This window comes from Budorcas taxicolor, chromosome 25 (assembly GCF_023091745.1).
Source record: "Budorcas taxicolor isolate Tak-1 chromosome 25, Takin1.1, whole genome shotgun sequence".
NCBI classification, from domain to species: domain Eukaryota; kingdom Metazoa; phylum Chordata; class Mammalia; order Artiodactyla; family Bovidae; genus Budorcas; species Budorcas taxicolor.
Genome location: NC_068934.1, coordinates 6,490,695 through 6,634,873, shown reverse-complemented (window position 1 = coordinate 6,634,873; position 144,179 = coordinate 6,490,695). Strand labels below are relative to the sequence as shown.

The 144,179-nt window shown below is 39.2% G+C and overlaps 1 protein-coding gene across 1 annotated transcript; it reads left to right on the top strand.

Moving 5' to 3' along the window:
• Positions 1 to 71,985: 71,985 nt before the first annotated feature.
• LOC128068851 (Putative N-acetylated-alpha-linked acidic dipeptidase) lies at positions 71,986 to 140,535 on the top strand. Its single transcript, XM_052662087.1, has 19 exons — positions 71,986 to 72,103; positions 75,389 to 75,494; positions 80,807 to 80,993; positions 86,207 to 86,308; positions 97,900 to 98,025; positions 99,271 to 99,457; positions 103,677 to 103,770; positions 116,195 to 116,293; positions 116,562 to 116,647; positions 117,937 to 118,056; positions 122,140 to 122,222; positions 123,399 to 123,462; positions 126,541 to 126,608; positions 129,072 to 129,163; positions 131,527 to 131,617; positions 134,267 to 134,531; positions 134,799 to 134,880; positions 138,292 to 138,384; positions 140,346 to 140,535. The coding sequence occupies exons 1-19, from the start codon at positions 71,986 to 71,988 to the stop codon at positions 140,533 to 140,535; spliced, it is 2,253 nt and encodes a 750-aa protein (XP_052518047.1).
• The last annotated feature ends 3,644 nt before the right edge of the window (positions 140,536 to 144,179 follow it).

The following is a 144,179-nucleotide window of genomic DNA, read 5'->3' as shown; positions in this document are numbered from 1 at the left end:
AGTTGAAAAGATGAAGAAGGAAAAAGTAGATATTGAAAGAGAAAAGAATTATCTCGCAGATGGAGATGCAGAAAGGAGTAAGTCACGTCCAAGGGTTAGCAGTTGACTCAGTTGGTGTCTCAGATGGTACAGAATCTGCCTGCAATGCAGAAGATCTAGGTTTTATCTCTGGGTCAGGAAGATCCCCTGGAGAAGGAAATGGCAACCCACTCCAGCAGTCTTGCCTGGAGAATCCCATGGACAGAGGAGCCTGGTGGGCTACAGTCCACACAAAGAGTCAGACATGACTGATAACTGGCACTTTCACTTTCTGTTTGATTAGATCACAAAGATCTGAATACAGAGTGGAGAGGAGAGTTTTTATGGAAATAATGGAAGAGGGTTAGTTCTGGGGTGCTGTTACCAAGTCCAAGCTCATACTGCTTGCTCACTGTGCAACAGGCCAACAAATCAAGAGAAACATTGCTGGGGCAAGAAACGGTGACTTTATTTGGAAACCAGCAGACATAAAAGATGGTGGGCTTGTGCCTCAAAGAACCATCTTCCCTTAGTTGGAATTCAGGCATCTTTTATACTAAAAAGGGAAGGAGTAAATTAAAACATCTCCTGGTTTGGTTCAGCCTCTGGAGGGGATATGTTAGTTTTTCCCTTCCTGAAATCATTCACAGGTGAGTCTGGTCAGGATGTATCCTGTAAGGGGTGTGTGTGTGTGTGTTAGTTGCTCAGCTCTCCAACACTTTGTAACCCTGTGGGCTATAGCCTGCTAGGCTCCTCTCTCCATGGAATTCTCCAGACAAGAATACTGGAGTGGGTAGCCATTCCCTTCTCCAGAGGATCGTTTCAACCCAGAGATTGAACCCAGGTCTCCTGCGTTGCAGATTCTTTACTGTCTGACTCACTGGGGAAGCCCTCATGTGAGCTAAACAAAGATATTTTAGCTTAATACTCATTTTCTGGGAGGCAGGATTCTCAGAGATGGGCCATTATGTGTAATTTTAGCTTATAGGGAACATCTCTCTAGTATTAACTTGTAATACAATATATTCTTCCCTATTACAGGGCTCTGACATAGAATGTTAGTCCTTTTCTGTGAGAAATTTGATGGGAGGGATATGGAAGATATTGATAGTTTCTGAACAAGAAGGCACACTTCAGAAAAATAAGTGTTATTCATTTGTTTTGTGATAATGGAAATTATGTTACTGCATTATACATTTCAGGTTTATTTGCCATTTAGACCATAAGATCCTCAAAGGCAGATGTCGTATTACTTCTCTTGTTATTTTCAGCACTTAATATGTAACTGGAGAAGGCAATGGCACCCCACTCCAGTACTCTTGCCTGGAAAATCCCATGGATGCAGGAGCCTGGTGGGCTGCAGTCCATGGGGTCGCTAAGACTCTGACACGACTGAGCAACTTCATTTTCACTTTTCACTTTTCACTTTCACGCATTGGAGAAGGAAATGGCAACTCACTCTAGTGTTCTTGCCTGGAGAATCCCAGGGACGGGGGAGCCTGGTGGGCTGCCATCTATGGGGTCACACAGAGTCGGACAAGACTGAAGTGACTTAGCAGCAGCAGCAATATGTAACTGGTACATAGTCAATCCTAAAAGAAATCAGTCCTGAATATTCATTGGAAGGACTGATCCTGAAGCTGAAACCCCAGTACTTTGATCACCTGATGCGAAGAACTGACTCACTTCAAAAGACTCTGATGCTGGGAAAGATTGAAGGCAGGAGGAGAAGGGGATAACAGAGGATGAGATGGTTGGATGGCATCACTGACTCAGTGGACATGAGTTTGAGTAAACTCCAGGAATTGGTGATGGACAGGGAGGCCTGGTGTGCTGCAGTCCATGGGGTTGCAAAGAGTCAGACACGACTGAACAACTGAACTGAACACAGTATAAACTCTATAAATGTTTACCAATGAATAATTGAATGGTGCTTCTCTTAATCATTAAAAATAATTTTAAAACCCCTAGAACTATTGGTTTTAAACAGTCAAATCTGAATTGACCCAAATAGCCATTGATTTATTATTGGGTTGACCAAAAAGTTCCTTTGACTTTTTAAGTAAAAATGAAAGACACATTTTTCACTTTCACCAAGAACTTTATTGAACAATGCATTCACCTCCTTATTCTACCATCTTCTGCCATTTTTCAGGCAAATTTATAATTCCATGTTCTCAAAACTTTTTATCTTTTTGAGCAAAGGACTATTTAAGGCACCTTTTATTTATTTTTTAATTTAAATTTATTTATTTTAATTGGAGGCTAATTACTTTACACTATTGTATTGGTCTTGCCATACCTCAACATGAATCCACCGTGGGTGTACACGTCTTCCCAATCGGGAACCCCCCCTCCTACTTCCCTCCCTATACCATCCCTCTGGGTCATCCCAGTGCACCAGCCCCAAGCATCCTATATCATGCATCGAACCTGGACTGGTGATTTGTTTCTTATATGATATTATACATGTTTCAATGTAAGGAGCCTTTTAAAATCTTCCAAGAAATTGAAATTTTTTCCATCAAGAGAAGTTCTTAAAAATAAAACTAAATGGACATCTGATAGTGCAATGTCTGGTGAATATGGCAGATGAATCAGAACTTCTGAGGAAAGCTGTAACAATTTTTGTCTGGTCATCAAAGAAACATATGGTCTTGAGGTAACCTGATGGAAGTTTATGTGTTTCCTGTTGACAAATTCCAGACACTTTCATCACTTCTGTTGGTCTAATTTGGAGCAGTACTTGTTGGAATTAATCATTTGGTTTTCCAGAAGGAGCTCATAATGGAGGATTCCCTTCCAATCCCAACATATACACAACATTGCTGCCTTTGTATGAAGACCAGCCTTTGATGTGATTGCTGGTGGTTCATTTCACTTGCCCCATGATCTCTTCCATTCCACATTATTGTGTAGTACCTACTTCTCATCACCCATTGCAATTTGTCTTAAAAATGAAACATTTTGTTACACTTAAGTAGAGAACTGAATGCAAAAATACAGTCAAGAAGGTTTTTTTCAGTTACCTTATGTGGAACCAGGTAGCACAAAAAGAATCCACTTGCTAATACAGGAGATGCGAGAGATCTGGGTTCAGTCCCTGGGTTGGGAGGATCCCCTGGAGAAGGGAATGGCTATCCACTCCACTATTCTTGCCTGGAAAATTTCATGGAGAGAGGAGCCTGGCAGGATATAGTCATAGTCCATGGTGTATCAAAGAGTTGGACACGACTGAGCAACTGAGCAGTATGTGGAACCCAAACATCAAAGTGATGGACATAACCAAGCTGGTGCAAATGATTTTCAACACTAATCTGGATATTTCTAATACGTCCTCTGTCTCCCACATGGTATACCATTGGTTGTTCTTAATTAATGTCTTGATTTGATTGCTATTAGCTTCAACTGATCTACCCTGACCGTGGAGCATTGTCCAGCGAGAAATCTCCAGCACAAAACTTCACAAAACACTTTTGACATATTCATCCAGTCACAGCACCTTCTCCATACCCTGCACAAATATTTCTTTTGCATTTCAGTTGGCATTTTTAACTGTCTTGGAATAATAAAGCATAATGTGTTGAAAATGTTACCTTTTTTCTTCAATCTTGAATATTTAAATGGCCACACGAAAATTTACCAGTTTCGATAATTTTTAAAAATCATGCTGAAATGATACCTGTCACAATACAATGTAACAAAATTGTTTCTAATGAAGTTAAAGACAACTAAGGTTTACTAGAGCCATCTTACAGAAAAAAACAAACGAATGTTTTGGCCAATCCAATAGCTCTATTTGGGCTCTTCCTCTAGCCTCCTTTGTAGGACAGCCGGAGTTGATAGGAAAGAGGCTACAGAAGGGATGAAAAGGTTATGTTTCGAGAGGGGATTAACCCCCTAGTAAACCAACAACTGCCTTTTTTTTTTCTTTTTTAAACCCAGCGTCCTTTCAATATACTGTACCCGGTAACTGCACCCTTGGATTTTTCCCTGTGCCTGAAAAGTTACTGCTGCGTGTCTCAGACCCCAGCTTCTCCGAGACTGTGGCCTGTGTTTCTCCTCTAAGACCCCTCTGGAAGTTCGGGTTCAACCCTGAAACTCAAGCCAGTGCCTGGAATCCAGCAAGCTACCTGCTGACGGGTGTTCAGAAGAGTCTCCTGGAAATTTAGCTGTTGCTGCTTAAAGATTTTGCCTCCGTGCTCTCCCCACCCGCCTCCCAGCGCCCTTCTCTGAATCCTACGCTCTGTCTGCTCAGGCGCATTGCCCTCAGCACCTCTTGGTCTCCAGCCTCAGTGCCTCTGCTCCTCTGGAAGAAGACTTGGTTCTTGGTTTGGTCCTAGACAGACTGCTATAAATGACTGAGCCATACCCAAGCAGCTCCCAAGATTTCACTGAATATAACATTAAAGTAACCTTTATTTTTAAATTTAAAAACACACCGAGCAAACTAACCCCAGTAAATTTAAAAATACTTAAGCAAAATAACACTTTTTTTTTCTGCTTGAAACTAGCACAGCAATATAAAATGACAAGTCAACTGACTTAAACATGATCAGAAGATGTGTACTTAAAGGTAGGTACTTTTAAAAACAGGGCAATAGGTCTTAGAAGAATCAGAGGTGGTTCTGATACAACATTCTGATGTTTGAGAAAGATGATCTTCAGCATGGCACAGACGCAGGTGAAACTTAACACTTTATTTTTAACATTTCCAATGGCTGTTAACTGATAGGCCATCTGGGTTGGAGGAGACTTCAGAGGTCAGCAACAATTTCCTTTCTGAAAGGAGTAAGTGCGAAACACTTATGACCCTTTAAAAATAAAACTAATTAGCTAAACTAATTCCATTTTCCACAATTAGGTACTAGACAATCTGTTTGAAAACCTTTATTGCTTCTATTTCGCTGCAACAAACAGAAATTTTCTTTTGCTATCTTCTACTGGTAGTCCTTTTAGTACCAAAACTTTATTCTGAAAGGAACATCTCATATTTTCTAATAGAAATAACATTGTAATGAATTTGCAGTAATAAGTTACCTTCTCCGTAGCGAAGACTTGGCCCTGAGTAACGCTGATGACTTTTGTACCAACACCAGCCCTGTCCTCTGTTGAGGCATGATCTCAGGAATTGCTTTGGCCCCTCAGTTGTCTGTTTCTCAAACTCAGCGAACGTTCTAAGGATTTCATCTTTGTTTCACCAGAACCTACTACTGTGCTTTGCACACAGCAGGGTTTCAATAAATACTGCTTTAAAAATAAAATAAAGGAATACGTGGAGAAAAGATGAATAAACATGTGTTTGTATCAACACTCAACTGAACGTACATTTGGAATTGAATCAGAGCTCAAAATCAGCAATGCCTTTGAAAAATAACCTGACTTTCACATTCTTCCTATTCTTTCGGTGTCTTTGTTACAGAGGTAATGTAAGTCAAACACTGCATCTTCTTTTGAGTAGTGAATTCTTACTCATTCTTCTTTGCACAAAAAAATGTGACATTTATGTGAAGCCTTTCTCTTTCGTTCCCTTGGGCAGGACTTTATTTCTATTTCTATCATGATGTCACAAGGTACTGTCATTTTCTCTTCCAGCATTAGCCAGGCCCTAAGTGAATATTAAATATGAATCTTTATGCCTCATTCCAAGGTGATTCACTGTGTTTCTCTAACTTTGGATATAATTTTACTGCCTTTGACACATTATTTATGTTCATATATACAAAATATACTTACTTTTATTATTATCTGTTTCACAACACCGGTAATTAACCTTTTAAATGGGCTTATATTACTTTTTACTCTACCACATCAACAAATATTATAATGTAGTAACAGCAGTATGAAAACCATGATAAATAAATTTAACACCAGTAATGAATATACTGGTGAGTTTTGATCCTTTAATTCACATGCAGTTCAATGGTGTGCATGTCAGTTAACAATAAACAGTTTTAAGCTAACCAAGGTAACTATATATAGGGAAGTAATGTGTATTTTATATTATGAGTAGAACAGTCTTATTTTTATTTTTATAAGTAGCAGTGTGTAGTTCAACAAATTCAGCAGTTAAAATGTCCAAAATGAAATTTTCTTCCTAAAAATAGACAGATAGATAGACATATAGACAGACAGATAGGTAATGTATACACATGAATGGATACATAATTCTATTTATCTCATTCATCTATTGATCAATCGCTCTATCTCCAGAAATGAAATGAAAGCTTATTCAGATGCAGTGAGTCTTTTCCATTATTTGTTTGTAATGGGACATGCAGGGACTTGTGGTCTATGGGGTTTTAAGTTCTTTCTGGGAGCATCACCTCTGTCCATCCTTTCATGTCTCCAGGCTTATGATCCTAACCAGAGCTTCACCATTATTCACCTGCCAAATATTGCACCAGCAAGCTTCTGGTATTATCTGAGGCTTTAGTCAATACTGGCTTTGATTTCCCTGACAATCGTTTGCTATTCAGATTTCAAAATGCAAGAATTTAGCAGGAATCCACCTGCATTGCAGGAGACCTGGGTTCAATCCCTGGGTTGGGAAGATCTCCCAGAGAAGGAAATGGCAACCCACTCCAGTATTCTTGCCTGGGAAATCCCATGGACAGACGAGCCTAGTGGACTAATTCCATGGCGTCACAGGAGTCTGACACAACTTAGCAACTAACCCACTACCACCAATATCATGATATTTAATTCTTTGTGTATTTTCTTTTTGATCACCTTACTTGTAATACATTTCCTTTGCCCTTTCTTATGATTGGATCTTGGATCTTTTCATCACGATGAAATGCTCTACAGCAGAAAGCTAAACTATGACATTTCACTCTCTAAGACTCCCTTTTCCTTCAGTTCTCTCCTTCTTTTATTACCACCAAAACTTTCATTCAGTCTGGTTAAGCTTCCATCCTCTTATTCCTCAATTTTGTCCCAGATTATTATATTTCATTGTTCTCTACTTCCTCTCCTACTCAACTTAAGCCCTATAATGGTTGCAGGAATCATTTACTGAGTACTTATTAAGTGTCAGACACTGTGTTAAGGTGTTCTCATGCATTATTTAATGTCAGTTCTCACAACAATTCTGTGGGATAAGTACCATTATCTCCACAGAAAGAAAATGTGATGGTGAAAAATAAATAATCAAAAGTCACTCTAAGTGTCAGAATGAGATTTGAATACAGCTTTGTCAAACATCAAAGCACGAGAGAACTCACCTAACTTAAAATAATTTTACTCAGAGATTACTATACACCAGGGCTTATTTTGGCCCTAGGAAGACGAAGGTTGATAAGAAACAAACTGTTTCCTTAAAAAAAAACTGAAGCTAATAGGTGGTAGAATCCTACAGGCAATCAAATAAATACAAGCAACATAATGCAATAATAAAGGAATATACAAGATAGTAATGGTAGTGTTAGTCGTTCAGTCACGTATTACTCTTTGTGACCCCATGGACTCTAGCCCACCAGGCTCCTCTGTCCATGGAAATTCCAGGCAAGAATACTGGAGTGGGTGGCCATTCCCTTCTCCAGGGGATCTTCCTAACTCAGAGATCAAACCTGTGTCTCCTGCATTGCAAGCAGGTTCTTTACCGCCTGAGTCATTGGGGAAGCCCAATACACAAGGTAACATAATAGCAAATGAGAGAGAATTATTAACTTTTTAAAAAGGAATCCTCACAGATGAATCAACGATTCAACTGAATCTTAAGTACTGATCTGAAATTGACTAGATGAAAGATAATTTTATGGGACATTTCAGGAAGAAGACACATCATGTGCAAAGGTGTGGAAATACACCTCAACCAGCATGGTCTTCTATTGCCAGAGAACACAGAATTGGCAGATGAAACTACCATCTAGGCAGAGGGAACATCTTCAAGAATCTTGAATGACTTCCACGGAATGTGGATAGTTTTCTGTAGGAAATGGAGATACTTTATAGCATTTTATGGCTTGGTTGTATGTTTTAGAAGGTGGAAGCTTTCAAGACACTGGAAATGGCAAAGTTTGAGAGCAGGGAGACAAATAAATCATTGAAAGAGTTGAAGAAAGAGACTGAACAAATGTCTGAAACCATATGGTGTTGGCAAAAAAAATAATACTTAAGAAAATCACTGGAGGCTGAATCACGAGAGTTTAGAAATCTATTGCCTGAAGAAGCATGGAAAGGAGAGGAACACAGGCATTTTGAGATTCATATCTCCACCTGAGAAGGCTGTTAAAGTGGTGATGCTATTATGGCTTCCAAACATTAAAGAGCTGATTTCCAGAGACAGAGATTCTGACAGTCAGGAGTTGAAAGAGGCTTAATGATGAAAATGGGTCATGGGAAGACAGACTGCCCCGAGAATCCAAGTTGGGGAGGAAAAGGATCTAGCATCTAGAAAAGGAAGCAGTAACGGATTTCAGTTCAGTCAGTTGCTCAGTCGTGTCCGACTCTTTGCGACCCCATGAATCGCAGCACACCAGGCCTCCCTGTCCAACACCATCTCCCGGAGTTCACTCAGACTCACATCCATCGAGTCAGTGATGCCATCCAGCCATCTCATCCTCTGTCATCCCCTTCTCCTCCTGCCCCCAATCCCTCCCAGCATCAGAGTCGTTTCCAATGAGTCAACTCTTTGCATGAGGTGGCCAAAGTACTGGAGCTTCAGCTTTAGCATCAGTCCTTCCAAAGAAATCCCAGGGCTGATCTCCTTCAGAATGGACTGGTTGGATCTCCTTGCAGTCCAGGGGACTCTCAAGAGTTTTCTCCAACACTGCAGTTCAAATGCATCGATTCTTTTTTGCTCAGCCTTCTTCACAGTCCAACTCTCACATCCATACGTGACCACAGGAAAAACCATAGCCTTGACTAGACAGACCTTAGTTGGCAAAGTAATGTCTCTGCTTTTGAATATACTATCTAGGTTGGTCATAACTTTTCTTCCAAGGAGTAAACGTCTTTTAATTTCATGGCTGCAGTCACCATCTGCAGTGATTTTGGAGCCCCCCAAAATAAAGTCTGACACTGTTTCTACTGTTTCCCCATCGATTTCCCATGAAGTGATGGGACCAGATGCCATGATCTTCGTTTTCTGAATGTTGAGCTTTAAGCCAACTTTTTCGCTCTCCTCTTTCACTTTCATCAAGAGGCTTTTTAGCTCCTCTTCACTTTCTGCCACAAGGGTGGTGTCATCTGCATATCTGAGGTTCTTGATATTTCTCCCGGCAATCTTGATTCCAGCTTGTGCCTCTTCCCGTCCAGCATTTCTCATGATGTACTCTGCATAGAAGTTAAATAAGCAGGGTGACAATATACAGCCTTGACGTACTCCTTTTCTTATTGGGAACCAGTCTGTTGTTCCATGTCCAGTTCTAACTGTTGCTTCCTGACCTGCATACAGATTTCTCAAGAGGCAGGTCAGGTGGTCTGGTATTCCCACCTCTTTCAGAATTTTCCACAGTTTCTTGTGATCCACACAGTCAAAGGCTTTGGCATAGTCAATAAAGCAGAAATAGATGTTTTTCTGGAACTCTCTTGCTTTTTCCATGATCCAGCGGATGTTGGCAATTTGATCTCTGGTTCCTCTGCCTTTTCTAAAACCAGCTTGAACATCAGGGAGTTCACGGTATTGCTGAAGCCTGGCTTGGAGAATTTTGAGCATTACTTTGCTAGCATGTGGAGGAAATCAAAAAGTGAGAAAATAACCCAGTCACAGAGGTCTCTTCTAAGCCAAGGGAGAACCAGAGAGGTGGGAAAGAAAAAGAAGTTACAAATAGAGCAAGAACCTATAGAGCTACTGGATTAGTGTCGTAGGAACAGCTGTGCTGGAATTTTGGAGACACATCAAGTATTAGCTGAATAGTCAAAAAGTTAAACAAAACAAAACAAAAAAAAGTGGAGGGGGGTTCCCTGGTGGCTCAGCAACAAAGTATCCAACTGCAATGCCGGATGTGTGAGTTCCATCCCTGAGTTGGTAAAATCCCCCGGAGAAGAAAATGACAACCCACTCCTGTAGTCTTGCCTGGGAAATCCCATGAGCAGGAGAGCCTGGTGGGCTATAGTCCATAGGGTAACAAGAATCAGACATGACTTTGCAACTACACCATCACCACCTAAAGAATTATAACTAGTTTTTATGTGTCCAACGTTGCTTAGCAAATAGTATAATACAGGGGTCTCCAACCTCCAGGATCCAACGCTTGATGGTCTGAGGTGGAGCTGATACAATAATACTAGAATTAAAGTGCATAAAAAATCTAATGCCTTTGAATCATCCTGAAACCATCTTGCCCCCACTCTTGGTCTGTGGGAAAACTCTTCCATGAAAGCAGTTCCTGGTGCCAAAAGATTGGGGACTGCTGGATTTATATTGATTTTTAGCAAAATATCCTTATACCTGTATATTAATATAAATAGCTATCCTTTTACGTATTTTTTTGGATGCACATTATTTTTAGATTTTGAAGACACTGAAGAACAGATATGTATATGTTTTTAAATATGCTTTATGATAATTTTTCATATTAAAATATAATCATCAATATTTTTCTCATTGCAACACTTCATCTCACATTTATGAAAAAGCACAACAAATACTTTCCTTGTTATTTCTTGTATCTACTCTCATGCTTTCATTCTTATCATATGATTCCACATGATTATAACTATTTTCTCAGTACTGAATAAACAATCATTTGCTTTTACTTTGCCAAACAATATACTACATTTAACAAAAAATTTCCATTTTTACAATCATGTTAAGATGAAAAGAATTGCTTGTTTAATTCAAACTTTTGTTTCTTGACCTTTTCTGATTCAAATAAACATGTTTATAGTAAAACATATCAAATGTTAATTTAGTGGTAAACACTACTTAAGTGTCAATATTAGGGAAGAGTAATCATTTTAGACTAAAAGTAGTCAAAAGTTTTATTTTCAATGTGGCTTTTAAAAATGTTAAAAAAGAATAGAAGTATTTAGAAGTTCATTCCAGAAATCACACATTTTAGACTAAAACTGTTTCCTATTCTGAAATGACAGGAACATTGATGATTTTGCCCATTCTAAATCTCAACAGGTCATGAAGTTCCTTTCCAACCATGAAATAATGCATTACTAATTAATAATAAGAACTTGCTTCTTCAGCAAGTGCTTGCCTGTCCCTAAGATAGGTCAATGTGGAATAAAATTTTCTCTTCTAGGTAACTAAAATGGTTGGCTGATTTCATTCTGTTTCCTTTTGCTTCGGAGTTCATCTGAAGGTAGGAGGAAGATCTCTTGTCAGCAGCAACAGTCTGTATCAGTTGAGTCTGTGGGCAAGTCAACTTCATTTACAGAGCGTGAAGAATGAACACAGTGCTATGAAAATAGGTGCAGTGCTCCTACCCACAGAGAGTAGAAGTATAATATCAATGGCTGAATATATATATATGTGAAATTAACTAAAAACATTTAGCTGCAGAGGGGTCCTACTTCCATTATTATAACAATTCACCTGTAGTTGATTAAAAGTGCCCCCCCAAATCCCTAGCCACTCATATTTTTTAAGAGGTAGAATTTATTTCTCTCCTTAGTTTAGGCTGATCCAATAACTCTTTTGACCAATAGAATCTTGCAGTAAATATCAAGATTGTGTAAATATCAAGACTGTGTAAATATCAAGACTGAATCTAAAGGGATCTACAGCTTATACTTTTGAGCATTTAGATGCTCCCTCTTGGAATCCAGCTGCTATCCTGTGAAAAGTCCAAGCCATGTGGAAAGGCTGTGCAAAAGAGAATCATGATAGTCTGATCAGCAGCCCCAACTTCACCTGAGATCCAAGACAAGAGATAGCATCAAACACAGCCATTTGAGTGAACTGTCTTGCAGATGACTGTAAAGTCAGCTGACATCTGGTGCAGTATGGCAGAAGAACCATCCAGCAGAACCCAGTTGACACAGAATAATGAAAAGTAACTAAAAGTTGTCTTTTTCGGCCACAAAGTATTGGGTAGCATGTTACACAGGAGTATGCTGCTGCTGCTGCTAAGTCGCTTCAGTCGTGTCCGACTCTGTGCGACCCCATAGACATCAGTCTACCAGGCTCCCCCGTCCCTGGGATTCTCCAGGCAACAACACTGGAGTGGGTTGACATTTCCTTCTCCAATGCATGAAAGTGAAAAGTGAAAGTGAAGTCGCTCAGTTGTGTCCGACTCTTAGCAACGCCATGGGCTGCAGCCTACCAGGCTCCTGCGTCCATGGGATTTTCCAGGCAAGAGTACTGGACTGGGTTGCCAGTGCCTTCTCCAACACAGGAGTATATGCAACACTAATTGAATTGTTATCTGAATATTTTGCTTATTAAACATCCTACGGATACTTGCTCACTAAAATTTTGACTTTTTGTTTATTCATGAAGTTCACTTGATGACAATGCAGGTACTTAGAAATCAATGAGATCCAGTTTAAAGACTTTATTCCTTAGTAACTATATGTAACTAGTATAATATATAGTATATATAGTAACTGTGTGTAAACTTTCCCAAAGCTCAGCTTCCCTCTCTTAAAAAAAAAGTACTGATCAGTAAAATAACACCTACTTCCTACAGTTGCTGTGAGGATTTTTAAAAAATTAAGGAAAAAAGTTTAGCACAGTCCATGATCTAGTCTGAGATCCACTTAAAAATAACAGTTTCCTTCTCATTTACCATATCCACGGAACGCCATATTTTTTTCTTGCACTTCCAGTGTATATACTTTCATTTTATTACTTCTCAAAAGATTGAAAAAAAGCAGAAATCAACAAACAAATTGACAAACTCATAAAGAAATGATTCTGCTTAGTGTTTGGAAGTTGCCAGACCATCTTTCTAAGTTCTATTTCAAAATATGGCTCTTGCAACTCTTAGGGAAGGTACAAATAAATTCCACTAAAATAAATCTGAGTTTCCAAACTCTTTATACTTCCAAGTGGCTCCTGAAGAGAAGGGATAGTGTACATGTGTGTGTGCATGTGTGTGTGCATATGTGAGTGCTCAGTCACACAGTTGTGTCTGACTCTGCGACCCCATTAACTATAGCTCGCCAGGCTCCTCTGTCGATGGAATTTTCCAGGCAAGAATACTGGAGTGAGTCACCATTTCCAAGGGGTAGTGTGGTTGCAAATAATACTTTTCACCCCCCTTAACGCTAATAGCTATTCATTTCTTCTTTCCTCCTTCTCCATGCCCTATTCATGACTTCACTTGGTAATCTGATAATCCAAATTATTGTTCCTTTCAAGAATATATTGTTCCTTTACTTGCTACAACTTCTGTCCTCACAAAATATGGCATATATTTTGAAATGCAGTGTAAATTATCTACCTCTTTTAGAAAACTTTCTGAATAGAGACCATTTCATCATGATACCTCCTTTAAATTCAGGAAACTTAGATTTCACAAATGGGTTGGGGCATTTAGTAAGGTACCATCTTGAGGCTTGTCTTTTGTTCTCATGTTATTGTGTGACTTCCCTGACTGTCATTATTTATTCAGCCAGATTGAAAGCTTCTTGAGAGCAAAGTTCAACACTTACCAAATGTGTGATATTGAGCCATTTACTCAACCTCTTACAATCTGGGAAATGGAGATTATATATCCATTTTTTTCACGGTACCTAAATTTAATCAGATAAAATTCATGTAAAATACACGGTTTAGCACATAACTATGTTTACTTTCACTTTTCACTTTCACGCATTGGAGAAGGAAATGCAACCCACTCCAGTGTTGTTGCCTGGAGAATCCCAGGGACGGAGGAGCCTGGTGGGCTGCCGTCTATGGGGTCGCACAGAGTCGGACACAACTGAAGCGACTTAGCAGCAGCAGCAGCAGCAGCAGCATGCTCATTATAATAAGCCAGTTAATTTTATGTGCAGTTCTTGAATGTGATGGCTGACAAATGCCTCCTGGGGAATAGACTGAAAGCTATAATGTTTGATGCTGTCTTTGACATGCTCATCATGTAAAGCAGAAAACACTGTTGCTCGGGGCTGACCTGATGCAGATGAAAAACAGACCACTGCTTTAGAGATGATGCGTGGAACACCAACATCCGCTCCCTGGTCCAGTGGTTGTTTCTTTGGGGAATATCATGGTAAAATAAATTATGCATTAGAGTTATAACTTTATTGAAAACTTCGTTCTGATTGTTTTAGTTCCAACCACAGGAAATAAAATCACGTGAAAAAGAATGATGTTTGGCTCTTGGATACAGGCCTAAAATAAAGATCTGGGTCAAATGAGGACAATGAGGAAACTCTAAGAACATCAGTGAACAGCAGTGAATAGCAGCAAACAGAACCAGTGTGAAGAGAGTGAGGGAGAAAGATGAGCTGCATAATCATTATAGTCAAAGTTCCCCTACTTTGCAATTTGTATGACCTCAAGTGGACTTGAGTTTGGAAAGGACCTAACGAACATGTGGGCTTCCTAGGTGGAGCAGCTGCAAAGATTCTGCCTCTCAGTGCAGGAGACCCGAGACGTGGGTTCAATCCCTAGATCAGAAGGATCCCCTGGAGTAGGAAATGGCAACTCACTCCAGTATTCTTGCCTGGAAAATTCTATGGATGGAGGAGACTGGCAGGGTATAGTCACGAAGAGATGGACATGACTGAACACATCTATATAATAAACATGTAACCCAACCCCACAAGTCATGATGGAGATGCATATTATTAATATTGAAAAAGGAGAATTATTCATAGCAAGGAGATTTTATGTGCTGATCAAAGCAGTTGCAAACTGCTTGCATTGCTATTCTGGGCCCTCTCTATATAGTCTGCTTATTTCTCTTTTGTTCCAACCTTGGAAACATGGTCTAAGAAAAAACAACAGCAGAGGTTACTGCTTGCATGTTCAGAGCACACAAGTACATCATTGTCTTTTGTGGCTCTGTTTTATAATTTCTGTAGAACCAGGGTCATTACCTAAAAGGACTGGCTATCACTTGGTTTTTATTCACCTTATCAAAGAATATGGCTTTTGAACAAGAATAAGTCCCTGGTCTTCATCTCTTCTCCGATGCCTTTCCATTAACTAATAGGAAGGGACTAGATATTACATCGTCACAAGGATTTAAATTCTAGAAACAATGAGCACAGTGTGGGTATCATGGTGGATGATGAGGGAAATAATGACACTGTATGAATGATCCAAGCCCCCATATAAGGAGCACCAGGGGTACTTATTGATGACACAAAGCTTAATTTATTAAACTTGCTTATCATTAACATTAGCAAGAGTAGCTGTAGTTCTCAAAACGGAAAATTTAGAGAAAGATACTTAAGTGATTTGGTGGCTTCCCTGGTGGCTCAGAGGTAAAGAATCCACCTGCCAGTGCAGGAGATGCAGGTTCGATCCCTGGGTTGGGAAGACTTCCTGTAGAAGGAAGTAGAAACCCACTCCAGTATTCTTGCCTGGGAAATCCAATGGACTGAGGAGCCTTGTGGGCTACACAGTCCAGAGGTCAAAAAGAGTTGGACACAACTTGGCAACTAAACAAACAACAAGTAACAGCAATGTATAGTATTCAGGAGAGAAGGAGATGGATGTAGTGGTTTTAGAGCAGAAGTTAGTAAGCCTGGTTAGGACAAGGATCAGTCAGAATTTATAAACAAGAAAAATTAGTGACCATCAGTGGTCTTTTTGGAATATATGAATTCAGAGATAGGATAAACCATTCATCTGTTGAATAATTATAACATGTGGTTCTGACTATGGCAATTTTAAATCAATCAGGGCTTATGTGTGTTGCAAACTATGATTTAGTAGAATGTCATGCAAATCATAGTACAGTTTATTTTGCAAATTGTCATTTCTATTTTGGCTTCTCAGAGCACATTTTATAAGCCCTAAAAGAAACTTTCAGCCTCACTGGTATAGTAGATTTCTAATAAGGGAGAATGAGAAAAAATACTTTTGTGTTTGAGGGAAAATTCCAAACTTTTGTGTGCAAAAACAATGTTATTACTTTACTCTTTCCATCCAAGTAGCTTACTGAGGAAATACCTGGTTAAAAAAATACATCAGATACTGAAAAACTGTAGGTAATTTCCATTTCTGGAGTATATCAGATATATATTCCTATAAAAAATTTTACCAGGAACATCAGGCACTGTGAATGATTCCACCATAGTTTATCAGCCTGTTTCCTAACAATATCATCAGAATGACTGGAAAAGCTGGTGCATTTGCCTTTGAGTCTCAAGAACGTATTGTGAGTATCCCAGAATATGATATCCCATTTGAGGGGCAAAATAAATAGTTTCCCCCCCCCCCCCCCCAATGCACCAGTAAGGAGTTTGAAGTATTTGAGAGAGGAATAAGATAGCACATGGGCATAGCAGATACACTACCCTACCAGGGAATTCCCTAATTTACTCACAGAGAAATAAGCAGAAAACACAGGGATTCAGTTTGCAATCAAATCGTTAAAAATATCTCTGAGGAAGCTCAGCTGTGAAAACATATTTCCAGCTTTATTACCACAACTGTACTAAAGAAAAATAATGCCCCAGTCTGTTAAAAAAAATTGTTTGAGTAGAAAAAATTTTTTTCCTAGTAATTAAATATATTTGGCCATAAGCACTGAATAAACATAATACTCGCTGGTTTCATTTACTAGTAAAACAAACAAACCATGTTTAGAACTAAGCCCAACACAGAAACAGTTGAAATTTCTTATGATTCCAAATCACAGCATATGCAAAAATCTATCAATGTGTGTTCATTTCATGAAGAACCCTAGTTAGTGAGAATAATTGTTTTAAAAATGTTTTTTTTCTCCATGGCCAAATGAACCATGTAGTGTTAAATATATAATTATGACTCAGGTCCTCTTTAGAGTTTACAATTCATTCTTATATTATTTTAAGAGTTAATCATCACAATAACCTTGAAAGCAGATAGAATCACCTCTGTATTAATCCAGAATATTTTAATTTCAGAAAACACAACTCAAACTACTGCAAGAGAAAAAGGGAAGTTAATTGGTTCATAAAACTGAAAATTGTAGCTGCTTCCAGCATGGCTGGAGTCAGGGACTTATAGGGATATAACTCTCCTCCCTCTGCCTCAGCGCTTTGTGCTTTGGCTTCCTGTTCACTCTCCACTGGTTAAAATATACGGCCACTGCAGCAGCCCATAGTCCATAGTACAGCTTTCCTGAAAAAGCTTCCCTTTTCCCTGACATGCACATATCAAGTTTCACAGTCTCTGAGTGGCCTTGCTTGAGTCAGGTTCTCATTTCTGAATCAGTCACTATGTACAAAAGCGTGAGGCCTTTTATCTGTCTTGTGGTTATGTCTGTGGCTGGGGAAGAGAGGGGCTGCACAAGGAAGGGTTAATTTTTCAAGGAAAGAAATACTAGAGAAACACATAATGTATGTCTAATATAACCTCCAAAGTTCAAGGGAGCAAACTTAGGCCCAAAGCAATTAAAGAAACTAGGGATCCTAATTAAATTAGGGCTTTCCTGGTGGTTCTGATAGTAAGGAATCTGCCTTCAGAGTGGGAGACCCAGATTCGATCCCTGCGTCAGGAAGATCCCCCTGGAGAAGGGAATGGCAACCCACTCCAGTATTATTGCTGGGAAATCCCGTGGACAGAGGAGCCTGGTAGGACTACAGTCCATAGGGTTGCAAAAAAGTTGGACGCAACTTAGTGACTTTAGCTCAGCTGGTAAAGAATCTGCCTACAACGCGGGAGACCTGGGTTCAATCCTTGCATTAGGAAGATCCCTTAAAGACGGGAAAGGCTACCCACTCCAGTATTCTGGCCTGGAGAATTCCATGGACAGACGAGCCTGGCAGAGGTCGCAAGTGTTGGACACAATTGAGTGACTAACACACACAAAAAAACAATATTACATGATTATTAACTAAAGCTCATACTTTATTCAGATTTCCTTAGATCTAAGCCAGCACTCACATTCTGTATATTAATGCATATATATGGAATTTAGAAAGGTGGGAACGATGACCCTATATGTGAGACAGAAGAGACACAGATGTAGAGAACAGACATTTGGACTCTGTGGGAGAAGGCGAGGGTGGGATGTTCTGAGAGAATAGAATGGAAACATGTATATTACCATATGTGAACTAGATCGCCAGTCCAGGTTCGATGCATGAGACAGGGTGTTCAGGGCTGGTGCACTGGGATGACCCAGAGGGATGGGATGGGGAGGGAAGAGCGTGGGGTGTTCAGGATGGGGAACACATGTGCACCCATAGCTGATTCATGTCAATGTATGGCAAAACCACTACAATATTGTAATTAGCCTTCAATTAAAATGAATTAATTAATTTTTTTAAAAAAGGACCTCATCCAGGAAGTCATATAACATTTAGCCATTATGTCTTAGGCTGTGACAGTTTCTCAGAACTTTTTTTCTTTGATGACTCTTATTGGTCAGATATTTCATATAACATCCTTCGGTTGTGGTTTTACTGATAATTTCAATGTAATCAAAAGAGTTATATGGGTTTTGGAGAAGAAGATCATAGAAGTGAAGTGCTATTTTTATCACATCTCATCAAGGATACATACTAGAAATATGACAAATCACTATTGATGTTAACCTTGACCACCTGGCTGAGGTAGTGTTTGTCAGAGTTTTCCTTACCTAAAGTTCCTCTTTTTCCTCATTTCCATACTTTTTGAAAAAATATTACTATGTCCAGTCCATACTTAAGGAATAAGGAGTTTTGCTTCACCTCTGTGTGAGTGGAGTATCTGCATAAATTTTTGGAATTCTTCTGCATGAGGGATTTGTCTATGTCCTCCATTTATTTACTTATTCAATCAATTATATGTATCAGTATAAACTCATGGATATTTATTTACCTAGAGTAAATTTCTGTGGACATTTTTTAAATGAAGTCCAAACTGTGATCATATTGTCTCACTTTAATATCTGAAAAGATCTATAACTTTTGGTTTTATAACAGAGAAGAAAAAAAACAAACCTAATAAAATAAAAATTAAACAAAAAAGGAATTCTAGCATTTTCCTTTATTTTGCCTTCTTTGACTGAAGACTAAGTCTAAATGTTACCAATTTTTTAAAGTTAAAAACCAACACCCTGTATGCAAGACAGGAAAAAAGACACAGATGTGTATAACGGACTTTTGGACTCAGAGGGAGAGGGAGAGGGTGGGATGATTTGGGAGAATGGCATTCTAACATGTATACTATCATGTAAGAATTGAATCACCAGTCTATGTCTGACGCAGGATACAGCATGCTTGAGGCTGGTGCATGGGGATGACCCACAGAGATGTTATGGGGAGGGAGGTGGGAGGGGGGTTCATGTTTGGGAACGCATGTAAGAATTAAAGATTTTAAAATTAAAAAAATAAAAAACTAAAAAAAAAAGTTAAGGAAGATGAAGATCAAAAAAAAAAAAAAAAAAAACAAAACCAACAGACCTATATTAAGAAAGAGATAAACTAATTTTCTAGCTAATAATAAATGTCAATTATCTACACACTCAAATAAATCCTCAGATGAGAAGTCAGTGAATTTAAAAGGGACAAATAAAGAAAAGATAATCTTTCCCTAATTTTTTCCACAATGCTCTCATACTGAGACATTTACTAAGGGTGGCAAATAAGGTCAGTCTCATATGGGAGATGGTGCTAACAGGGCAAAGGAAAATTTCAACACTAAAACACTTTGAGAGTAACCTGGGCATGCTTACATCCACAAAGTTGGGCCACGTGATGGTGATAAATGGTAGCAATCAAATCTTTCAGAAACATCCATGTAATAAGAACTTATTTAGTAACTACTATAAACCCAACAGGGCTTCCCTGGTGGCTCAGATGGTAAAGAATCTGCCTTCCAGTGCAGGAGACCAGGTTTCATCACTGGGTCAGGAAGATTCCCTGGAAAAAAGAATGGCTTCCCACTCCAATATTCTTGCCTGGAGAATTCCATGGACAGAGGAGCCTGGTTGGCTACAGTCCATGGAATCACAAAGAATCAGACATGACTGAATGCTTAACACTTCACACTTTATAAACCCAACCAAACCATCTTCTTAGGACTGCAAAGACATAGCCTGTTCCTAGCTCCCATAAGACTATGGGTGGTTTGTGTGTATCCTCAGCACATTTTGCAAAGTGTGATGCAAAGTAGGAATGAAATCAATGTTTGCACAGTTAATAAATTAATGGAGAAACCTTCTTGAGGATCTTGAAAACAAGTAAATATTTTCATTTAAGTATTCTACATTTCAGGCCAAGAACTAGAATAATAATCATAGTCAGCGTAAATGGTATCACTTGCATTGTCCAGCAAGCAAGCAATCATATGGGGAATAATGAAAGAAAGAAAATCGGGAGGGAGGAAGGAAGGAAGAAAAAGGGAAAAAGAAAGGGAGGAAAGAAGGAAGAGAATATTTATAAATATTGGGAAACAAACCAGAAATACTGTTACTTCTCAGAGAGAAACAACTATTTCCAATAAATTAAATTTTAATACAAACGTAATTTGCCTTATGATGTATTTGATTTGTCATACTCTTTGATTTCTTATACATTGAAATGGTAATCAGTTAAACACAAAGATAATACACTAACTTTTGTGCTCATATTTTTCTGCTTTCAGTGAGGATAAGGTTGAAAAAAGCACTACTTCAGATTCAAACAAGATTAAAGCCAAATCCTAAAATGGTCAGTTCATACAAAACATGATGCACATTGGTGAGAATAAATCTTAATTCCTTCAAATTCAAAGCAACTACACTGATCTTAGTTGCTTCAAGAAGAGTTCAGTTCAGTTCAGTTCAGTCACTCAGTCGTGTCCGACTCTTTGCGACCCCGTGAATTGCAGCACACCAGGCCTCCCTGTCTATCATCAACTCCCGGAGTTCACTCAGACTCATGTCCATCAGTGATGCCATCCAGCCATCTCATCCTATGTTGTCCTCCTCTCCTCCTGCCCTGAATCCCTCCCAGCATCAGAGTCTTTTCCAATGAGTCAACTCTTCTCATGAGGTGGCCAAAGTATTGCAGTTTCAGAGTTAGCATCAGTCCTTCCAAAGAACACCCAGGGCTGATCTCCTTTAGAATGGACTGGTTGGATCTCCTTGCAATCCAAGGGACTCTCAAGAGTCTTCTCCAACACTACAGTTCAAAAGCATCAATTCTTTGGTGCTCAGCCTTCTTCACAGTCCAACTATCACATCCATACATGACCACTGGAAAAACCATAGCCTTGACTAGATGGACCTTTGTTGCCAAAGTAATCTCTGCTTTTGAATATGCTATCTAATTTGGTCATAATTTTCCTTCCAAGGATTAAGCGTCTTTTAATTTCATGGCTACAATCACCATCTGCAGTCATTTTGGAGTCCCCCAAAATAAAATCTGACACTGTTTCCACTGTTTCCCCATCTATTTCCTATGAAGTGATGGGACCGGATGCCATGATCTTTGTTTTCTGAATGTTGAGCTTTAAGCCAACTTTTTCACTCTCCATTTTCACTTTCATCAAGAGGCTTTTTAGTTCCTCTTCACTTTCTGCCATAAGGGTGGTATCATCTGCATATCTGAGGTTATTGATATTTCTCCTGGCAATCTTGATTCCAGCTTGTGCTTCTTCCAGCCCAGCATTTCTCATGATGTACTCTACATAGAAGTTAAATAAGCAGGGTGACAGTATACAGCCTTGACGTACTCCTTTCCCAATTTGGAACCAGTCTGTTGTTCCATGTCCATTCTAACTGTTGCTTCCTGACCTGCATATAGGTTTCTCAAGAGGCAGGTCAGGTGATCTGGTATTCTTAGAATCTGTTATTATTATTTGTGTAATAGACTTAATTTTAATTATTGCCTTGTTCTTTCCAAATGCTAGTGCTGAGGAAGGATTGGGAATTCCTTTCCAAGCCACTAAAATTCAAGAACGCAATCCTCTGTTTCCAGGGCTTAGGCGTGTCGGGAGGGCTAAAGGAAGAGTAGCCACAGCTTGGTAGTTTAGGTGTTCTCCCCAAAATCTGCTGGCTGACGAACACCTCTCCCGGGGGGCTCTCACGTATGGAACATGTAGGTGATGATGGTCTATCCTGTCCGAGAGTTCTGAGATCAGCTAACACGGAACCTCACCTAGGGGATGTGCAGTACCTATGCAAATGGTTACGAGCCTAGAGCCACACGCTTTCTCTGTCAGCCACACCACTTCTTAGCACTGGTAACCGCAATGCACTTGGCAATCTCTTGGTGAGGATTCTGGGTCTCACCTCACACCACACCTCTGTTAGTCCTTCTCAGGCCCTTATGATTTTCCCCAAGGTCACTTTCCATCCAGATATCTTGCCTCTTCTACTCCTACCTCTCAGTGCATGAATGTCAGCTAGTGTCCCCCAGGAGTAGGGGTAGACTAAGTCTTACCATAAGGAGAGACTTAAGCAAACTAATGTTACCCACTATTAATCCAAAGTTGACTCCATCAAGAAACGCTTTGAGCGTTAGCTATCTGCATTTAGATTAGTTTCACTCAGATTTGTCTCCTATTCCATGTCCTATGGACTAACATTTTTGCTAAGAAGTGGTGTAAGTAAAACATTAAGAGAGCTATTTCACTATAAACTTTGTAAATTATTGAAAAACAAACATAAATGTTTGGTGGTCATGTGGAATGGTCATACTTCAATGAAGTTAGAGGTACTCTCCCCACTCCTCCATGAGAAATGCAGCCCTACTTCAGGTACTGAAGGCCACAGTTGTCACCAGCTTAGCTCTTTCAAGATTCCATTATACCAGCAGCCCCTGTACTCAGCAGCTAGTATCTATTGAATTAAGTTTATCTGTGGGAAGGGAGCTGGGGCATGAAGAGAATTCATTAAAAGCAATAAGGCCACAGACCAATTTATCCATGGCAATTTTAAGTAGAGTGTTTGTAGAGATGTTTTCAATAAATGGGCTGACAGCAGGTAAGAGCAAGCATGAAATACAGGCTGCATACAGGTGAAGAGGAGACAGGAGAAACAGATAACTTCATGAATCTTAAAATTGTAGATAACTGAGACAATAGCGAGCAAACACAAGCAACCAATCATCGCAGTTTAAGTCTAGCCAAAATGGCCATATCAAGGGATGAAGTGGAATTAAGAATATGACATGTCTGAGTTTGATTGCTTGTGTTTGGCTTCTATTGAGATATATCTCCTGCAGAATGGATTTGCCAAAGACAAGATGAAATAGCAGATGAAATTTCCTTTGCTGGGATTTTATGCAAATGGAAAGAAAGGAAAAAAAGGAAAAAAATAAAGGTATTTTAGGTTGCTCTCCTGATGATTTATGGTCCTGTCTGTGCTTGGACATTGGACACAAAGGCAGCAACTTTGCCCATGAAAATGTATCTATTGTAGAAGTCTAGTACAGGGCATAAGAAGAGTAGCAAGCAACCCCCGTTCCCCAGGAAATGTGTATTCACTGCAAAACAACTATTATGGGATGCATTGTGTTCAAAGGGCAAGGATGTCTGCATGCATCCCAGAGCGCTGAGAGTTAGGATTTAAATGCGGACTTTGACTTGAAGTCTGAGGATTCTGTTTTCTTGCAGTACAAAGGGACAAGTTCTCACCATTGCATCGAAGACTTACATGTAGTTCTTCTTCACTGACGTTAAGCCTATTACCTACTCCAATGCTAGCCTGAAGTTCCTAGAGTTAAAAAGATCACTATGCTTCAGTTCAGTTCAGTTCAGTCGCTCAGTCGTGTCTGACTCTTTGCGACCCCATGAACCGCAACACGTCAGGCCTTCCTATCCATCACCAGTTTCCAAAGTCCACCCAAACCCATGTCCATTTAGTCGGTGATGCCATCCAACCGTCTCATCCTCTGTCGTCCCCTTCTCCTCCTGCCCTCAATCTTTTCAAGCATCAGGGTCTTTTTAAATGAGTCAGCACTTCGCATCAGGTGGCCAAAGTATTGGAGTTTCAGACTCAGCATCAGTCCTTCCAATGAACACCCAGGACTGATCTCCTTTAGGATGAACTGGTTGGATCTCCTTGCAGTCCAAGAGACTCTCAAGAGTCTTCTCCAACACCACAGTTCAAAAGCACTATGCTTAGTATATCTATTTTTTTGTGGCATAAAACATGGGAAAGTAGATAAAAGGAATATTAACAAAAGTCAAATATAATAAAAACCTAATGTGAACTGAATCAAGATTGCCAAGAGAAATATCAATAACCTCAGATATGCAGATGACACCACCTTTATGGCAGAAAGTGAAGAAGAACTAAAGAGCCTCTTGATGAAAGTGAAAGAGGAGAATGAGAAAGCTGGCTTAAAACCCAATATTCTGAAAACTAAGATCATGCCATCTGGTTCCATCACTTCATGGCAAATAGATGGGGAAACAATGGAAACAGTGAGAAACTTTATTTTCTTGAGCTCCGAAATCACTGCAGATGGTGAGTACAGCCATAAAATTTAAAGACGCTTGCTCCTTGAAAGAAAAGCTATGACCAACCTAGAAAGCATATTAAAAAGCAGAGACATTACTTTGCCAACAAAGGCCTGTCTAGTCAAAGGTCTGATTTTCCCAATAGTCACATATGGATGTGAGAATTGTACTATAAAGAAAGCTGCGTGCTGAAGAAGTGATGCTTTTGAACTGTGGTGTTGGAGAAGACTCTTGAGAATCCCTTGGACTGCAAGGAGATCCAACCAGTCAATCCTCAAGGAAATCAGTCCTGAATGTTTGTTAGAAGGACTGATGCTAAAACCAAAACTCAAATACTTTGGCCACCTGATGTGAAGAACTGACTCGTTTGAAAAGACCCTGATGCTGGGAAAGATTAAAGGCAGGAGGAGAAGGGGATGACAGAAGATGAGATGGACATGAGTTTGAGCAAGTTCTTGGAGTTGGTGATGGATAGGGAAGCCTGGTATGCTGCAGTCCATGGGGTCACAGAGTGGGACATGAAGGAGTGACTGAACTGAACTGAATGCTGCACTGCAGTATTCCTAGGGATGACTTACATAAAACATCTAATCTCTGTGCGTGCACGCAGTCATGTCCAACTCTTAGTGACCCCATGGACTGTAGCCTGCCAGGTTCCTTTGTCCATAGAATTTTTCAGGCAAGAATACTGGAGTGGGTTGTCATTTCCTCCTCCAGGGGATCTTCCTGACCCAGGAATTGAACCTGGATCTCTGTGTCTCCTGCATTGGCAGGCAGATTCTTTACCAGTTATGCCACCTGGGAAGCCTTAAAAAGTCTAATAAAATTGTACTATAGGAAAGAGAGGGTCTGAAGAGTTGGTGAGAAGAAATGGTCCCAAGGGAATTTAAAGGAAACACTCTTCACTAAAACAAAACAAAACAAAACAAAACATGGTAGAGGGAGAAAGGAAAGATTACCACAAGAATAAAAGAAACAGTTATCTCAAGGTATTCCACTTGAGAGGGCTTTGCTTCTGGACCACAAATTTTACGAGCACATGAGGTTACGGGAAAATAGCAGAAACTACCTTGTGGCCAGTGAACCCTGGAAGGCAGGAGGTACAGAGATCATAGAACAAGTACAAAGGCCAGGAGGGGAGGGAACTCGTGTAGGGTATCAGAAAGATGGCTTAGGTGATTTTTAAAAGAAGAAAAGAACCACAGCTGAAAAGCCTCCCTTTGTTCTAAAATTCTATCATGTATACTATCATGTAAGAATTGAATCGCTAGTCTATGTCTGATGCAGGATACAGCATGCTTGGGGCTGGTGCATGGGGATGACCCACAGAGATGTTATGGGGAGGGAGGTGGGAGGGGGGTTCATGTTTGGGAACACATGTAAGAATTAAAGATTTTAAAATTAAAAAAAAAATAAAAATAAAAATAAAAATAAAAAAAAAAAAAAAAAAAAAAAAATAGACTCGCAGGCCAGGAACATGGCAGCAAGGCCACTGAGGCAGGGAAGAACATGGGCAGGTATTCGTTTACTTTCTGCATAATTTTCTCAGCTCATCATGAAACTTGTGGCTTTTGTTTAAGCCTGCTAGTATCCCTCTAGCTCGTGATGAATGCAAGTAAGAATGCTGCCTTGCTTCTTATATTGCACCCGATTTTATTTTATTACATAAGCACATGAAAACACTAACCAAAGTGAGGCTATTTATAAAATTTGCCATCTGCAGCCCTCAGATTCATCAGATGAGGGATAGAAGTTACAAGCACAATTCCAATAGGCCTTCTGCACACTTTGGTCACTTGTGGCAAGAAGCTAATATTTTACCCAAACTATTAGGTATAATAAACTGTATCTAACATTTAGATATGCTAATCAACCAAAGGTTAGATGTCACAGGTTAGTTAGATTCTGAGAAGCAGATTAGCTTGCAAAATGTTTATTAAAAAGTGTTCTTGGGATTCACACCTGTGCATCTGTGTAAGGAAGGAGATGAAAATGGGATAGAGAGGAAGTGGATGTGAATGGTAAACTTAACAGTCTCAGCTCATCTCACGGGGAGTTCTACAGCTATACACATTGCCCCACCTTGGGTTCAACATGTGCTAAGCTGCTTCAGTCATGTCCGACTCTTTGAGACCCTGTAGATTGCATTCTCTGCTGTCAGAGTACTGAGTCCTTCACTGGTGGGTCATCTGGAAAGCTCATCAACGTCCACCGCTGGGAAGTCTGTGTTTCCAGGACTATAGCAAATAATATGGAGACGATAGATGAATAAAATAGTTAACATATGGTTGTCTCCCTTAAGCAAAGAATAAAAGAGACCATGTAACACGCACTTTCAAGAAGAAGTGACACTTATTTGAAGGGATCAGTTTTGACATTTGGGAGTTGTGTGAACGTAACTCATCTATGGTTCAATTTTCATTTGGGAATTTTAGGTAACAAGTGTATGAGTTTTCTGCTGCTGTAACAAATCACTACAAATTCAGCAACATAAAACAGCATACATTTATTATCTCATGGTTTAGATATATTCATTGAATATATATTCACTCATATGTTCATACCTTGGAAGTACATGCTATGCTGTGCTGTTCTAAGTCACTCCAGTCCTGTCCAACTCTGGAACCCTATGGACTGTAGGCCACAAGGCTCCTCTGTCCATGGGATTCCCCAGGAAAGAATACTGGAGTGGGTTGCCATGCGCTTCTCCAGGGCATCTTCCCAACCCCTGGATCGAACCCTCGTCTCTTAAGTCTCCTACTTTGGCAGGTGGGTTCTTTACCATAGCACCACAAGGGAAGCCTTTTGAAAGTACATAGTTAGTAACATACAAGTAATATTAATACATACCTATTGGAGCTTCCCTGTGCTCAGTGGTAAAGAATCTGTCTGCCAAGGTGGGAGACACAGGAGACCCGAGTTCAATCCCTGGGTCAGGAAGATCTCCTGGAGAAGGAAATGCCAACCAATTCCAGTATTCTTGCCTGGGAAGTCACAGAGGAACCTGCTGGGTACAGAGTCCATGGGGTGGCAAACAGTTGGACAGCACTGTGCAAATAAACAAAAACAAATGTGTTAATACGTTCTAGCAAATGTTAATAAACCTAAAGTCTATTTTAATTATTTTAGAGAATAATTATTAACAGAAGTTTAATAAATTCCTTCTACATTACAACTGATTGTCATGCATAATCCCCAAAATTCCTTTGAATAGAGATCATCATGATTTCAGTTCAGAATGTTATAACGTGTTCATTCTGACAAATCTGTCCCTGCGACACTTGTGCTGTGTTCAGAACCTCAGATAGCATCCTTCTTTTATGACTTGTTCAAGAATCATCCCAACAAGTCCCCCCCAAAAAGGTATGTTTGGTCTCATGGTAAAAGATTGAACTGGGGTGCCTTCTCCCTAATGATGCACTAAGAAGTATGCAGATCATTTGTTTATTTGCACAACTAAGGAAACTATAAGCAAGGTTAAAAGACAGCCTTCAGAATGGGAGAAAATAATAGCAAATGAAACAACTGACAAAGAATTAATCTCAAAAATATACAAGCAGCTCCTACAGCTCAATTCCAGAAAAATAAGTGATCCAATAAAAAAAATGGGTCAAAGAACTAAACAGACATTTCTCCAAAGAAGAGATACAAATGGCTAACAAATGCATGAAAAGATGCTCAATATCACTTATTATCAGAGAAATGCACATCAAAACTGCAATGAGGTACCATCTCACACCCGTCAGAATGGCTGCCATCAAAAAGTCTACAAGCAATAAATTCCCACACTGTTGGTGGGAATGCAAATTAGTACAGCCACTATGGAGAAGAGTGTGGAGATTCCTTAAAAAGCTGGAAGTGGAACTGCCAGATGACCCAGAAATCCCACTGCTGGGCGTATACACTGAGGAAACCGAGAACTGAAAGAGACATATGTACCCCAATGTTCATCACAGCACTGTTTTACAATAGCCAGGTCAAGGAAGCAACCTAGATGTCCATCAGCAGACGAATGGATAAGAAAGCTTTGATACATATAAACAATGGAATATTACTCAACTATTAAAAAGAATGCATTTGAATCAGTTCTAATGAGGTGGATGAAACTGGAGCCTATTATACAGAGTGAAGTAAGCCAGAAAGAAAACCACCAATACAGTATGCTAACGCATATATATGAAAATTAGAAAGCTGGAAATGATGACCCTATATGCGAGACAGCAAACGAAACACAGATGTAAAAAACTGTTGGATTCTGTGGGAGAAGGAGAAGGTGGAATGATTTGAGAGAATAGCATTGAAACATGTATATTATCATATGTGAAATAGATCGCCTGTCCAGGTTCGATGCCTGAGTCAGGTTGCTCAGGGCTGGTGCACTGGGATGACCCTGAGAGATGGGATGGAGAGAGAGGTGGGAGGGAGGGTCAGGATGGGGAACACAAGTACACCCATGGCTGATTCATGTGAATGTATTGCAAAACCACCACAATATTGTAAAGTAATTAGCTTCCAATTAAAATAAAATTTAAAATGAATTCTTGCATAATATAAAAAGAAATATTCAGATCAAACAGTCTACAACTGCTGCTGATCAAGAATTCTGTGAAACTTGTTCAGGAAAACTCTGGAGATTAAGAAGAAAAATAAAGCGTGCATTTGACCTGGGGCAACCACATCTGGCTGGGCCCCAGTCCCCAGGAACTGTCAGGCTGCCTGGTCACTACAGGGAAAAGAGCTCTTGGGACCTTCCATCTGTGCTGTTTTCCTCCAAGAGGAATGTTCTGATGGTTCAAGCTTCTTCTCTGAGAAAAAGATTGCCTCCTGCCTCAGTCGCTTCTGGTCGCCCTTTGTCCTCATGGATTACGCCTCTGGCTTCAATATTAAGATCAAACCCCATACAGCTCTTACTCCCCCACAGTTTAAGTTTTTTAAAATTGCCTCATGCACACAGAAGCAACCTAAGTGTCCACTGACAGCAGAATGGATAAAGAAGATGTGGTTTATATATATAAATATACATAAACACACACAGACACACACACACACACACACAGTGGAATATTACTCAGTAATAAGAAAGAATGAAATATTGCCACTTGCAGCAACATAGATGGACTTTAAATTATATTAAGTGAAGTAAATCAGAGAAAGACATAGCATATGATATCACATATATGGAATCTAAAAAAATAATACAAATGAACTTATTTACAAAATAGAAATAGACTCAGTCATAGAAAACAAACATGATTATCAAAGAAGAGGGTGGAAGGAAAAATTAAGAGTTTGGATTTAAAATATATGGACTACTATATATAAAATGTGTTAGTCCCTCAGTCATGGACTGTAGCCTCTGTCCATAGAATTCTCCAGGCAAGAATTACTGGAGTGGGTTAGTGTTTCCTTCTCCAGGGGATCTTCCAGACCCGGGGATCAAACCCGAGTCTCTGCACTGCAGGCAGACTCTTTACCATCTGAACCACCAGAGATGCTAATCAACAAGGACCTACTCTATAGCACAGAAATAATACTCACTATGTTATAATAACCCATAATGAAAGAGAATGTAAAAAAGAATATATATATATATATATGGAACCTCTATGTGGACCCTAAAAAATCTTATACGTGGAATCTAAAAAAATGATACGAATGAACTTATTTACAAAACAGAAATAGACTCAGTCTGTGTATATATATATATATAACTATTTACATATTTACATATGTGTGTATAACTGAATCACTTTGCTGTATATCTGAAACTAACACAGCATTGTAAATCAACTATATTTCAATAAATTTTTTTTTGAAAAGATGTAAAAAGAAATTGCTTCATGTGTCCCTTCCCTCTCCATCACAATACTAGTGAATAGGGTTAGATTTGTAGAACCTTGTAAGAGAAATTTAGGTTTAATATTTATTTAAATAAATCATTGAGAATTGTGTTCTGAGCACTTATAGGATTTTAGGAAGATGGTCTCGTCATTTGTATTGGAGGAGCATAAGATACATGGCTGGGAATGCTTGAGAGTGGGGAGAAGAGTTGTACTAGCCAATAATCCAGCCATGGTGTGAGGCTCAGAGCACAGCTCAGCACAGCTCTGGCTAGGACAGCTCTGAGTACAGCTCAGAGTTATATTAGCCAGTAATCCAGCCATGGTGTGAGGAGATGCTCACACGGACCCCCCACCTATATCCTTGTATGGAATGATGAGAGAGAAAGTTTAATCAGGGGTTTACAATATAGATGATAGTTATCTGCAATGTACATTGTGTGAACAAACTCCTGGATGCCATAAAAAAAAAAACAGAAAATTAAAATTTGATCATAAATATATTCTTTCAGAATTCTTTCCTCTTTTCTGTCATATAATCTGCGTTGGGGATTACCAAGGAGAAGTTCAAGTGAAATTAAATTATTAAATAGTATATTATTAAAGAAGTCAAGTGTTGAGGGGAATCTGGTCTATAGTTGAAAAATAACTATATTATGGTTTTGGTGCTGCTACCAATTGACTGTGTGATTTTTTGCAAGAATCTTATTGATCTAGAAAAGAATATGATTTTAAAGGAATAAATAATGGCTGAATCTTGGGGAAATTTCCTTCTTTTATTTTCAAGCATCATACACTGTTCTGCAACTACTGATGATTTTTCATATATATTTATATTTTATTGGAACTTCCCTGGTGATCTAGTGGTTCAGATTCTGACTCCAACGTAGGGGGCACAGGTTTAATCCCTGGTCCAAGAGATAACGTCCCTATGCTAATATTTTATTTATCTGCTGCATATGTGACCCAGTCATCAAGTCTTTTTAAGAAGAAGTAGCATGTAATTTAATAATCATAATTAATATGGTATTTTAACAGTAACAGTAGAATTTAATTTAATAATAATCATTATTCACAAAAATAAAAAACAATAAAAAAATTACATTTTCTTCTGGAAATTGTACCACTGCATTATTGTAAAAGAAGTAAGTGATTTCCAAGATAAGAAAGCTGAGTTAAGTGCCAAGTCCATAATCTGAAGAAGTTCATGCATCTGACACACGAGGCATGTGTGTGCACAAAGTTGCTCAGTTGTGTCCACCTCTTTGTGACCCCTATAGACCATAGCCCACCAGGCTCCTTTGTCCATGGGTTTCTCCAGGAATGAATACTGGAGTGGGTTTCTATGCCCTCCTCCAGGGGATCTTCCAGACCCATGGATCGAACCCGTGTCTCTTACATATTTTGCATTGGCAGGCGGATTCTTTACCACTAGCGCCACCTGGGAAGCTCATGACATATATAGAGGACTCCTCAGTTATCTGTTCTGATGGATAGAGGCATTAGTGCAGAGAGTCTAAAAACAATTAAGTTACATCAAAGACTAAACTCAGCTTACAAATGTATGCCTAAACATGACTGTGTCTAATGTTCTGAAGATTAGCAATACTTCATATTAAATAATGAAATTCCAATTCAGGGGACACAGGAAGTATCTAGTTTATCATGCCACCAATGCTTTCAAGAGAAGAAAAATGATCACCTCTGCTTCCAAGCAAAAAAAAAAAAAAGCTTAAATCTGATTTACCTATCTCTTCAAGCTTACTTTCTGTGAGTAATTAATAGTTTGAATTACATAACACTTTAGGTGGACTGAAGTAAGCTTTGAGTCAGAAGATCTGTGTTTAAATATTTGCATCTACTTTTACTGGCTATGTGACCTTGGGCAAGGCCACAAACCCTTTGAACTTCAATGTGATCACCTGGGACGTGAGGTTAATAGGAAGAGTTATATCTACCTGTGTTCTTCCGATGAGTATGGATAAAATGCAGCAAAATCCTTAATGGGAATTACTTTGTAAAATATTTAAACTTACAATTGTTTAACGAACTATTACAGATAAAATAAAATGAATTGTAGCAATATAAATGCATAACTTCATACTTTATGCAAACTTTGTGAACTATACCCAAGTTTTTAAATGATTATACTTTCAAGGATAATATGATTTATCTGAAAAGACATATAAACAAGAAGACTTAGCATTCTTCCACTAACACCATGTGAGCGTGTATAAATCTCTAAAGCTCTCTGGGGTTCAGTTTCCTCATCTATAAAGAATATTGGTTTGGTGGCTTCCATGTTTTCTTGAAGCCATAAAGCAGGATTTGAGGAAAAAATTCAGAAGGGAGCTGACATTTGAAAGTGCAATTTGGCATTAACAAAGCAAAACAGATGCTAGTACATTCGGCTTTAACTGCAGATACAATAATGAAAGAGAACAGTAAAATGTGGTAGTATACTTAAATCATATAGTTTGTAAGAACAGTGGGTAAAATGTCTAAATAACCTGCATATGGATAACATTCAATATGAAACACTCATGGAAATTTATCACAATCATAACAATCAAACTCCGTATTGCTAACTCCTTATGAGTTTCTTTCAAGATTCAAAGGACTGTAAGATACCACACGGGGCTGCTAAGTTTTCTATTAGACTCTCAAGTCTGGGATATGTCTCCGAAAATCCATGAAACAGACACTGTACTTTGCACAGGGTCATGTGGTGCTGTGTTCAGCAACCAGAGCACTAGAATTCTGCAAGTAGATCAGTCCTAGGCTGTCAGGCAGAACAAGGCGTGATTACTCAACCTTGGGGACCTGGAACCCCCGCCCGAACTAGATGGAACATTTCATATGTTATCTCATACGGTGCTGCTAAGTAAGCTCAGTAGGTAGACTACTCCACTGTCTCCTCCATCCTTCTGTTTTACTATTTTCTTCCTTCTGTCCTCCATATAGTAACATATGAAGGTGACTGCTAAGTACAGACCTGACCCGGGGACTCACTCTCTAGCTGAGGCAAGAACCCATGCACCTGTTAAACCACCAAATATAAATAAAGAAGAGCAATGAGTCACTGAAGCAGAGATCATGGAGAACAGTTCCCTCAGAAATATCTGAACTTACTCTTGAAAATTTACAAATTACATGACATGGGAGGAGCCCGAGTACATTCCGTAAATTTCAATTCAGTCTCAACTTCAGGTGTATCACTCCTCTCACTTACTAACCAATAAGTGCAGGCCACACTTAGGAGTTCTCTGGTTTCATATGCAGTCCTGTACCTCTAATTCCTTGCCTCTGCTGCCCCCTCTGCCTGAAAGAGGCTCCCGGCCAAGCTCCCATCCAAACCTGCTGACTTTTTCTTTGAAAGTCAGATCAAGGGTAACTTTGTAAGGCCTTTGTGAAGCCTTCTGTGGTTTCCCCAGACAGGTAAGGCTTGCCGCACTTTAGCCACCCCCACTGCAAGCTGACTTAACTCCACTGTATCTGTCATCATGTTGCTGGTCCACACATATCCACGCTGTGTCCAAGCTACACTGTGCATTGTTCCTTGTTTAAATCTCAGACCATCAACAGCGCAAAGCGCTTAGTAAATATGCAACATATGTTCCAGGAATCAATAAATTGTACATAAACATTTGTTCACTGTGTGTAATTTGGGTGGTGGATTAGTGGCTTTAAGCCTTAAGGGCTCTGTCTAATTCAGACTATTCTTGAAAATGCTACCATGTAGTTTAACCCGTAATAAAAGAGTTACAGAGGAATGGTTTGGGACTGCCAGGCCCTCTCCATTGAATGAACTGTAGGCAATGCACATATTAATACCAAACAAGCGTAAATATTCACAGAATGAGATAAATGAGGCAGCGCATACAACAACAGCGTCTGAGTCTTATGAGAGTGGCTTGTGAACACAGGATGCTTTGGAGCACTACAAATAAAAGATTAAGCCGTAAGAGCATTAGGTGGGTGGGTAGGCAGGCAGCACAGAGAACTGGCAACAAAGAAAATATTCACATTAGTACTCAGGAATACCTCAGGTAAAGAATTCATTTCCCAGGGAGAATGAAAATGACTCTTACTAAAAGTAGCCTCATATTTACATATTGACATCTTAAGTACATTCTGCGCACTGCTTTTAAAATAAAAATGGAACATTCTCTGATGGAAAAGGAATTTCACACAACATGTCAACCGACGTCTAGAGATTGTGCGGCAGTGAGAATGTAAATATTTTCCAGCTTCACAGTAGGTCACAGTCCAGGGAAGCCTGCACTGAGAATAAAACTGAGTGTGTAAGAGGTACCCGAATTCGCACGTGAGCTGACGTCCCAGTCCGCACTGGAGGAGAGGAGATCCTTGCTACTCCTAACAGGGAGGGAATAAAATCATCAAAAGTTAGAGCTGCAGCATTTATGGGGATCATCTTCTCTGGCTATACTTAGGTTCAGATGAGGAAACCTTTTAGAGACCAGAAAGCTGAAGAAACTTTGCAGGTAATAAGGGCTAGAAAATGTCAGAGCTGGAGCTAAGATCTTAGATCTCTAATTCCCAGTCCAGTGTTCTTTATTCTAACCTAAGCTATGTCAAAATCAGGCAAAAAATAAAATCTTAAGCATACTTGGATTTACATTCAGAAGAGTTTCTACAAACAAAGATTCTGCTTCATGTTTCAATGTCAAGTTTTTGCTTCCTTCTTGTTTACAGAAAGAGAGACATGGACCACGGTCTCCTAGTGACATCTGGTGTCTAAATCTGGGTAATACAAAAAACAGGAATAATAAAAAGACTTCGGCATTTATGTTTATTAACATTATGTTATTAACATTAATAACATTTGGTTATTAAATCCAAAACTTGGAGAGTATTTTAAAATTTTTGAAGATAGTCTTTCACGGTTTGCCTGCTCAGTAATATGTTCATAAACAGAGCTGTGTTTTATAGTAATTTTCTTTTTAATAATAGTGAATTGTTGCCACGTGTGTGCTCAGTTGTGTCCAACTCTTTGCGACCCCAAGGACTGTAGTCCACCAGGCTCCTCTGTCCATGGAATTTTCCAGGCAAGAATACTTGAGTGGGTTATCATTCCCTTCTCCAGGGGATCTTCCTGACCCAGGAATCCAACCCAGGTCTCCTGCACTGAAGGCAGATTCTTTACCATCTGTGCCACCATGAAGGGCAATACTGTGCCATCTCAGCCTAACTACACAATCTGTTCCACAAAGATTTATGAAAACTTATAACATGACAGAGACAGTTCTAGCAACAAGGGATGCAAAGATAGATATCAATTACCACTTTCTTCAGGAAACTCACTGCTTATCTGAAGAAATAAACTCATCAGTTCAGTTGCTCAATAGCGTCCGATTCTCCGCGACCCCATGGGCTGCAGCACGCCAGGCCTATAAGGGCTAAAATTAAGATACATACAAAATATGATGAGGCAGGAGTGACTGGGAGGTCAGGAAGTTTTCAGAGAAAATGGGACATTTTGACTTAATTCTTAATTCTTAAAAAGCAAAATGCCTCCATTTATTCTCTCAAGTGTAACAAAAAGCATCTAAATATATTATTACTACATTTGGTTTCATGAGTTTGAATGTCACTGATATTTCTTTAGTACTGATCAACTTAATCTTTGTAGAGTACAAGAGTATGCCATTATTTCTGGTCAATGAATTCTTGGTATACTTAATATTTCTTACCTCTACATCTGGTAAGTAGAGGAGCCAGGAGACAGAAACCAGAGTTGTCTGACTTTGAAATACTCAAGTGTTATTTATTGAGTGCCTACTATGTATCAGATATTTTCCATGTTGCTAAATTAGTAAACAAAAGCCATGCCCTCATTGCACTTACAGTCAATATATAAATAAGTAAAATATAAGTAAGTCAGATGGCTATGAATATTACTAGGGATGGAAGATGGATAGTGCTGTGCTCAGTCACTTCAGTCATGTCCAACTCTTTGAGAGCCCAAGGACTGTAGCCCACCAGGCTCCTCTATCTGGGGGATTCTCCAGGCAGGAATACTGGAGTGGGTTGCCGTGCCCTCCTCCAAGGGATCCTCCTCACCCAGGGATTGAACTGTTGTCTCCTGCATTTCAGGCAGATTCTTTCTCCACTGAGCCACCAGGGAAGCACCAGATGGTGCTAAGAAGGGTATTTATTTTAACTATGGTAGTCTGGGAATGCCTCCCTGAGAAACTAACATTTAATCAAAGACCTGAAGGGGGTCATGGAGGGAAATGTGGATATTTGGGGGAAAGTGCTCCAAGTAGCAGGAACAATAAAACTCTGTGTGGAGAGCATGGATTGCGTATGAACACCAAGGAGTACATGTGCCTAATGAATGAGACCTGGAAAGAGAAGAATAAATTAGACCTGAAAAAAAAAAAAAAAGTGGTCAGATCATGTAGGGCCTTTGGCCATTGTAAGGAAGATGAGGGGGAACTGTCGTGGAGTTTAGGGTTCAAGGGTGACATTACCCAATCTGATCTAGCTGCCATGTGCAGAACATACCATAGAAGAAAGGCAAGTGATGAATCAGAGACACCAAAAAGAGAGCATTGTATTTACCCAGGAAACAGATCAGGGCTACCTGGAGGAGTTAGTGCAGGAGTGAAACAACAAGATTATTTCTACATTTTGTAGGTATAATTAGCCGTTTTGACTGATGGATAGAATGTGTATTAGAAAAGAAGAAAAGTCATTTGGGAGGGAGGGTAACTCCAAGTTGCTTAAGCAACTGGAAGAAGAAGTTGACATTAAATAAGATCAGGAAATGTACAGTATGATCGTGCTTGGAGGAGTTGCTCAGTCGTGTCTGACTCTTTGCAATCCCATGAATCACAGCACCCCAGGCCTCCCTGTCCATCACCAACTCCTGGAGTTCACTCAAACTCACATCCATCGAGTTGGTGATGCCATCCAGCCATCTCATCCTTTGTCGTCCCCTTCTCCTCCTGCCCCCAATCCCTCCCAGCATCAGGGTCTTTTCCAAAGAGTCAACTCTTCACAGAGGTGGCCAAAGTACTGGAATTTCAGCTTGAACATCAGTCCTTCCAATGAAGACCCAGGAATGATCTCCTTTAGGATGGACTGGTTGGATCTCCTCACAGCCCAAGGGACTCTCAAGAGTCTAACTTAGGATATACTAAATCTGAGATACTGTGCAAGTGAGGATGTCCAGTAGCAGTTGAATAGAATCTTAAGCTCAGGGGAAGGCTTCCCTGGTGGCTCAGTGGTAAAGAATCTGCCAGCGCAGGAGACACAGGTTCGATCCCTGATCTGGGAGAAGGTCACATGCCACAGAACAGCTAAGCCCATGCTCGAGAGCCCAGGAGTCACAGCTACTGAGCCCACATGCTGCAACTACTGAAGCCTGGACTCCCTAGAGCCCATGCTCAGGCTCCATAATGAGAAGCCACTGCAGTGAGAAGCGTGCGCACTGCAACTAGCAACAACCCCTGCTTGACGCTGCTAGAGAAAAGCCATGAAGCAATGAAGACCTAGCATAGCCCAAAATAAATAAGCTCAGGAGAAAGAATGTTTGAGCACACTGACATGCAGATAATATTTAAAGTCATCAGAGTGGATGACATCACCTTGCAAATGAGGGTTGATAGAGAAGAGAGCTAAGAACCCAACCTCAGTGAACCTCAAAGGAGAGATGAGAAGAATTAACAATGGGAGCTATAGGATGCCACCAATGGGGATAGGATCACTGAAAGAGGCATTTCCAGAAACCAAGTGAAGAAAGCATTTCAAGAAAAGAGTCATCTAGAACTCAATCAAAAATATGGCAGAAGACCAAAATAGATATTTTTCCAAAGAAGACGTACAGATGGCCAATAGGCATGTGAAAAGACACTCAACATGCTTATCAGGGAAATGTAATTCCAGTCTACAGTGAGATATCACCTCACACCAGTCAGAATGACCATAATTTTAAAAATTCACAAATAATAAACCCTGGAGAGGGTGTGGAGAAAACGGAACCCTACTACACTGTTGGTGGGAATGAGAAACGGTGCAGCCACTATGGAAAACAGTATGGAAGTTCCTTAAAAAAACTGAAAAGAGAGTTACCATATGATCCAGCAATCCTAATCCTGGGTATATATCCAGAGAAAACTCTGATTCTAAAAGATATATGCACCCCAATTTTCAGGGCAGCACTAGTTACAATAATCAAGACATGGAAGCAACCTAAATGTCCATTGACAGATGAATGCCCTTTGCAACAACATAGATGGATATAGAGATTGTCATACTAAGTGAAGTAAGTCAGCCAGAGACAGACAAACAGCATATAATATCACTTATATGTGGAATCTAAAATATGATACAAATAAATTTATTTAGAAAACAGACTCACAGACATAGAAAACAAAGTTATTTTTGCCAAAAGTGAAATGTGGGTAGGTAGGGGTAGATTAGGAGGATGGGAATAACATATACACACTACTATAGATAAGATGAGGGCTTCCTAGGTGGCACAATGGTAAATAAATTGACTGCCAATGCAGGAGACGCAAGAGACATGGGTTCAATCCTTTAGTAAGGAAGATCCCTTGGAGGAGGAAATGGCAACCTACTCCAGTATTCTTGCATAGAAAATTTCATGTACTGAGGAGACGAGTGGGCTCCAGTTCATGGAAAAGGGTTGACTTGACTGAGCATGCATGCATGCGTAGATAAGATAGATAAACAACAAGGTCCTACTGTATAGCACAGGAAGTATATTCAGTATCTCATAATAAGCTATATAGAAAAGAATATGAAGGGAATATATATATATAACTGAATCGCGTTGCTGTCCATAAACTAAGCTATGGAGAAGTTGATTAAGAGAGAGGCTGAGGATTTACCATTGAATTTAGCCCAGCGGAAGTCACGCATAAACTTGAGAATGGGTCCTTTTGCGTGTGTGTGGAGCCCTTTGGGAGTAGATTCAAGAGAGAGCTGGAGAAGAGGGACAAAGTGAGAATAAGAAATCTCTTTCAAGGAATTTTTGATGTATAAGGAAGCAGAGAAATCAGGTAATAGTTGGAGATTGTTTAAAGCCAGGGGTTATTTTTTAAAACAAGAAGATACTATGTATGTTTGTGTTTGGCAGAGTGCATAATTTCCTCAGTTCAGTCTCTCTGCAACAAAGATTAGGAACTGGTGGACCAGTGTTCAGCTCAGTTACAGGTCAGAGATTTATTTGGTAAATAAAAGATAGTACACCCCCAAGGCATGAGGGGAGACCAATCCCGAAGGGAAGGCCTCAGCCCATTTTGGTTCCCTCTTTTTATACTTTCTGTCTTCTTCCCCGCTCCAGCTGCCTGTTGTATGCAAATTAGGGCTAGCAATCATCATTGATCAGGAAGAGGGTGTGTTTCACCTGAGGTTCCCACTCCAGTTCACGGATTTCTCCTTTGTTCCCTTTATTTGGGCTTTCCCCCTTTTATTCTCTTTTAGTTATCACCACTTTGGACTCCTTATTCCTTTTCTAACTACTTAGCATCCCTCCCTCAAGAGATAGGAGGGCAAATTCTTTAGGAATAGGAGCATCGAGGTCTCTCTGGCTACTTCCTGCTGAGCTGGGATGGTGAGGGGCTTTGGGCCTCCCCCTCTCGCTAGTCTCAAGCCTGAGAGTCCTTATAACAGTGTCTAAGTATAAGGGAGTTTCCTTGGCTAAAACAGAGAGACAGCAATGTAGCCCAGGCTGAAGCAAGAGCTCTCCTGAGAAAGTTTATCCCTAGAAACTTAATTTTTTGCCTGCTCGTTACAATGGCACTTATTTGTAGTCCTGAATAGGCATCAGAGCTCTCCCAGGGGCTTGCAGGTGTACTGAGTGTCCTTTTCTGTGTTCTTCCACAGCTTAATGCCTGCTTAGTGAATCCAGGAGTCGTGTGCCCTGGTACCTTGACTGCTCTGGGGGTAGAAAGCATTAAAGGGTAAGGGCCCTTCCACTGGGCTGGAGTTGAACCTTTCTGGACCCATCTTTCCAGACCTCTATGGTCTTGAAATTGGAGACTAGTGCATATACTGCTCTCCTTTTTCCATCTAAGACAAAGGTGCTTCCAGCAGTGTGCTGATTTCCTCAGGATTGGTCAGAGGATCTTCTGATAATCCCTCTGGGGGGTTTTGTCCGATGGTCTAAAGTTTCTAGGCAACAGTGGAAGGAGAAAGAGCCCTCAGAGGGATAGGCAGGATAGGATAGGTTAAGAACCTCACAAGGGGATATACTCAGTACAGGATTTTCCATCAGCATTACTTGGTATTTGAGGATCCTTTGATCAGACATAAATAGGTGGCCTTTGCCATTCAGAAGTTGTTTCATTTGGCGGCTAGTAAAAATAGTTAGCTTGCCCCAAAGAGTTTTACAGCATCTTCTATTAGGGTTGCAATAGCTGCAAGATTTCAAAGGCAGGGAGACCAGCCTCGGGTGGCTGGATCAAGCCTCTTGCATAAGTAAGCTACTGGCTGGGGCTCAGGTTCCAACCTTTGAGTTAACACTCCCAAGGCTCTTCCTTCCTTTTTGTAGACATACAGTTGGAATGCTTATTCTGGGTCTGGCAACATAAGGTGGTGCTTGGGTTAAGGCCTGTTTTAGTATAGCCTCTGCCTTCTTTTGAGGAGGTCCTCATGTCAGTGGGATTGACTCGTCCTGTTACTTTAAGTTTTTATATAAGGTCTGGGTGATTAGGCCATAGTTGGGTATCCAGAGTCTACAATAACTGATTAGCCCCAGGAAAACTCACAATTGTTTCTGAGTCACAGGGGAAGGCAACTGGAGGATTCTTTGTACTAGATCAGAGGATAGCCTCCTGGAACTCTGTGTAATCTGAAATCCCAGATAAGTGACCTTTGTCTAGACCACCTGTGCCTTAGCACAGGAGACTTTATGTCCCCTCTCTGCCACAAAGTTTAGAACCTGAATTGCATGTTGTTGGGCATTTTCCTCATCTGGAGACCAGATTAGTAGGTCATCCACATATTGCAATATTTTCCCTTTAGGTCCCAGGTCCAGATCTAGAAGATCTGAGCTAAGAACCTGTCCGAAAAGGTGGGGGCATCTCTGAATCCCTGACGTAATACTGGCCAAGTCATTTGTTGTTTTTCTCCTGGAGCCTCCCACTTCAGGCAAAAGTTGGGATTCTTTCATCAGTGTAATGCAAAAGAATATGTCCTTAAGATCCACGAGAGTAAACCACTTGGTATTGGGTGGGATATCTCTCAGAATTAGATAGGGATTTGGTGCCATGAGATGCAGAGGGACTACAGCTTCGTTTATGGTCTGGAGATCTTGAACCATTTCCCAGGTCCCGTCCTTTTTCTTTACAGGGAGGATTTGGTTACATGGTGAATAGATGGGGACCAGTAGCCCACAAGCAAGGAGTTTGTTTATTAGAGGCTGTAGTCCTTCCCAAGTTTCTCTTCTGAAGAGGCATTGTTTTCTACTTGGAAATTAAATGGGAACTCAGAGGATCAGTTCAGCTCAGTTCAGTCACTCAGTCGTGTCCGACTCTTTGCGACCCCATGAATCGCAGCACACCAGGCCTCCCTGCCCATCACCAGCTCCCAGAGTTTACCCAAACTCATGTCCATCGAGTCAGTGATGCCATCCAGCCATCTCATCCTCTGTCCTCCCCTTCTGCTCCTGCCCCCAATCCCTCCCAGCATCAGGGTCTTTTCTAATGAGTCAACACTTCGCATGAGGTGGCCAAAGTACTGGAGCTTCAGCTTCAGCATCATTCCTTCCAAAGAAATCCCAGGCCTCATCTCCTTCAGAATGGACTGGTTGCATCTCCTTGCAGTCCGAGGGACTCTCAAGAGTCTTCTCCCACACCACAGTTCAAACGCATCAATTCTTCGGCACTCAGCTTTCTTCACAGTCCAACTCTGACATCATACATGACCACTGGAAAAACCATAGCCTTGACTAGACAGACCTTTGTTGGCAAAGTAATGTCTCTGCTTTTCAATATGCTATCTAGGTTGGACACAACTTTTCTCCCAAGGAGTAAGCGTCTTTTAATTTCATGGCTGCAGTCACCATCTGCAGTGACTTTGGAGCCCCCCAAAATAAAGTCTGACACTGTTTCTACTGTTTCCCCATCTATTTCCTATGAAGTAATGGGACCAGATGCCATGATCTTATTTTTGTGAATGTTGAGTTTTAATCCAATTTTTTCACCCTCCTCTTTCACTTTCATCAAGAGGTTTTTTAGCTCCTCTTCACTTTCTGCCATAAGGGTGGTGTCATCTGCATCTCTGAGGTTATTGATATTTCTCCCAGCAATCTTGATTCCAGCTTGTGTTTCTTCCAGCCCAGCGTTTCTCATGATGTACTCTGCATAGAAATTAAATAAGCAGGGTGGCAATATACAGCTTTGACGTACTCCTTTTTCTATTTGGAACCAGTCTGTTGTTCCATGTCCAGTTCTAACTGTTGCTTCCTGACGTGCATATAGGTTTCTCAAGAGGCAGGTCAGGTGGTCTGGTATCCCCATCTCTTTGAGAATTTTCCACAGTTTCTTGTGATCCACACAGTCAAAGGCTTTGGCATAGTCAATAAAGCAGAAATAGATGTTCTTCTGGAACTCTCTTGCTTTTTCCATGATCCAGCAGATGTTGGCAGTTTGATCTCTGGTTCCTCTGCCTTTTTTAAAACCAGCTTGAACATCTGGAAGTTCACGGTTCACGTATTGCTGAAGCCTGGCTTGGAGAATTTTGAGCATTACTGTACTAGCGTGTGAGATGAGTGCAACTGTGCGGTAGTTTGAGCATTCTTTGGCATTGCCTTTCTTTGGGATTGGAATGGAAACTGACATTTTCCAGTCTTGTAGCCACTGCTGAGTTTTCCAAATTTGCTGGCATATTGAGTACAGCACTTTCACAGCATCATCTTTCAGGATTTGAAATAGCTCAATTGGAATGCCATCACCTCCACTAGCTTTGTTCATAGTGATGCTTTCTAAGGCCCACTTGACTTTACATTACAGGGTGTCTGGCTCTAGGTGAGTGATCACACCATTGTGATTATCTGAGTCGTGAAGGTCTTTTTTGTACAGTTCTTCTGTGTATTCTTGCCACCTCCTCTTAAGATCTTCTGCTTCTGTTATGTCCATACCATTTCTGTCCTTTATCGAGCCCATCTTTGCATGAAATGTTCCATTGGTGTCTCTAATTTTCTTGGAGAGATCTCTAGTCTTTCCCATTCTGTTCTTTTCCTCTATTTCTTTACATTGATCGCTGAGGAAGGCTTTCTTCTCTCTTCTTGCTGTTCTTTGAAACTTTGCATTCAGATGCTTATATCTTTCCTTTTCTCCTTTGCTTTTCACTGCTCTTCTTTGCACAGCTATTTGTAAGGCCTCCCTAGACAGCCATTTTGCTTTTTTGCATTTCTTTTCCATGGGGATGGTCTTGATCCCTGTCTCCTGTACAATGTCATGAACCTCATTCCATAGTTTATCAGGCACTCAATCTATCAGATCTAGTCCCATAAAGCTATTTCTCACTTCCACTGTATAATCATAAGGGATTTGATTTAGGTCATACCTGAATGTTCTAGCGGTTTTCCCTACTTTCTTCAATTTGAGTCGGAATTTGGCAATAAGGAGTTCATGATCTGAGCCACAGTCAGCTTCTGGTCTTGTTTTTGTTGACTGTATAGAGCTTCTCCATCTTTTGCTGCAAAGAATATAAATAATCTGATTTCGGAGTTGACCATCTGGTGATGTCCATATGTAGAGTCTTCTCTTGTGTTGTTGGAAGAGGGTGTTTGCTATGACCAGTACATTTTCTTGGCAAAACTCTATTAGTCTTTGCCCTGCTTCATTCCTTATTCCAAGGCCAAATTTGCCTGTTACTCCAGGTGTTACTCAGAGGATAATGACAACCAATTCAGCTTGATGGGCTTGTCCAGGTGTCCCCTGGTTCCACACTTGGGGGTTAATTTTGTCCTCCCATAGTTTTTAGTCCCTCTCTATTGGAGAGGGCATAATTGGTTTCTCAGTAGTAACCAGGAGTTGAAGGGCTCTAGGGGCAGAAAACTTTCACATCCCAAGGGTGGTCCCCAGCTTATTGAGTATAGCTCTTCTCAAAAAGGGAGTAGGGCACTCAGGGACCATCAGAAACTGATGGGATAATATCTGTCCATCCCAGCAACAAAGGGGTGCTTGGGTGAATATTTTTGTAATTGTTTCTCCTGTAGTACCCCAAATGGTACAGATTTGTGGGGAGAAGTCTCTGGAGTAGGAGGTCAGGACAGAGTAGGTAGCCCTGGGTGTCAACAAAGAAATTTTCAGAGCTACCTGCCACATTCAGTCCTTGATGGTCATCCATGACAGGTGGGCTGGCTGGTGTGGGCTGCTTCCATTCTTTTGAACCATCATAAGTGAAGGCTTGGCACTTGACCTTGTGGCTCTTGGGTCCCAAGGGCAGAGTGCCACCCAATGTCCCAGTTGATGGCATTTGTAGCAAGCCATTTTAGAAGACCTGTCATGGTTTGGACACTCTTTGACCCAATGCCCCACCTGTCTACAGATTAGGCTTTTCTTTCCTGCCTTGTCCTTCAGGGACTCGGGGTTTGCCACAGGGCTGCTCTAGACGGAAGCCAGCATTTGGGTACGCCTTGTCTCTTTCCATTTCTCCCTTTCCTGGCCCTTGGCCTACCTCTCCTGCTCTCTATTATGAAAATATTGGTGGCTTTCTAGACCATCTGGTCTAAAGAGACAGCTAGGTCCTGTTGCTATAGCTGTTGTAACTTTATCCTTATGTCTGATGCACACTGGGACACGAATTTGTCCTTTAAAATCACTTGTCCCTCGTAAAAGTCTAGGTCTAGATTGGTAAACTTTTGGAGGGCCTCTTTAAGCCTTTCCAGAAAGTCAGTGGTGTTCTGGTTGGGGTCATGAGTTATTGCTGAGACCCAGACACAGCACCATAACTAATAGGTTTCCTAACAGGGTGGATTTCCTTAGGGTGTATCTTAATAAAGCTGATCCAACCCAGTACTGTTGCCTCCTGGTAGCAAGACGTCCCCAGGTCAGGGTGCAGATCCCCAAGCAGATTGTGGCCTATAAACCTCTTGGAGATCAAATCCTCAGACTGGTCAAGGCAGGTCAGCCTCCCAGGAATTGAGTCCCCAGGCAGGTCGAGGGATGTTGACCTCCTGGGAACCCCCCGGACTGGTGCATCCCTGAGCAGGTTGAGGCATGGCAACCTCCCAGGGACTGGATCCCTGGGCATGTTGCGGCAGGTCGATGTCCTGGGATCCCCGAGCTGGAGTTGGGCTTCCCCAAGATCTCCAGCATGACTCGTGCTGGGAAGGATGAAGGGGTTATAATCAGAGCCAGGCATCCCCAGGTCAGGAACTGGGTGTCCCCAAGGATTCCAGTAGAGGGGTGTTGGATGGGCCTGACTCTTTGCTGGTTTGTTCCACCTGGATGGGAATAAATGGCAAAATGTAAAGCAATCTAAGCTTGTGGCCTGAGACTGGGAACCTGGCAAAACAGCCACAAGACTAATTCTCTTATCACCTTGAAGGAATGTATGTCTCTGACTTCTTCCCATAGTCCTCCATAAGATCAGTTTAGGGGGGCGATTTCATCGGGGAAAAGAGTGGTTTGGGCCCAAATGGCCTGCAGAGATAACTTCCACAGCAGCAAACATTGTTTCTGGAAGCTCAGTTGCCCTCCAAGGGATGTCATCAGCAGGTGGACTTCTAGCAGGCATTGGGTGCCTGCCACCTGCCCAGCGGGTCCACTGAGAAACGCTCTCTTCATACATGTTGTAGGGAACCTGGATGTGAAGGCCTGACTCTCTAGAGGGATTGGGTACTATACAATATTTCCCTTCCAAGGGCCAACCATTTTCTGGTTGTCCTGCCAGAAAGTCGCAGAGGCAACATTGTGGGTCCAGACGGAACTCATGAAAAGAGCACACCTTCCGGAAATAGAAAGTGGATAACCCTCCCAATGCTTTGCAGACAGTGGCATTGATGGAGGGAGGAGCTGGAGGACAGGAGGAGAAAGCAGCCGGAAGACCGTGCTGAGGAATCCCTTTCACAGCCTGCCAGGAAAGCGGCTAAATGACTGACCTGTGCCCACACAGTTTTCATTGGCTCGAACCTCGGCACAGGGGAGATTGAGGACAGAAGAACCCTCACCCGCTTTGGCAACAGCTACTGGGGTGCAACGGACAGTGGGGCCTTCAGGACATGCTGGGGAGTAGTCCCTGCCAGAGTCCCTCAGTTACATCCACAGCTGCTCACCTGCTCGCTGAGTGTTCGAGGAGGCAAGAAATGAGCAACTGTAAAGGAATTAAGATTTTGTTAGCCATATGGTCCTTCCAGCCATAGAGGTGAGGGCCTCCTATCTTAACCAGAGGCCTTCTGGAATCTGAGACTGAGCTGCAGGAGCCTTTCACTGAGTACATTTTTGCTCTGCCAGTTCCTGCAATGTTCTGCTTCCTGTCACTTCTGCTGCGCTTGGCTTCCTCTACACTGGGTTTCTGCCGCTTTCAGCCATATTGGACTTCTGCTGCAGCCGGTTTCTACTGTGTGAGCTTTTGTTGCACTGGGCTGGTTGAGACAGAGAATACTGTGTAAAGAAGAGAGTGTAACTGTCTAAGTGGACAGGATTGAGAACCAGTGTACAAATGTTAGCAGACAGAATCATGGTTAGTTCTGTTATGCCCAAGGTCCCAATCCCCAGAACTGAGAGAACATCCACAGCAATGCAAACGCAAAAAGGGAATTTATTGCTAGCTCGAGCCAGGGCCCAAGTTACATCCAACGCAGTGGAGTGGAGCAAGGGCCCCGAGCCCTGAATTACAGCAGTATTTATAGGGTTAAGACAAAGATGGGGAGTTGTCAGGGGCGGATTGGTTGCAAGGGTTCCTTAGCATCTACTAATTGGCTAGATTTTCGTGCATGCGGGCTTTCTCAGGGGGTTTTCCTCCTCGTCCTGATAAGCTTGAACCAGGCTACAGGGAGTACACTGATTGGTCGAGTCCTGGCACTGCAGAGGATGATCTCAGCTCCTCCTTGGCAATAACTCAGCCCCTCTGTGAAGGAGACTTAGGCCTACCTTGGCCCCCTGAAGCCTGTCATGGCATCTGTTTGATCCTAACAGTTCATTCACAGTAACACGAAGGAAGAGAGAACATACACACAGGACAGTTTAGTTGACATGACGGTAGCAAAACAGAGGAGATATCTGTCAGTTGTTCTAGGTTACAACCAAGGACCTGAGTAACTGAAGTAGAATGGAAGTGAGAAATGGAATAGTTCCCTGCCATATCAATAAACAAAACCTGTCGCTGTCATCAACAATCGTATCCACCACCAGTAGCAGCCAACACCAATGGTGAGCTGGTGAGCCCTAAGGGAACTTAGGAGGGAAAGAGTACCTGCCATCTAGCAGCCATCAGACTTCAGTCACTTCCTGTGTATATTAATTGCTCATTTGTGTCCGACTCTTTGCGACCCCTTGGACTGTAGTCCACCAGTCTCCTCTGTCCGTGGAATTCTCCAGGCAAGAATACTGGAGTGGGTTGCCATTTCCTTTCCAGGAGATCTTCCTGACCCAGGGATTGAATCTGGGTCTCCCACATTGCAGGCAGATTCTTTAGGATCTGAGCCAACCAGGAAAACTGCCACTCCCTACAGTGTGCCCTGAGGAAATTCAGGACGTGAGAACACAGGATACTGGTCCTAGAAAGCTTATCTGCATATCAAATGAGTCCAGACTCTTGCATCTTCCCACACACAGAAAGGATTGATGTTGACGCTGAAGCTCCAATACTTGGGGCACCGGATGCAAAGAGCTGACTCATTAGAAAAGATCCTGATGCTGGGAAAGATTGAGGGCAGGAGGAGAAGTGGACAACAGAGGATGAGATGGTTGGATGGCATCACTGACTCAATGAACATGAGTTTGGGCAAGCTCCAGGAGATGCTGAAGGACAGGGAAGCCTGGTGTGCTGCAGTCTATAAGGTCTCAAAGAGTCAGACATGACTGAGTGACTGAAGACTGCAACACACACATAGAAAACCATTAAATACTTTAACTTGAGATATCTGGTTTTCCTTTAATAACAATAACCTTTTGACATTCGTACTACCGGTTCTCTGTTGCAAAACTTCTATATAACCCGAGCCCCCACCCCAACCCCTCACCTCCACCTCCTCAGAGCAGTTCTCTCAAGGTTGCTTGAGATGCTGCCTCCTGGGCTTGAAGTCCTAAAAATTCCCGCTGAATAAAACAAAACTGTCAACTGTTAGGTTGTGAGTATGTTTTAAGTTGACAGAAGTTCTCTGAAGAGGTCAGGATTTTGGAAATTTAATCCATGGACATTTATCCAGATTTACGACAGGAGTGTTGCAAAACCTGATATGACACACAGGAGTGTTGTAAAGACACACATGATACAATCCTGAGGCAATAAAGAAAAGTAAAAGTAATAAAATCTGATGATATGAGCAAGCATCATGTTGGGAGATTTTTAAGACAGTCAGAGGGAAAATGATCTGGAAGGGTCCAGTATGAGAAAGAAGGTCAGATAACCTCTCCACGTCTAGGTCCTGCGACAGAAGAGGTAAGGGGAACAGTGACCCCTTGAGAGCACATATGCCCTAAATTGATATCTTTATATAAATTATATAAATTGATATCTTTATATAAAATTGATATCTTTATACCAGCAAATGTTACTGTCCAAGTTTTTTTTGGTCACCGCACAACAGCCAATAAATCAGAGATGAGATGTTGAATCAAGGAATAATGACTTTATTTGGAAAGCCAGCAAACTGAGAAGATGGTAGATGAAAATCTCCAAAGACCATCTGGGGGTCTGGATGCCAGTATCTTTTACAGAACAGAGAGAGGAGGAGGTGAGACAGTAAAGTAAAAGGCCATTAATCTTGCAAATCTCTCTTTGAATGGTCAGCTCCAAGGAGGGAATTTGTTCAGGCAGAGAGGCAGAGTCCCTGGAGGCAGACCATTATGTATGTATAGACAGCATTCTTTTTGCAAACAAAAGCAACGGTAACCAAAAGTTAAAGAGACAGATCCAACACAGAGTCAGATTTTGTTCTTCCCTGTGACACAGATATTTATTGGAATGCCAAATACATCGAGGTCAATAAATGAGGGCGAGGGCTTCAGCGTTGTTTGCTCCTGCACGTAATGTTTCACTCTATTCATATGCGTTGGACTCTAGTGTGTTTTAGAGAAGATAGACACTCACATCCCTGCGTTCTAGTGAATTTCCAACTCAGGAAACCATATTGTACTTCTCTACATGTCTTTCTGCTATTTCAATGGGAAAAAAAAAAAAACGCTCTTCTCTGCTTCTTCTTTGGCGCTCAGCAGAAAGAATGCTGCCTGCATGTTTCCAGAGAGGGAGGCTCTAATCAAATGGAGCTTTATGTTGTCTCCTAATGGTGATGCAGTCTTTTCAAAGTGCTTTCAGAATCTGTAGAGGAAAAGTACCCAGCAGACATAAAACCCGCTAGGAACTTAATCATGCATTCTGAGCAGCAGATCACTCAAATATAATTGGCTTGAGATTTCATTTAACCTTGTTTTGTTGGACATATATAGCCATCCCTGTACCCCATGTTTTCTCTCTCTCAGATGGACAAATAGTGTTTCCTTGAATTTGTTCTCTTTTCCAATTCAAACAATTCTAATGATTCTTCTTTGACAAGAGTCTTTTCACTTTGACAGTTCAATTCAATCCATCCACATGGTTATTGTGAGTAAGATCTCAAGTTCTAGGGGAAAAAGGAATAAAAAGATGAATAAATTCTGGTCCCTGCAGGCCAAAGCTTGCTGTGAAGAAGGAAATGTAGTTCACTGCTTCACTAATCTCTTGGCTAAGTGAGAACAGAATATTGTCTCAAGCCTCCTCACAGCAACAATTCCCTGGGTAGTGACTGGAAATAGGAATTATTAACAGACTCCCCAGATGCTTCCTGTCCACATCAAGCCATTCTAATACACCTGTATTTCTCATATGAATCTTCCTTTTATTAAGGCCTAAGGGATTCTATTCTCCTCTATTCATTCCTGCCTCAGTATTTTAGCATGTACATCATTTGGCCACCTGATGCGAAAAACTGACTCATTGGAAAAGACCCTGAAGCTGGGAAAGATTAAAGGCAGAAGGAGAAGGGGAATGGGGGATGAGATAGTTAGATGGCATCACAGACTTTATGGACATGAATTTGAGCAAATTCTGGGAGATAGTGAAGGACAGGCAAGCCTAGCATGCTGAAATCCATGGGGTTGCACAGAGTCAGAGGTGACTCAGTGACTGAACAACGAAAATACTAAAACACATTAAAGGTCATGTTATCATTTTGCCAAAGTTCTATTTCTCCCTTTGTTTACTCTAAAGTAAACTTTACAGTCTTCATCTAGGAATAATAAGTATTCTAAAAATCTGCTTGCAACCTATCTTCTGACTATATGGCAGGGAGCAGGGGGAATGGCCCTCTTTCAGGAATAAACAGTGCATTGGAATTAGAGACCTCCTTAAAATGATAGTTATTCCTTTGAATCAGTCTTGATGACATGTAGTGTGGTATAAAAATGTTGCTGAGAAACCCGACCTCTATTCACCAGTGCCAAATAGAAATATGGAGACAGAACTTTGGAGGAGTAGAAAGGAGTAGCTTCATTACTTTGCAGGCAAAGTGGCCATAGCAAGCTAATGCTAAGACTGTGCCCTCTTCCCTGGGAAGCTGGAAGAAGCCTTACGGTTTTAGGATGGAAAATAGGGCTGTAGATAAGGATCAGAGCTGATGTAGTCTTGCACACTTCTTCTCCTTCTAGGGGCATTGAGACCATTAGGGCTGGTGTCTGGTGATTCCAGAACAGATTCTGGTGGTCCTTGGGTTACCATCTCATGACATTCCTTCTAGAATGAAGAGTGCTCCTAAACAATTTCCTTAAAAAACTAGAAATAAAACTACCACGTGACACAGAAATCCCCCTTCTGGGCATATACCTTGAGGAAGCCACAATTAAAAAAGACACAAGTACCCCAATGTTCATAGCATCATAATTTACAACAGCCAGGACATGTAAGCAATCTAGATATCCATTGACTGATGAATGGATAAAGAAGTTGTATTATATATGTACAGTGAAATATTATTCAGCCATAAAAAGGAACAAATTTGAGTGAGTTCTAATGAGGTGGATGAGCCTAGAACCTGTTATACAGAGTGAAGTAAGCCAGAAAGAGACAAACAAATATCATGCGTAATGCATATATAAGGAATCTAGAAGAATAGTACTGACGAACCTATCTGCAGAGCAGGAATAGAGATGCAGACACAGAGAACAGAGTGGTGGACACAGTGGGGGGAGGAGAGGGTAGGAGGATTTGAGAGGGTAGCATCGAAACATACACATTAATATATGCAAAATAGATAGCTAGTGGGAAGTTGCCGTATAACACAGGGAGCTCATCCCAGTGCTCTGTGACAATCTAGAGGGGTGGGATGAAGTGGGGGTGTGAGAGGGAGGTTCAAGAGGGATGGGATATACATATACTTATGGCTGATTCACATTGCTGTATGGCAGAAACCAACATAACATTGTAAAGCAATTATCCTCCAATTGAAAAAAAAAAAAAAGAATGCTCCCAGAAGAAAGGAGTGTTAGGGAATGTTGTCCTGGATGAGGTAAACATCAGGCTCACAGTACAACTTTAACTGGAGGGCAAACATTTTCACGGTGCAATTAAGCAAGAAAGAGAGGGAAAAACAAATATCTGTAGTTTGAATGGGTGGAGAGAATAAGGGCTGAATAAAGGCTAACATGGTCTTCCCAGGTGGAGCAGATGGTAAAGAATCCACCTGCAATGCAGGAGACCTGGGTTAAATCCCTGAGTCAGGAAGATTCCCTGTAGAGGGGAATGGCTACCCACTCTAGAGTTCCATGGACAGAGGAGCCTGATGGGCTATATATTTCATGAGATTGCAAAGACTCATCAAATATATATATATATATATATACACATATACACACACCAACACCCACAAAGATATATATATATATATACTCTACAGATTCAATGCAATCCCTTTCAACCTACCAGCGGTATTTTTCCCAGAGCTAGAACAAAGAATTTCACAATTTGTATGGAAATACAAAAAAACTCTAATAGCCAAAGCAATCTTGAGAAAGAAGAATGGAACTGGAGGAATCAACCTGCCTGATTCAGGCTCTACTACAAAGCCACAGTCATCAAGACAGTATGGTACTGGCACAAAGACAGAAATATAGATCAGTGGAACAAAATAGAAAGCCCAGAGATAAATCCACACACTTATGGACACCTTATCTTCTACAAAGGAGGCAAGAATATACAATGGATGAAAGACAATCTCTTTAACAAGTGGTGCTGGGAAAACTGGTCAACCACTTGTAAAAGAATGAAACTAGAACATTTTCTAACACCATACACAAAAATAAACTCAAAATGGATTAAAGATCTAAACATAAGACCAGAAACTATAAAACTCCTAGAGGAGAACATAGGCAAAACACTCTCCGACATAAATCACAGCAGGATCCTCTATGATCCACCTCCCAGAATACTGGAAATAAAAGCAAAAATAAACAAATGGGATCTAATTAAAATTAAAAGCTTCTGCACAACAAAGGAAACTATAAGCAAGGTGAAAAGACACCCTTCAGAATGGGAGAAAATAATAGCAAATGAAGCAACTGACAACTAATCTCAAAAATATACAAGCAACGTATGTAGCTCAATTCCAGAAAAATAAACGATCCAATCAAAAAATGGGCCAAAGAACTAAATAGACATTTCTCCAAAGAAGACATATGGATGGCTAACAAACACATGAAAAGATGCTCAACATCACTCATTGTCAGAGAAATGCAAATCAAGACCACAATGAGGTACCATTTCACGCCAGTCAGAATGGCTGCAATCCAAAAGTCTACAAGCAATAAATGCTGGAGAGGGTGTGGAGAAAAGGGAACCCTCTTACACTGTTGGTGGGAATGCAAACTAGTAAAGCCACTATGGAGAACAGTGTGGCGATTCCTTACAAATAGAACTGCCTTATGACTCAGAATCCTACTGCTGGGCATACACACCGAGGAAACCAGAATTGAAAGAGAATATTGCCCCAGTATTCATCACAGCACTGTTTATAATAGCCAGGACATGGAAGCAACCTAGATGTCCATCAGCAGATGAATGGATAAGAAAGCTGTGGTACATATACACAATGAGTATTACTCAGCCATTAAAAAGAATCCATTTGAATCAGTTCTAATGAGGTGGATGAAACTGGAACCTACTATACAGAGTGAAGTAAGCCAGAAAGAAAAACATCAATACAGTATACTAACACATATATATGGAATTTAGAAAGATGGTAAAGATAACCCTGTATGCAAGATAGCAAAAGAGACACAGATGTACAGAACAGACTTTTGGACTCTGTGGGAGAGGGAGAGGGTGGGCTGATTTGGGAGAATGGCATTGAAACATGTATACTATCATGTAAGAAACGAATTGCCAGTCTAGGTTCGATACAGGAAACAGGATGCTTGGGGCTGGTGCATCGGGATGACTCAGAAAAATGATATGGGGAGGGTGGTTGGAGGGGGGTTCAGGATTGGGAACTCATGTATACCCATGGTGGATTCATGTCAATGTATGGCAAAACCAATACAGTATTGTAAAGTAAAAAAATAAATAAATAAATAAAGAGCACACACACACACAAAAGAAAAGATTAAAAAATAAAATAAAATAAAATTGAAAAAGAAAACAAAAAGATATATATATATATACACAAAGATACACGACTGAGCAAAGAGTCAGATATGACTGAGTGACTAACAATATTCAACAACAAGGGCTAACATAATGAGGTGCCTCAAATAGTTTCTGCTACAATAACATGAGATCAAAGCAATGGTTGAACAGTCTTCAACATCCTCATCTGTAAGTTGAGACAACTATCAGTTCAGTTCAGTAGCTCAGTTGTGTCTGACTCTTTGCGACCCCATGAATCGCAGCATGCCAGGCCTCCCTGTCCATCACCAACTCCCAGAGTTCACTCAGACTCACGTCCATCGAGTCAGTGATGCCATCCAGCCATCTCTATAGGACATGTCAAAAGCCTGTGAAAGTAAATAACATAATATAAACCTTTATTTCTGTTCCTGGCACTTCAAGTCAGTGGCTCAGTCAATATTCTTTGTGACCCCACGGACTACAGCATGCCAGGGCTTCCTTGCCCAACACCAACTCCCAGAACTTGCTCAAACTAATGTCCATCTCATCCTCTGTCATCCCCTTCTCCTCCTGCCTTCAATCTTTCCAAGCATCAGGGTCTTTTCCAGTGAGTCAGTTCTTCACATCAGGTGGCCAAAGTGTTGGAGCTTCAGCTTCCACATCAGTTCTTCCAATTAATATTCAGGACTGATTTCCTTTAGGATTGACTGGTTTGCTATCCTTGCAGCCCAAGGGACTCTCAAGACCACAGGTCAAAAGGATCAATACTTCAGTGCTTCAGTTCACTTCAGTTCACTCGCTCAGTCATGTCCGACTCATTGTGACCTCATGAATCGCAGCACACCAGGCCTGCTTGTCCATTAACAACTCCTGGAGTTCACCCAAACTCATGTCTTTCAAGTCGGTGATGCCATCCAGCCATCTTATCCTCTGTCGTCCCCATCTCCTCCTGCCCCCAGTTCCTCTCAGCATCAGGGCCTTTTCCAACAAGTCAACTCTTTGCATGAGGTGGCTAAAGGATTGGAGTTTCAGCTTGAGCATCAGTCCTTCCAGTGAACACCCAGGACTGATCTCCTTTAGAATGGACCGGTTGGATCTCCTTGCAGTCCAAGGGACTCTCAAGAGTTTTCTCCAACACCACAGTGCAAAAGTATCAATTCTTCTGGACTCAGCTTTCTTCACAGTCCAATTCTCACATCCATACATGACCACAGGAAAAACCATAGCCTTGACTAGATGGACCTTTGTTGGCAAAGTAATGTCTCTGCTTTTTAATAAGCTCTCTAGGTTGGTCATAGATTTTCTTACAAGGAGCAAGTGTCTTTTAATTTCATGGCTACCGTCACCAATTGCAGTGATTTTGGAGTCCAAGAAAATAAAGTCTGTCACTGTTTCCATTGTTTCCCCATCTATTTGCCATGAAGTGATGGGACCAGATGCCATGATTTTCAGTTTTTTGAATGTTGAGTTTTAAGCCAGCTTTTTCGCTCTTCTCTTTTACTTTCATCAAGAGGCTCTTCAGTTCCTCTTTACTTTCTGCCATAAGGGTGATGTCATCTGCATACCTGAGATTATTGATATTTCTCCCACCAATCTCGATTCCAGCTTAATTCCAGTTTGTGCTTCATCCTGCCTGACATTTCACATGATGTACACTGCATAGAAGTTAAATAAGAATGATGACATATAAAATTTTTTATTTCATAAGATAGATATATTAAAATTTTTAAATCTAAAATTTATAACTTTATTTTATATAATAAAAATATAAAATTTATAAAAGTTTTTATTTTATATTTTAATCTGTAACCAAATAAATAGATTAAGTTCCTCATAAGAAAGGGCAAAAAACGATGATCTGGATTATAAAAATTTCATTAATATCACTTCATATGATCATGTCAGAGCCATAGGTAGATGAACCAATGGTGAGGAACAGCTTGATTTTCCTGCCACTTCTAAAGGATAAAGAGGTCTTTCTCCTCTAAAGCCATTCTAGCTAGTAAACTTATAATGCACGAAGAACATTTTTTTAGCATATTATTAATCAATAGCTCAAAACACTTCTTGTTTGGTTCAGTTGCTGGAGGAAGAAACCATGGGAATTCATAAAATTTCTTAACTGAAATATAGCACATTTTGGAAATGGACTCAATCATAGTGCAGATGTTACTGAAGAAAATATCAAGTATTATAGTGCAGGAGGGCATTGAGTACCCCAAAGTATCAGAAAACTGTGAAACAGGTCACAAACAACCTCTTCTAAGCCCTCAAATGATTGCTTGATAAACTACTGCTCCAACAACCACAAAGTCCTTATAAGCCTAAATAACTTGCATTAGAGATATCATTGGCAAAGGACCCTTGCCTGATGCTGACTTGACTTGTAATAAAATCCAAAATCCTGAACAGATAGATGAGCAGTGTTAAATTTATTAAGCCAGAAAGCCATTAGACTTTGTGGCCCTATTTCATGGTGGCCCGTGTAAGCAAAGCCAAATCTAGCCCTTAAAGACTTCAATCAAAATGCTAAGCACAGCCAGTCATAAACAAGGAGCAAACCTCAACCTATACCCAAGGAGTAATCTTCTTACTTCAGTTCCACCTTTTCTCTAGAAACGCTTCTCCCTGCACTCCTGTCTGTGGAGCATTCCTAACCGATTCTGGTTTGGTGCTGCCGAATTCCATTTGATTTTTTCTCAAATTAACTCTTAAAATTTTTAATATAGCTGAGTTTATCTTTTAATGGTTCTGGTATCAAAAGAGGGAACCAAAGGAGATTCCCTTCAACTAAAGCTCCCAGGAGCAAGAAGCAACCAACCAATCAAATATAACTGATGAGACCCCTGAACTATCTCAGTGTCTCTAGAGATGGTGGGCTGTTGCTGTAGAGTCGTGAAGCCATGTCCAACTCTTTGTGACCCCATGGACTATAGCCATGCCAGCCTCCTCTGTCCACGGGATTTCCCAGTTCAGTTCTGTTCAGTTCAGTCGCTCAGTCGTGTCCGACTCTTTGTGACCCCATGAATCGCAGCACGCCAGGCCTCCCTGTCCATCACTATCTCCTGGAGTTCACTCAGATTCACGTCCATCGAGTCAGTGATGCCATCCAGCCATCTCATCCTCGGTCGTCCCCTTCTCCTCCTGCCCCCAATCCCTCCCAGCGTCAGAGTCTTTTCCAATGAGTCAACTCTTCGCATGAGGTGGCCAAACTACTGGAGTTTCAGCTTCAGCATCATTCCTTCCAAAGAAATCCCAGGGTTGATCTCCTTCAGAATGGACTGGTTGGATCTTGCAGTCCGAGGGACTCTCAAGAGTCTTCTCCAACACCACAGTTCAAAGGCATCAGTTCTTCGGTGCTCAGCTTTCTTCACAGTCCAGCTCTCACATCCATACATGACCACAGGAAAAACCATAGCCTTGACTAGACGGACCTTAGTCAGCAAAGTAATGTCTCTGCTTTTGAATATACTATCTAGGTTGGCCATAACTTTTCTTCCAAGGAGTAAGCGTCTTTTAATTTCATGGCTGCAGTCACCATCTGCAGTGATTTTGGAGCCCCAAAAATAAAGTCTGACACTGTTTCCACTGTTTCCCCATCTGTTTCCCATGAAGTGATGGGACCAGATGCCATGATCTTTGTTTTCTGAATGTTGAGCTTTAAGCCAAATTTTTCACTCTCCTCTTTCACTTTCATCAAGAGGCTTTTTAGCTCCTCTTCCCTTTCTGCCATAAGGGTGGTGTCATCTGCATCTCTGAGGTTATTGATATTTCTCCCAGCAATCTTGATTCCAGCATGTGTTTCTTCCAGCCCAGCGTTTCTCATGATGTACTCTGCATAGAAGTTAAATAAGCAGGGTGACAATATACAGCCTTGACGTACTCCTTTTCTTATTTGGAACCAGTCTGTTGTTCCATGTCCAGCTCTAACTGTTGCTTCCTGACCTGCAGACAGATTTCTCAAGAGGCAGGTCAGGTCGTGTGGTATTCCCATCTCTTTCAGAATTTTCCACAGTTTCTTGTGATCCACACAGTCAAAGGCTTTGGCATAGTCAATAAAGCAGAAATAGATGTTTTTCTGGAACTCTGTTGCTTTTTCCATGATCCAGCGGATGTTGGCAATTTGATCTCTGGTTCCTCTGCCTTTTCTAAAACCAGCTTGAACATCAGGGAGTTCACGGTTCACGTATTGCTGAAGCCTGGCTTGGAGAATTTTGAGCATTATTTTACTAGCGTGTGAGATGAGTACAATTGTGCGGTAGTTTGAGCATTCTTTGGCATTGCCTTTCTTTGGAATTGGAATGGGATTTCCCAGGCAAGAATAATGAAATGGTTTGCTATTTCCTTCTCCAGGGGATCTTCTAGACCCAGGGATCGAACTCTCATCTCCTACACTAGCAGGCAGATTCTTTACCACTGAGCCACCTGGGAAGCTGGAGATGATATTTACCTCCTCTTTAATCCTAGCTCTATGGCTCTGTATAATTAGCTTCCAGACTTTATCTGTGCATTTCTTTTTCCAGATCAGGTCCAGAAATTGGCCAGAGTCAGATTGGGTTTGACTAACTGGACTGGATCTGGAGTTGGGCTGGGTCTGAGTTAAGTTTTGGATAAGTAAATTTTGTCCTAAGGCTGAACAAGCAGTTAACCTTACCAATGAAACTTCTGAAGTACAGTGACCATAGTGGAGTAACTTTAATTTAGATAAACTTATCTGTTTATGCGGTGTCTTAGAGAAGAAGAGGTCTCAGCCAAGAACTCATCATAAAGGGTAGAGGGAAAATTTTTATTCCTGTTACCATTTCTGGTGACCAAGATGGGACCTGCTAGGACATCCTATTATTTCCAGAGCCTATAGATGGGATTTTAGGAAAACTGACAGAAGCCAGCAATGGGTGAGAATTCTTACCCAAGTCAGCTCTCTCATATCTCTGCCTGTGGTGCTTGGTAGAAAGAAAAGTAAATTTTACATTGTTACTTCCTTTCCAAATTCATATTTGAAGGAAAAAAACGGTAAGAATTAGATCTTTGAATTTTAATTCCTGAATTTGCTTTCAGATACTCACTGGTTGTCAGTCCTTTCTTTCCCAGGAAGAGCTATTATCTTTCTTCTGTCTTGTCTTGTGTCCTGAGAACTTGGCTTGACAATTGTCAGGTTGGGCCCCCCAAATATAGCCAGAGAGAAATGTGAGTTACACCTTATTTGTGGCTGGATATAGAGGAACAGCCTGGAGCAGGGCATGGCAACCCACTCCAGTATTCTTGCCTGGAGAATCCCATGGATGGAGGAGCCTGGTGGGCTACAGTCCACGGGGTTGCAAAGAGTCGTACAGGACTGGGCAACTAAGCATAGCACAGCATAGAGGAACAGAAATGTGGGTTGCACTTCATTTGTAGCTAAGGTCCTACCATTGTTTCAAGTGGCTCTGGAAATCAAGAAGATAGTATCTTTCACATCCCTTTGGGTCATTGGGAATTAGGACGACACTGAAAAATGTTAGACAGCTGAAGGTATCTGCAACACTTAAGTTTGTGACAGTCTTTTTTCCAAAGTCCTAGCTGGCTTCAATAATAGAAGAAATTAGGCGGACTTTGGTTTTGTCTGGGCAACTTCAGGTTTGGGAATCTTCATTTGATGGAGCTGAAAAGTAAACATTTCAGCAATCTTTTTCTTAGATGACTCATCTCAGGTGCAAGTGAGCTGATTTGCTCACTTTGCTCATTTGCTCACAGATTTTAACTAAATCTGGAGTGGACATAGTTTCTCATTACACCCTGGTCCTTTTAGCTTAAAAAGAAAGATGCCAGTTCAGCATGTTAACAAACATAGAGTTAAAGGCTACCCAAGTAGATTTAACATCTGAAGGAAGATGAGAATTTTCTCTGAAAAAAATCTGGTTGATTATAATAGCTATGAGATGGTTCATTGGATTTTTGTGTGCTAACCTGAATTTTGTTCCAATCAATAGGCTTAAGGAAAGCTACTCTAAGAGCTGGGTCGATTTCTCTAGAGAATGTTTTAGGTTCTTGCCAAAAGTTAGGAGTTTGTTTTTCTAAATCTCTTTCAGGAAGTTCTCTCTGGACAAATTTCATCCAATGTTTAGCTCGACTCTCTCCAAAAAGCATGTAAAATAACAGACATAGATCAGAAAAAACAAACAAACAAAAAACAGGTTGGAAAGCTTGATAACTAAGTTAAGTTCTTCAGCAAAACTGTGGAGGGGGGTGGTCCTTAGTTACTTTTGGAAACTCTTTAATTATGGCTCACAATTTGGCCTTAGTCCAGGGAACATAAAAAACTTGGGGTTTGTTTGACTTCTCAGAAGAGTTAACTTTAAAGGACAGGTTCTAATAAGTCCATAGTAGGAGGAAGTGGGGAAAGGTTTAGGGGGGGAAAAAAAAGGGAAATTTGGTGAGAGAAATGGAATGAAGAAGCAGAAGTTATAGAGAAGGTGGAGACCGTGCAGAAAGATGGCAGTAGAGGGAGGCCTGAGCACAAATATGGTGGCCATGCATCTGGATAAAAAGATCTGGGGCAGGGGGACGGAGAGAGAAGCCTCAGAAGCCATCTTGTCTTCAGCTATTTGTTTGCCTCAGTTAATTTAAAAATTGTATTTTGCAGAGAGACAATTTTAGGTGTCTGATAACACCTGGAAGCCTTGAAATAGCAATTGAAATAAGCATCCCATTCGGTTCTGACAGTTTTAGAGCCATGGCTGTCCAATTTAGGTTTAAGAAAAGTATGTTTGGGGAATTCAAAAAGCTCCCCATAATGGAGATCAATGTTCTACATTACTTTTGGTTAAGTAGGTCCATTTAGATAGAAATTTGCATGAGGAGGGACTATTGTTTTTATTCATAAAACCAGCTGGAGTCTCTGAAATGAGAGAGAGAGCTCAAAACTTTTAGATAACTTGGATTCCATTTCTTAGAGGTTTTACTCTAGAGAAAAGAAAAGAAAAATCCTAAACAGCATAGTTTCTATAGGAACAGACTGGTTCCAAAGGAATCCGACCAAAGTCTTAGCACACATTTCCAATAGAAGCAGCCCAGTTTCAAAAGAGTCAGGTCAAAGTGCCAAATGAGTACTCACAAAAAAGGCAAAGCCTTTAACAGAAGGGACCAAGCCTTCAAAAAAAAAAAAAAAAAATCAGGTCCCTTGAATAAAGACTGGAAAATTTTAAAATGCAAATAGAGCAGAGCTCCAGGGTCTGCAAAAAAAAAAACCCAATGAGTTTGAACACAATTTGGATCCAACTACTACTCTTTTCTAAACTTGTGAGTTTTGTATTATTATATTGTTAACGAAAAAATAGGATTCACTTCCTGGTGGGAGTCAGCCAAATGGCACAACCATTTGTTGTGTGGAGTGAAGGGTGGGGAGAAGGAAGTATTTATTACTAGCAGCAAGTACAGAGAATGCTGGGGATCTTCCTCCCAAGGAAGTTTCTTTCTGAACAGCAAAATAGGGCAACTTTTAAGCTAAGGGTACATACATACTCATGAAGGGATTTGAGCAGAGGAGAATTCAGTATAGAATTGGGGCAAGTTTGACAGAATCCAAGTTGTAGTTGATGGAGTTCAGAAAGGGTCAACATCATCATTCTTAGGTTCCAGCTGATTAAGTGATTGAATCCTCAAGAGGATTTGAATTCTGCAAAACAGCTCAAAAATGTGTTTCTGGTTAATATTTACCATTGTGACAGTCTTTACAACTGATTTATTATCTTTGTTATTGTTACTTCTCTTGCCTGATAACAAAAATTAGTTTGTTCTTATAAGATCATTCATTACTGAGACCTGTCCAAGAAAAAGCACTGTGGTCGAGCTTCAATCACAAAAATGGCTTTTCTTACATCATGAAATCCTTGTCTGGTTTTCTTTCTTCAGGGATCCTTACCCTATCTGCTTCCTGGCTGAAAGTTTAGAACCATAAGGTCTCTGTTTGTGTCTGTCTGTACATTTATGTATGTCTATGTATGTTTAAGTGTGTGATATTTTTCTACTTATGATATTGCCAAAGTTAATTTTAAAGAACTCTATTTGATTGGCTTAAAGACAAACATTTCTATACATTAGAAATACTCTCAAAAATATACAGACTAACTCAAATAGTTTTCAGAATTAAAGAACATTCCTGCACTTGAGTTAGTCTAATATGAAAGAAAAGCTTTCTAGAGTGATTTCATTTCCTTCACACGGTAACAGATATGTAGGTGGAGTACTATAGCAACACAGAAAATGAAAACATCTTCTTACCAAAGTCTAGAAAAAGTGAAAAGCAGAGATGGTATTTGAGAAGAACCTTAATACATAACCAGACACCCCCAGAAAGTTAAGTGGTAATGGACATTTGAGGCAAATGAGACAAATTTTACAAAGTTCAGTGCCACAAAACAGCCAAGAATGTTTCAGCAACCACTTACAATTCTGTGTGACAAGTTTTTCATGATAGGTGATAGCAGAAGAGAATGGGGCAGTAGAGCTGAATAAGAGATGTGGCTGGAGAGCCTAATTATTGAGGATTAAATGTTGCAAGTAAAATAAACTTGTTTCATGAAAAGAGAGACTGGGCAAAGGGGCAGGTGTTTATTACAAGGAGAAAATAAGAGTATCTCAGAACCCAAAGGTAAAAACAACGCTGGGTCTCGGTGAAACCTGGAATCAAGGTCTTGAAGGTCAGGAGATAAGGGAATACTCCGTTCCTCATACTATTTCTGCTCCTCCCTGATCATGTGCTTTCTTCTACTCTCTAGTTAACCTTCGTTCTCTGTGAACATGTGGTAGCCAGAAGCTGACTGGTCATATACATAACACTTCCAGCCACCTCAATCTCCAATTCAACACTGCAGCAAAGAAAGACCTTTCTCGAAGCTGAATTAGGTATCTATTCTTCATTTAACTATTAATAACTGCACCCAGAAGCATGAGGTTTTCAAGGTGTCCACTATAAGAATAGATTTGTACAACGTCTTGGGAAAAATTATATATATATATCTTGATGAAATAAACTTACACTTTATTTTGTAGAGAAAAAGAGTGAAGGTGAAGATTTTCAAGCAAGAAATCAAACATGAAGGACTTCCCTGGTGGTCCAGTGGCTAAGACTCTGCGTTCCCAATACAGGGGGCCCAAGTTCAATCCTCAGGCAGGGAACTAGGCCCCACTTGCTGCAAATAGAAATCCCATGTACTGCAACCAGGACCCAGCAAATCCAAATAAAATAAAAAAATAAAACAAATATGAAAAAAAATCAAATGTGATTGTATTTATGTTTTAAGAGGACCCTGTTGGTGGTCAGGTTTGACTTAAAGAGAGAAGAGCTACCAGGTTTATGTTGTTTACTGTTGTCTATGCTGTACCTGGCATACTTCCTGATGCAGAGGAGACTCTCAATAAATGTTTCATAAGTAAGTGGATAAAGAATGACGTCGGCATTTATCCTGAACAACAATGGAGAATGGTGCCATTTATTCAGACAGAGCCGACAGAGAAGTCTGGCTGGAGATGGGGTGATGTCGGAGAGCGGAAAGTGAAGGTGTTGGGGGTGGTGGTGAAGTGGCTGATACATCAACTCAACTGGACTAAGGGCTGCCCTCAGAGTTGCAGAACATTAGTACTGGTTGTATCTGTGAGGGCGTCTCTGGAAGAGACTAGCATCTGATCCAGTAAACTGAGTCAAGATTGACCTTTACCAGTGTGATTGGGGTCTTAATTGAACAAACAGGTGAAGGAATGGTCAATTTCTTCTTGTTCATCTTTTCCTGCTCTCAGATATCAGAGGAAGTGGTTCTTGGGCCTCAGACTTGAAGACTAGAGATGTACCCCCCCACACCCCTTCTCAGGCTTTCAGACCGGGACTAAATTTTAACATCAGCTCTCCTAGCTCTCCAGCATTCAGACAGCAGCCTGTGGGACTTCTTGGCCTCCGTAACCATATGAGCCAATTGCCATGACAACTCTCCTCTTCCATATATTTCTACATAGCCTCTAGCTTTGTTTCTCTGTAGAACCCTTACTAACACTGGTTGTCAGTCACTCAGCTGTTCTCTGTTCATGTGAGGTTTGAGTGGCCGGGTAGACGCCCAGGTGGAGATCTCAGTTCAACAATGGAATGTTTAATTCTGGATCTTGGGCATGACGTCTTGGCAGACAACAAATGTGAAAAACTAGAGGATTCTATTGAGATAAGTGAAATTTAGTGACACTAACTTCTGTAATATATCTATTGGATTAAAAAGGTAGAAGTTATTTATTTTTTTAATAAAGTCCAATGGACATTCTTGATTGCTGGTCATTCTTCCAAACAGTGATTCAGCAACTGATGCTTTTTGTGTTTTGAGGCTCTACTGTTCCCTGACATCTCTGCTGGATCTTGTATATTCAACCACATAATTGAGGTGAACAGAGAGAGGATTATGTAGGAAGTATTAAGGGGCAGGCTTGGCGGTGGTATATAACATTTCCTTCTATATTTTATTAACTCTTACACAGTAATATAGGCCTGCTTAACTTCAAGGGAGAACGAGACTTGTCATCTAAGCTGTATGCTTAGGAAACAGGAAATATGTTTGGTGAACAGTTTCTGCCAGGGCATGATGGTGCTTGGAGTTTAAAATCACCTCAAGGGATGCTACAGAAGGAAGAGAACCCAGAGCCAAAGGCAGAGGCTTCAGGCAGCCTAACAGTTAAAGGGCCGGTAAAGGAGGAGCTGGCAAAGGAAGCTGAGAAGGAATGCCAGACAGTTTAAGAGAAGTGATGTCATCTCGTCCAGGAGAGAAAGTGTTCACTGGGGAACTAGCATTTCACCTTACTAAACTCTCTGAGGATCTGTGTTGCAACATTTTAAAAACCTTTTTAAATTTCCTTAAGGGCAGGTTTTATATATATATAAAAATCTATTCAGAATTTTACTTTAACTTTTATAGTCATTATTTGGTTGATTGAAATTAGAAATTAAAAAAAAAACTTGTTCTTTAACTTTCTTATTTTCTGCATATATATCTTATTCCATTTATAAATCTAATAAATTTTAACAATAACTCTGGGTTCTTTTATAATTTTAGTATTATGTTTACACAGTTAATTAAATACTATTAAACATTTTAAACAGCATTTATACATGTAATGTATTCTGTTAATTTTTAGGCAATTCAATATCTAACAAATCTTATCTAGTACTTAAAATTAATTCTCATCAGTCTAAAATTTTAACTTGTAATTATGGAGAATATTAACTTCTTTTACATATTTCAGAAAAAACTGCATATTAAGATAGTAGGTAACTGAATTATTCCATTATATAGCTTATATTAGAATCAAGTCTAATTGAATAGACCAAATTCCCTTAAATATCACAAACCATGGTTTTGAAATACTAAGTAATTAATGGAATAATACATAATCTGATTACCTAAACATTTCTATGTTTAAATCTAAATATTCTAGAGTTTAAAATCTACTTTCTCAAAAATGAAACATTGGTGTCATTTCAAAGATTCTTCAAGGATATATTCTTCAAGGATACTCTTACGTGTTTGGCATATTTACCTGAAATGCTGACCAAGACATTGTGCCTATAATGCTCTATGTGTAGTCACTATAGCAACTCATATAACAGTCTTGTAGATCTAATAACCAACAGAGATTACATATTTGGGTTTAGATTTTACTTAATTTTTCTTCTCACAAGACTTTGCAACCTGTTTTTGCCAACGTTCCAGGAGTAAGAAATCGCAACTGAAGCAAAGAAAATTCTTCTTAGTTTGGTGTTTGTGACCCAGGCCAGTTCTTGGCCCTTGGTGATAATTTTAAGAAATGCTTTTTAGATTGAATAAAATAACTTTATGAGCATATAATAGTAAAGGACAAAAATGCTTTTTCTCATTACTGAATTAAATACTTGTATTTTGCACCATACTGTTTATTGTTTAAAAGAGTTTTGTAACTAGGTAATAACTAGTCATCATCTACTAGTTGCTGTACAGTTCTTTCATTTAAAAGCTTTTATTGTATAAGTATTATGTGACAAAGTCTTCCCAGATGGTGCTAGTAGTAAAGAACTTGGCTGCCAATGAAGGAGACATAAAAAGACCCAGGTTCAGTCCTTGGGTCAGGAAGATCCCCTGGAGGAAGGCATGGCAACCCATTCTGGTATTCTTATCTAGAGAATCCCATGGACAGAGGAACCTGGTGGGTTACAGTTGATAGGGTTGCAGAGCTGGACACGACTGAAGTGACAGCATGCATGCGTTATGTGAGAAGCACTCTGCCAGGCCCAACAGGCAGAGTTTTCAGCCGAGAGATGCTGTAAGAGTTCTGTAACTAATACAGATGCAAATACTACGTTTGCATGCATGTGCTATGTTTCCTTCATTTAATATTTCTATTCTAAATATATTATTTCATGCACTGGGAGATGAAGAGGATGGTCAGGTCACATTTTAGCTTATTTTGTCCACCATACTACAAAGTTATGCCACACAGTTTTTGTGTGTATGGATGGGCATATGACACTATGAAATATTTCAAGGTATTCTTCAAACAAACACTAATGAGGTTAATATGAATCATTAGGTATAAATGTGGAGCCCATAATGCTTCCTGAACATCAGCTATTGCTATTCTTCTTGGCTCATAATCTCTGCTTTCTGGTATAGTTATTTATCTTTCTATGTAGGCCCTATCTTCTCCCTTTGAATAAAGTTCTTCAGTGATAGAAATCATCTCTCATATCTCATAATTGCTTCAACTCTTAGTATAATGTCATCCAATCATTCAAAAGGATGTTTCTATATAGGAAGCATTGTGATAACTCTGGAAAATAGATGGGAACATGATATTGTTCCTGGTACCAAGAAGCTTAAAACCTGAAAGGGAATAAGAGAACAAAATGTGCAACAAAAGGCTAACACATAAAATTAAGGAAAACTAGAGATCTGTGTGTTAGTAGCAAATGTTTATGAATATCAAGAATGCAACATAAGTGATTTTAAGCAGGCTCTTTAAAGAGAGAAAATATTATGCATATAAAAGTGGAAATAAGATATCCAAATAGAAGAGTATGTTTGCAATTCTGAACACTTTCAAATAAAGCATTATTAAACAAATTTTGTATTTGTTTTTCCTTGGGAATTTGTGAATCATAATAAATGTGTGGAGGAAGTAAGTGGTTCAGGGTTGGGGAGAGTATCGTAGGAAATCAGTGCTTTTGAAAACTCAAATAGGCATCCAGGCAAGGTATAGGGATGACAGAATCTTCATTTGTCACTAGGTGACATAATCATAGTGAATTAGCAAGCCAATGGTTTTCCTTTTTAGCATTAAAATTGTTCTTCAATCATTCATTTATTTGTTTAATGAATGCATATTTATCAAATAGTTATTTTGTGCCAAAAATTATGGGTATAAACCTGTGTCAAATAAAGTACCTGACCTCGAAAAAGATCACAGTATTCAGGAAGATAGACATATAAACACAGTTACAATACAGAATGATAAATGTTATAATCAAGAGAAATAAGAGCATGTTCCACTGGATTTTGGACTCTTCTACAAGTCCTTGTATAAAGGTCATCTACAATCTTTCCTCAATAGTCAAAGAAAGAAGTATAATGTGATCCAACACTTATCAAAGCAAACACGTGTGTTTTTGTAGGGGAGGGAGTAATTTAATTTCATTAAAGCTTAGTTTCTTCAGCTATAAAAGGGAAATAACAATAAAAATGACAATAGAAAAATCTAGTGTGGCTTGTAAAATCACTTTTTAGAGATTTCAAATTCTTTCAGGCAAAATCTTGGTAATCAAATAAAATTACCTTTCAAAGCATATAGTAAGTGCTTACCATGTAGAATGTACTCATGATAATAATTAGTCATGGATTACTCATAAAAGCTATGTCTTTCCCACTAAACTGTATGCTTCATAGGGGGAAAAGGAATCCTTTCTATAAGATGACAAACTATCATTTGTTCTCTGATTTCGTCAAATGTAGCCTACTTCATCGTAAAAGTATTAACTAAATTGTCATGTAGTTCTTATATTGTACAAAAACACTTCTTGTATTTAATAAATATAATTTACCTCATTTATAGTCACATATGACCTTCAGAACATCTTTATTAACAGTTCTTAATAATGTTATTAGATGATCTTATTTTTCTTTTTTTTACAAATGAGATGATACATTATGTCACTCTTGAGGATTTAGGGTTTAGACAGGATCAGAACTAAAGCTTATGTCCAAGTCTTCTGACTTCAAGCCCAGTGCTCCTCCCAATATAAGCAAAGCTCTTAGCAAATGCTCAATGCAGACAGGACAGTGATTTAAAGTAAGATAACTTCAAGAAAATTAGAGATACCAAGGGAATATTTCATGCAAAGATGGGCTCAATAAAGGACAGAAATGGTATGGACCTAACAGAAGCAGAAGATTTAAGAAGAGGTGGCAAGAATACACAGAACTGTACAAAAAAGATCTTCACGACCAAGATAATCACGATGGTGTGATCACTCACCCAGAGCCAGACATCCTGGAAAGTGAAGTCAAGTGGACCTTAGAAAGCATCACTATGAACAAAGCTAGTGGAAGTGATAGAATTCCAGTTGAGCTATTTCAAATCCTGAAAGATGATGCTGTGCAAGTGCTGCACTCAATATGGCAGAAAATTTGGAAAACTCAGCAGTGGCCACAGGAATGGAAAAGGTCAGTGTTCATTCCAATCCCAAAGAAAGGCAATACCAAAGGATGCTCAAACTACCGCACAATTGCACTCATCTCACATGCTGGTAAAGTAATGCTCAAAATTCTTCAAGCCAGGCTTCAGTAATACGTGAACCATGAACTTTCAGATGTTTAAGCTGGTTTTGGAAAAGGCAGAGGAACCAGAGATCAAACTGCCAACATCCTCTGGATCATGGAAAAAGCAAGAGAGTTCCAGAAGAACATCTATTTCTGCTTTATTGACTATGCCAAAGCCTTTGACTGTGTAGATCACAAGAAACTGTGGAAAATTCTCAAAGAGATGGGGATACCAGACCACCTGACCTGCCTCTTGAGAAACCTATATGTAGGTCAGGAAGCAACAGTTAGAATTGGATATGGAACAACAGACTGGTTCCAAATAGGAAAAGGAGTACGTTAAGGCTGTGTATTGTCTCCCTGCTTATTTAACTTATATGCAGAGTACATCATGAGAAATGCTGGGCTGGAAGAAGCACAAGCTGGAATCAAGATTGCCAGGAGAAATATCAATAACCTCAGATATGCAGATGACACCACCCTTATGGCAGAAAGTGAAGAGGAGCTAAAAAACCTCTTGATGAAAATGAAAGTAGAGAGGGAAAAATTTGGCTTAAAGCTCAACATTCAGAAAACGAAGATCATGGCATCCGGTCCCATCACTTCATAGGAAATAGATGGGGAAACAGTGGAAACAGTGTCAGACTTTATTTTTCAGGGCTCCAAAATCACTGCAGATGGTGATTGCAGCCATGAAATTAAAAGACGCTTACTCCTTGGAAGAAAAGTTATGACCAACCTGGATAGCATATTGAAAAGCAGAGACATTACTTTTCCAACAAAGGTCCATCTAGTCAAAGCTATGGTTTTTCCAGTGGTCATGTGTGGATGTGAGAGTTGGACTGTGAAGAAGGCTGAGCACCGAAGAATTGATGCCTTTGAACTGTGGTGTTGGAGAAGACTCTTAAGATTCCCTTGGACTGTAAGGAGATCCAACCAGTCCATTCTGAAGGAGATCAACCCTGGGATTTCTTTGGAAGGAATGATGCTGAAGCTGAAACTCCAGTAGTTTGGCCACCTCATGCGAAGAGTTGACTCATTGGAAAAGACTCTGATGCTGGGAGGGATCGGGGGCAGGAGGAGAAGGGGACGACCGAGGATGAGATGGCTGGATGGCATCACTGAGTCGACGGACGTGAGTCTGAGTGAACTCCGGGAGTTGGTGATGGACAGGGAGGCCTGGCATGCTGCGATTCATGGGGTCACAAAGAGTCGGACACGACTGAGCGACTGAACTGAACTGAACTGAAGCATTGGATTATGTTTTAGCTTTGTAACTTTGAGTAATTTATTCCATCTAATTAAATTTCAGTTTTTCACTTTTCCCATTGTAAAATGGGAAAAGTGATAGTATCAACTATGAAAGGTACCAATGATTAAACAAGTTAATGTACATATAAAGTGTCCCGTTTAGAAAGTGCTCAGTGTGTATTTCTTCCACCATTCTTAGTTAGATTTGACAACAAGAGCATTAGGCAACATTCAAGAAATAAAAGGTATTGTTAGAAAGGGATTAAGGGTTAAGGTTCGGGTTTCCTAACCCTAACCTGTCCTAAGTCATCTAGTAGTCAACTTGGTTCACTGTTGATGTTTTAATTCTCCCATATCTCTTCACTTAGCTCAGAAATTCTTTATATAAAGTACCTGAGATTCTCTACCATCTAGTCCTGTCTCTCCTCACTCTCTCCTTGTCCTCGGCCTTTCCCAAAGTAACCTGTCTGCTTTTCCTTGACTACCCCTCCAGCAGCTCCCAGGGCCCCAAGTTTCTTGTTATCTCCAGCAGGTTCAAGGTCTGCTATTTCCTGGATTTGTTAAATACAATGTTCCCATTAAGCAGTCCTAGCTAAAGGCCTTGCATGCAGTTTCCCTTATAGATTTTAAGAACATCATTGATTTTATGAAGGCTGTGGTTACTGTCATCCTTTAGATACTATTGTTATAATTTTTTAAGAATTTATAACAAGGGTAAAATTATGTGCGATTGACTTGTCAGGTTAATTCAACAAAGACTGATTTTCACGCCCACAATGTAATAGAGTGCCAAGTGCAGCTGGGATATGAAATGAGATAAAGTCTCCGCCTTCAGCAAATACCAGTATCACTTCTTAAAAAAATGGTTGTGTAATGTAAGGCAGGAATAATTTCCTAATAGTTTATTAATATCAATGATCTTCATTAGGAAAAACTGCACAGCGGTAACTCACACTGACATCAAAATTCACTCCCTGAATCCAAATCAGTGCCAAAATAGGGCATCACCGTTTTCTACTCGATTTTCCTCATTCAGTTCAGTTCAGTTCAGTGGCTCAGTCCTGTCCAACTCTTTGCGACCCCATGAATCGCAGCATGCCAGGCCTCCCTACATCACCAACTCATTACAGGGCTGTAATAGTATTTAATGGGGCTCCCCTGATGGCGCAGTTGGTAAAGAATCCGCCTGCAATGCAGGAGACTCCGGTTCCATGTCTGGGTTGGGAAGATACCCTGGAGAAGGGACCGGCTACTCACTCCAGTATTCCGGCTTGGAGAATCCCATGGACTATACATACAGTTCACGGGCTCGCAAAGAGTCGAATGGGATCTCAGGTCGGAGAAAAAGTTCTTGAGAAATAATTTAGTCTACCAACTAGCCTGGAATATGTATTTTCCTAGACAGAAATAAATAGAGGACCCTTCCACTGAATTCCGCGGGATGCAGTTTTCTTTCTGTCCATAGTTCTGTGGCCTGGGAGTGCAGAAAGGAGAAGCGTTTGTCCTTCGCTTCCTCCTTCCCTTTGTTCCTCCTTTTCCTTTCATTTTAAAATAAGAGCTAGAAATCCGCAAGCTAAACTCTTTCTCTTCTTTAAGCACCTCTCCGCGGAGTCGGGGTTTGCTCCGGAACGGCTCCGCCTCTCGCTCGCCCGGATTGGTTGAGAGTCTAGCGGACCGAGGCTCGGGGCGGAGTCCGCGGAGCCCGGGCGGGGAGCGCACGCCCGGCGGCCGGGCTGACCCGCGCGGGGAGCGGAAAGACGCCCTTGCCTCGCCGCCCAGGAGGCTGCAGCGGTGCCGCCGCACGGTCCCGGAGGCCCTGCCGCCGCGCGCCGTGATGTGGAACCCGCTTCACGAAACCGACTCGGCCTCGGTGGCCTGGCCCCGTCCGCGCCGGCTCTGCGCGGGGGCCCTGGTGCTGGGCGCCGGCCTCTTCGTCCTCGGCTTCCTCTTCGGTACGAGGGGGCGGACGGGGGTCCGCGCCATGCTCGGCCCCCAGCCCGCCCGGCTGCCTCGCGGCCCGCCGGGCTCCGGGGCCCCCTGCCGCGGCGGATCCTGCTGCTGGGCTCCGCGGCGGGGATCGGGCTGGGGGGCGTGCAGACCAGCTCCCGCGAGTTAGGTGGGACTTCGTTGCCGGGGACGGTGCACGTTTGCGTTCTGGACGGGCTGCTGTAGGACAGGCTCCCAGGGTCAGGAGGAGAGTGCAGAAACCCTGAAGCTGAACTTGAGAAAGTTCCACCGGCTGCAGGCCTGCGAGAAATTGGCACCTTTCCGCAGGATCTGGGGGGCATTTGCTAGGTCGTCCAAGAAGCTTTGTAAGAAACGACTCTTACCTCTTTGGGGTCTTTATCCGATACTGCTTCATGTGTACAGTGAGGAGAGCGCTGGGCATTGCTTCTCGGGAGCCCCTTTCTCTCTTTTTGGAAGTAAGTAATAGAGGAACAGTTAGTAACTGGCTGACCTTATTGTCAGTGCTCTGAACAGAACTTTAACAGCAGTGCTTTCGAGTTTCCCCCTTTGTACTAATTTGCAGACCTAACCCAACTCCCCAAGGTAATCAGGGAGCAACGCTGAGATTTTTCTTAAAGACTCTGCAACTTCTTCCTGACCTTGAGCAAGTGAGGGAGTCTCTCTTACTCTCAGTTTGTGAGTCTTTGTAAGAACAATGGCTGTAACTTACTGGGAGTTGTAAATTGGCACTTTATTCTTCCCTGGTGAGGAGATGCTTCTAATTGTACTTCTAATGCACAAGACCAGCGTAAGGTATCGCCAGGTAGTTTACCCCTACTATGAATTCTGGGCTCCCTTTCTGGAATTTAGAAGACCAGGCCATAAACTTGCTAGGAATAGTAGTTTAGTCACCAAGTCGTCTCTGACTCTTGCAGCCCCATGGACAGAGGAGCCTGCCATGGGATTCTCCAGCATAGAATACTGGAGTGGGCTGCCATTTCCTTCTCCAATAAACCTGCTAGGTTGGCTCAAACTCAGTCTCTTTTTGCTTGCTTTGTGCCCTTTGAACCACATTGTGCTTATAACTAATGTGGATATCAGGGTTGCTGTGGGGCTAAGGTGAGATAAGTGTGCTCATTAAGGACACCCGCCAACTTGAGTTTCAATTGTCTCAACTGAATACGTGGGAAATTCACTTGGCAAGGTTAGCATAAAGATTAGGATCTTATGTCTTTTTTTTTTTTTTTTGGCCACTCTGGGTCTTGCTGTGCTTGAGCTTTCTAGTTGCCAGGAGTGGGGGCCACACGGCTCAATAGTTGGACCTCTTGGCCTCTAGGCTCAACAGTTGTGGTACTGAGGCTTAGTTGCCCCTGGCATGTATAATCTTCCCGAACCAGGGATCCAGCTTGTGTCCCTGTGTTGGCAGGTGGATTCCCATCCACTGTGCCACCAGGGAAGTCTTCTCTGTCTTTTGGAAGCCTTTTGTGCTTCTTAGTGTTGCCCTTTGGCTTCCCAGGTGGCTCAGTGGGTACAGAATCAACCTGCAATGCAGGAGACTCGGGTTAAATCCCTGGGCTGGGAAGATCCCCTGGAGGAGGGCATGTCAACCCACTCCAGTATTCTTGCCTGGAGAACCCGGTGGATAGAGGAGACTGGCAGGCTACAGTCCATGGGGCTGTAAAGAGTCAGACACGACTGAAGCACCTGAGTGTGTACCCAGTATTGCCCTCGGCCCCGTACAGTGGCTTACAGAGTGTGTTCTTTATTAATGTTAATTTTCCCCTAGGATTCTCTGCTCCTTCCCTCCCACAGGCCTCCATCCTCGTATCCAACTCATTTTTCAGATCTCGATTCAAGCATTTCAGCCCTCGTGTGCCCTGATCTTAAAGTCGTTTCCAAGTCCCTCCTTTTTTTTTTTAAACATACTGGTGGAACTGTATTTCCATTTGCTGCCAACCATTTATTTCAATACACATGTGTATATGCATGTGTGTAACATGTATGTGGTTAATAATTGGAAAGCTCCATGAAAGCTAGCTGGGTGGTTTTGGTAACCATTTATGCACAAATTGTATCATTTAGCTGAATATCTGTCATGAAGCCAGCTACAAGGGATCATGGTCCTGGGAGAACTGCCTGCCCATTGCCTCTGGCCTCTGTCTTGCAGAGATGTTGGGTGTCTTGCAGTTTCATTGTAGCTCTCTGAAGTTGGACTTCTCAAGCCTGCCTTCAACTGGAAGCACAAAATATTTTTTTTTTTTAAATTTTAAAATCTTTAATTCTTACATGTGTTCCCACACATGAACCCCCCTCCCACCTCCCTCCCCGTAACATCTCTCTGGGTCATCCCCATGCACCAGCCCCAAGCATGCTGTATCCTGCGTCAGACATAGACTGGTGATTCGATTCTTACATGATAGTATACATGTTAGAATGCCATTCTCCCAAATCATCCCACCCTCTCCCTCTCCCTCTGAGTCCAAAAGTCCGTTATACACATCTGTGTCTTTTTTGCTGTCTTGCATACAGGGTCATCATTGCCATCTTTCTAAATTCCATATATATGTGTTTGTATACTGTATTGATGTTTTTCTTTCTGGCTTACTTCACTCTGTATAATCGGCTCCAGTTTCATCCATCTCATCAGAACTGATTCAAATGACTTTTTAACGGCTGAGTAATACTCCATTGTGTATATGTACCACAGCTTTCTTATCCATTCATCTGCTGATGGACATCTAGGTTGTTTCCATGTCCTGGCTATTATAAACAAGCACAAAATATTTTATCACACTTTGTTTTAGTGTCAGAACCAGAACAAATTACAAGACTGAATTGCCTTCAACTCTTTGAAATGATTTATGTACATGAAATATGTTCATAATTAATTCATTTAACATCTACTAAATGTTTCTTCTGGGTCAGCAGAGGAATAGTCACTGGGGATAGAAGCTTGAAGGAGAAAGAAGGTGGATCTCCTTTCTGCTTCCTTTTTCCCCATTAGTTGAAGTGTATTTAATTTTAGTGCTAATATCATAAAGCATTTCTTAGAATAACAGCAATACATAATGAAATTAGATTAAAAATATATTGTGACTGATTCGTAATTAAGTCCGTGTGCATGATTTTTTTCCAATGGAGGTAGGCAAGAGAAAACTTCAGGAAATCTCAGTTAATGCCAGAGGTCATGGACAATTTGTGTTTTACATATGATAAATAAAATAATAAAGAAAAATAGGCTCTGTCTGTAAGGTCATATCCCATTTCCTATATTTGTTTGTCTTTTGCAGGATGGTTTATAAAGTCCTCCAGTGAAGCTACTAACATTCCACAGCATAATGTAAAGAAAGCGTTTTTGGATGAGTTGAAAGCAGAGAACATCAAGACCTTCTTGTAGTAAGCAGATACTTCAAAGTTTATATCAAGTTGAAAAATTTTGTTATTCTGTTTAGAAGTTTGATCCATTATTTCATAAACAGAAACTGACTTAAAAAAAAATCTTATTATTGAAGATCTTGTATCACATTTCATCTCAAAAGGATTGTACCCTCAGCTGAACTTTATCATGATAGATGTTTTAAAGCAGGTGTCAGCATACTTTTCCTGTAAAGAGCCAGCTTTTGTAGGCTGGCTGATCTCTGTCACAACTACTCAGCTCTGCTATTGTAGCACCAAAGAAGTGATAGGAAATACATGTTGGAATAAGGGTCATTTTTCATAAAACTTTATATTATCAAAATAAAATTTGAACTTTGTATAAATATGTCACAAAATATTATTCCTCTTGGTTTTTTTCACCTATCTAAAACATGATAATCATTTTTAGCTTGTGGGCTGTACAAAAAAAAAACAAGTGAGCTGGATTTGGTCAGGGAAACATAGTTTGCTGACTCCTGTTTTAGAGGAAGATAATGTATTTAAGTCAAAAGAATAAATTTGGACTTTGAAGTCGGACATTGACAAGTTTAAATTCCATCTTTGCCTGTTGATATTAACATAACTTCGATTGAATATGTAACCTTCCTGAGCTCTCATTTCACATCTATAAAATGGGAATAGTGATACTGTTATGATGAGCATATGCGTGACCTAGTGTAAAAACCTGCTGCCTCTTTCCTGAAATAGCTATCCCTGGTATAGAGAAAAAGAGTAAATGAGTAAACTTAAAAGGTATTTGCAAGACAACTAAAAATAAAACACTTTTATTGACTAATCGATTGGAATACTTAAGACTCTTTCAAAACAGAATACTTGAAGTCCTGATAATGATGAAAGGATTCCTTTATGAATGCAAGTTATAATTTTGTATAAAAACAGCCAAGTGGACAGATAGATAGATGCAGCAGACCCAGGTTCGATCCCTGTGTTGGGAGGATCCCCTGGAGAAGGGAATGACTACATTTTCCAGTATCTTGTCTAGAGAATTTATGGACAGAAGAGCCTGGTGGGCTACAGTCCATGGGATCTCAAAGAGTTGGACATAATGAGGCAACTAACACCTGAGAGAATATACACATAGTCTTTAGAATTAATACCTTCCTCTCTCACTTTCTGGACCCTCAGCATTTTGCTTATTCTCCATGGCCTTGACCAAAATCTTGGCTCACTGTGTACCGATGATGAACATAAATATGGAGTGACTATTTCTTTGGCAGGCAGAGGGGGAGCACCTCAAGAGCTGTGCTCCTCTCCTTGGAGAATAGTATAGTGTATGGTGTTAGTCGCTCAGTTGTGTCCGACTCTGTGACCCCATGGACTATGACCTGCCAGGGGGATTATCCAGGCACGAATATTTGAGTGGGTAACCATTTCCTCTGCCAGGGGATCTTCCAGACCCAGGAATCGAACCCAGGTCTCCTGCCTTGTAGGCGGACTCTTTACCATCTGAGCTACCGGGGAAGCCCTGGAGAATGGAAGAGGTTAAATAGTCAGATAGGATTATGTGACAGGGATCAAGGTATTAGCATTCTTCTGCAAACTGACAGGGTTAGCATGTGTGCAGGGTCTCGGGTGGTTGGGTCTCCTAAACTTGATGAGTTTTTCTGATTCCTTTAATCTCACCATATCTCAGGTGGTTTCCTGGCTGTCCCTCTCTTGATTAGCAGCTGTTTTAAGTCTGCCCTTTGGAACTCAGGGAAGGTCATGAAGGTAGAGTCTTGCCTATAGAAGTGGGGGACAAAAAGGCCTCCATGCCTGAAACCCCACAGGGCCCTGCTTGGCATCATTTAGAACTCAAGAATTTTCACCATTAATACAAAAAGAGATGAACAGAACCCCCACTCACCCCTCCAAGGGCCACAGACTCTCCAGAAGCCTCCTGAACTCCCCATAATTCCAGTTTGCCATTTGTCCATTGGAGCTGTTCAGTCTATTTATACCCTTAGGTCAGGGGTCATTATAAAGGCTCAGATCTGTCTTCTCCCCTTTTCTAACCCTTTGCTTTACTGCTAAAGATTCTCTACTGTTTCGAAGTTACTTGACTCTGACTGGGAGGATTAACCTTGGCGTGCAAGGTTGTCCCCTGTCTTCCTTTTGTTTTGTAACACCTGGTTAAAGTCTCAGATTTGTTCATTATTTTGCATTCTTCCTCCACCTGTTCTGAAAGACAAGGTTATTTTAGAGGAATGTTTTAGAATTTCACTGATCTGCATTTGAATACCAGTTCTACCTTTCACTGCTTTTCTTTAAGTCACCTAATGTCTCTAAGCATTGTTCATTCGTAAACCAAATGTAGTGTATTAAAACATACATCAATAGCTCCCTTTATTAATTGAGATGACATAATGACACTTAGGACATATTTAAAGTTTTCTAGCCAGACAGAGATGTATGTGCCTATTTTTAAAATGCATGATGTTAGCTATTTTGGATAGTTACTAAATTATTCAAATAAATTTAAAAATAACTTGATATTCTAGTAGGTCAGGAAATTGTGACACATTTCTCAATTGATTAAAACAAAAAAATAGGAACTTCTGTTTATTACCAGTTGTCTCATTGAGCCTCAGATCTTTGTGTATTAGTGAGGTAGCAATTTTCTCCTTCTGTATGAATGAGAGGGCTTCTCTGATGGCTCAGAGGGCCAAGAATCCTGTCATCTGCAATGCAGGAGACACTGGAGTCTCGGGTTCCATCCCTGGGTTGCGAAGATCCCCTGGAGGAAGAAGTGGCAACCGATTCCAGTATTCTTGCCTAGAGAATCCCATGGACAGAGGAGCCTGGTGGGCTACAGTCCATGGGGGTCTTAAAGAGTCAGACATGACTGAGCTGCTAAGCACGCACAATGAATGAGAAATTTAAGACATGGCCAGGATCATACAACAAGACAGTGGCAAAACCTGCAGTACACTGATTTTGTGCCAATTGATTTTATTTATCCTTGGAAACAAATCTTTTTTTTCCTATTCGTCATTTTTAGGATCAACTTTTCTCCAAATGAATGGATTCTAATGCTAATCATAGTATGCTTGTTGTATGTCAATTGATAACAACAAAACTTTTACCAGGAATTTCACTCATCATGTTACCTGATGAAACTTGGGTCTGCTAGCCTGCTGGGCAGCAAAGTCAATCTACTGACACTGGCTTGAGGTGAAGGAGTACGGTGTTTATTATAGGGTGCCAAGCAGAACAGACACCTCATACTCAAATGACCGGAAATCATAGATGGCTTTCAAAGGGAGGGTTTTTTAAGACAACATTTGAGATGCTGGTTGCAGCTCATGGACTTTCTTCTGATTGGTTGGTGATGAGGTAACCAGAAGATGTTTCAGAAATCTGAATCATCAACTTTGTGGTTCTGAGTAGTCTCAGGTCTATGTCCTGTGGTCAGCACGTAGTCACCATACTCCAGCTATGTGGGGTTCTCAGTTTCTGCAGAACAGCTCAAAGATATGCATCAGATTGTTATATTGTTTAAACTATCATTACTTTTCTTGCTTTACCACTTTTCCTTTATTTCTGTATTCGCTCACTTCCATAATAGTAATTGCTTGTGTCTGCTCTTTGGAACTCAGGGAAGGCCTAGGAGATTAAAGCCTTTTACTACAAAATATAAACAGGGGGCTCTGTGGGGCTTTTGTATCTGGGAGGGCCCTTCGAGGTACTACTTGGCTTCAATCTGCCTTTTTCTTTGACACTCCTTAATCCTGACAGGAATAGAGACTGAATGAGAAAAAGGAATAAGGCTTTTTGGATAGAGAGGTTCATCATGATCTTGGCAGGGGAATTTAGTTTTAGATCTGATAATGATCTCCTGTGTGTGTGTGTTTGTGTGGGCAGGGTCAAGCCCCCCGTAACAATTCATGTAAGAATCATTCATGTAAGAATAGAGTTATAGCTATGACTTCAGGAAATTTACATACTTTGCATCTATTTTAGTTATGTTACAGTTTGGATTTGTGTAATAGGGAATAAAAGAGCAACATGTTGGCTGTGTAATGTTTTCTTTCCAGGTCGATGAGGAAATGCATAGATGCTCAGCTGCCTCTTAAAATTGTGTTCTTTTCATTACTGTATTTTGCAAATACACATTAGAAATCATATGTAGGGTTTTAAACTTCTAAATATTTATTGAATGAGAATTGTAGTACTGTTTTTGTAAATAAAAATTTAAATGATTTTACTCTAATTATAAAATTAATCCCAGGACTCCTCTTCCTCCCTTATTTATTTTTAAGATACGCAGTTGATTCAGCACTTGAAATTAGGATGACTATAGCTATGTTTGTTATTTTTTTTTTTTTAATCACTGTAAGAATGGAAGTAGGTTGAGTTTAGAAAAACCTACATAATTAGAATGAGAATTTCATGAAGCTCAGGACATTTATAAGCTAGAAATGAATAAATGTCATTTCATGACACATGATGCTTTGTCATATATGGGATTTTTTTTTCTTGAAACTACTTAAATTGAAAATAACAGTGAACTGAATCTTCAAGGAAACAACAAATTTCCAAGAAAGAGAATTTTAAAACAAAAGCCCCAGTATCTACACATATTAAATGAGAAATTAGTCTATTCTTGAAAATACTTGTGGTAGCTAAAATTTCAGCCGCATAGTTTGTTATTTGTTAAAGATATTCTTGGTCAGACTAATTATCATTGTTGATTTTTAGTATTATACTTAGAATGCATGGTGAATGGAGTACAAAAGATTCAGTTTGAGCGTGTGTAAATATGTCCAAATTACTTCTTAAAGAAGACAATTTAAAATGGTTGCTAGTCAAAAGCTTTCTCACTTGGCTATAATGTTCATTATTTTAAAATAAATGTGATTATCAGTAGTTCTTAGAATGTCACAGCTTGATCTTTGGCTGAAAATATTTTTTACTTTCCAATTATATTTTACAAGGTAAAATAAATAGATAATTCCATGAAAGTTCAAATATGCCTGAGTCTTAAGGAAAGAACAGAACGAACACTTTCTTCATCTCATGTGGAGAGATCATCTACAGGCATACACATACCAATTCTCTATGAAGATCAGTTTTTCTGATTTTTCTCTTGAATGAGTACAAGTTAGAGCATGAGGATTTTAAAACACACTTTAAAATCTGTTTGACTTGATAATGGTACCACTTTGCTTTTTTAAGGTGTAGCATTTAAAAGTATTTTTTTTTTAATGTAAATCTGCTTTATTTGGTTATTGATTTAAGACAAAGCCTAACTAAACAATTTCTAACCACTTTCAATTTTTGTTCAACAGTAATTTTACACGGATACCACATTTAGCTGGAACAGAACAAAACTTCCAGCTTGCAAAGGAAATTCAAGCTCAGTGGAAAGAATTTGGCCTGGATTCTGTTGAGTTAGCCCATTATGATGTCCTGTTGTCCTATCCAAATGAGACTGTTCCCAACTACATCTCAATAATTGATGAAGATGGAAATGAGGTAAAAAGAAAGAAAAAATAAGCTCCCCCATCTTCTCTTTTGAAATGCCTTCTGTAAAAGAATGCCCTGTGCCATCTCCAAACACTGATAGAAATCAGTATTGACACTTGTGAATGATGCCTTTAATGATCTTACTGTTGGTGCCAACTCTTTCTTAATGATGTTTGAATTTAATGTGATGTTGAAAAGATTCTGAGAAATTGATGCTTCATGACAGTTGCTATTTTCTTCTTTTTAACTATTGTTCACTAACAAAATATGATATGTTAGTAAACTACAGCTAAATTAGATACACTTTTGATTGGTTCAGATGATAAAAGATCATGCATCAATTTGAGGATGCTAGGAAATTGAGAGAGATGTGTTGTTTGAGCTAGTAGATTTTTATTGGTAATTCATGATTATATTTCCTATGATCATGTATTCAGCTGTGTACCCAGAACTTGGGTGTGGGCATTTGGAAAGAAGAGAGTTTGGAGAGAAACACTAGAGAATTACATCTATGCTAAAAACTTACAGTCTTCTTTGCTATTTAGGGCACATAATTGGAAAAGAAGATGATACAAGTAGTTGAGATATTTCATATCATGATGTATATTCAATATGAAAGCTCATAAAATATAACTCATATATTCATCACTGTTTGCCTTAGAGCTACCATATCCATATCTAAAATAGCCCTTTTCCTCTAGATAGCTTTCTTGAGTCCCCTTCTCTGGAGCTTCTAAATTGCATATAGCTTCAAATGTATCCAGTTTGATTGGTCAGCACAAAATATCCTGTGATTTTTGTACATACAAATTTTTAATCACCTCCTCTTATTGACTGATGAGTCAGCTTCTTCTTAATGATTAATATGCTATTTTGCAGTCAGTGATATAATCCCATGGTAAATTTCCTAATATGAGTTGAAACTTTACATATTCACTCTTTTAAAATTATAGTAGTTAATACAGGTTAACTTTTAAAAATACTCTCAAACCATTTCACAATTATAAAAATATTTTTAAGGTTGGTGTGGGGAATACCAATATACTCCATAAAACTCCATAGCTTTTATAAGTGGTGACATTATCTATATAATTATTAAAAAAGTATATTTAGGAAGAATATTTGATCACATAGTAAAATGCCAGTAATATTAAAAAATACGTGGAAACAGTGGGGGAGGGAGAGAGTGAGACAAATGGAGAAAGTAGCATCAACATATACACACTATCGGTTTAAGATGGACAGCTGGTGAGAGGTCCCTGTGTAGCACAGCGAGCCCAGTCTGGTGCTCTGTAATGACGTGCATGTGTAATTAAGACTGATTTGCGTTGTTGTATGGCAGAAACCAAAACAACACTGTAAAATTAAAAAAAAATATATTAAGGTTAAAAAAATGCATTAAACCAAATTTGCTTTCTCAAATTTGGTGATTGTATACAATGAGGAAAATAACAAACTTTCATTTTTCTTCTCTTTTCTTCCTCTTCACTTCCCAGTTGCATCCCTACCTTTGCTTTTATTCCATTTCATTATTTGTTTTTCCTATTATAAGCATTTATGAAATTTCTAAAGCCTGTCCCGTAACATAAACATATAATGTAGAAGTTTTATTTTGGAGGTTTTCCTGAATGGGGTTAGCTGCCAAAAGCTTATTAACTTTTTTGAAAGTTATATCATTAATTCAATTTTGTTTTTATCTAAGTTATATCTGTACATAAATATTCACACAGTTCTTCAAAGGGCCTTGCTTCTTCCCTATTTCCCTCTTCCCTGAGGGAATCTCTGTTCAGCCCTGAGCTGATTCTTTTGATATTTGCTTCTGTTTCTTTAAATGATGTGCTTGTATTGCTTGTGTTTCAGATTCAAGCATTTTCTTTTGACCTTATGACAGGTCAGCTCTATTCTCACCCCTCTGCCCCAACTACAGATGCTCTCTTACTGGGTCCCAATCTCCCAGATCAATTAATGTGACTGACCGTTCATAGCCAAGCTAGGTAAACTGCGAACTTTACTGCCCTGCATGGCACAGACATGTTCCCCTTCCCACAGATAACAAATATGATTAATATTTTATAGATTCTACCAGAAATGTTTTCAACACATATTATGCATTATTTTTTCTTTATTTATGTAGGGACAGTGTGCCATATAGATTGAACTATATATATATATATATATATATATATTGCCTTTTTATGTTGCAAAAGTTAAGTAAAAATTTGTAAACCAAAATTATTTTAGTTATACTCAGAATACATAGTTTGAGGCTATGTTAGTGAATGTTGGATAGTGAACATTGCTCACTGGTGTATTGTCTGTCTTTGATGAAGTCACCCAAAAAAGTCATTTCCTTGACCATAAGAAACTTTTCCCAGTTGTTGGAATAACTCATAAACTTGATGTGAAGTCCACCTGCTCAGTGATGCTGTAAAATTGAAGGTTACCATAAAGGCTAATCAAGTGAGACTAGCTTGAATGCTTCCTTGACTGAAAGACTTGGTGATGTGATGACTTTGACTTTGTCTCAAGGTGGATTTTTACTGCGCTTTAGCATAGTTTTTCTTAGAATTTTCCCCAGTGATTCAGTTCAGTTTGTTCTCTATGTGGACCAGAGAAGAATTACAGGAAAAATGGAAGATGTGGGACTTTTTGAAGAGTAGTAGTTGGTTTGGTTTCATTTTAGATTCTGTTAGCATCTGAAGGAGGTAACTGGTGCCTTAGTATAGTATCAGCTCAGATTCACTCTCCCTCTCCCAGCACCTTTAAATTACTGCACTGGCCAGGACCTATAGTTTAATATTGAAAGGAAGTGAAGAAAGCAGGTGTCCTTGCCTTGAATGTCTTTAATGTTTCACCTTAATTTTGATATTTGTCAGGTTACCTTAATTCAAGGCTTTCCAGGTGGCACTAGTGGTAAAGAACCCACTTTCCAATGCAGGACACATAAGAGACGTGGGTTCGATCCCTAGGTCGGGAAGATACAATGGAGGAGGGCTTGGGAACCCACTCCAGTATGCTCTTCTGTCCACGGGATCACAGAGATTGGAGACAACTGAATCGACTTAGCACAGCATGCACTAAATCACTTTTCAAGTTCACTAAGACTTTTTTTTGCCATGAATTTATATTGAATTTTATCAGAAATTTTTTCTGGATAACTTTTGAGATGAACATATAAGTTTTCTTTTTCATAATGATAATTATAATAAATGATGTGATAGATTGGTTTACATTTTGAAATGTATAATATTAGTCTGTAGTAGAGTTTTCAACTCATATCTGTATACATTTATTGCTAACATGTTTGGCCTGTATTTCTGCAATTTGCTTATTCAGTTATAATTTCTGAATTATACTTGCCGTATAAAATGAGTTTTTAATCTCTGAAATAGGTTGTGTTGTATTTAAAAAATCTCTTAGTATTTCTGATCAAAGGAAAACCACTTGGTTTTGATACTTTGATTTATGGAAGATTTTAAGCTACTGATTCAATTTCTTTTTAGTTATGAGAGTGCTTAGATTTGTTTAAATGCACTGTTATGTCAGTTTTAATTTTTTTAAATGCATTTTTCCATTTCATCTAAGTTTTCTATTATTGGCATAGTTCTTCCTAGTATTTTCTTACTATCTTTTTTGCAAGATCTATAGATATGCCTGTTTTTCTACTCTTAATATTATTTATTTGTATTACATTGTTTTCTTAACTTCCCCCTTTACCTTCCTAGTCTCTATTTTGCTGTTCTTTGTAAATTTTCAATTGAATGCTTAATTTATTGATGTTGGGCTTTTCTTCTTTTCTAATATAAGTATTTAAAACCATACATTTCCTCCTAAGAACTCCTTCAACTAGATCTCACAGAATCTGATTTTCTAGATTAACTACATTGTGATCAAATAATTGTAATTTGTATGACTCTAATCCTTTGCAGTCATTTCTTTACAGTCTATTATGTCATCAATTGTTATAAATGTTCTCTTGTTATTTGAAAAAAATATTTTCAGTTTTGAATTTAATAATTTCATATTTGCTTATTAGTTAAAATTTGTTAATTGTTTGGCTAAAATATCCTTTATCCTTGATGTGCTCTCATTTTGTCTATTTTTATTAATTCCTAGGAAAGGAATATTAGATTTTCTCACCATAATGGTGGATTATTTTTATTTCCGTTTTGAATTCTGTCAATTACTGTAGTTTGGAGCTCTTCCATTAGACATAAACAGTATTTGTTTAGTGTTTCTTTTTCTACATTGTTACTTTCAGACTTACTGTGATCATATGTTTAAGTAGCTTCTTGTAAAATGGTACACAGTTGAATTTATCTAGTCTGACATACTAAGCTTTTTTAAAAAATAAAAAAAAATTGTTATTACTGACTTACAGTAATAATACTTATATGATTTTTACTTTTACTTTTTCCCCCCTAATGTTGCTTTCTCTCTCTCTCTCTCTTTTTTTTTTCTTTTCTTCTTTTTTGGGGGTGGGGCAATGGTTAATTTTATTAATTATATTTCTTTTAGTAGTTTGGAAAGTAAAATAATATTGATTCCCACTTAACAGTGTCAGTGATACACTTGAAAAATTATGTTTGGTTAGAATTGAATTTAACCTTTAATTTGTTTATAAGTAATTAGCTTAGCATTTTTATAAGTGACTAATAACACTGCTGCTGCTGCTGCTGCTAAGTCGCTTCAGTCGTGTCTGACTCTGTGCGACCCCATAGACAACAGCTCACCAGGCTCCCCGGTCCCTGGGATTCTCCAGGCAAGAACACTGGAGCGGGCTGCCCTTTCCTTCTCCAATGCATGAAAGTAAAAAGTGAAAGTGAAGTTTCTCAGTCGTGTCCAGCTCTTAGTGACCCCATGGACGGCAGCCTTCCAGGCTCCCCCATCCATAGGATTTTCCAGGCAAGAGTACTGGATGGGCTGCCATCGCCTTCTCCAGCTAATAACACTACGTGATGTTACTTTTTTATTTGGAAAGTGAACTTTTCCTTCTAAATCAGAAGCTGGTGCTTGTAGACCTTCTGAGGGTCTGTAGTTTATTCGCCTCTTGAACTCCTCACACCCTCTAGCACAGGGCTGGCTCTTTGATTTGCATCTTTAAAATGAAAAGTCTTGATTAACCCTCTGCTGGCGAAAGAGATGATACATATTTCTTTGCTTGACTGTAGCAATTAAGCTTTACCTGACTTGCTTCTGATTGTTATGTTTTGCTTCTCCAGATTTTCAACACATCGTTATTTGAACCACCTCCTCCAGGATATGAAAATGTCTCAGACGTTGTGCCACCCTTTAGTGCCTTTTCTCCACAAGGAATGCCAGAGGTAAAAATGCATGTGATAAAAATAACAAACAGAACTTCCTTGTACATGCAGGCAATAATTAAAAGGGTATTGTAGAGGGTTTTGATGCAATCCAAATTTATCTTTTTCTAATTTGAAGAAATAGAATGTCTTAGTAATAAGAAGGAATATACATTTTGTGTTCATAGTGTTTTTTTGGATAAAATTTACCGCACTGAGATGGGGATATCCAAAGGGAACATTTGTTTGACAAATGCATACACCTGTGTAATTAAAGCACCATCTACACATAGAATGTTACTGTCACTTCAGAATGTACTTCTAAGCCCCTTCTCAGTCAGCCCCACATACTCCCAAGGCAGTCATTCTCATTCTCCAGTTTTTATTTTGGCCACTTTTGATTAATTTGGCCTATACTAGAAATTCATATAAATGGAATTGATAGCATTTGTAAGTATAGGACCTGTGAAAATTCACATGTTTTGCACTTATCCATAGATTTTCTTTTTTTATTGCCAATTATTTTCCACCATATGAAAATACTACGTATTTTGCTACCGTTGTAAGACTTGGATTAATTTTATAAAGAACCTGAATGAGAATTTGAAATTGTTGCCATTTTCAAATGAAGAATACAGATATCCTTTTTAGAAAATTTGTATGGTTTACGTAATAAGGCAGTGTGCATATTTATTATCTGAGTTTTCACAGTAAATCCCCAGATTCTTGGATAGTGCTTTGTTTTTTTTTATAAGAAAGCTAAACTTGAAAGAGTTGAATATAATTTATTAATGTCTTTTAAAATGTTACCTCTCTTGCTATAGTATTTGACATCAGGTAGATTGAGTTTTGGAGAAGGCGATGACAAACCACTCCAGTACTCTTGTCTGGAAAATCCCGTGGACAGAGGAGCCTGGTAGCTGCAGTCCATGGGGTCGCGAAGAGTTGGACACGACTGAGCGACTTCACCTTCACTTGTTACTTTCATGCATTGGAGAAGGAAAGGCAACCCATTCCAGCGTTCTTGCCTGGAGAATCCCAGGGACGGGGGAGCCTGGTGGGCTGTTGTCTATGGGGTCGCACAGAGTTGGACATGACTGAAGCGACTTAGCAGCAGCAGCAGGTTCAGTTTTGGACATATAGAGTTTGAGGTACCTAGGATATTCCAAGAAGTTGGAATATTGAGGTAAGTATCACTCAATAGAGAGATAGACACTTGGCTATTATCAGAAACATCCCTAGTAAAAAATTTACATTTAGAACTGAGTTGATATTTAAAGCTCCAAGGAAATAGCAGCCCACTCCAGTGTTCTTACATGGAAAATCTCATGGATAGAGGAGCCTGCCAGGCTACAGTCAAAGGGGTTGCGGAGTCAGACACTACCGAATGACTAAAACACTTCACCAGTCAGTTAATGTTTATTGTAAAAACATAGGCAATAAACCTATGTTTTTAATTAATTATTAAACCTATGATTTAATATTAGGCAATGCTATATTTTTTAATATGTAAAGTTTAAAAACATACTCTTTTTTATTATTTTCTAATGCATTTGATTAACATATTTAAAAACTCTTACAGGTTTAGAATATTTTCTATAGTTGTATGAAATTTGTTTCAAATGAATAGTTAACATCATAGTTAATGGCACAATATTAGAAAAATTCTCCCCCAAATTTGCACATAAATAGGTTCCTTACAGTCATTGTAGTTACTTCATAATTGATATAACATAGAAATAAAGGATATAGAAACTAGGAATGAAGAGATAATATATTTTAGATCTCAGGTGTCTAGAATTACACAGACTTTATCTTCTGGGTAAGGCACATTACCATCATGGGTCCATGTAAGATTCCTAATTTAATTTCTTTCCTTTCATCTTTTATCCTTATTTTCAATCCCATTCCTTTTCTCCACATCCCCTACAGCCTGCCACCATCTGTAATGTATTTATACTTTTAGGAATGTATGTATTCTTATAAAAACATGGGCTTATTAGTGATTGGTATATTTTGAATATATGCAAATAATATTATACCTTTGTCTTGGTCCATGATTATTTTCAATTAGCTATTTTTAAAAAATCTATTTTATGTCAGAGTGGTTCATTACTTTTTACTGTTGCATAGTACCCCATTTTATGTGCACACCACATGTAGCTTATCCATTCTCTTAGTGGCAAACATGTGGTTTGCCTCTAAATCTGAATTACCACAGTGTTGGAGAGCATGCGTTCATACATGTCCCTGTATGGGCTTGCAAGGGTTTCTCTGTGTACAGTAAACCAGTAGTGGGATTGCCAGTTTGTAAGGAATACTACATTTCACAAAGTTCAGACTGCAGCAGTTTATTGCTCCTTGCAGCACTATATATGAGTGTTCCTTTTACCTCACATTTTCATCAACAATTGAGGTTATATAACTTTCTAAATTTTGCCTATCTAATTGTGTTGTGTTGTTAATTTGGGGTTCTCAAGGCAAGAATACTGAAGTGGTTTGCTATTTCCTTCTCCAGTGGCCCAGGTTTTGTCAGAACTCTCTACCATGACTCATTCATCTTGGGTGGCCCTACATGTCATGGCTCGTAGTTTCATTGAGTTAGGTAAGGCTATTATCCATGTGATTAGCTTGGTTAGTTTTCTGTGATTCTATGAACAAAGCTAGTGGAGGTGATGGAATTCCAGTTGAGCTATTTCAAATCCTAAAAGATGATGCTGTTAAAGTGCTGCACTCAAGTGCCAGCAGATTTGGAAAACTCAGAAGTGGCCACAGGACTGGAAAAGGTCAGTTTTCATTCCAATCACAAAGAAAGACAATGCCAAAGAATGTTCAGACTACTGCACAATTGTACTCATCTCACACACTTGCAAAGTAATGCTCAAAATTCTCCAAGCCAGGCATCAACAGTACGTGAACTGAGAACTTCCAGATGTTCAAAATGGGTTTAGAAAAGGCAGAGGAACCAGAGATCAAGTTGTCAATATCTGTTGGGTCATAGAAAAAGCAAGAGAGTTCCAGAAAAACATCTATTTCTGTTTCATTGACTACATCAAAACCTTTGACTGTGTGGATCACAAAACACTGTGGAAAATTCTGAAAGACATGGAAATGCCAGACCACCTTACTTGCCTCCTGAGAAATCTGTATGCAGGTCAAGAAGCAACACTTAGAACCGGACATGGAACAACAGACTGGTTCCAAATCGGGAAAGGAGTTATGTCAAGGCTCTATATTGTCACCCTGCTTATTTAGCTTCTATGTAGAGTACATCATACAAAATGCTAGGCTGGATTAAGCACAAGCTGGAATCAAGATTGCTGGGAGAAACATCAATAACTTCAAATATGCAGATGATACCACCCTTATGGCAGAAAGTGAAGAGAAACTACAGAGCCTCTTCATGAAGGTGAAAGAGGAGAGTGAAAAGCTGGCTTCAAACTCAGCTTTCGAAAAACGAAGATCATGGTATTTGTCCCAGTCACTTCATGGCAAATAGATGGGGGAAACAATGGAAACACTGACAGGCTTTATTTTCTTGGGCTCCAAAATCACTGCAAATGGTGACTGTAGCTATGAAATTAAAAGATGCTTGCTCTTTGAAATAAAAGCTATGACAAACCTAGACAGCATGTTAAAAAGCAGAGATGTCACTTTGCCGACAGAGGTCCATATAGTCAAAGCTATGGTTTTTCCAGTAGTTATGTATGGATGTGAGAGTTGGCCCATAAAGAAAGCAGAGCACCAAAGAATTGATGCTTTCAAACTGTGATGCTAGAGAAGATGACTCTTGAGGGTCCTTGGACACTAAGGAGATCAAAACAGTTAATCCTAAAGGAAGTCAACCCTGAATATTAATTGGAAGGACTGATGCTGACGCTGAAACGCCAATACTTTGGCCACCTGATGTGAAGAACTGACTCACTGGAAAAAACTCTGATGCTGGGAAAGACTGAAGGCAGGAGGAGAAGGGTACAACAGAGGATGAGATGGTTGGATGGCATCACTGACTTGGTGGACATGAGTTTGAGCAAGCTCCAGCAGTTGGTGATGGAAAGGGAAGCCTGGTGTGCTGCAGTCCTTTGGGTCACAAAATGTTGAGTATGACTGAGCAACTTAACTGAACTGAATTGTGTTATTGTTTTAATTAATTTTGATTCACATTTTTGATTAAAAATGAGATCATACATATCTAAGCACACTTATTTGTTAGCTATTCTGTTTTTGTGTTTTTTTTTTTTTAATGCTGTGAAATGATTACCAGCCATCTTTTCCTGTTGAATTTCTGGCCATTTTCTTTCTAACTTCAGTGGTTTTTAAAATATTTTAGTTACTCATACCATATTGGTTTAAATATTGCAAACAGCTTCTAATTTTATTCGTATTTGTTCATGTTGTCTATAATGCTTTTTACTGAAAAGAATTCTTTTATTGTGACATTGTCCAGTGTTCTCTTTACATTTTCACAATTTGGGTCTTTCTTAATTTCCTCATTCTTTATTTATAGTGATACAGTCAGAATATCCCCAAAATACTAATAACTCTTTATTTAAAAATAGCCTTGATATTACCAATTAAATATAAGGAAAATGATATATAATAGCAGAAAATATAACAAATATGTATTAAAATAGCCCTCAAATATAAAATGAATTGTAAAAATCATTAAATGAGTGTGATCTGGTTGAAGAACAGTGAAATTTTTTGAGCAGTGACAATATTTCGTATAAAGAAGATCATATTTCTGGCTGGGAAGACAGAGTTTTATAAGATAAGTGCTCATTAGTTTGTGGGTTTACTCTATAATCAATGAAAATTCCCCGATTAGTTTTTGTACATTGTTTTTTGTTTCTTGTTGTTTTTTCATTTGTTTTCTTCTAGTTTTCAGTTCAGTTCAGTCTCTCAGTCATGTCTGACTCTTTGCGACCCCATGAATCGCAGCAGGCCAGGCCTCCCGGTCCCTCACCAACTCCCGGAGTTCACTCAAACTCACCTCCATCAAGTCGGTGATGCCATCCAGCCATCTCATCCTCTGTTGTCCCCTTCTCCTCCTGCCCCCAATCCCTCCCAGCATCAGAGTCTTTCCCAATGAGTCAACTCTTCGCATGAGGTGGCCTAAGTACTAGAGTTTCAGCTTTAGCATCATTCCTTCCAAAGAAATCCCAGGGCTAATCTCCTTCAGAATGGACTGGTTGGCTCTCCTTGCAGTCCAAGGGACTCTAGTTTTACTGAGATATAATTGGTATCTCAATAAGATAGAAGTTTGGGGCTTCCCCTATGGCTCAGTAGTGAAGAATTTGCCTGCAATGCAGAAGACATGGGCTCGATCCCTGTATCAGGAAGATCCCCTGCAGAAGGAAGTGGCAACCCACTCTTGTATTCTTGCCTGGAGAATCCCATGGACAGAGGAGCTTGGCGGGCTAGAGTCCATGGGGTGACAAGAGTCAGATACTACTCAGCAACTAAACAAGCTAAACGAGCTTAAGATACACAACATAATGAGTTGACTTTACATACATCATGACAAAATTATGACAATAAATTTAGTGATAAAGATACAAAGAAATAGAAAAAAATTTTTTTCTTGTGATTAAAACTCTTAGGATTTACTCTCGACAACTTTCACATATTAGTTACAGCAGAATTAATTTTATTTACCATGTTGTACATTTCAAGTCTAGTACTAACTGGAAGTTTACACCTGTGAACTGCCTTTGTCCAGTACCCTGTACCCCTCACCCTCCATCTCTGGTAACCACAGATCTGATCTCTATGCATTTTTTTTGAAGTACAGTTGACCCATAACACTCTATTAGTTTCAGTTATACAACATGATTCATTATTTTTGTATATTTCAAAATGATCACCACAATGAGTCTAGTTACCATCTATCACTACACAAAGATGATATATTAATAGTTACTGATTATATTCTCCAGACAGTACATTTCATACCTGTTTCTTTATTTTGTAACTGGAAGTTTATACTTTTCAATCTCCCTCACGTATTTCTCTCATCCTTTCACTCCCTCCCCTTTGGCAACTACCAGCTTAGTTGGTAGTTATGACTGTTACTGTTTTGCTTTGTTTATTCATGTGTTTTTTAGATTCCACATATAAGTCAAGTTATCAGGTATTTGTCTTTCTTATTCTGACTTATTTCACTCAGCTGAATACCCTCTAGGTCCATCCGTGTTGATGCAAATGACAAGGTTTCATTCTTCTTATGTCTGAGTAATACTACATTGTAGATTACATTTACCACGTCTTCTTTATCTGTCTTCCTTAATGGGAGTTTAAGTTGCTTCCATTTCTTGACTATTGTAAATGATGATGCAGTGAACATAGGGTTGCATGTGTCTTTTTGAATTGGTGTTTTTGTTTTGATAAATACCCCAGGATTGGATATTCCCCAAGAGTGGAATTCCTGCATTGTACGGCAGTTCTAGTTTTAATTTTGGAGGGGCCCACCATGCTGTTTTCCATAGCGACTGCCCATGCCAGTGTGTGTGTGTCCTCAGTTGTGTCTGACTCTTGGCGGCCCTATGAACTGTAACCCGCCAAGCTTCTTTGTCTATGGGATTTTCCAGGCAAGAATACTGGAGTGGGTTGCCATTTCCTCCTCCGAGGGATCTTCCTGACCCAGGGATCTTTTCTTGCATTTCCTGCATTGCCAGGCAGATTCTTTACCATGGAGCCACCTGGGAAGCCTACCAACTGTGCCAGAGTGTTCCCTTTTCTCTGCATCCTCACCATCACGTTATTTGTTGTCATTTTGGTGATAGCCATTCTGATAGGTGTAAGGTGATATCTCACTGTGTTTTTTCTTTTTTTGGTTGTGCCTCACAACATGTGGGATCTTAGTTCCCCCCTGACCAGGGACCACACCTGTGTCCCTTCAGTGGAACCACAGAGTGTTAACCACTAGACTGCTTGGAAAGTAAGTCCCTCATTGTGGTTTTAGTTTTCATTTCCCTGATGGTTAATGATGTTGAACATCTTTTCATGTGCCTGTTGGCGATCTGTATGTCTTCTTTGGAAAAATGACTATTCCGTTTTCTGTCCATTTTTTCAGTCGGGTTGTTTGTTTATATTCTTTGTATATTTTGGATATTAGCCTCTCATCAGATGTATCATTTGCAAATACATTTTCCCATTCAGTAGACAGCCTTTTAGTTGTATTAAGAGTTAGTTCCCTTTGTTGTGCAAAACTTTTTTAGCTTGAGGTCATCCCATTTGTTTACTTTTGCTGTTGTTTCCCTTGCCTGATGAGACCTATCCAAAAAAAAAATATATTGCTAAGACAGATGTCAAAGAGTGGTCTGCCTATGTTTTCTTCTAGATGTTTTATTGTTTCAGGTCTTACATATAACTCTTTAATCCGTTTTGAATTTTTTTCTTCAATGGTGTGAGAAAGTGGTCCAGTTTGATTCTTTGAAATGCAACTGTCCAGTTATGACAGAATTATTTTACTCATAAGAAAATTATATTATAGAGATGATTAACTCATTTCTTTCAAGTAGATTTAAACTCTTCTACGTTAGTGGGAGGCTGGAAGATACATGTGATTCTCCAAGGGAATCTCCAAGAACTTGTGTATGTTCAAATACTGTTGGTTTGCTGGCTGGTGTGTTTCATTGGATTACCTATAACCCAGGTAGTGGAGTGGTTTGTTTTTTAATTAGGTATGTCTGTATGTGTTCTCAGGATATTTCACTGTGAGCATCTATGGATCTCAGGTAGCTCAGCTGGTAAAGAATCTGCCTGCAGTGCAGGAGACCCTGGTTCGATTCCTGGGTGAGAAGTTCCCTGGAGAAGGGAAAGGCTGCCCACTCCAGTATTCTTGCCTGGAGAATCCCTAAGGACAGAGGATCCTGCTCTTAACTGAGCGACTAAGCACAGGCAGTCTGTGGATCTACGTCTGAATCCTCTGAAAGTGAAAGTGGCTCAGTCGTGTCCGACTCTTTGCGACCCCATGGACTATACAGTCCATGGAATTCTCCAGGCCAGAATATTGGAGAGGGTAGCCTTTCCCTTCTCCATGGGATCTTCCCAACCCAGGGATCGAACCCAGGTCTCCCACATTGCAAGTGGATTCTTTACCAGCTGAGCCACAAGGGAAGCTCAAGAATATGGGAGTGGGTAGCCTATCCCTTCTCCAGAGGATTTTCCCAAACCAGGAATTGAACTGGGGTCTCCTGTTGCAGGCATGTTCTTTACCAACTGAGCTATCAGAGAAGTTTTGCTTTAGGTTATTTGAAACTAGCAATTCAACAGTGTCTGTAATTATAGTTTAATTCAGTGGTTCTTGAACTTAGCTTGTATCACAATAATCTAGAGGGCTTATAAAACACAGATTCTGATTCACACCCCCTAAATTTCACTAGATCTTAGGTGAAGCCTGAGGGTTTGTTTCTGGTAAGGTCCTAGATGGTATTGACTCTGGGTTCAGGAACCATGCTTTGAGAACCATTGGTCTTATGTCCCAATTCTATCTCTATTAACAAGAGCAGGAAGATGGGAGCTTGAAAGAAATGGAAAATTCTAACAGTGCAACATTGTTAATTATTTCCAGTTATAGAACAATTGTGCAGTGTAAATTTTACAAGAAGGTCATTGTCTGAAAACAAAGATTTTTTCTAACTAGCAATGACAGCTTGCATTTGTGAAGTGCCAAGAGGACTTGTCTGCCCACACTTGTTTTCATTTTCAAAGTTTTCTGTCATTTTCAAACTAATTTCTTCTCCTGTCCCTTCTGCATCCTAATTTGTCTTATGAGATGTGCAGATTAAAAGGTAGCTACAATTTACAGGCATTTAAAGAAGTAGTCAGTTTTCCCAAAGTTGGTGATATTAAATATGAATAAATTTCAAGTAGAACATTTATGCTAAACAGAATTCACTGGAACGAAATTGGTTAATGGCTGTGTATTCACAGGTGGCGTAAAAGTGTGCTCTAGAGAAGGATAATGATTATAAACCAGACATACAGTGCTATCATCAATACTTTGTTAGTCTTGCATCAATTTTGGGAAGAAAAATAATAGCTAAAAGTAATCCTTTTCCTGAAGCAAAGATTCAAATGTCACTTTCTCAATAAGCTTTCTTCTTTTTTTTTTTTTTTTTTGAAATTGCATGCAACTGAGTACAAGGTCCGTTTGCTTACTATATTTAAACTTAATTTTTTTTCTCTATAGAAGTCATCACCTTTTAATATTGTATACAATTTGCTTATTACTTTTATGATTTATTGTCTCTGACTTCCACATGAACGTAAGTTTCTTCAAAGACAGGGATTCTCTGTATCTGCAGTTCCTAGAATGATATGTCTTCAACGTATTTGTGGAAGGAATCCGAGAGTCAGCTTGGAAACAACCTTATTGCAATACATTATAAATTTGCAGTGCACATGTTATGAGACATAGTCAAAGAGGAAAACAATAACCAAAATAAAATGATGGAATACTAGAAATAGTGTGAGACAGGGATAGGATATTAGAAATAGTGTAGGATGGGGACTTCAAACACAAGGGTATGTAAAGATTTTCCAAAGGCAGATATAGGATCATCTAAAATAAAACAGTTGCATTATTTGTTTCTCAGTGGACTCTTCATGGAATTGAGAACTAGCCTGTGGTAAGGCTCTGCTGGTCCCCTGTTCCCACCTCCCTGATTTACAATTATTTATTTCTTATTTTATGAATGAGAGATATCACTCATCCATCCTGAAACATCTCTGAGTTGTAGAAAAAAAAATCTCTAGGCCTCCAAACAAAGAGATGCTAGTAAAAGATTCTAATAGCTAGGTGACATAAATTTGTCAAGTTAAATGGTTTATAGTTGAACAAAATTAAAGATGAGTCTAATTGAGTTTCCAGCTAATACCATTAGAATTAACTTGGATAACAGATCAGTGTGAGATTTAGGGGTTTTAACTTGGAAAGAGTTAAAATAATTCAGGGAAAATTCCATAACAACATTTTTTTCATTCATATCCTAAAATTTCTCAAAACATGTCTAAAAATGAGAAATGTGAATAGAACTACTGATAGTCCTGACTTATTCTGGAAATAATTTATTCATCCATAGATCCATGACCAAATGTTTTAACATCCCATGGCACTGAAAGTTGTATTTCAAGCAAAATTTTATGCTTAGGCATTGTTTATGAAAGTTTGTAATGATGCTTAGACTCACTTTGATACTGCTAATAATTATAATAGTAAGTTACTTGAAGAATTTTCCTAACATGTACAGCTTACCATAGGAAATAAATATTTTTAAACACTACACACATGCATTCTTAATCAAGGCAGGTTTGGCAGTGATTAAGATTTACAAGCATTATCCAGATTTCTAGGCAGCAGAAACTGAAATGGAATTTGCCATGCTAGATGTTAATTAAGGAGTGTTCTCTTGGGATCAATATCTGTGGCAGGGAGGGGAAGGAAGCTGGAACAGACAGAGGGAGAAATTGCATGTCAATGACAGTTCAAGGACAGCCTCAACTGACCCAGTGGGCTGCTCTGGAGTCAGAATAGCCCTTCAGAATGCCCTGGACTGGACAGAGATGCCCAGATCTTTCTGTTTCCACATAGATCAGTCATTGAGCATGTCTGGAAGGGCATGACCTCGAGCAGAGTGGCTGTGTGTAGCTGGTCTTGAGCAAGGGCTGACTTTGAAGATGGCCTGCAGAGAGCCTTCTTCTCTGGAGCAAGGACATCTTCAATGAAGAGGAATCTAGGCAGGACACCCTGCTGTCACCTTAGTATATATAGTAAGATGCTTTAGGCAAGGGGGAAAATACGAGTTCAAGGAGAAAACTTGATGATAAAATTCAGACTTAAGAGTGTGGCTTTACAATGTTGTTGAATGATGTTGAATAATAAATCATTATATTATTTAAATTATTTTGGATATAAATAAAAGAGGGAAAATTGCTTCTGAAAATGTTAATATTTATAATGTTCTGGAAATTGCATTCTTTATGGCAACTTAAAGATATGACAAACAATTTCAGATGTGAACCTAAAAATAAAGGAGAGATACATTGTTTTTCAAAATTAATTTTTAAGAAATAGGTAAGCAAAAAAAAAAAGTGCATGAAGAACACTGATCTAATCTAACAGGCCATTTTACAGATGACTTGCTTGTGATCATTATAATGATATGAAGCCAAATTTGTAAAGTAGTGGCGTTACCTGACAATTATTTCTTACCTGGTTGTGTGAAGATGCATTGTGAATATACTTCAAAGACAATAAAGCTCTCTTGAAGGGCTTTTTAACCTTAGGGTACCTGCCCCCCTCCAAATTGCATAGGACAGTGTGTATGTTTATGTGCATTTTCCTGGGGAATGCTTCTCTATAGTTTTATAGTCACTACGGAGGAGACATTAACATAAACAAACAATATTTAATTAATAAGTCTCTACCCAGCTAATTGCCTTCTCAATTCAAGTTCATTTCTCCCTTGAATCTCTTATCAGAGGCTTTTTTGACCCTCTTACGTCGTCTTGCTTCTTTCCTCTTTCAAAAATGCAAAACAGTCTTCATGCTGAGAAACCTCTTTTATGAAATCTTTCTTGTACTAAGTCATCTATGTTCTCAACAGGGTGACCTAGTGTATGTTAACTATGCACAAACTGAAGACTTCTTTAAACTGGAGCGGGACATGAAAATCAATTGCTCTGGGAAGATTCTGATTGCCAGATATGGGAAAATTTTCAGAGGAAATAAGGTAAAAACAACAACAATAACTCTTTGTTTTTCTTTCCAATAAAAAATAAAAAGTTATATTGTATCTTGGGCTTTCCTGGTGGCTGGGACAGGTAAAGAACCTGCCTGCAATGCAGGAGACCTGGGTTCAATCCCAGGCTCAGGAAGATCCCCTGGAGAAGGGAGTGGCTGCTCACTCCAGTGTTCTTGCCTGGGGAATCCCATGGACAGAAGAGCCTGGTGGTCTGCAGCCCATATGGTCGCAGAGAGTCAGACATGACTGAGGGACTAACACTTTCTGTTTTTCATATTGTATCTTACATGGGTAGAACCACATCCTTACAATTTTTTGATGACCATGATTTTCCCATACTCTTTACCATTCCCGCCTAATAGGGAGGGTACATGGGCTAGTTTATAGGCAGGTTTTAAACTGGGTCATTGGAATTTGGCCATTGTAGAAGTTCAAGGAGAACAGCACAGGTTTTTCCATACCTACACATTGTCCCTGTGGTCTGTGAAGTAGCATGCATTGGATTTGTTGTTAGTCTTTAGTATCTTTAAATATTATCTTTGAAAATATTTACTAAATTAAATTTTGGTGTTAATTCTTTGTTAGAGGTAATGGGACAAGCCAGTCTATACACAGCAGTTTTGAAAGTTACCAGCACTTGATCTGGGGCTTCCCAGGTAGTATAGTGATAAAGATTGTGCCTGCCGGTGCAGGAGATGCCAGAGATAGGAGTTTGATTGCTGGGTCGGGAAGATCCCTTGGAGTAGGAAATGCAGCCCACTCCAATATTCTTACCTGAGAAGTCCCATGGACAGAGGCGCCTGGTGGGTACAGACCATGGGGTCACAAGGAATCAGATATGACGGAGTGACTGAGCGCATAGAGCACTTGATTTTTTTTTCCCCTCTTTTGTGGGAAATTAATATAAAAAATATTCTCTTTCAACCATAGAAGAAATGGGAATCTAGTCTGTGAAATCTGCTTGCTTACTGTGCTTCTAGACTAGAGAGGAAGGCAACAGCAGGTACCTGTTACCACTGATATGTACATTTTTAAAAATCTGCTCCAAGGGCTAATCCAGCCCTGGAAACTAGGTCTTAGAGCTTGCATAAGAAAAAGACAAAACCAACTCTCTGTGAGATGTCCTTTGTTGTAAGCATAAGGATTAAAGGTAAGGACTGAAGATAAGTTTTAGCTACTTATTTAAGTGTAATTTCAAATAACCAACCTAAAATAAGAAAGACTGTTTTTCAGGTTAAAAATGCCCAGCTAGCTGGGGCCAGAGGGATCATTTTGTACTCAGATCCTGCTGATTACTTTGCTCCTGGGGTGGAGGCCTATCCGGATGGTTGGAATCTTCCTGGAGGTGGTGTTCAGCGTGGAAATATCTTAAATCTTAATGGTGCAGGGGACCCTCTCACACCTGGCTACCCGGCAAATGGTGAGTGATCAGGCTTCAATCCTCACAGAAACTTTTAACATTTTGAAGTGATTTTATCAAAAGATTTCCTTAGACAAAAGGATAAAGTATGTCATTTTCTTACTGTCTTTGCCTCTAAAAATAATTTAAAGGGTTTTGAAGTCAGAAAATTATTGGTTTGGGTCCCTTATCCCTTATTTGGAACCATTGCATCTGGTAGGTTTTGAAATGCAGACATTTTTAGATATTTAAAAGTAAGATGGTGCATATACCTTACTGCATAACATTCACATAGGCTGGGACAAAATGTGGAAAGCAAGCACGTAAATATTTTACAGTAAAACATATGTATGAATAATCATTTTAAGCAGAGGGTACATAAATAATATAAATAGCCTCCTGTCTGCTCAAGTCAGATCTTGCTGCCAAATTAGTTTATATCAGATCATGTTTTGTTGCCAAGTATTAATAAATGCCCTCTCCCAATTAATGGATTTCACATTTTTAAAAAATTTCTAATTGTAGATAAGGGACAGTAAAACAAATTATATAAATCCATGAAATGGCATATTTTGAATATAGAGTCTGGAAAATGCTTCTTGTGTCATTACTGTGTAAACACAATAGTGATCACTTTCAAGGAGTGTTTCCAAAATTCTAGCTTTTAAATGCATTAATGACCCTATAAACTTTGTTGTATTATTATCTCTACTTGACAGAGGGGGAATGTGAAACCAGACAGAAGTAAACAGTCTGCCTTGTTCATTGCACCATTAAGTGAGGAGTGGGGATTCAAATTCAGATTATCTGGCTCCAGAGTCCATATATTTGTCTTATGCTGAAATGCCCTGCTATATAATAGTAGATCATTAACAAGGGAACTTGGAGCATATTTTTAATGTACTCAGCTATTTGATGACATTTATAAAACTCCATCATCATTTAGTTTGTGTGGTTTAAAATTAGTAAAGGTTTATAACTTGAATAAAGTAGGTTACCAAAGTATTGGTGGTATTTCCATATTTATTTTTCATCTGGGATTCTAATTGTAAACTCCTTTAAAGCTTATGTGTTTGGCTTTGTAAATTTTTGAACATAGTACATTGTCATAGTTTTTTTTAAGCAATACATATTATCCTGTGATAAAATCATGTGTCTATCTGAACTTTACTAACTTAGCCTTTTTATTGCCAAGTTGTAAAAAATGCAACTTCTCCTAAGCTCTGTTTGTTATACAAAGCTAAAATTATGAACATAAAATAAGATTAACTGGAATATTTCTGTTTACTATACTCAGATTTAAAAGATGATATTGTAGAAATGTTATCCCTATGAGGCTTCCATTTGTTGAATTCCCGTTTGTGCCCTATTCTTTCTTATTTTTCTTTTAATTCCACTCTTTATTATGGAATAGTTCTGACACAAAAAATTAGAGATAATGAATACATTTTGTCAATGTTATTTTATCTATTCATTGCCCTCTTTTGATTATTGCTCTAAATTAAAAAAATCCTATGTAATGTATTATTATGTCATTTTGCCATAAAAAGACTAGCTTTTACAATCACCTACATCAAAAGAATTCCAGAAAAACATTTACCTCTGCTTCATTGACTACACTAAAACCTTTGACTATGTGGATCACAACAAACTGGAAAATTATGAAGGAGATGGGAATACCAGACCACCTTACCTTCCTCCTGAGAAACCTGTATACAGGTCAAGAAGCAACATTTGGAAACAGACATGGAATAACAAACTGGTTCCAAATCGGGAAAGGAGTACATCAAGATTGTATGTTGTCACCTTGCTTACTTAACTTATATGCAGAGTACATCATGCAAAATGCCACACTAAATGAAGCACAAGTTGGAATCAAAATTTCTGGGAGAAATATCAATAACCTCAGATACACAGATGACACCACCCTAGTGGCAGAAAGCAAAGAGGAACTAAAAAGTTTTTTGATGAAGGTGAAAGAGGAGAGTGACACAGCTGACTTAAAACTCAACGTTCAAAAAGCTAAGATCATGGCATCTGGTCCCACCCCTTCATGGCAAATAGATGGAAACAGAGGCAGATTTTATTTTCTTGGGCTCCAAAATCACTGCAGATGATGACTGCAGCCATGAAATTAAAAGATGCTTGCTCCTTGGAAGAAAAGCTATGACCAACCTAGACAGCATATTCAAAAGCAGAGATATTACTTTGCCAACTAAGGTCTGTCTAGTCAAAGCTCTGGTTTTTCCACTAGTCATGAATGGATGTGAAAGTTGGATAGTAAAGAAGGCTGAGTGTGGAAGAATTGATGCTTTTGAACTTTAGTGTTGGAGAAGACTCTTGAGAGTCTCTTGGACTGAAAGGAAGTCAAACCAGTCAACCCTACAGGAAATCAACCTTGAATATTCGTTGGAAGGACTGATGCTAGAGCTGAAGCTCCAATATTTTGGCCATATCATGTGAAGAGCCAACTCACTGGAAAAGACTGATGCTGGGAAAGATTAAACGCAGGAGGAGAAGGGGATGACAGAGGACAAGATGATTGGATGGCATCACTGACTCAATGGACATGAGTTTGAGCAAGCTCTGGGAGTTGGTGAAGGACAGGGAAACCTGGCATACTGCAGTCCATGGGGTCGCAAAGAGTTGGACATGACTGAGCAGCTGAACATTAACAATAAATTTCTTGTGATTTGAAATTTTGGAGAAAAAAATGGAAGAATAGCTTTTCTTTTTCTTAAATCTGGAGAAATGACAGGATGTGTGTTTTTATTTTGAGGTACAGTTTACATGTAATAACGTGCAAAGATCTTAAGCATTAATTCACTAAATTAAAAAAGTATGTATCTGTGTCACTCAAGATAAGATAGAGGACATTTCTGTGACTTCAGAAAGTTCTCTGGTGCCCATTTTTGGTCAGTTTTTACCATAGCCCCACCCCTAGAAGCAGCCATTTTCTGATATCTTCTGTCATTCATTAGTTTGGTTTTGAACTTCATATAAATTGATTCAGATTATATCTGTTCTTTTGTGTGTTGACAGAAAATCAAGTAACAGTCAAGCTAAGAAGAAAGAAAAGAGAGTGTTATTTATGCCAAACTGAGGAGTATAACCCAGGGAACAGATTCTCAGAAACTCTGAGACTATTCCACTGGTCGGGAGTTAGAGATGCAATTTTATCCGTTTTTGACAAAAGAATTTGTGCATCATACTGGCAGATTAGATTTGTACATAAAGTTGACCAAAGATATTTTGATCCAGTAATGCACGTATAGAATAAGCCTTTGGTCAATACAACTCCATATATGGTGTGAAAAAGAAATATTAACCTTAAAATGTCAATACTGACATCATAAGAAAGGATCCATTTTTCTCAGAGGTTAATATTATCCTACTTTGAGAAGGTCTGGTTAATGTACTCTGCAGACGCACATTTCACACTTGCAAAGACTGCCACAAACAGAGCATGTTATCCTTTTTCCTTCTTAGTTTAATTGTCTTGTCATAGAAAAATATGTGATTTCTTTCCTCATCATTTGTTTTGCTGTATTCACTCAGTATAACAAGTAGAGATTAGTCATGTCATTGTGTGTGTTGATAGTTCCTTCCCTTTACTTGCTGAATAGAATTCTATTATGGGACTCCTCTATAAATTGCTTATTCATTCTCCTATTTATGAACAGCAGGATGGTTCCCAGTATTGGCTACTGAGATTCAGCCGCTATGAGCAGTTTTGTGCAGGTCTTTCTGTGAACATATGTTTCTATCTTTCTTGGGTAAATACTAAGAATGTAGTTGTTGTGCCATAGGGTATAATTTTCTGTATAACATTAATTTTCAAAGAAGTTGTTTAAAGTGATTGTAAAGAGTATATACACTCTTAGAAGAAACGTATGAGAGTTTTAGTTGCAGCACATTTTTGTTAACATTTGATGCTGTCTTTTTAATTTTAACAGTTTTAGTATATGAAATTTAAAAGTGTGTTTTAGTGTGATTTGGCTCAGCTGGTAAAGAATTCTGCAATGTAGGAGATCTGGGTTTGATTCTTGGGTTGGGAAGATCCCCTGGAGAAGGGAAAGGCTACCCACTCCAGTATCCTAGCCTGGAGAATTCCAGGGACTGTATAGTCCCTGGAGTTGCAAAGAGTCAGACGTGACAGTGACTTTCACGTTAGTGTGATTTACAAAGTATGTTTTGAAAGGGACTCCATTTTTATTAGAAATATGTTCAACTTTTTCAGAATATGCTTATAGACGTGAAATGGCAGAGGCTGTCGGTCTTCCAAACATTCCTGTTCATCCAATTGGATACTATGATGCACAGAAGCTCCTGGAGTAAGTTTGTAAGAAACAAGCAGATGGCTATTTGAGTAATTCTCTTTACCAACATTCTTCAGGTGTCATGCTTTTATCTTCATTATTCCATACCGAAGTTCTCTGTGGTGGTGGAATATATAATTTTATCACCGTTTTATACAACAGTGATTCTAATCTGGGATTTGCTTTAAACACTGATATTAAAGTGAAATACCATCATGAAAGTGAGTCTTTCTAGATCATCAACTTCAGGGATTGTAACAATCATTTGATCCACTGTGCTTTTTTTTTTTAGTTTTTTAAAAAAAATAATTTATTTTAATTGGAGGCCAATTACAATATTGCAAAGGTTTTTGCCATACACTGACATGGATCAGCCACGGGTGTACATGTGTTCCCCATCCTGAAGCCCCCTCCCACCTCTCTCCCCATCCCATCCCTCTGGGTTGTCCCAGTGCACCAGCCCTGAGCACCCTGTATCATGCATCGAACCTGGACTGGCAATCCATTTCACATATGATAATATACATGTTTCAATGCTATTCTCTCAAATCATCTCACCCTCACCTTCTCCCACAGAGTCCAAAAGTCTGTTCTTTATATCTGTGTCTCTTTTGCTGTCTGGCATATAGGGTCATTGTTACCATACTTCTAAATTCCAGATATATGCATTAATATACTGTATTGGTGGTTTTCTTTCTGACTTACTTCAATCTATATAATAGGCTCTAGTTTCATCCACTCATTAGTATTGACTCAAATGCATTCTTTTTAATAGCTGAGTAATAGTCCATTGTGTATATGTACCACAGCTTTCTTATCCATTCGTCTGCTGATGAACATCTGCATTGCTTCCATGTCTTGGCTATTGTAAACAGTGCTGCAATGAACATTGGGGTACATGTTTCTCTTTCATTTCTGGTTTCCTCTATGTGTATGCCCAGCAGTGGGATTGCTGGGTCATATGGCAATTCTGTTTCCAGTTTTTTAAGGAATCTCCACACTGTTCTCCATAGTGGCTGTACTAGTTTGCATTCCCACCAACAGTGTAAGAGGGTTCTCTTTGCTCCACACCCACTCCAGCATTTATTGTTTGTAGACATTTTTTAAATATAAACTTATTTATTTTAATTAGAGGTTAATTACTTTATAATATTGTATTGGTTTTGCCATACATCCACTTGAATCCTCCACGGTATACACGTGTTCCCCATCTTGAACCCCCCTCCCACCTCCCTCCCTATACCATCCCTCTGGGTCATCCCAGTGCACCAGCCCCCAGCATCCTGTATCATGCATTGAACCAGGACTGGCGATTTGTTTCATATATGATATTATACATGTTTCAATGCCATTCTCCCAAATCATCCCACCCTCTCCCTCTCCCACAGAGTCCAAAAGACTGTTCTATACATCTGTGTCTCTTTTGCTATCTCGCATACCGGGTTATCATTACCATCTTTCTAAATTCCATATATATGTGTTAGTATACTGTATTGGTGTTTTTCTTTCTGGCTTACTTCACCCTGTATAATAGGCTCTAGTTTCATCCACCTCATTAGAACTGATTCAAATGGATTCTTTTTAATGGCTGAGTAATACTACATTGTGTATATGTACTACAGCTTTCTTATCCATTCGTCTGCTGATGGACTTCTAGGTTGCTTCCATGTCCTGGATATTATAAACATTGCTGCAATGAACATTTTGGTACACATGTCTCTTTCAATCCTGGTTTCCTTGGTGTGTATGCCCAGTAGTGGGATTGCTGGGTCATAAGGCAGTTTTATTTCCAGTTTTTTAAGGAATCTCCACACTGTTCTCCATAGTGGCTGTACTAGTTTGCATTCCCACCAACAGTGTAAGAGGGTTTCTTTTTCTCCACACCCTCTCCAGCATTTATTACTTGTAGACTTTTGGATTGCAGCCATTCTGACTAGTGTGAAATGGTACCTCATTGTGGTCTTGATTTGCATTTCTCTGATAATGAGTGATGTTGAGCATCTTTTCATGTATTTGTTAGCCATCGGTATGTCTTCTTTGGAGAAATGTCTGTTTATTTCTATGGGCCATTTTTTAATTGGGTAATTTATTTTTCTGGTATTGAGCTGCATGAGCTGCTTGTATATTTTTGACATTGTTTGTCATTTGCTTCATTTGCTATTATTTTCTCCCATTCTGAAGGGTGTCTTTTCACCTTGCTTATAGTTTTCTTCATTGTGCAAAAGCTTTTAAGTTTAATTCGGTCCCATTTGTTTATTTTTGCATTTATTTTTATTACTCTCGGAGGTGGATCATAGAGGATCCTGCTGTGATTTATGTCAGAGAGTGTTTTGCCTATGTTTTCCTCTAGGAGTTTTATTTTTTCTGGTCATATATTTAGATCTTTAATCCATTTTGAGTTTATTTTTGTGTGTGGTGTTAGAAAGTGTTCTAGTTTCATTCTTTTACAAGTGGTTGACCAGTTTTCCCAGCACCACTTGTTAAACAGATTGTCTTTTCTCCATTGTATACTCTTGCCTCCTTTGTCAAAGATAAGGTGTCCATAGGTGTGTGGATTTATCTCTGGGCTTTCCTATTTTGTTCCACTGATCTATATTTCTGTCTTTGTGCCAGTACCATACTGTCTTGATGACTGTGGCTTTGTAGTAGAGCTTGAAGACAGGCAGGTTGATTCCTCCAGTTCCATTATTCTTTCTCAAGATTGCTTTGGCTATTTGAGGTTTTTTATATTTCCATACAATTTGTGAAATTATTTGTTCTAGTTCTGTGAAAAAATACCATTGATAGCTTGATAGGGATTGCATTGAATCTATAGATTGCTTTTGGTAGTGTACTCATTTTCACTATATTGATTCTTCAGATCCATGAACATGGTACATTTCTCCATCTATTTGTATCATCTTTGATTTCTTTCATCAGTGTTGTATAGTTTTCTATATATAGTTCTTTTGTTTCTTTAGTAAATTTATTCTTAAGTATTTTATTCTTTTCCTCACAATGGTGAATGGGATTGTTTCCTTAATTTCTCTTTATGTCTTTTCATTGTTAGTGTATAAGAATGCAAGGGATATCTGTGTATTAATTTTATATCCTGCAACTTTACTATATTCGTTGCTTAGCTCTAGTAATTTTCTGGTGGTATCTTTAGCGTTTTCTATGCAGAGGATCTTGTCATCTGCAAATAGTGAGAGTTATATTTCTTTTTTTCCATTCTGGATTCCTTTTATTTCTTTTTCTTCTCTAATTGCTGTGGCTAAAACTTCCAAAAGTGTGCTGAATAGTAGTGGTGAGAGTGGGCACCCTTGTCTTGTTCCTGATTTTAGGGAAATGCTTTCCAGTTTTCACTACTGAGAATAATGTTTGCTGTGGGTTTATCATATATGGTTCCTATTATGTTGAGGTATGTTCCTTCTGTGCCTGCTTTCTGGGGAGTTTCTATCATAAATGGATGTTGAATTTTGTCAAAGGCTTTCTCTGCATCTATTGAGATTATCATATGGTTTTTATCTTTCAATTTGCTATGTGGTGTATCACATTGATTGATTTGTGAATAGTGAAGAATCCTTGCTTCCTTGGCATAAAGCTCACTTGGTCATGATGTATGATCTTTTAAATATGTTGTTGGATTCTGTTTGCTAGAATTTTGTTAAGGATTTTTGCATCTATGTTCATCAGTGATATTGGCCTGTAGTTTTCTTTTTTGTGGCATCTCTGTCTGGTTTTGGTGGCCTCATAGAATAAGTTTGGAAGTTTACCTTCCTCTGCAATTTTCTGGAAGAGTTTGAGTAGGATAGGTTTTAGCTCTTCTCTAAATTTCGTTAGAATTTGCCTGTGAAGCCATCTGGTGCTGGGCTTTTGTTTGTTGGAAGATTTTTTATTTCTCTGCTTGTGATGGGTCTGTTAAGATTTTATGTTTCTTCCTGGTTCACTTTTGGATAGTTATACTTTTCTAAGAATTTGTCCATTTCTTCCAAATTATCCATTTTATTGGCATATAATTGCTGATAGTAGTGTCTTATGAACCTTTGTATTTCTGTGTTGTCTGTTGTGATCTCTCCATTTTCATTTCTAATTTTGTTGATTTGATTTTTATCCCTTTGTTTCTTGATGAGTCTGGCTAATGGTCTGTCTATTTTATTTATCTTCGCAAAGAACCAGCTTTTAGTTTTGTTGATTTTTGCTATAGTCCCCTTTATTTTTTTCTCATTTATTTTTGCTCTGATTTTTATGATTTCTCTCCTTCTACTAACTTTGGGGTTCTTCATTTCTTCTCTTTCTAGTTGTTTTAGGTGTAGAGTTAGGACATTTATTTGATTTTCTCTTTTTTCTTTAGGTAAGCTTGTATTGCTATGAACCTTCCTCTTAGCACTGCTTTTACTGAATCCCATATGTTTTGTGTTGTTGTGTTTTCATTTTCACTGGTTTCCATGAATATTTTGATTTCCTTTTCGATTTCTTCCGTGATTTGTTGGTTATTCAGAAGTGTGTTGTTTAGCCTCCATGTGTTTGTATTGTTAACAGTTTTTTTTCCCTGTAGTTGACATCTAATCTTACTGCATTATGATCAGGAAACATGCTTGAAATGCTTTCAATTTTTTGAATTTACCGAGGCTAGATTTATGGCCCAGAATGTGATCTATCCCAGAGAATGTTCCATGTGCACTTGATAAAATGGTGAAATTCATTGTTTTGGGGTGAAATGTCCTATAGATATCAATTAGGTCTAACTAGTCCATTGTATCATTTAAAGCTTGTGGTTCCTCACTAATTTTCTGTTTGGTTGATCTATCCATAGGTGTAAGTGTGGTATTAAAGTCTCCCACTATTATTTGTTACTATTAATTTCCCTTTTCATACTTGTTAGCATTTGCTTTCCGTATTGAGGTGCTTCTATGTTGTGTGCATCGATATTTATAATTGTTATATCTTCTTCTTGGATTGAGCCTTTGATCATTATGTAGTGTCCTTCTTTGTTGCTTTACATGGTCTTTATTTCAAAGTCTATTTTATCTGATATGAGTATTGCTACTCCTGCTTTCTTTTGGTCTCCGTTTGTGTGAAATATTTTTTCTGCCCTTCACTTTCAGTCTGCATGTGTCCCTTGGTTTGAGGTGGATCTCTTGTAGTTGGCATATATAGGGGTCTTGTTTTTGTATCCATTCAGCCAATCTTTGTCTTTTGGTTGAGGCATTCAACCTGTTTACATTTAAGGTAATTATTGATAAGTATGATCCCATTGCCATTTACTTTGTTGTTTTGTGTTCAATTTTATAAAACTTTCCTTTGTTTCCTGTCTAGAGAAGATCCTTTAGCCTTTGTTGAAGAGCTGGTTTGGTGGTGCCGAATTCTCTTAGCTTTTGCTTTTCTGTAAAGCTTTTAATTTCTCCTTCCTATCTGAATGAGATCCTTGCTGGTTATAGTAATCTAGACTGTAGTTTTTTCTCTTTCATCACTTTAAATATGTCCTGCCATTCCCTTCTGGCCTGAAGAGTTTCTTTTGAAAGATCAGCTGTTATCCTTATGGGGTTCCCCTTGTGTGTTATTTATTGCTTTTCCTTTGGTGCTCTTAATATTTGCTTTTTGTGTTTGATCTTCATTAGTTTGACTGTTATGTGTCTTGGGGCATTTAACCTTGGGTTTATCCTGTTTGGGACTCTCTGGGTTTCTTGGATTTGGGTGGCTATTTCCTTCCACATTTTAGGAAAGTTTTCAACTATTATCTCAAGTATTTTCTCATACCCTTTCTTTTTGTCCCGTCTGGGACACCTATGATTTGAATGTTGGGGCATTTAACATTCTTTTTCTCTTTTTTTCCTCTCTGCTTCATTTATTTCCACCATTCTATCTTCCACCTCACTTATCCAATCTTCTGCCTCAGTTATTCTTGCATCTTCTCAATCCTTGTCTCTAGTCTATTTATCTGTAACTCCACTTTGTTTTCAAGATTTTGATCATCTTTACTATCACTATTCTGAATTCTTTTTCAGGTAGACTTCCTATCTCCTCCTCTTTTGTTTAAATTTGGTGGGCATTTATCGTGTTCCTTTACCTGCTGAATATTTCTCTGCCTTTTCACTTTGTTTGGATTGCTGTGTTTGGGGTGGCCTTAGTGTAGGCTGGAATTCGTGCTTCCTCTTTATTGTGGAGCCTGCTCCTGGTGGGTGTGTTGGACTAATGGCTTGTCAGGGTTTCCTGGTTTGGAGAGTTTGCACCTGTGTTCTGGTGGGTGGAGCTGAATCTCTTCTGTCTGACGTGCAATGAAGTGTCCAGTAATGAGTTTTAGGGTGTCTATGTGTTTGGCATGGCTTTGGGCAGCCTGTCTTTTAATGCTCAGGGCTTTTAATGCTTTGCTGGAGAATTAGTGTGGTATGCTTTGCACTGGAACTTGTTGGCTTTTGGGTGGAGCTTGGTTTCAGTGTAGATATGGAGACTTGGGTGAGCTCTTGTCTATTAATGTTCTTATAGTTGTCTTATGTTCTCAAGTTTTGGAGATAAGCCTCTTGCCTCTGACTTTCATTCTTTCTCTTATGGTAGCTTCAAGACTTCTCCATCCATACAGCACAGATGATAAAACATCTAGGTTAATGGTGAAACAATTCTCCACATTGAAGGATACCCCAGAGAGGTTCACAGAGTTACATGGATAAAAAAAGAGAGAGGAGGGAAATAGAGGTGGCCAGGAGGAGAAGAGGGGAAGTCAAAAGGTGAGAGAGCAATCTAGCCAGTAATCAGTTCCCTAAGTGCTCTCCACAGTCTGGAATACCCAGAAAGATTCACATAGTTAAGTAGAGAAGAGAACGGGGAGGGAGGAAATAGTGACCTGGGGGAGAGTCAAAAGGGGAGGGGGCAATCAAGGCAGTAATAACATCCCTAAGTGAAAATCGATACTGGAGATTAGATTCTTAAAGGTACAAAACTGATAACAAATACCAAAAAGCAAAGATTAAAAATCTAGAGGTTAGACTCTCAAAAATACAATATAAAAAATACAAAGCAAAATCAATCACAAAATTTAAAAATCATATATATATAAAATTTGCTTTAAAAATAGGGTCTTCTTTATGCAAGGTAATAGTAGGCTATAAAAATGAAATTTAAAGGAATAATAAAGAACTTAAATTTAAAAAATTAAAAAGTGGTAGTAGTAAAAATATATCTAGAAATTTCTCTGGAGCTGTTGTGGGCAGTGTGGGGTGAGTTCAGTTTCATATAGTTCCTTCTTCCAGCTTGTACCTCTCAAGGCCCAACCCTCCAACGCTTAGTCAATGTTAGCTACAGTGTTTTAATGTGTTGCACCTGTCACTTCCAGAGCAATTATCTCCTCTTTGTTTATTTTGCTTCCTCTGTTTTCAAGTCTCTTCAGTGTCTAATTTCTACCCTGACACAAGGCTCACTTGTTCAGTTGTGGGGAGGGAGGAACACTGCAAACAAATATTGCTGGCGTGTGTGGGGAGTGCTCACAGTGTGTGGACCACACTGGGTTTGCACCAGCTCATGGAAGCATGTGCTTCCCGGGTCTACACTGCTCAGGCTCCAGGATGCTCTGCAAGGGAACTGTCAAAAGTGGGCCCTGCATTTTGTGTATTTCCCAGGTACTAAGCTGCTCAGTACTCAGCCGCTCTTGGGTTCAGTTGGGCCTGCGTTTTGTGCTCTTCCCAGGTTCGAGCAGCTTAGGTGACCAGGTGCTTGGAGAGTGCACTGTCCCAGGTGGGCTGTGCATCTCACTCACCTTCCTGTTCCTGGCTGCTCTGTTTCCTGGGTGTGCTGTGAGAGCACCATCTCAGGTGTGCCATGTGTCTCCTGTGGGGAGCTGATCTCAGGCTGCAACCCTCATGGCAGATGTCAACCGTCCAGGACCCCAGGAAGATGTGGTTAGCCTGCTCACAGTTTGGTGGAGAATGCTGTCTCTGGGGCCGAGATTGCCCCTCGCTTTTCAGCTCTGGTGTTGCCCACCTGTCTCTCTGCCTCCAGCGTGGGGAGGGGCCTGTGTGCAGCCGGCCAGCTCTCCTTTGGTATTCATTCAGTCCTTTGTTCTGTAAGCAGGCCAGGCTGCACATTAGAGCCTTTCACAGGAAAATTCAATTTTTCTTTTCTTTCTGGTGATTCCACAGTTTGGGTTGCTATCTCATGTTAGCTCCCTCAGATTGTCCTCAGGGCTCAGGCCTAATCCTTATCCTAAGCATGCAGCCCGTGCCTCCCTGTCCAGGCCCCACTCACTTGTGGCGGACATGAGCATCTGTGCTACTTCTGCACTGACTGTTGTGGTTAGGTGCGTATTCTGTGGGTTTTTTTTTTCCCTCCCAGTTATGTTGCCTTCTGAGATTCCAAAACTCCCCACAGACCCGCCTGTGAGATGGTTTCCTACTGTGTCAGAACGTCTCCTTCACAACTCCCTCCCAGGACAGGTCTCCATCCCTAACTCTTTTGCCTCTCTTTTTGTCTTTTATATTTTGTCCTACCTCCTTTCGAAGAGAATGTGTTGCCTTTCTGGGTGCCTGGTGTCCTCCACCAGTGTTCAGAAGTTGTTTTGTAGAAGTTGCTCAGCATTTAAATGATCTTTTGATGAATTTGTCAGGGAGAAAGTGGTCCCCCTGTCCTATTCCACCATCTTGGGACCGCCCCTACACTGCATTTTTGAAAATTAATTTTTGGCTGTGCTGGGTCTTAGTTGCTGCACACGGGCTTTCTCTAGTTGCTGTGAGTGGGGGCTATTCTTCATTGAGGTTCATGGGCTTCTCATTGTGGGGGCTTCTCTTGTTGAATAGCACAGGCTCTAGAGCGAGGATCAGTAGTTGTGGCTCATGGGCTTTGTTGCTCTGCAGCACGTGGAATCTTTTGGTATAAAAAATCAAACCCACATCCCCTGCATTGGTAGGAGGATTCATAACCACTAGACCACCAGGGAAGTCTGCTCCACTGTGCTGAAGCATTGTGCTAAATCTATCACCCTATTTGTGTCAAGGCCATGCTTCCATTAGATGCTCCCAGTGAGGAACTAGATGCTGCAAGGATATTAAATGAGGCCCATTACTGGGAAACACGGACTCCTCTGATGGGAGGACTAGAGAGGCTGAGAGCAACGCTCTTGGGATTCTACCACCAACACTCTTCTCTCTTTCTCTTTTACTCCCTATCTGGCTTTCTTGGCCGTTCCTAGCTCCCTTGTTATTTCTTTCACTGGCCTTTCCCCTGATAAATCTCTTACTTATTGAATTCTCTTATTGACTACAGTTTCATGGACCTAGAATAACACCCTTTGAGAGCATCTTCCCTTGATTGTCATATTAATTCATTCCTCTTCCTCCTCTGCTTTCATCACTGAAGCTTCTCCTAAGTTGTTATTGTTTAACCTGATGTTGGAACTCTTTCCTCTTTCTTGTCCTGCTTTCTACTGTCTTCCTGTCCTTTCTTTTCCATTACTCTTGAGCAGGGTTCAAGAAGTCATCACTGATTTCTCTAGTGATTTATCACTAGAGACCAAAGCATTTGGCTAATTTATTTTCTTTGAATTTAAGGCAGTCTTAATAACTGTATTTTAGAATGTATGAGAAAACTTTTCATGACCTAGTGCAGTGCCCTCATTGTAGGTGAGGAGGCTGTCATCAGACAGCTGGAGGAATTTGTCCTATTTAACGAGGTTTCCTAGGTGACGCTAGTGGTAAAGAACCCACCTGCCAAGGCAGGAGACGTAAGAGACTTGGGTTCAATCCCAAGGTATGAAGATCCCCTGGAGGAGGGCATGGCAACCCACTACAGCATTCTTGCCTGGAGAATCCCATGGACAGAGCAGCCTCGTGGGCTGGTCCATAGGGTCACAAGGAGTTGCATATAACTAAAGTGACTTGGCATGCACTCATGCATGTTCCATTGAAGGGCAGATTAAGGAACAGCACCCTGGTCTGTTTTTCTTTTGAACTCTTAGCTTTACCATGTGGGTTAAGGCTCAGGATGGAGCAGAACTTTAGAGGGTACCATGGACTATGTATTTGTCTAAATATAGTCTAAATATTCATTACATTTAAAAGATGAGTGTGATTATAGCATTACTTGTAATAGTGGAAAACTATAAACAATACAGAACTTCAATCATTGATAAGTAAATACATTACTATGATAGTACATGAAGCTATTAAAATATATATTGTATAAGAGTATTTAATGATGTGGATATATGCTTATAATATAGTATTGAATGGGAAAAACAGTTTCAGAAATATCTATGGTGGTGGTTTATTGGTGATGTTATGTCCAACTCTTTTGTGACTCCATGGACTGTAGCCTGTCAAGCTCCTTTGTCCATGGGATTCTCCAGTCAAGAAGACTGTAGTGGGTAGCTATTCCCTACTCCAGGGGATTTTCCTGACCCAGGAATCAAACCTGGATCTCCTGCATTGCAGGCGGATTGTTTACTGACTGAGCTATGAGGGAAGTCCATAATCCTAAATGCTGTACAAAAGTAAACCTGTATTATCATTGTAGTTAGAAGAAGAATGCATGGAAGGAAAAAAGGAGGGATTTTATGGAATTAGAAATGAGGTTTGTTTAATCTAGTGTCTACCATTTGACTAGGGTAAACTAATCAAATTTGGCTGTGCTCTAACTGTGTTACTACAGTAATTACTTAATGAAAAAATTACCAAATGTGTTTAAGTCAGCTTTAGTAAGTCATTTTGTAAATGCAGTCATTAATATCATAACTTCTATGGAAGTATGCTTTGCATTCAAGACAGTGATTAAAAATGAATTTTGGAAAGTACAACATAATTTTTGGAAGGAGGCAATGATCTGCACATACAAAGGCAATAAGATAGTTTCCATTTCTCCATCCATATCTATACTTTGTAAGGGCTTTCCTGGTGGACAGTAAAAAAATCTGAGTCAGACACAACTGAGCAACTAACACTTTATTTTATACTTTGTAAGATATAATGAAACACTATACGTGATTAGAATTTAATCTTATTAAAAATGTAAGAACATACAATTTGTGAATTTCACTGTGAAAATTTACTCCCTCTGCATAATTAAAGAATGTGGTACTTGTCCCTGATGGTCAATTCTCATATTCCCACAAATGGTTAGCAATGTAATACTGTGAATTAATTATTAAAGACAGTATTTTATAAATTAGATACATCATAAAATGAAAGTTTCTTAATAAATGGTTAAGAAGAAAAGAGACATAGAGTTATATAATGGCCCAGGAATGCTGAGAACTTTATAAAAAGTTGATGAAATTTGAGTTATAATAAAATTTTAATTTACCTGGGTGGATGTTCATATTGTTTTTTACTCTTTTATTCTAAAGTGAATGTGATTATATGGCTTCTGTCTGCCTCCCTGAGTAACTACCAGGATTATGACAGCAGCAACAATCATAATAAAGACAATGACAATAGCATTAACGTACATAAAATACAAATTAGGTTCTAGCACTTACACTGTGCTAAATGCTTTGCATATTTTTTATCAATTTACTCGTAAAACAACCGCATGAGATAATATTCTAATAACTTATTTTACAAATAAGGAAATCAAAGTTCAGAGAATATGTGATAGATCTGGGATCCAAATTCATGTCTGATGTAAAACTTTGTTATTTTTGTTATTCAATTGCTCAGTCATGTCTGACTCTTTGCAACCCCGTGGACTGCAGTACACCAGGCTTCCCTGTCCTTACCTGTCTCCTGGAGTTTGCTCAAATGCATGTCCATTGAGTTGATGATGCCATCCAACCATCTCATCCTCTGTTGCCCTCTTCTCCTCTTGCCTTCAGTTTTTCCCAGCATCAGGGTCTTTTCCAATAAGTCAGCTCTTCGCATCAGGTAGCCAAAGTACTGGAGCTTCAGCTTCACCTTCCAGTGAATATTCAGGGTTGATTTCCTTTAGGATTGACTGGCTTGATCTCCTTGCTGTCCGAGGGACTTTCAAGAGTCTTCTCCAGCACCACAGTTTAAAAGCATTAATTCTTTGCCACTTAGCCTTCTTTATGGTCCAACTCTCACATCCATACATGACTACTGGAAAAACTGTAGCTTTAACTATATGGACCTTTGTTGGCAAAGTAATATCTCTGCTTTTTAAGATGCTGTCTAGGTTTATCATAGCCTTTCTTTCCAAGGAGCAGGCATCTTTTAATTTCACAACTGTAGTCACCATGGTGTAAGGGTTAAATGGTATATCCTATGCAAATTGTACTAGAAGCTATTATAAGCAAGCATTCAAGAAAGCAAGTTCAGGGACTTCCCTGGCAGTCCAGTGGTTAAAACTTTGCCTTCCAGTGCAAGGGGCGCAGGTTTGATTCCTGGTCAGAGATTAAGATTCCACATGATGCACAGTGTGGCCAAACAAACAAAAACAGAAAGCAAGTTCTTTGCCATTTTAACTTATAACCTCAGAGTTATCCATCAGCTAATAATATTTGTTTTATGTTCAACAGAAGAATGGGTGGATTAGCACCCCCAGATGACAGCTGGAAAGGAGGTCTTCAAGTGCCCTACAATGTTGGACCTGGATTTATTGGAAACTTTTCTGCACAGTTAAGAGATTATTTTTATTGTAACCCTCTTTAGGGGGAGGAAACCTTTTTTCAAAAAGCAATTTCAGAGGATGACTGAAAAGTAAAATCTACCATCAGCAGGAGACATAACAACAGGTTGGAAAGGGTATTACGCTTGTATCCTCACAATTGGACAATTATTGCTTATGTGCATTTAGAAATAGTCAAAATAATGGAAGATTCAAAAAATGTGGGTGGCAAGCTGTTAACCAATACTGTTAGCCTGTGTCCTCTATTTTTGTGTTAGAAAAGTCAAGATGCATATCCATTCCAGCAATAAAGTGGAAAGAATTTACAACGTGATTGGAACTCTCAGAGGGGCAGTGGAGCCAGGTAATTTAGTCATTTGTTCGGCAAGTATGGATCGGGCAGTTCTTTGGTGCCAGATACTGCTCTGCGCTCCGGGAATGTAGAGTGAACAAAGCAAGGCAACTCTTAGTCCTAATGGAACTCATGTAAACACAAAACAGATCCATAGGAGGTAATTTTGCATTGTGATGCACGTTGTGAATAAAGGTTGGGACTAGATTGGTCAGATGAGCAAGCTTGCTGGAAAACTATGCATGCTTCAATTAAAGGAACAAGGAAGGAGGAGCAGGGAGAGATGGTTTCTAGGTGTTTAATCTGAGCATTTTTTCCTTTTAAAGAACTCCAGATCTCTTTACTGCATATTTTGCATGGAGAAATACCTTCATAATAATGATAAATAATACTCTTATGCAGTTGATAACTTCAAGTTATGAATCCTGTACATAGATTTGTTTTTTTTACACTGAAATTGGTAAAATACATAGACATGATTTTCATATGATTTCAGATAACCTGCTCAGTGATACATTTGAAAATAATCTTGCTTTATTATGTTTTGATTCCTTAGGACCTATAAATTTGTAACCAAAATAGAATTAAACTGCATATCTCTCATACAAGCAGCCAGTATTTTCTTTCAGGGATAAAGAATATTGATATGCCTTCCAGTGAGCACTAAGTGATATGCAGCTATTTATTGAACCTCACAGAGTACATGTTTTGTGCCAGCTCTGTGCTAGGCTTTGGGGATGGAGGGATTTTTATAAAAGACCCAGACCAGGGACAAGGAGCCCCCTACATTTAAGTGTGGTAAATGCTTTATCAACATGAAAAGACTGCCCTGAAAGCAGGGTAGTGGTGTGATTTCCTCTCCCTGTAGAAATGGGAGCAGATTATAGAGAGGTAGAATCTCTGAGCTGTACCTTAAAAACTAAGTAGAAAGAGTAGAACGTGGAGAACTCATTACATGGCCACTGTATTCTTTTACTCTGAAAATACTGGAAGCAGTGTAAATTGGTAAAAGAGGAGTAACAGAGAATTATATAAAGAGGTGGAAAAGGATACTTTTATATTCACTTATCATTACTTATATACTTATAATTACTATAATTCATTGAGGTATTTACATTTGCTTATCGCATGTATATTTTCTTCATACATCACAATCAGAATAGTGATATATTTATGTAAGTCTTTAGGAATGTTGCTATCTTGAGTCCTTAGTGCCTCGTGTTTGGATGCTATTGAGTCATTTGCTGTTTGCTCTGTTCTTGACCTGGAATGGAAAGTAATTTTGCAGTGATGCTTTCTAGACAGATATGTCATTCTTGGAGGTCACCGTGACTCCTGGGTGTTTGGTGGCATTGACCCTCAGAGTGGAGCAGCTGTTGTTCATGAAATTGTCCGGAGTTTTGGAAAGCTGAAAAAAGAAGGTAATATAAGCAAAAAGTAAAAAGACCATTTTTTCTGAATCTCAGTTTGGTCTTCAGTGAAGTGAGTGTAAAATTACCACCTCAGTGGTTTGTGTGAAACAGCAGAGAGGCTGCATGCAAATTAAATCATAGTAGTAGCATACAATATGTAATAGTGGTTAGGAGCAGAGAGTAGCTTTCAGTAGTTAGCAGCTAAATTATTTGTGTTCAGTTGCTCAGTTGTGTCTGACTCTTTGCAACCCCATGGACTGTAGCCCACCAGGCTCCTCTTTCCATGGGATTCTCCAGGCAAGAATACTGGAGTGGGTTGCCATCTCCTCCTCCAGAGGATCATTCCAACTCAGGGATCAAACCTGCATCTCCTGCATTAGAGATGGATTCTTTACCAACTGTGCCACCTTATGTTGGTTAATAATATTGTTTATTCCTTTATATATTTATTTGTAATAATTCCTTTATATATAATATTCACATTACTTATGTTTAGATATTAAATTATAATCTGAAATAAAGGAATTATACTGTTCATGGTTTCTTTTGGCAACAAAGAAGATGGAAATGAGTTTCTTCACTGGAGAATAGCCACCAGAATTAGATTATAAGCCACTGTGTCCTGGTCTGAGAAGTGTGAACAGGAGTTCCTTGGGCTCTTCCAGCCTCAGGCCTCAGGTCAAGGGCACTAAGTGACTGAGGAGATGAAAGCTTATTCAGGTAAATGCTGGTCTTCTTGCTTAATAGGATGCTGTCAAAAGTTTTATATCTGCATTCTCACACTCCAGCTTTGGTTTCTCTCACAGACTTTCAGATTATACTATACTATTAGACTGACCATTACTTCAGTCATTTTAGAACCTTTTTATGAAACCAAAATAAAATTTAGTTCAAATGGTTGTTTGTTAAAATGAACATTGCACACTGAGAACAGAAGGTCTGTGTTTACTGCTCCTGCAGACAAGGTGTCTATGGACTGGAAATGTGATCCATAATTTTTCTTTTTTTTAGCAACAGTGAAAGTAGTGAAAATATGTTATGTTTAGTAAAAATATGTTATGTTTGCATGGTACCTATTTCCTCAGAGAAACAATGTTATTATGTGTGCTATCTGTTTTGAACACATAGCACCAGGGAGATGTTTACCTAGTTATTTCTCATTTCAATTTACAAATGTATTAACTGATGGACTTCCCTGGTGGTCTAGTGATTAAGACTCCATGCTTCCAGTGCAGGGGACACAGATTCGAACCCTGGTTGGAAAGATACCACATGCAGTGAAGTGTGGCCAAAAACAAACAAAAAGCAAAAATAAATTAACTGAGTGTTTCAGTTCAGTTCAGTTCAGTTCAGTTCGGTTCAGTTGCTCAGTTGTGTCCGACTCTTTGTAACCCCATGAACTGCAGCATGCCAGGCCTCCCTGTCCATCACCAACTCACATTTACCCAAACTCATGCCCATCGAGTCGGTGATGCCATCTAGCCATCTCATCCTCTGTCGTCCCCTTCTCCTGTCCCCAATCCTTCCTGGCATCAGGGTCTTTTCCAATGAGTCAACTCTTTGCATGAGGTGGCCAAAGTATTGGAGTTTCAGCTTCAGCATCAGTCCTTCCAAAGAACACCCAGGATGGTCTCTTTTAGAATGGACTGGTTGGATCTCCTTGCAGTCCAGGGGACTCTCAAGAGTCTTCTCCAACACCACAGTTCAAAAGCATCAATTCTTTGACACTCAGCTTTCTTCACAGTCCAACTCTGACATCCATACATGACCACTGGAAAAACCATAGCCTTGACTAGATGGACCTTTGTTGGCAAAGTAATGTCTCTGCTTTTGAATATGCTATCTAGGTTGGTCATAACTTTCCTTGCAAGGAGTAAGCATCTTTTAATTTTGTGGCTGCAGTCACCATCTGCAGTGATTTTGGAGCACCAAAAAATAAACTCTGACACTGTTTCCCCATCTATTTGCCATGAAGTGATGGGACCAGATGCCATGAACTTAAGTTTTCTGAATGTTGAGCTTTAGGCCAACTTTTTTACTCTCTTCTTTCACTTTCAACAAGAGGCTTCTTAGTTCCTCTTCACTTTCTGCTGAAGTGTTTAGGATTTAGTAATTTACCCAAGGTTGTGTAGTGGGTGTGCAACAGAGTCTGGGACTGAAATTCAGATTTCTGGCTCCCAGTCCAAAAAACCATGACATCTCTCTTTGAAATCAAATCTAAGGGTGCTCTATTCTTTTTACCATAGTTTTCTTATTCTTTAAGAAAACAGAATTATGGAAACTAGAATTTACATAGTTAGTTTTTAATATTATTATGAAATGTTTCATAATTTTGCAAGAAGGATCCCTGTGGTAAATATAAAACATGACTATGACAGTTTCGGAGTATGCCTACAGACTGCAGTGATGAAGAATAATAATTATTTGGGGATTTGAATAATAACTATTAATACTCTTAACAAACATGAAGCACTTGACTCAATAGCCAGAGGGATATTCAGTCTTAATAAGCACAAATGAAATATGTACTGAAACAATGACAACTTGTACTGTTTAGAACACTTGTTTAGTGGTATCTTTAGAACTGTTATGCCATTTCATCCTCCCAACAGTCAAAGAGTATCTTTATCTTTGCTCTGCTCTTCCTGGTATACAGATGATGAAACAGGGATTTAGCAAGTTTGAGTAACATTTCCTTGGTCATACTGCTAGTAAGTGAAAGAACCAGGGCTTGAATTAAGATCTTTTAAACTCCAAGGTCAGTGTTTTTAACTCCAAGCCATATGACCTTCCTACTGAATGGTGTACTTTTCAGCAGCAGCAGACACTGTTGTTGCAAACGGAGCTTCTGTTGACTAATTCTGGCAGAGAATGGAGTGAAGTCACACAACCGACACTGAACAATTGTTTGTGTGATGCCAGTGCAGCTCGGAAGAGTTGTAAAGGATTTTCTCTCAGTTCTATTGGCTATAAGAGCACAGTCTACATCTAGCACTTTCTTTCACTCTAGGCAGCTGCAGACCGCAGATGGCTTCCTATTCTTAGCCAGTCATTGTAAACCTATTAGAATGTTTTATGAACTCATAGAATATTTGTTTAAAATTATTTATTTAAATTTATTTATTTTTAATTGAAGGATAATCACAATATTGCTTTGGTTTCTGCCATACACCAACATGAATCAGCCATTTGTATACATATGTCTCCTCCCTCTTAAGCCTCCCTCCCACCTCCCATCCCATCCCATCCCTCTAGGTTGTCACAGAGCCCCTGTTTGAGTTCCTTGGATCTCATAGAATTTTTACCATGTCTACATTCCCCCTCTTTTTCAATACAAATGCTCTACTTTGTATTGACAGATCAGCTTTAAAATCATTGGGAAGGAAATTAAAATTATCACCATAATTCACCCTTCCTAAGCAACCAATGAATTTTTGCTGTTGTTATGCTGTTGGGTATGCTGATGTCTTGGCTATATTGTACATTTTTTCCCAGCTTTTATCAGTTCAGTTCAGTTTCTCAATTGTGTCCAACTCTTTGCAACCCCCTGGACTGTAGCATGCCAGGCTTCCCTGTCCATCACCAACTCCTGGTGTTTACTCAAATTCATGCCCATTGATTCGGTGATGCCATCCAACCATCTCATCCTCTGTTGTACCCTTCTCCTCCCATCTTCAATCTTTCCCAGCATCAGAGTCTTTTCCAGTGAGTCAGTTCTTTGCATCAGGTGACCAAAGTATTGGAGCTTCAGCTTCAGCATCAGTCCTTCCAATGAATATTCAGGACTGATTTCTTTTAGGATGAACTGGTTGGATCTTCTTGCAGTCCAAGGGACTCTGAAGAGTCTTCTCCAACACTATAGTTCAAAAGCATCAATTCTTCATCACTCAGCTTTCCTTATGGTCCAACTCTCACATCCATACATGACTACTGGAGAAACCATAGCTTTGACTAGACGGAACTTTGTTGGCAAAGTAATGTCTCTGCTTTTTAATATGCTATCTAGAATGGTCATAACTTTTCTTCCAAGGAGAAAGCATCTTTTAATTTCATGGCTGCAGTCATCATCTTAGGTATGCACATATATTTCAGGATGGAGGCCTCGAAGAACAATTCTGTTTGCGAGCTGGGATGCCGAAGAATTTGGTCTTTTTGGTTCTACTGAGTGGGCAGAGGTTAGTTGGTAATTCGATGTAAGATACATTTTCATAATAATAAAACATAATATTTACTTCACAAGAATGTAAGAATAATGTCAATCTAGCAAGAAAATATTCAAACATTTTTTTCAAAAGTCTGAAACAGCGTATTCATGTTCAAAAATGTTGTCACATGAGAACTAAATTGTACTTGAACTTTTAAAGCCACTTAATGTCAATTGTGGAAATAATTTTGCTTTCTGAGGATGTGCTGGTAGCTAAATAAATCCACTAGAAACTGTACATCATAATAAGATATCAGGTCAGTTTTTTCAGGTTAGCTGCTAAAGCTATTGACATTTAAATACTCCTTGAGGTTGTACTGTCTTCCTCATATCATAATGGCCTACTTTAAATCATGCTAAGAGTGAGATGGAAAATCTCACCACAGAATATTAATGAGGCTTCTTGCAAAGTAATTTTACCTGCATACTTTGTTGGCTGTGGGGAATAGAGCATTGCTGGTAAAGTAGATATACACAAAAATAACATTTATTACATTAACTTCTAGTCATGATATAAATATTTACTTATCTCCTATTATCTTGAAATTATGAGAAGCCATGTGTACTTATATTTTCTTTGAAGTTTACCAAGAAAAAAATGGTGTTCCTGTAAATGAAGATTGATGCTGGTGTCAAGAAGAGCCGAAATATCTTGATTTCCCTCTTTCATATTTTCTTCACTTAGTTTCATGTTTTTTCACTTTATTTTTTATAGTCAGGACACAGAAAATTGCTTGTTTTCGAGGTTCAGAATCCACTTCTATCAAAAAAAATCTTGTTACTCTTTGGCAGTGTTTTAAACTTGAAAACAAAGTTTTAAAGTTTTGACCAGTAGGTGGTACCATAACACAGAAGAACTTAGCTTCTAGGGTTATGTGTGATTAAGAAATGAACTTTTCTGCTCACCATATTAAGGATGTGGACAGTTTCATCTCAAATTTTAGTCTTAAAAATGTTTTTCTTGTTATTTCTTGCCAAATTCTTTCAAACGTTGAAAATCTGGAAAGTCATATGTCAAATTTGGGGTGAACTTGAGCCAACTTCATTCACACACCATACAGTAAATGTGTATGTGCATTTTTTTTTTTTAAGACGGGAGTTATGACTATGTGTTTATTTATTCATTTACTTTATTTATTTATTATAGGAAAATTCCAGACTCCTTCAGGAGCGTGGTGTGGCCTATATCAATGCTGATTCTTCTATAGAAGGTGAATATCATCAGTTTCATAGGAAAATATATATGATCTTGGTAGTAGCAGCAGTTTAGTTCATAAATCATGCACTGACAAGGAATAGAAATCCGGTGACAGGTGGTGAGGGAATCTCCTGCTGGTTTGTTGCACTCACGCCAGCTGTGAGCTCTAGGATGCTAATTTGGACTCTATTGAAACGGCACCCTTTGATTTGTTTGTTTCATCTGGCAGATACCGTATCTATGGTAGGAATTCAGTGATTGTTAAATGAATAAATCATTTATGGAACTAGAGATTTCTATAATTTTAGAGTGGGATATCAAAAAGCTATGATTATGTTTAACTCCTGTCATTATCATATCTTGCATACAAATTTTGAGGACAGATACTGGCTTCCAAGATTTCATCTTTCACCAAGATTTTTTCCTTCTAAATTTTTTTCTTCAATTCAAATACTTACTAAGCTCCTCTCTATGCAATGAATTTTCCAAGATTTCAAAAGAATTAGAGGTTGATAACGAACAATCTAATATTCAAGAGTTAAGATTTAGTATGTGCTGTGATGTGCTTAGTCTGAGTCATGTCAAACTCTTTGCGACTCCATGGACTGCAGCCTGCCAGGCTCCTTTGTTCATGGGAATTCTCCAGGTAAGAATACTGGAGTGGTTTGTCATGCCCTCATGCAGGGGATCTTCCCAACCCAGGGATCGAACCCAAGTCTCCTGCATTGCAGGAGGATTCTTTACCATCTGAGTCACCAGGGAAGCCCAAGATTTAGTATAGATGATAAAATAAATCAGTCTAGGATTCTGATATATGCAGGTACTCTCAGAAAGATATTAATGTACTGATTTTGGAATTCAGAGGACAGAATGATAGCAACTTCAGGAAAGGCTAGAGAAATGAGATAAGCATTGAAGACAGGACTTTTGAATGGGTTTGTTTTGATAAACAGAGATTCAAATGAAGAGACAAGCTTAGGTCAACTTCCAAGAAACCCAAACAGTCCATTGTCACTCACTGCACCATGGTGATGGTTTAGTTGCTAAGTTGTGTCTGACTCTTGCAACCCCATGGACTGTAGCCTGGCAGGCTCCTCTGTCCATGGGATTTTCCAGGCAAGAATGCTGGAGTGGTTTGCTGTTTCCTTCATCAGGGGATCTTCCCAACCCAGGGATCAAACCCAGGACTCCTGCACTGCAGGCAGATTCTTTACTGACTGAGCTACCAGGGAAGCTGGTATGAATCACATTACACCATAGCCCCGCCCTTCCTTCTGTTCCTTGACCACATGCAACTTGTCAGCCACTGTGACTGCTGTTCTGTATACTCAGATTGCTGTTCAACACATCATCTGTTTAATTCTTAGAGTCTCCTTAGGAATGCCATTTTTTTCCAGGAAACGGTATCTTTGCAATACTCATCATTGCCATTATTAAGTAATTATTCGTTTTACAAACTGCCTCCCTTTCTAGACTATATTCTTCCACCAGGAACAGGTGGGATCATACGTCTTCATCCCTGCATGTCTCAATAAATAAATGTTATTTGCATGGGTGCAACAAATGAATGAAGGGTGGACTATAGAATATTTTCTTTAGTTTATTAGTAAGTCTGCCATGTCAACAACAGTTGGGACATGGCATATAATGGAGGCACATTGGCATTTACGTTTTCTTCTGTGTCCATGTATCTGAGCTGCGTAGTCTCCTAATTTAGTTAGTGCATTTCGGTCATCCTCCCCTCCTTCCTCTGAATTTCCTTAGTTAGTGGCTCAGGGGTTGGGCTTATATCTGGCCCTTCTACTTCTTAATTTTGTGACCTCAGGTTGTTGCTCTCTGTGTCTCAGTTTTCTCAGCTCTCACTAAAGTTACTAAGTTAGATCACATATCTCAAAGGTTCTTGTAAGGGTGGAAGAAGTTAATAATTACAAAACTCCGAGTTGTCCCTTGCACAGGGTTGATGTTCAGAAATGTTAACTTGGATTATTATCATCCTTGTTTAAACACATATGAAGATGAAATACCTTGTCACACAGAATGAGTTTTCCAAACATATATTCTTCAAAAGTAGAATAACGTTCTATTGCTGTTTTTTTTTTTTTAAGGTTTTAATGCATTTTTTTTAAATCTGTGGGTTTTTCTGATCATGTCATTCTCTGAATTAATGCTGTTTTGTTTTTTCCCCATCCTTTTTAGGATCAAAAGCAAATAACACCCCCATTAGTCTGTGATTGGAACACAGCTTATCTCACTTTGTTTTGTATTTGAAATTTGATTAACTGTTCCTCTCTCAAACAATACAGTAAATTATGTATTGGCTTCCTAATGTTAGGATGCAGAATTTATGAAGAAAAAATTTCTACTGAAACCATTCTGATATAACTCTCTCTTCAAAGACACTACTATCCTCAGTTTAGGGTGTTGACATTCACATACAAAATTTAGCTCAAAGTGCCAACAATGGGAAATGCTGCTAAATTTAAACATTTACTTTAAGTGTTTTAAAGTAAAGCTTTAAATATAAACATTTATTTGACACAGTAATCATGTGAGGGAAGTACTTTTATTATCTCTGTTGTATAGAACATTTGCTTTAGCAGAGTAGAAGGTGAAGATTTGGAAAGGTGAGAGGTGATTAGAGATTGTTTTATGTGTTGCACCAAGGGTCAAGATAAGGATGAATTTTATCCAGGGATGAATTGGAGAGTTTTGGTCAGATTTGAATTCTATTTATTTATTTTTGGCTGTACATCAAGGCTCATGGGAACTTAGTTTCTGGTCGAGATCAGACCCATGCCTCCTGCAGTGGAAATGCAGTGTCCTAACCAGTGGGCTGCCACGGAAGTCCCCAGTCAAATTTTAAAAGGGTCATTCTGGCTAAGGAGTTAGGAATGGTCTTTGAATGGAAGAATAAAATATCATGTAAGAAACGAATCGCCAGTCTATGTCCGATGCAGGATACAGCATGCTTGGGGCTGGTGCACGGGGATGACCCAGAGAGATGTTATGGGGAGGGAGGTGGGAGGGGGGTTCATGTTTGGGAACGCATGTAGAGAAAAAAAAAGAAAACAATCTTCTCCTTGTCTTTCAGGAAACTACACTCTGAGAGTTGATTGTACTCCACTTATGTACAGCCTGGTATATAACCTAACAAAGGAGGTAAAAATAATTACATGAAATTTTAAGTTCTATAAATATTTTCCTGAGGTGGCATTATTATGTTTATTATGTTGAACAACTGTTGTTTTATAACTTTTTTTTTCCACATAGCAAACATCCACTCCTAGAAATGTCTTATAAATGGTGGATGCACGCTATCCTGTTTTGCCCCACATCAGTGTGAGGCAGTCTTTGGGGAGTATTGAGTATGCCGTATCCATTTGAAATGAAACAACGGAGCTCAAACAGCATTAGCCATTGAAGTCATACAACTTGTTCAGTACCTGCACCATGACTGAGTCCTGTGGTTTAACTTCTTAGTTTTAAAACTGATTTTTACTCTTTAATATGATACCAGTTAATTCAGGACTCAGGAAAAGTTGATATTTCTAACTTGTTGAGAAAGAGTAAGTAAATCACTGCATGCAGAGTCCTGGGACAGAGACTGGAGTACATGGGTTGAATGTACTCAGTTCATGATTTCCTGCTGTGGCTTTCAGTCCACTGAGCTGAAGTTGCCTTATTCCTTCTGATAGCAGCACGAGATACTGAACGTGGTGGTGTCTGAATTTCTGCAGGACTGAAATTTCTGCAGGCAGCTCTTCATTTTAGTTCTCCTGCCCCATAAAGCCTCTGGTCCTAGGTTTAGTCATAATGAATGAACTTTTGCATGGCAGATTTTTGTTTTTACTGCTGTTTACCTCCTGTGAACAGAAAAAGGATAAAAAAAAAACAAAAACCTTGCTTATTTAACAGAGGGCTAACAGAATTATCAACTGCAAGGTATTTACTAAGAAAAATATTTGTTTCCCTCAAGTAGGGATTTTGGAGAAGGAAATGGCAATCCACTCCAGGACTATTGCCTGGAAAATCCCATGGACAGAGGAGCCTGGTGGGCTGCAGTCCATGGGGTCGCAAAGAGTTGGACACGACTGAGCGACTTCACTTCACTTCACTTCAAACATATGGTTAAGCTTTGGCTTAACAAGCATGGAATTTAATTTATTGGCATCTCCAGTAGGAGTGGAAAAGTTTAATTTGGCACCAATCTATTTGTATGTTACTAAAGAGTGCCTTCAGGATCTGCAGTTTTTAATCAATTCCTGTGATGTTGTTACAAAATTAAATATTTGGAACATTGCATCTCAGAGAATTCCCACCATTTATGGAATTTAAAGCCAATGCCAGGGAAGCTTGGCAGTTATATTTACTTACCAGGTGGATTGGTGGTTCTCTGTGACAAAGGCAAAAACACTACTTCTAGGTTAGTTTTGAAATTATGTGATACTTGGTTATTTTGGATTTTTAAAAATTATGTTTTGTTTATTTTGAGAAGATGATTTGCAGCATTTCAAATTTTAGTGATAAACTAAGCCATCTAGTAATATATTTCTACATTATGCAAAAATTCATATTTCCTAAAATAAATGGAATGTTTCTGCCATTTGTAGCAAAAGTTTTGGGTAAATTTATAAGCTTGAGTGAAGTTATTTTGTTGCTTTACATACTGACGTTTTACCTCATGCTTATGCAAATTTAATTGTGTTCCCATTGACCATTGCACATGCCTGTGTTATAGCGCCTAGCACATGAAATCCACACTTTTATTTACAGTTCCCACTAGTAGATGATATGTAATGTGTGTTATTATTCTTTGTATTGCTAGCATCTACAAAAAGTCTTCCACAGCATAAGTAGTCTATAAATTTTTTTGAGTTGAATCTGTTAAAAAAAAAAATCATAGGACTTTTATTAAATATAAAATGAAATTTTTTATACCATATACTAGTCAATTCCCAATAATAGTCGAATATTAATTGCAATTTAGTGTGCTAAATGTTTTGGCATAACATTTAATGCTCTGAAACTCACATTCAGTAGTAGAGCATATTTTACTCCCTTAGTTTTCTTATCTGTAAAATCTAAAAATTCATTAAAAGCCCTGTGTTTAACATAAATACAATATACACTCAACTAAGTAAAATATTAGTGCATTTATTTTCTTATGTATTATTTAATGACTTTGACAACCTTGTTGGCACAAAGCAACATTAAAACAAAACAAAAATCTTCCCTTAACCAGCTTGTTCCTTTTCATTTTTTTTAAAGAGGAGAAGGAATGGATCATTGAAAGTAGCCTCCTTTAATTCAGAAGAATAGATTGAAAAAAATCTTATATTATGACCATTCATCTGAATTTAATGGCTTGGTAATAATTTAGTGTACCTTTCTTTCCATATACTCCATGTATTTTTATTATAATAGTTGTATTATGTATAGTAACATTTTCCCATATCATCAGAAACCCAGTGCTGTAATTCTTAATGACTGCTAATGTATGAATTACTTCTCATGTTTTCCTTAATATGATTTAACTACTCATTCCCTGGTTAATAGATATTTAGATTTTGAAACATCTGATTTGTAAGTATACTCTCTTTTTCCCCTGTTTAACTCATGTAGCTCCGAAGTCCTGATGAAGGTTTTGAAGGCAAGTCTCTTTTTGAGAGCTGGAATGAAAAAAGTCCTTCCCCTGAATTCAGTGACTTGCCAAGGTAAACAAACAGAACTCTGTAAGGAATTGTGTCAAAAATAAAGGATAGCTTCTCTTAATAAATAATAAAAGTTTAAAATTCTCTAACATCTGATAAAGATTAAGCAATGCTTAGGTTCACAAATAAAATTGTTACCTGAAAACTGGGTTTGCCTCTCAAGGAGTGTAGAGCCAAAAGACACAACCAAGTCAAAGACCTGGAGATGGAAGGATGAATTACTTGCAGCAAGTTTGGAAAACACTGGTTGTGCTTAGTCAGTCCTGTATGACACTTTGTGACCCACTGCAGGGGTGTAGCCCAGGCTTTTTTGTCCATGGGATTTCCCAGACAAGAATATTAGAGGGGGTTGCTGTTTCCTTCTGCATCTCCTGTGTCTCCTGCATTGCAGGCAGATTCTTTACTTGCTGAGCCATCATGGTAACCTGGAAAACACCTGGGGATCTCTCCTAAAGCAGTATTTCCCTGAACAGTAAAATCATAGATGTTTTAAGCTAAAAGTACATGCACATTCATGAAGGGGCTTGAGCAGAGTATCAGTTCAGTTCAGTCGCTCAGTCATGTCCGACTCTTTGTGACCCCATGAATAATTCATAATAAAATTGGGACAAAATTTGAAAAAGTCCAAAATTTAGTTGACTGAGTTCAGTAAAGGTTAACATCATTATTCCCAGCTGATCTGGTGGTTGAGCACACATAGGGGTTTACGTTCTGAAGAACAGCTCAAAAATGTTCTTTAGGCTAATATTTACCATTGTAACTGAACTGAAAGTCTTTACAACAGGCTTATTATCTTTGCTGTTGTTACTTCTCTTGCCCAAGTCATTTGTTCCTAAATTTTCTTGTTGCCTTAAAATTATTTATTACTGAGACCTGTTCAGGGATAAGCACTGTGGCCAGGGCTTTATCACAAAATGGCTTAGATCAAAAGTGAGTTGTCTTATGTCAAGAAAGCCAAACCTAGTTCTCTTTTTCTAGGGACCCTCTACCCTGTCTGCTTACAAATATTGGTATGTGTTTTGAAATTAAATCTATAGACCATCAAAATGTGCTTCTCTTTTGAATAGATTATACACATGGTACCTAAGTCTGTCCTCTTGCTGCTTAATAAATTTCCTTTTTTTCTGAACATCATGAAATATTTTGGTTACTCTGAGAAGAATATAAGCATCATATCAGGTTTAGCCATATCTTCACAAGCAAGGAATGAGGAATAAATATCTCCGTAGTTTGAGATTAAGGTAATGGTATGAATAATTTAAAATTTTAAGGATAGGATTTAAATCTGAGTTATCTGAAAATTTTCTGATTCTTTTAACTGTATCATGTACAACAAATAAAGATAATAAAATAAGTCAGTGAAGGAAAATAGTTTCCAACTTCAAGAATTTTTAATAGTGAAATACAATTCTTCTTGATTCTCTTAAAGAGCTCCTAAAATCCCTGGAATTTTCTAAGAGGTGAGAGGGACAAACGTATCTTTTGTTTTGTTAATGAGGTAACATAGACCCACACTTAAAAAGTGGGGACTGGTTGCCAGGAGAACCAATCGAGTGATTTGAGGGTTGTAACTTTCAATCTGGCCCTCAACCTCCCTGGAAGGGAGGCAGCCTGAGGTTGACTCAGTCATTGGTGTCCAATAACTTAACTGATCATGACCATGTACTGAGATTTTCATAAAACCTCAAAACTATAGAGTTTGGGGGAGCTTCCTGGCTGGTGAACATGTGGAGATGCTGGAAGAGTGGTGAGCCTAGACAACGTTGGGCGTTCTGACCCTTTTCCTGTACCTCATCCTATGCATCTCTTGTATCTGGCTGTTTCTGAGTTATAATCTTCCACAATAAATTGGTGATCTAGTAAGTAAATGCTTCTCTTGGTTCTATGAGCTGCTCTAGCCAGTCCAAGGAGGGGTTTGTGGGACCCTCCTCTCTGTAGTGGTTGGTCAGAAGCACAGGATTCTGAGTTGGGGGGGTGGGACAGTCTCTGGTGGCAAGCCCTTCATGTCTGAGACCTGACTCCAGGTGGGCAGTGTCAGAACTGATTTGAATTGTAGAATACCCAGCTGGTGTCCTGGAGAATTGTGTGCTGTTGGTGTGGGAAACCCTCCCCTCCCCACATAACAGGTTGGAATTGGGTCCAGAAACTCAAAAGAACAATGATAACCCCTCCCCAAAATAGTCTTCAGGAAATAGACATTTTGTGATCAAAAATGACATTCCCCTTTTTTTTTTCTTGCTGCTTCTCTAAAGGCAGTATATCTAAAAATTGTATTTATGGTATTGAGTGGAAATTTAGTTTAATTCATTTTGATCTATAGTCAATGAAGAAGTTACTCAAATAATCCTGTATTTTATCTCTAAAAGGATTAGCAAATTAGGATCTGGAAATGATTTTGAAGTGTTCTTCCAAAGACTTGGAATTGCTTCAGGCAGAGCAAGGTATACTAAAGATTGGGTAAGTCTATTAATAAGTTCTTCAGGATTAATTATGAATATATTTTAGCTAAACAAATAATTGTGGATCAAAAAAAGTGACTTAAGCACCATGCTTGCTACATCCGTGATTTTGTTCAGCAACTTAGAATTCTTCCCATTTTTAATTGGTTTCTTCTGATGTCTGTCTACTCAGACAGGTAAAGCGTCTGCCTGCAATGTGGGAGACCCGGGTTCGATCTCTGGGTCGGGAAGATCCCCTGGAGAAGGAAATCGCAACCCACTCCAGTACTCTTGCCTAGAAAATTCCATGGATGGAGGAGCCTGGTGGACTACAGTCCATGGGGTCGCAAAGAGTTGGACACGACTGAGAGACTTCACTCACTCACTTCACTCATATACTTCTGCTATTTCTTTCTTTTTCAGTTTTAGTTATTATCCATTTACTTCTTTCTAGGGAAGCTAGGCATTCAGTTCTCTTATGTCACGTCCTCTCCCAACCCCCAAATACTTTCCTTCATGGCATTGTTTTCAATATCATATTTGTGCTTCATTTGTTGATTAGAAGGCTTTTTTTTTTTTTTTTTTTTCCTCCATGTATCTACAAACGTCTAGTATATTCAAACTCATCAGGTGATCTGGCAGAGTTCATTTTCCCTGTTGGGGCTCTTCTGCTTCTCTGGGTTCTCTGGTTATTCTTTCTGCCTGTGGCACAGTTCTTGCCTAAATTTTAAAAGAAAGCTGAGAACATCTTCATTTCACTCATACTTTGAATTTTCTGTTTCCCAGATTTTATGACTTCCTTTTTCTTACTTACTCACCTCTTTTTTTGGATCACATCTTTCAGGCACTTCTTGAAAAGAATGAACAAAAGCTAAATACCTTGCATGCTTGTTATACTACACAGAATTCTTCAATAATTTGACTGGGAAGAAAAATTTTGTTTCAAATTCTGTACCCTTAGAATTTTGATCTTATTGCTTTATTGTCTCCCAGCCTGTTGAGAGATGTTATTTGCTCCCTGATCTGTTGTTTCTTGCTTTTTATTTTTAAAGGAAAATTTTAGTATCTACTCTTTATGACTGCATTGCCCTTGGTGAACAAATGTGTATTATGTCATATTTTAATATGCTGAACTGGGCACAAGTTATACCCTTTGTCCTGGAAACTTATGGATTGTAGTTGGAGGAAATGTTTTTTTCTTTGATTATTCCCTCTTTTCTCTTTCTTAACTCATGAATTTGTTTAGCCTCTAGGGGATTCTTTTCCAATGCCTTTATCTGTTCTCTTGCATTCCTATCTGTGTCTTTTTTTACATTCTGCAATGTTTTCTTCAACTATGCCATTCGTTTATTATTATTTTTTTCTATTAAGTTTCCCTCCATTCCCTGTTGCTGCTAAGTCGCTTCAGTCGTGTCCGACTCTGTGCAACCCCAGAGACGACAGCCCACCAGGCTCCCCATCCCTGGGATTCTCCAGGCACGAACGCTGGAGCGGGCTGCCATGTCCTTCTTTCCCTGCAGTACCTCCTTACTCTGAGATGATTTTATTCCAGTTTGCAGGCTGGATCTATAACTTTCCAGTTAAAAGGTGTCTTCAAATGCCTGGCCATCTTTGGCTATCTCTCTTGTTTGGGAGTGAGACTAGAGAGAGCTCATATGCGAGGTGGTGTGTGTTGAAGGGGAAGCTTCACAAGAGAGGGACTGGGGGTGCCTGTTCTAGTTGCTTCGGTGGGAGACAGCTAACACTGAGGATCTGTAGTCTTTTGTCTTGGGTTGGTTATTCTGCCCAGACAGAAAATCGCTCACCGCTGGCGTTGGTATTGAGGGTAGATGTAAATATCATCTACATTTTCTCATGAGAAAACTTCAGCAAGAAAGGTTAGTGATTCTGGGGTTAATAAATGGCCAGAGTTATTTGGGGTAATAAGTTCTGAAGCCTGGATTCAGACTCTGGCAGGCTAACTCCAGAGTCCCACTCTCAATACACCTCTATATAAAGTGTTCTATTATATCAGTTTAAAAAAAAAAAAAAGGCAAGCATCTTTAAAAAGTGGGCAAAAGGCATAAATCAGCAACTCAGGATTTGAAAAGTTGTTCCCTCTTGCCTTTTGTGTATGTTCTTGTATTCTTATAACCGTCTGAGCGTTACTTCTCTCTTTAGTGAGATTTCGGATCTACTACTGAACCCTCACTGTTTAGACTGTCACTCATCAGCACACTGCTTGTCAGAAAATTACTCATTCATGAAATTTCAGTCAGTAAACAATTTGCACCCTTGCTGTATATGATATGTTATGCTTATTTTCTTGCCTCTAACAATTCTCTGTCTTCTTAAATTATTTTCACACAAATGCAGCATTATCTTGTCTTTATTTGAGGAAGATTTTTACATTTCCTGTTTTCTTAAAGGCAAGAATGTTAGGTTTCTTGCAAGATCATTTTTACAGTATTGTTTATGTTATATACACATACTTTTTTACTAGTGAGAACCTGGGGCAGGTTTTAATAATATAATAATAAACATTTAGTAAGTGGCTTATTGAAGTACTTAGATACTTCCTTTATTCATTACTGACTAAAACAGTCTTACTAACAGTAACTGTGGTACTATGCATTTTATATAAGTTATCTTACAAAGGATACATTTTGGATTTTCTTTTTTTTTGTAGGAAACAAGCACATTCAGCAGCTATCCACTGTATCATAGTATCTATGAAACGTATGAATTAGTGGAAAAATTTTACGATCCAGCATTTAAGTATCACCTCGCTGTGGCCCAGGTTCGAGGTGGAATCATCTTCGAAATAGCCAATTCCATAGTGCTGCCCTTTGACTGTCGAGATTATGCTGTTGTTTTAAGAAAGTATGCTGATAAAATCTACAATATTTCAATGAAGCATCCACAAGAAATGAAAACATACAGTGTGTCATTTGGTATGCTACTTTTCCTCTTTCAAAGCTCTCAATCTGTAATCTCTAAAATGTAATGACTTACCTTAGGTCCATTTATTATTTATTGCTATTCCACATGATCAAATATTTTATGCATATAAATGTTTCCTCTGTCTCACTGATGCCTATCTTGCAATATACAAAATATAATTACCTTGTTAAATACAAAAGGGAACAGCTTCCTATATGGTTCCCCTTGTTTAAACTATAGAGCAATGCCTTTTCATTAGGTTCTAATTTCTCTTTTAGATTCACTCTTTTCTGCAGTGAAGAATTTTACAGAGATTGCTTCTAATTTCAGTGAGAGACTGCAAGACTTGGATAAAAACAAGTATGTTCTGCATATATACAGAGAGACAGATAGATATGCTATGCATGCACTGTATATAATAAAAAAGAAATACTAGTTGATGTCTTATTGTTGAACTATCTTTGGAAAGTGTTTTTCTGCTTTCTTTCTATTCTAACACACCCTATACAGGGCTGCCATATCTCTTAAAGATGTATTTTTGACATTCAGGTTACATATGTGCTGTTGAGAATGCTGGTGCCTCCATTACTATGAACTGAGTAGTAGTAACAAAATTTCCACCTTAACGTTGAAGGGTCTTTCACTATATGTCCCCATAATTTTCTTGTTTTTTTTTTTCTTGTTGTTTCAACATCTGTACATCATATTTCAACCAGTTTTCCCAAAACACACCTTCTTCTTCCCTCTTCTTAATGTCATTACTCCCACAAACACTTCATAATCTACACTGCCACCTGGAAAAATTCTCTATATCCAGAATAGCAAATAAGATAAAGCCATTATTTTTTTTTTCCATAAAGTAGAATTTTGAGAGTGAATATCAATTAAATACATAATGATGATACAAATATCAAATCCTTGGGGACTGATGCAAGAATACATGGAAAGAGACAGTGCAGACAGATCAAAAGTTAGACCAGTGATATATAAGGAAGTATTTGTAATGAAAGATATATTAAAATCAAATGAGAAAAGTATTCAGTAATATTGTATAAGCTCTTTCAGGAATTGGTAAAAAAAAAAAAAGTGAATCCAAAATCTCACTTCACATTCTATGCAAAGATAAACAACAGGTATAGAAGAATTTTTTAATAAAAATAGAAATATCTTAGAAATGAGATTCAAAGTTTAGGAATGATAATGCAGTCAGATTTGAGAATATTAAAATGATTAATAATATGAAAATTAATAATCCAAATCAAAGATAAAAGACTGGGAAGTTTGGATGGTGGGTAATAAATACCCAGAAAATATGAATGGGGGTAATACAGATATTATAAGAAATTTGGTTTTGAAAACTGATTAGAGAATCCAAAAGACAAAGTGGGAAATATTGACACTAGACAAGCGAATTAAAAAATAACATATTATCTATACAGAAATAGAAAAAAAAATTCAAATTTACTAGTAATTCCAAAACCACAAATGAAAATGTATTATTTTCATATCAAGTGAGTAGCAATTTAAAATTTGTTTGTGCAAATTGCTGCAGGCAGTACACTGAAGCTGATGCTGTTGGGCTTTATTTTTTCTGATAGCATTGAAATTGCTATTGCTTTAAGCTATTAAAAAACATAAACATATATTATTACAATTTCTAGAGCAATGACAGTGTTCTTACACTCTGCCATAGTATTTCTATTTCTTGAAATTTTTTCCTTCAGGAAAGGGTCTCAAGTTTGAGAGAATGAAATGGCTTCTCACAGAAAAAATCAAATTATAATATCAAATAACTCAAAGCAGCCGTAATACCTATGAGGACAGAAATTATTAAACAATCGGATGTCCACCAATTTAAACATTTTGTAAACATTACAAGTGAAAATTATGAAAGAAGTTTATTAAGATATAATAATATGTTAAGCAAACAAAAGTCATAAAATTGTTCATATACACTGTTTTATTGAATACACAGAAAATGTTACAAAAAAGCGATTAGTATAATAATCGTGTTATCCTTAGGTGAATGTGAAGATTTATTCCCTTATACTTTATAATTCTTTTCAAATTTTTATCTAAGTAAAAATAACCAATGATAAATAAATTTTAGAGTAATGTCAAACACTGTATAGTCGGGAAGATCCCCTGGAGTAGGAAGTGGCAACCCACTCCAGTCTATAAAGCTGATTTTCTGTCATTAAATAAATGATGTTTCTTCCTTGTGGGGGAACTGCCTGATTTTCTGTCATTAAATAAATGATGTTTCTTCCTTGTGGGGGAACTGCCTGATGGCATAGTATGGTAGTCTAGCGCACTGGGCTTTCACTTCCTTGAGTATTTCTGGATTTGTCTTACTATCTCTAGGTGATAGTTAAAGTACAGTTTGTATCTCTATATTATGTATGCATACCCTGAAACCCTGGGAAGCCCACTGAGCTCCTATTTCACTCTAAAACTTTCTAGATGTGAACTTGGGCAAGTTATTTCTCTACTGAATCTGAATATCTCATCTATAGAATGGGGCTGCTATTCATGCATAACTTGAAGGATTGCTTAGATGATTAAAAGGAATATATTTTATAAACATTCAGAATAGTAATGGTCACATAGTTTTCTTATTAAAACTAAGACATAACAAAGCTAGAGATAATTCATTTTTATATAAAGTAATTTGATTCCTTATGGTAGTGATTATTTTTAATTAGTTAATTAAATTATGATAATACGTTGAATTTAATAGCATATTGCTGCCCTACTCCAGGATTGCTGGTAAATTTTCAGGTATATTGAGGCATTTTTATTACAGTAACACTCTCCTGCACACTTTGAAGTGTGAACTCTGTAAGCAGGAAGAGTCTGATACCTAACAGGCATTCAAATATCGTTGAAAGGACAAAATAAGCAACATCCCTGTGTTCATGTAGGTTTGTCTTTAAAAACAATAAAATATTATTAGCCATCATTTGGTAAATATAATTCTCTAGGCACCCTACTAAATATTAATATACTAATCCATTTCAATATTTAAGTGACTTATGAACAGATTATTAGGATACTTAAAATGAAAAAGTCTTGCCTATTATTTGAATACCTAGTTTATAGTTAGCTATTTCAGTGTAAATAAAAATTACTATAATTTTTTTCCATTGGCACGTTGAACATTTTTAGTGGTTTTTTGGTTTGTGCTTTAAATTGGGGGTATAGTTGCTTTACAGTTTTGTGTTGTGTTAGTTTCTGCTGTACAAAGAAATGAATCAGCTGTTTGTATACATGCATCCCCTCCCTCTTGGACTTCCCTCTCAACCTGGCTCCTGTCCCACCCATCTGGGTCAGCAGAGAGCGCTGAACTGAACTTTCTGTGCTTTGTAGCTGTTCCCAATAGCTGTCTGTTTTATCCATGGTAGTGTATATATGCCAATCCTAATCTCCCAGTTCATCCATGCCTTCCTGCCCAGGCCCCTGTGTCCACACTTCATTCCCTGCACTCTCTATTACTGCCCTGCAGATATGTTCATTCGTACCATTTCTCTAGTTTCCTCAGATATGGATTAAATATATGATATTTCTTTCTTTCTTTCTGACCTAATTGTAAGCCTCAGCAGAATATTACTTTATGGGATTTAAAGAAATATAACTATGCATGCTACTGTTCTTAATTTGCATGTTATAGGAATTTAAAATTAGCTGTGTTTAGATTTGCTTTGAATGTTTAGTTTGCTGGGTAGTGCACTTATTTTCGTGAAGCTGCAACTTATGCCTTTCCTTTTCTAGCCCAATATTATTAAGAATTATGAATGATCAACTGATGTTTTTGGAACGAGCATTTACTGATCCTTTAGGATTACCAGACAGGCCTTTCTATAGGTAAGGATAAAAATATGGCTCTTCATTTTAATAAAATTTTTTCTTATTATTTGCATTGTGGCAAAAATGTATTTGATTTCTTGCAAACAAAAAATTCCAAAACATATGTAGTAAATGGTTAATATTATTTATTTCTATAAAATGATTACTACAGGTTTTTATTATCTTTTTTGATTGTTTCCGTATATAAAAGAGTATATGCTCATTGTAGGAAATTTAGAAGACTGAGGAAGTCAGAAGTAGAAAATAAAAATCTCCCCTTTGGTATACATAACCTTTAGCCCCTTTTTATTTTCTTTTAAATGTGTATTTATGCATATACATAAGGCATAATAAATATATACTTATTTATTGTCTTAATGTTGATAGATTTTTTCCCCTAATTTATTTCTGATAACCATCAACTGTCCCCAGGTTGATCTTACTAAGAATTCAGAAAGAATTGGATCATTGACCAGCCAGAAATGATCCCATCTTTATGTGCAGGGATTATTTGTGAAGAATTGGAATTGAGACTAAGGGTGTCATCCAAACAGAGTGAATGGTCTCCCCCTGGCGGCAGCACTGTGCCCCTTTCCTTTTTTGTCTTTTTACTGTGGAACTTGTCCTTCTCTTCCAAGGTTATTATATGCACTTCCCTCATAGCTCAGTTGGTAAAGAATCCGCCTGCAATTCAAGAGACCCAGTTCAATCTCTGGGTTGGGAAGATCCGCTGGAGAAGGGCTAGGCTACTCACTCCAGTATTCTTGGGCTTCTCCTGTGACTCAGCTGGAAGAAGATCCCTGGGGAAGGGAAAAAGGGTACCCACCCCAGTATTCTGGCCTGAAGAGTCCCATGGACTGCATAGTCTGTGGGGTTGCAAAGAGTTGGACAAACTGAATGACCTTTGCTTTTGCTTTCACTTTCACTAGCTCCTTCAGTAAAACAGCAGCCTCTGCTGAGGTCATGTTGAATGTTACAAAACTGTTTTTTAATGATTCTCGGTTGGTGCTACGTATTGCAGCACGACTTCCTTTTTAAGTAGGAGAAAAACATAGTGACAGGTTGTCGTTACTGTTGTTAGTCATTAAGTCGTGTCCAGCTCTTTGCAGCCCCATAGTCTCCTCTGTCCACAGATTTTCCAGGCAAGAATATGGAGTGGGTTGCCATGCCCTCCTCCAAGGGATCTTCCCAACCCAGGGATTGAACCCACATATCCTGAAATGGCAGGCGGATTCTTGACCTCTGAGCCACCAGGGAAGTCCATACAATAACTGATTGGCTGGGTCACAAATGAGACCCTATTGTTCTGCATTTCAGAAGATAGAATGGTATTTTGAAGTCATCACTTCTTTACAGTATACACTGAGATTCATCAGTTCATCTCCCAGACCTCAATTTCCTCCTCTTTAAGATGCTAATATCAATTTTGTAGACTTTATTTTCAAGAATTAGAAAACTTATGGTGGTTTACTCACTAAGTCATGTCTGACTCTTGTGACCCCATGGACTATAGCCTGCCAGGCTCCTCTGTCAGTGGCATTTGCCAAGCAAGAATACTGGAGTGGGTTGCCATTTCCTTCTCCAGGGGATCTTCCCGACCCAGGGATCAAACCCAGGGCTGCTATGTTGCAGGCAGTCTCCTGCATTGCAGGTGGATTCTTTACCCACTGAGCCACCAGGGAAACCCTTTAGAAAAATTATAGGTTAATAATTTAATGCTAAGTGTGATATATAGTAGGTGACAAGCTGCTGTTGCTATCACTGTCATCATTTTTGTTGCTCTGAGCCACTTTAGGTCATTGTCTAAAGTCAAAAGATAGTTAATTACCACATACTTCATAGTCTTTGGAGATTGAACTTGGAAGTCTAGTTGACAAGTGGCAATTAGAGTTATACAATCCATGAATTGTAGAGCGCCCTTGTTTCCTCCCTTGTATATGTAATTTGAGCAACTGATAGCAAACTATTTCTATCAACAGGCATATCATCTATGCTCCAAGCAGCCACAACAAGTACATGGGGGAGTCATTCCCCGGGATCTACGATGCTCTCTTTGATATTGAGAACAGAGTGGACCCATCCAAGGCCTGGGAAGAAGTGAAAAGACAGATTTCTATTGCAGCCTTCACAGTGCAGGCTGCAGCAGGGACTCTGAGAGAAGTCGCCTAAGAAATTTCTTCGTAAAACGCATACTGAATTGGTATGATGTATCGGAAAGAATCGTGTTGGATGTATTGATAAACTGAAAGGTAAAGTTGTGTACATGTATATACATAGGTATAGATAGATACATACATCTACCTTGGTGTTTCTTTTCTTCTTCTTATAGATCAATAAGAAAGATGGATATTTTTCTTCTAAAATTATAGAAAGTTATTCTGAAGTTGAACTAAATGATGAAAGTAAGAAGTGCCTAAAATTTTAATACACTTAGGTGGCATTATCAGAGAATCATGTCTCCTTCGACACTTCCAGATCTGTTCCTGTCACTGCACATGTAGAAAGCATCAGTTTGTTACTGAACACGGGGGAAAATCCACAGGGCTTCGTCAAGCCCGGGATCTGGGTCTGCCTGGCCTCCCAGGGCTGAGAGGATTGCTGTATTCGATCAGTAGTTGGGCAGCTCTGGTCTAGTCACCCTGAAGGTAAATGTTGCCTGCTAATGCAGGGGACTTAAGAGATGTGGGTTCAATCCCTGGGTCAGGAGGATGCCCTGGAGCAGGGCACAGCAATCCACTCCAGTATTCTTGCCTGGAGAATCCCCTGGACAGAGAAGCCTGGCAGGTTACAGTCCATGGGGTCTCAGAGAAGGACATGACCGAAGCGACTCACACACAACTATGTGGTATGTTTTCTGGGGAACAAGGCTGACTATCTTTTTGGTTCACCCACCATACCTGAAAGGCAAAGATAAGTGTTTCATATAAACTGGATAACTGAGTTGAATCAATAGGGAACACAGGTAGTGAAATGCAATACTTCATATATCTTTAACATGTTTAATTTATAGATGTACCTTTAAATAAATTTTAGCTAGTTGAAAGTGAAAGTGAAGTCGCTCAGTGGTGTCCAACTCTTTGTGACTCCATGGACTGTAGCCTACCAGGCTCCTCCATCCATGGGATTTTCCAGGCAATAGTACTGGAGTGGGTTGCCATTCCCTTCTCTAGCTAGTTTAAACAAATATTTAAACTCGCTGATTGACAGCACTGAAAAGTGAAACTGTTAGTTGCTCAGTCCGCTAAACTCTGCTAGTCCATGGGCTAGCCAGGTGCCTCCATCCATGGGATTTTTCCAGGCAAGAATACTGGAGTGGGTTGCCATTTCCTTCTCCAGGGGATCTTCCTGACCCAGGGATTGAATCTGGGTCTCCTGCATTGCAGACTGATTGTTTACAGTCTGAACCATCCGGGAAGCCACCAGGGACTGCTCTGAGTGATATGTAAATCAAAACTGGAGCCGATTATGCAGAGTGAAGGAAGCCAGAAAGAAAAACACCAATACAGTATACTAACACATACATATGGAATTTAGAAAGATGCTAATGATGACCCTGTATGCGAGACAGCAAAAGAGACACAGATGTGTAGAGCGGACTTTTGGACTCTGAGGGAGAGGGAGAGGGTGGGATGATTTGGGAGAATGGCATTGAAACATGTATACTAGCATGTAAGAAACGAATCACCAGTCTATGTTTGATGCAGGATACAGGATGCTTGGGGCTGGTGCACGGGGATGATCCAGAGAGATGATATTGGGTGGGAGGTGGAGGGGGGTTCATGTTTGGGAACTCATGTACACCTGTGGTGGATTCATGTCAATGTATGGCAAAACCAATACAGTACTGTAAAGTAAAATAAAGTAAAAATAAAAATTAAAACAAACAAAAACCTCTGGAACAAAAAAGAGACAAAAGATTATGCTCTCCTCTGAGAAGCACAAATAGGGCATACTTAGTCCATTTTAGAAGAGATTACTTCTCTTACGTTACATTTACTTCATTTCATAAAGGATTATTTGTTACCTGGAACCGATTAGCATTTTAAAAAATTTTATTTACTGGCTGCCTTGAGTCTTAGTTGTTTTGTGAAATGTGGGATCTTAGTTTCCCAACTAAGGGTCCTCTGGTTGGAAGGTGGATTCTTAACCACTGGACCACCAGCGAAGTCCATGATTCATATTTTAACTTGTGGTCTTGAGGCTTTAAAATATGAAATGCAAAATGGATCGGTAAAGCTCAAAAAATTTCTGGGCATTTAAAAAAGAGGGAATGTAATGCAAGGGATTGGTTATACTGGTGAAATAAGAGGGGACAATAGAAACAAGAGATAGTGGAACCACCCAGAGATTAGCATCAGCAAGAAAGCCATCACCAAACTAGGCTGTGGAGATAGGATGGTAATGATATTAATTATCGTTAGAGTCAGAGTCAGAGTCAGTTCCAGGCTGAAGCCATGAAGGGGATGGTGCCTGAGGTAGAGAGGAAGAGAAGAAATAACAGCGACTTCTCTCTTTCTCTTACCCTCTAATGTCGTTCCAGAGCCTGCTGGAAACCAAGTTGTATAAAAGTTTTGGAATCTCAGGCTGTAGTGTCTGGCTACCTGAGATAAAGAACAAAGTATGGAGAAGATATGCAAAGATTCTGAACACATTCAAGTCCCAGCAATGACAGTTTATTCTTTTTGGCACTCAACATCTATTTTCCTCCTGCTATGCATTTCTTAAAAAAATTTTTTTTCCTAATTTAACTTACCTATTTTTGGTTGTACTGAATCTTCATTGCTGCATGGGCTTCTCTCTATTTGTGGCAAGTAGGGGCTACTCTGGAGAAGGCAATGGCACCCCACTCCAGTACTTTTGCCTGGAAAATCCCATGGATGGAGGAGCCTGGTAGGCTGCAGTCCATGGGGTTGCGAAGAGTTGGACACGACTGAGCAACTTCACTTTCACTTTTCACTTTCATGCATTGGAGAAGGAAATGGCAACCCACTCCAGTGTTCTTGCCTGGAGAATTCCAGGGACGGGGAAGCCTGGTGGGCTGCCATCTATGGGGTCGCACAGAGTCAGACGCGACTGAAGCGACTTAGCAGCAGCAGCAGCAGCAGGGGCTACTCTGCATTGTGGTGCACAGGCTACTCATTGCTGTGACTTCTCTTGTTTCAGAACAAGAAGCTCTAGGCATATAGTCAGTAGTTGCAGCATGTGTGCTTAGTAGTTGTGGCTCCTAGGTTCTAGACCTTGGGCTCAGTAGTTGTGGTATATGGGCTTTAGTCACTCTGAGACATGTGGAATCTTCCGGGACCCATCAACCTGTGTCCCCTGCATTTTAAGGTTGATTCTTATCCACTGCACTACCACGGCAGTCTCCACTATGTATTTGTTGTACAACTGCACAAATTAAAAAAAAAACAGTGATACAGTATTTTAATTGAATAATATTAAGGATTTTTGTTCAGTTACTCAGTTGTGTCTGACTCTTTGTGACCCCATGGAAAACAGCCTGTCCTTTAATATCTGTCGGAGTTTGCTCAAACTCATGTCCATTGACTTGGTAGTGCCATCCAAACATCTCCTCTTCTGTTGCCTCCTTCTCCTGCCTCCAGCATCAAGGTATTTGCTAATGAGTCAGCTCTTTGCATCAGGTGACCAAAATACTGGACCTTCAGCTTCAGCATCAGTCCCTCCAATGAATATTCAGGGTTGATATCCTTTAGGATGGACTGGTTTGATCTCCTTGCTGCTAAGGGACTCTCAAGAGTCTTCTCCAGTACCACAGTTCAAAAGCATCAATTATTTAGGATTCAGCCTTCTTT

What these genes read in the sequence shown, in the direction of transcription:
- LOC128068851 (XM_052662087.1), top strand. Translation starts at nt 71,986, where the DNA reads ATGTGGAACCCGCTTCACGAAACCGACTCGGCCTCGGTGGCCTGGCCC. An exon ending in GATGCACAGAAGCTCCTGGA is followed by an intron (nt 103,771 to 116,194) that starts GTAAGTTTGTAA and finishes TATGTTCAACAG; the next exon opens with AAGAATGGGTGGATTAGCAC. An exon ending in GTTCTACTGAGTGGGCAGAG is followed by an intron (nt 122,223 to 123,398) that starts GTTAGTTGGTAA and finishes TATTTATTATAG; the next exon opens with GAAAATTCCAGACTCCTTCA.